At 27.6% G+C, this 105,803-nt stretch overlaps 1 protein-coding gene, 1 long non-coding RNA gene and 1 other non-coding gene across 4 annotated transcripts; all 3 read left to right on the top strand.

The window, feature by feature from the left end:
- Window positions 1–804: 804 nt before the first annotated feature.
- LOC122523974 lies at window positions 805–95,575 on the top strand. 2 transcript variants are annotated; one of them, XM_043645976.1, is made up of 6 exons: window positions 805–1,155; window positions 54,129–54,183; window positions 60,699–60,991; window positions 68,552–68,760; window positions 90,931–91,262; window positions 95,134–95,575. In XM_043645976.1, the coding sequence occupies exons 3-6, from the start codon at window positions 60,700–60,702 to the stop codon at window positions 95,261–95,263; spliced, it is 963 nt and encodes a 320-aa protein (XP_043501911.1). In that variant the 5' UTR covers window positions 805–1,155; window positions 54,129–54,183; window position 60,699; the 3' UTR covers window positions 95,264–95,575. The 2 variants fall into 2 exon arrangements, with proteins under 2 accessions (XP_043501911.1, XP_043501910.1); XM_043645975.1 differs by lacking the exon at window positions 54,129–54,183 and having other exon boundaries at window positions 807–1,155.
- On the top strand, window positions 83,698–85,136 carry LOC122523975. The gene is made up of 2 exons (XR_006305421.1): window positions 83,698–84,246; window positions 84,323–85,136. It is a non-coding gene; the product is annotated as an uncharacterized LOC122523975 (long non-coding RNA).
- Window positions 95,576–95,666: 91 nt separating the features above from the next.
- On the top strand, window positions 95,667–95,741 carry Trnas-aga. Its single transcript has one exon. It is a non-coding gene; the product is annotated as a tRNA-Ser (tRNA).
- Window positions 95,742–105,803: the final 10,062 nt, after the last annotated feature.

Raw genomic sequence — 105,803 nt, 5'->3', positions numbered from 1 at the left:
AATTAGAACTAAATTTCTAAAAGAGCTTGAAAGAAAAAAATAACCTCTTCTCTTTAAAATTTGATATCGTAAAAATGTTTAAGACTGCGGATACACCTACAGATTTAAGAAAAATAGTAAATGAGGAGAGCGTGATTTGATAAGAAAATAAAAAAGAAAAAAAGAGAGAAAACGCAACGTAAACGCATGCAATCGCTTATCGTTCTCGCATTTTATCGAAATTCTTTCCCTCCACGTATTCCATTCCATCGTTTATATCGAGATCATTAGGTAATTCACGTTTCAATGATCTACGTTAAGAGAGAGAAAGAGATATACCGATAGACGACGTTTTGGATATAGGAAGCTTTCTCAAAACGGGGAAAGCGCGCGTGAGAACTTCCGGATTGGTGGAATCTTGGTACTCTCGGTACGCGCGCGAACAGCGAAAGCTTGTGAACGCGCATACGGCGAATCGCGACGCTTGCGCCACTGTCGACGACACAAATCGATGTTGTGTGAGTGTATACTCGCGCGTATGTGTGTCTGTGTTTACACGTTTATGTGTTCGTATGCGAGCGAGTGAAAGAACCGAGATAGTTTCTAACGGACAAAGAAAGAAAGAAAAATAGAGAAAGAGATAGAGTTAGTTGAATACCAATGGAAATGACAAAGATAGAAAAGAAAAAGAGAAAAAAGTGAAATAGGTGATAGAAAGAGACAGATAGGGAAAGCTCTTTTCCTATCCTCGTTCAATTCGCAATCTTCTCTGTCTTCTCTCGCCACCCCTCCAGCTCGTTTCCGATCTCGTTCACCCTTCCTCGATCCTGCTGCCTCCCTCTCTTCGCTAAGTTAAGCTCCAACTCGGTTCAGCGGAGTTCAGTCGCGCCACTCGGCCGTGGTGTTCACGTGCCGTTCGTACCTCTGACGATCTTTACAATTTCGAAATCTTATCATTATATCTTGATTTATTTCGTTATCTATCTATATTTCTGTCTCTTTATTAAATAAGTCATTTTAATAAAGAAGGAATATTATTTTAAGTCGGCCTGTGTCATCGTCATCGTCATCGTCAACTGGTGTTTCTATCCGAAGAAATTCGAAGAAAAAGGGAGAAGAGGGAACCAGGGTGTAGGTACGCGTTCGATGTCCTCTTTCGCGGACATTCGCCTCAAGGTAAGAATCTTAGTACACTTCTCGTATCTACTGTTGGATATTTTTCTATTCTGAATAATGTTAAACGCGACGTTTTACTTACACGTCTCGAAATTGTGGACACTGGAGTAATTTCATGATTAATTGATACTAATTGATTTTGATGTTACCATTATTCATATAGTATCAAATAAATTATAAAATTTATTTTTTTTTTGGTCAGTAACTAAGTAACTTTTGACAGTGAATTAGGTTAAAAAAATTGAAAGAAAAAAAAATTAACTTTACGATTTATTTTGTAATGTGCATAATCGTTATGTCGAAAAATTATAATCAATTAATTTTATCATGTATTTTCTCTAACAATTATTTTTATTATAAAGTAAACTATTAACAATTTTATGACTTAATCCATGTTCATAATTAACAGCATAATTATAATTTTCTTCGATTGTTCCTGTTGGATTAAGTTATTTCGTGTTTCCCTCTAACAATTCTTTATTCCATAGGTGTACGCGTTTTATTTACGACCGCGTGTTCTTGTTTATGCAAAGCTGGATAGAGAATATAGTATGAAAAAATACTGAAACCTAATACTGAAAATTTTGTGTTAAATAAATTTGATAAAGTTAACTTTTTTTAATTGTGTACTCTTTTCGTATTTGTCATTAATCTTTTTTCTTTAAATAAGAAAAAAGATTGACGAATATATGTATGTTCGTGTTAAAACAGTATAGATCGTATAGGATGCAGCTAGTTATAATATAAAGCTTTGAAGTGTTAATTCAAGAGGTCGAAAGAAGAAAAAAGTTTATAATGACACAAGCCAAGGCTCTTTAAAGAGATAGTCAAACTTCGAAAAGGCACGTTTTTCTTCTTCCGATCTTTCGCTTTCGTTCTCTTTTATATTCTAACTAGAGAAACTTTTGTATTATAATATCTATCCTTTAAAACCAGATAAGAATATAATCAATTTTAACAGAAGCATACTAAATGTTCGAACATCTTCAATTATTCGATTATTTTAAGAATCAATAACAAATCTCATAATCTAAAATTGTGCAAAGAAAAAAAATATATCAGTATTTTAAAGCCAAATAATAGGAAATTCAAAACAAATATAGTTGTCGAAGATCGTACAAGGAAAGTTAACGTTAAGACTTTTTTAGTTTTGTTGATTCAACTGTGATTGGTTTAGTCGATTTTAATCAATGATAAAAAACAAAACGAAAGACATGTAAACAAAGTTCGTGACTTCGCATTGATAATTAGTCCATCTATATTTATATTTCATTTGGTTTTCAATAGGAATTCTCGTCGTAAGTTGCAAGCGTGAGCGATTAACTTGAAGTTTCATTCAACGTACGTGCCGATTCGTACCACTTGCTTGATTGCTTTGACTCATTCAATGAAAACATTTTACGGAGAGTTCAATAGTGCTGAATTATTTCTTTTCAAAAATATCTTATTTCAAAATTATTTTCCATCTCTTTTTTTCTTTTCCTCCTTTTCTTATTTTTATTTATATTTTTTTTTCTTTGCGTATTATCGAATATATCGAGAATCAATGTCAGAGGTTTCTTATCGTACGAGTCTCGTAATACAAATTTTAACATCATTAAAATCTGGATTATTTTTCATCATTTCTTTTTTCCTCTCTCTCTCTCTCTCTCTTTCCCTTTCTTTTTTATTCCTTATTTCTGCAGCATATCTTTCGCAAGATTTTTTTCCCCGTTTTTTCATTGTTCTTCTTTTTATTTTTCTTTGCTCTTTGCATTTACTGCAGTCAACTGTAACCGACGATGCCATTGTTCGCACGTTTCCATTCCTTGGAAACTAATCTCGTTAATGAACTTCCGAAGTTTGGAAAAATGAGTCTACCGAGCTTTCTTCGGCCCGCTAGTTTTTTCTTTGTTTTTCTTTTATTTTTCTTTCTTCTTCTTCTTCTTCTTTTTTTTCTACTTTTTCATCTGACAATTGTGTTGCTCAATCTGAGAGTTAGAAACAGTTTTAGAATAAATATATTATGTGTACATGTATAGTTGTTATTTTGCACGATGATATTACACAGTTAAATTCTATGAGGTAGCTAATTCTAAATTGAATTTAATAAATATTTTAATACAATCGAGTTTGCTTGGTTTGAAATTCCAATTACCTGATGGAATAAAAGTATTAATAATGAATAGTTTCATGACATAAAACGTCATGTTTATTGTTCAAAATTAATCATAGTTTTGATTAAAAGCGAATAAACTTCGTACAAAACGATTAAAAATTCATATTTGAAAATGTATGGTATCGATTTATACGCTTATGTTCGATAAACATAACCATTTGCAATATATCGAAAGTTATTGTAACCGAACTTGGGGGGAAAAAGTAATATATTCGCGTGAATTCGATGCTATTGAAATTTTCAAAACGCAGAATAAAAATTGAAACTTGGAAGAATATTATATGTGGCATTGTAAGATATTTTATAAAAAAAAATAAAAATTTCAAATCTATCGAAAAATTCTCGATTTCTTGGAAAGGATCAAGATTATGATGATGCGAATGCGCTACGAGAAAGAATATTTTAAGGAATCTTTCCAAACGTATGATGAAAGACCGAAAGAATGCCAAGAAGAATTTCTCAATATAGAAAGAAGAAACCCCTGCGTCTTAGAATGAAAAGAACAAGAAAAGTAGAAAAAAAAGAAAAGAAGAGAAAAGTTAGAAAAGAGGAAGGAAAAGAAAGGATTGATCAAAGACTATCACTCGAAGAACTTTTCGATCCTGCTTAAAGAAGCGACGATGAGTAAACGAGGATAGTCGAGCAACTTCTTTTAAACTGGAATAGTCGGGAGGATTCAGAAGAAAAAGAAATATCCCAATTAGTCACGTTCATTCTGGCTCGTTGATGAACAAAACAAAAGTTAATATTGACACGAACCTGATTAAAAAGATATAGAGAAAAAAGTAAGGGATAGAAAATGGCCAGGGCAGATATGTCGATTCGTTTCTCTCGAAAAGGCCAATTTTTGTTTTAAAATACGAGTCTTAGTTGTACGACCACTTTAAGTGCTCCTCGAGAGTGCCTCTCCTACTCTTTCTTTCTCTCTTACTCTAAAATATGTCTTTTAGTTCTAAGGGCTGCCTCTTTTCTCTGCAAAAAACTAACCTTAAAAGAAAAAAATATACAGATTGACAATTACTTTGTTTCTTTTTACGGTGTACTGGATTTCTACTTTTATCATTTTCATTTTTATTCATTCATTTACTTATTCTTATATTTACAGTCACCCTAACAGTAGTTTCAGTTTTTAATATTAATTTACTTTTGTAACATTATATGTAAAAATCGGTGTTTATCAAGAGGTATTGATTAAAGACCTTTTTACTTTAATGAAACAAAAATATATTTTAATCGCACTCTCCGACTTTGCCTGTATCTCTTACAGCTCTACTTTTGAGAATAACCATCGTTATCTATTCTTTAAATATTTATATAAAGTTATATGAAGAACGTCTTAGCCTTATGCTTGAAATATCTATTTATATTTACTTATAAGAAAAACATCTTTACCCTACCTTAGAAATATTAACGTACATAATCAATGCAGATCGTAAACAATGGACAATCACGCTCCGCACGCGCTCGTACGAACGGTTCGTTCTTCATGTTACGTTTACTAGATTTTTACTTTGAAGATATTGATATAATATGTTTAGGGTGAAGAAAATTTAGAAATAAATACATAACGTTCTTTTAACGTTTATGTAATTGTTCAAAATTAAAATAAATTTGTTTTAAATAAGGGCTGTATTACATATAAATATGATGTTAAAATAAGGAAAAAAAGTATAATTTTTTTAATTATATTTATTATGAATATTATTTTCGGTATATATATGTAACCTTTGGAAAGGTATATAAACAACAATCAATAAAAAAATTTTAATTGACTTTCATAAGGGACAAAGAACTAGTCTAAGGTTTAATTTCGAAAAGAACAGTACATTCAATTTATACTCTGTGCTTTTAAATTGAAATATATATTTCCTTGGATGAATTAACAATTATTTAAAGTAAATATAACATTTTAATATAATCTACTAATATTTAAGATTGATTAAACTAAAATACACTTGTTTGAGTTGAAAATGTTCATCTAAAATAATATCAGATCGAAATTGTTTAATATTCGAGGTATATTAATGGATATACATATATCTTTTAAATAAATTTTTTGTTGTATTTTTATTTCATTAATGGATATTAAACTGATTTTGGTACTAAAAAACATTTAAATAGCAGTAAAAACAAAGGATGACCAATAGTTAGACATGCTATTCTTCCTCCTATTTTTACAGTTATACAAATATGTACGATTTTAATGTACGAGCTTTTTTCCGTAAATTATTTTTGTCTTACTTGTTATAGATAAAGTTTTCTAATTATACTCATTAAAGGTGTTTATAATTAAGGTAAATTAATATATTTCATTCTAAATTGTTTTCATCTTAAACACATTATATCAATAGTTTTTAAGCCAAAATGTAATAAGCGCAACGATATACGATTTCAAAGGATACTCACTGTATTATTATGAGTTCTACATAGTTTCTGCATTTATTCCTTTATCTATTCCTATGATTTTTTTATATGTGTAAACTAATTTATTTACTGTACAGTAAAATGTTTATATTTATGTCTGTTTTTAATGCAAATAGTAATTATTACATATGAGAAAAATAGATGCGTAACCAAAAACCCCATTTAGCTACCCCTGCAAGACTTTTTTTTTAAATATATGAGGGTTTCTCAAATTTAGACAACCATACTTAAAAAACCTAATCTATATACAAAAAGAAGAGAAAAATGTTAAATCGTGAATGCCAGTTTTTTATTGAGTTATAAACAAACTTTGTGTGCACGAAATGTGTAATTACGTATTTTTCACTAGAATGCACAAAAGGTTAAATGCGTTTATCTGTTTTGTGCAAATAAATTTTTTCATGTACTTCAATTATATATTAATATTTCTGTTGGATTGAGTAATAAGTTTAATGTAAAAGTATGATACATTTTTTAAATATTTTCTATCGAACTTTCTGTAAATGACTTAAAATTGATTATTAATCAATGTTTAATTTCTTACCGATATCATGACCGTTAATGTACCCGTCTTATTTAATTTTTTCCATGATTTTAACGACTTTTTTATTGAGTGACGCTTTTTATAGTTCTTGTTTTCGTGGAACCAATTACCCGTATAATGGAAGGGATTTCTATACTCTATGATATATCACCTTTCAAACTCACTTAAGTATTGTCATATTCGATTTTTATTATCAGAGTTATATGATCCTAAGGTCATTTACTAGAAAAATACAAAGAAATTTTTTATTCAACCCAATAAAAACAGTTACTATTGGATAAACGTTAAAAATGGCAAGAATATCAACTAATGAATCATAGGCAAATATTTATTTTGTCTATGATATATAGAAATAAAATTCTCCTACTGCCTTAAAAGAATATATGGTATCTTGTTAAAAACCATTATTATTTATTAACAGAAAGAACTCTTTGATACATAAATCAGATAAACGATATTAGGGACAGAGAACCCCAATCGATTGAAAATAAACCACGTTTCTCCGACATGTGCTTCTTTACTACTTCGACGTCAAGAAAATCGCAGCTGAAAAACGCATCCCTTATTATTCGAAGTTTATGGTAATGGAACTCCATCGGAAATAATATGTAGAGTTTGATTTGAATGCTATCGAAACGGTGATTTTGTCGTAAGAGATAAAGAATGTTCCTGACAATCGACAAAATTTGAAGATGTTCGGCTGCAAGAATTGTTTGATGAAAATCCAGCTAAAACGTTTGAAAAATTCATAAGAAAAAGAAATGATTATCACATATTTTAAAAACTATCAAACAGCATCATCAAAAATAGCAATTTTAAATCAATTAAAAATACAAGCTTAGTTTAAATATTTATGTTTATTGGTATCAATGGTAATTATGTACATGATTAATTGCAGATCACGACTCTTCGAACAAAATTTTCAATAATGCAATAAAATAGCAGTTTTTGTTTCTCTACTGTATATTATATTTGAGAAATCAATAAAATAGACTCAAATTGTATATTTTATATTGTTTCTAGCAATTATATACGTGACCAGAAAATGGTCGAATCCCTCCCAATGAGTTCTATTAAACAGTTTAACGCTGGAATGAGTGAGATAGGACAGGATAGATAAATGAGCAAAACACTTTTACACGGCACAAAGCTACTTGCCTCGGCATAAAAACTCTCACGGAATTGAGAGAAAAGCCGGGGCAAGAGAACACTTTATTCAATGAACTGATGAAGCATACAATTACAAACAAAACGCTGAAAGAAAATATATTAATAGAATAAACGACGCGAGGTACCTTTTGGTCGCACGCTAGAGAGCTCTCTTACCGTTCGCTTCCGACGCAAGACGACAATCGAACGCACGCGGTTTCTTACCGCACCTAACGATGGCCTGTCTGGCCAGAACCTTATCCCGCGTTGGTAGCCTGTCGACCGGTTGCAGATAATTCGCTACAACCGTCCGACTACAAGATGCAGATAATTCGCTCCAACTCTCTGACTACAAGCCCACGTGGGGAGCCTGGAGAAAAGTTGCGGATTATACGGTACAACGCTCCGACTAGAAGCCCACGTGGGGAGCCGGGCGGCAGGTTGCAGACAATTCGCTACACCTGGCCGGCTAGAAGCCCACGTGGGAAGCCCGGAGACAGGTTGTAGATATCCGTACAACTGACCGACTAGAAGCCCACGTGGGGATCCTGGCTACAGGTTGCGGATAAGGCGCTACAACTGTCGGCTGCAAGCCCGCGTTGGGAGCCTGGCGACAGGTTGCAGTTATCCGTACAACTGACCGACTAGAAGCCTACGTGGGGAGCTCGTTGGGAACATAACACCAGACAACTCCACACACTCTTCACTCACTCTCACACGCTCTAGTCACGTTGCCTAGAACAAAGCCAAGATAACGAGAAGCTCAAGATGAGAAAACACACTGTTGGTAGCTCAAACCAGAGTGAACACCAGAATGAGACTCGTGCGTGCACACGGCCCCACGCATCCAATTCCCCCCGCACACCTCAAGACGCCCACCCCTGCTTCTTGCATGGTAAGGCGTGTCCGCACGCATCTCGACAGCCCTTGCGCGCCCTCGCAACTTAATTAACGCATACGCCGCCTATCCTATTCCGCGCGCAATATAAATTATTCTAACAACGTAAATATCGCCGAACAATATATTTCCAAAATATCGTTTAAATAATTCATTAATTTTTGCCAATTAATGGAAAATAATAGCCCCCACCTAAAAAAAATTATTTAAACGTGGTTCTACAATAATAATTCATATCTTACTTTTAATCCCGCATTCTTTTACTTCACAATTTGTTCTCTTACAAGATGGGAAACGCACTACTCTTCTTGGATAATGCAATATCGTACCATACAAATTTTCAACTCAACGATAAGATGGAATTTTTATAGGGGATAAATTATTCCAATACATGTTTCAGCAAAGTATGAGATTTCTTCTTCGTCAAGTGATATAGAAACGTTCGAAAAGCCAATAACCCGTCACTTCTCTAACCCTGTAAGTTCCGATAATCCATGCAACGTAGAAATTTTTTATTCATTTTCCTTTCTCTTCAATATCTCATAAATTCTGATTAATATGCACTTTTGATAGCATTTTGGTATTTGTGATCAAAAATTTGCAAAAATTAAAATGAATCAATACATAAAATCTCAATTCGCGGGTCGTATGCGACTCACCGCTGAAATTAATGCAGCCCGATATAAAATTATAAACTTCTTTCAAAAATATTTCGTATATTATATACTTCCTTTTTTAATGAAAAACTTTCATTAGAATTATTATATTTTATATTTGCCACCCGAGAAAATTATATTTTCTTCAAATTTTTTTTCTATTAAATATATTTTTTTATTACAGAAACCCGTATTTTTGTACTTAAATTTTAATTAAAAATTTAAAACCATTAAAATTATGAAACGGAAAATGTTTGAATGAAATATTAAATTGGGAGACTATATTATCACTTCTTCTTCTATTTAATACATCAAAGAAGATATTCTGTCTTCAAGATACAGGGGTGGGGGAAATGTAGACGGCGTCGTGTGGGTGTCGAGTAAAAGAGAAGGAAGACTTTGCATCTACTCTTCATTCTCCCTCGACTTATTCGAGTACTTTTGCAAAGTTTTGTAACCGGTTGTAAAACAGTCATCTGAAATGGTGAGTGAAGGTAAAAAAGAACAAAATTCAATAGGAGTACGGTCGTGTTGGAGTAGGAAAAAAATTTATTCTACGTGCCTCATTCACCGAGAATCTTTTCCTCTTTTTTTTTTTCTCCAATCCCTTCCTTTTTTCCTTGTACAGTGTCAGCCAGGAAAAGAGCTTCTAGCAAAATTGTACTCCGAGACACTCGATTTTTATCATGAATACTAACATTTGAGAACGGCCGACGAGATGAGAAGGAACGTACGTGAGAGAGTATCGAACTAATAAAAAGAAACCATGACATGCATATATAATGCATTAGAGATCTTCAAGTAAACTTGAAAATATGTTGAAGGATTTGCTGTGTTAAGATACTTTTAAATATTTCTTCTTCGAGTGTTCAAAATATCGATGTCATTTTAAAAATTTAAATATCGTTGAATTGCGAGAGGAATTTTTTTTTTTATTTATACCATCGATCTTGAGAGAAAGAAAAATGTTCTTTACAATGTATGTTGTTGAAAAAGTAATAGTTATGGATAAAAATTATTTTATGTTGCGGAATGTGTTTAATGTAAGTCATTTTTTTCAGATGACTTGATCTGGATTTTAGTAATATCGTTTTTATAGGTATAAGAGTTAAATGTACTGTACAAAAAAACTCACATTGAATTTTACTTGTAATGATTTTAATTTTTTTTTTTTCAGATTCCTACTAATTATCAGTTATTTTTTTATTTATTAAATTTCTCTTTTTAATTAAATTAATTGTAGAATTGTTATTATAAAATTATATAATAAATTATATAAAAAAAGAATCAATTTATATACATATATATCGAACTATACGTACTTTGCTATTAATCTGCTTCTTAGTATTTTCTATTGTAATAAATTTTCAAATTGAAATAAATTTTATTGCAGAGAAACTTTTTATTCTCACATTTAGAGAAATATAATTTTATATAAATGATAACAAAATTGATCTCACAAGAATGTTCTTACCTACATAAGACATAAAAAAATACAATTATTATTTTTGTAAGTAATACTTATTGTTAGTTGCACCTTTTCTGTATTTTACAATATTTTTGAGAATATACTTTTTTGAGGACATACTTTGTACGGAAATCAACAAATGATAGCAAACTTTTTGCCAGTATTGTACTTCTATGTTTTGTTTTCTTTCTTCCTCATTTATTAAATTTTTTTTTATACGTTCAACGAATGTATCGTAGCGAGAAAATAATGAAGCGCGTATGAGTTAACATAAAATATAGAAAGAAAATTTAAAGAAAGGTATACGAAGTGGATAAGACAAGATTTTTTGCTATTTGTTTATATATAAATAATGTACGTTTTACGTTTGACAAAGACATCAGTCACGTATTTTCTCTATCTTCCTCCTCATTTTTCTCCATTTCTTTCTAATTTTCTTTTTCCCTCCTTCCGTCACTGTTTTTGTGTCTGCATCTTTTCACTTTTTCGTTTTTCTTTCCATTCTCGTTTCTTGTCTACAGCATCAGGACTTGGCGTAAATCTTCATTCATTTTCCAGATATACGAACAAAAGCTTCGTATGACGTAAGCTTGGCACAGTCTATAACAGCCTAGCCGTTGTTTTTGCTTCTTAAGAATCGAGAAAAAATACTTGCATGCTCCTTGTACCCTTTCTAATGCGAATACTTTAAATACAAACTTCTGTAATCTCTCAGAATCTTTAAATAAGCGTCAAGAACTTCTGCGTTTCCCAACTAATTTCTTAATTTATGAACGATGAAGAAGATTTTTCTGGAATTAAATAAGATATTTCATTATTTCAAATGTAAATCTTTTTCTTATTGAAAAGAATTATCGTTAATTATAAAAATATAATAATAATCATAATAAAAAAATTAAAATAATAATAATAATTATCATTATTATTTTTATAATACTTACTTATTTTCTTAAGAGACACTACATGCACGATATTTTCGTTTTTCAAAGTTATATCAAGGATTTCTTTTTTCGTAAAGTAACTTTTGAGACACCTTGAATTTAAATGGTAAATAAACAAAAAATTGTTATTTAAATAATAAAATATAAATCTAATAGAAAAATTTTGTAAGTGACTCTATAGTGAATGGTTTTCTTTCTTCATTTCATAAAATCTAAAAACGACATGTTAGAGTTTGTTTCAATGTTGTTCAAACGTCGATAAACATGAACGTCAATTTTGCAAAACGGTTTGATTTTATTGGCATCTTTCAACGTTAATCGTAAACAACGTGATCGTGCTACGTTGCACTTAAACGGATAATAAACGTCAATTATAATCTTAGAAACTACCTATAATAGTAAACTGCTTGAAAAAATAAATAAAAAGTATAAAACTTTTAAGCTAGGTATTCAAGCTACAATTATAAATGTATTGTTGTAGCTTTGATGATGTATAATTAATCATACTTTATCAAACATATATAAATAAACAAAATAAAGCATCCATACAAACAATAAGTATAAATATACAATACTTTTATTTTAAAATTTATCCTAAATAAATTGATTATAAGTAATTTTGATTTTAGATATCGAAGAGGAAGTTCAAAATAATATCAATACAATTCAAAGTTTCACTCTCTAGCCATATGTATTTAAAAATATTTTATAAATAGTATTTTTACATTTGGTACATTATTTTAAAGATAATAGAAATTAACGTTTAATCTTAATTACAAATTTCTTTCGATGTATTATACTTGAAGACAGTAAAAAATTTTTAAAATAAAGTGAACCAAAAATAAAAAGTAAAAGAGAGGGAGAGAGAGAGAGAGAGAGAGAGACAAACGAACTATTTAAATCAAAGGATCTTTAAGATTCATGCATATGCTGACCTCTTTTCTGGGTGGTACTAAATTTTATTCCCAGACTCTTAGTGAAAATCGTTTGAAAGTTCATTAGTTATGCATGGAAATATGTACGGAAAAAGTCGATAATTTAAGGCTGGGTTGTCGAAAATTGACTTGCAGTTTCCTTTGAACGTATCTTCCTTCGATTAGAAGAGAAAACTTCGTAGGTACTTTTATCCCTTTTTTATCTTCTTATTGGAAAATTTGAAAATCACTTCCTGATTGTTTCCTTTAACGTACGACCTTTGATAAAAGGTTCACGTACAACTATAGTAACTATGAGAGACGACGAGTTACGTGGGATGATTTATGTCTCACATACGCGTTGAGGTTAAACGTCCGTTATCGTTACTGTACAAATTTATGATAAATATACAATTTGCTGATATACGTGTTCGTAACGCGAAATGCTTTCTACAATTTTTCTACCATACTGAAGTACCAAATTCTTGTGAAAAATGTAAGTCGAATTATTCTTTCTTTCTGTTTCTTTTTTTACCTTTAAAAATGTTCTTTTAAAAGTATTTTGAAGCTAATCGATTTTAGATTACCAGCTCGAATTTAATCTCATCGAAGAATTTTGATGAAGTTCATTTAATCGGAGCGATTTTATTCCAATTACAAAAAACCGCCTTTGAATTAAAAGAAAAAACGAAAATATTAAATAACTTGGTGTTTATTTAACTTAAGTTTCTTTTCGTAATAAATGAAATCGTCGAAAAAAAATAGTGAAATGAAAAGAGATCAAAAATTGTTACTATTTTTTTTAATACAAAAACAGTTTCATAAAAGTATTTTTTATTTATTTCTTTCTCCGCTCCTTTCGGGTTTGGAGTGCTTCCGTCACATTCTTTTCTTTTTTCAAAAAAGTGTGTAATATATATATATTTATTATTATTATAAGTGTGTAATATATTTATTTATTAACGAGAATTACCTTTTGATATATGAATTAGATAAACGGAATTAGAGACAGAGAACAGAAAACAAAAAAATGATCCAAAAAATTATTATAAGAAACTCTCAAGACATTGTTCTAGAAATAATATAGATTAATCGAATAAATCAATATTTTATTGATAAGAATTAACATTAATGATCACTATATTTAAGTAACTATTATATAATATCCATACGCAATGTGATGTTGTTCAGTGTATAGTAAAGATGGTTTCGATTATATTTAAGAATTGAACGTACTATTTGACAAAATAGAATTTTTAATGTATTAGCGTATTTTTGAAGAGATTGTAAATTCTATAAAATATTCATGACAGAAATTCTTTTTAAATTTTTAATTAGATGGCTTTTTTAATCAACATTTGATTAATTTCGGAAAGATATTTGCAACATAGAGAAATTACTCTTAAGAATGGTATAAAAAAGACGAGAAAAAGAGGCTAAAAGAAAAAAAAAAGAAAGCAAACTCGTAAATTTTGAAACAAAATTTTACGAAGAAAGATTGAAGTTACAGGACTCGGATATTTTTTCGTGTCGACAGGAAGACGTGTAGAGCTATTTTTTCGCGCAGATGCCTAACGATGTTCTGCAACACGAAGAAGTTTTAATTAAGGTTTTCTGACGAGAATATAATATTTTGTCTAAAACCTCGCCATCACCCCTTCTCTTACTTTTATCTTTATTTTTACGATTTTTAAAAAAGATAATGAAACAAACCAACAGATTTTTCTATTTACGTCACAACTAGACCTAATTGACTTTCTATAATTCGTACTTTCCTGGTGATTTGTAAGGAATATATATATAATTTAGTTGATGGATTTAGGATTGCATAACTCTAATAATACTCATCAGATTTGCTAATATTTACTTACATTTAAAAAATGGCATAGACTAAATAATATAAAAGTTGCGATATTCGCGCGTTTATTCAGTAGAAAGTTCTTGCGTTTTAAAAATATCCATAAAAAAATATTAAAAATTCAATACATTCCAAATTTTATTACATGAAAGAAAGAATGCGACTCAAGCTATTGAAACAATTTTTAATGTTGACGGATATAATACAGTATCAGTACGCATGGCCTAAAAATAGTTCTAGCGTTTTCAATTTAGAAATTGTTATATTAAAAATACATCTCACTCTTATCGACCAATGAGCATGATCGGCATATTAGCAGTTTTTGAATAATTTGAATGATGTTAAATACAAAATACGCAAGAAACTTGATCAGCTTTTGCATTAAAATACGAAGAAAAATATAGATTAAAGTAAAAATATTAATACATTTCATGGAATGTTATATAATTGATGTAAGAGATAAATCAAATCACTTTGTAAACCACATTTTGCTTCACAAATGACACATGAAAAATAGAACACACTGAAAAATCCTTTTTACTGAGAAAATTGAAACGATAATCCATTGATTTATGTATATCGTGGACTAAGATTTTGAAGCTCGAGGGAAGTCATTAATGAGATACATCTAGCTTCAATCCGACCTTTCTTCGTGTCTGAAAAATTCTGGAAAGGAAAAAAATTTGGAAAAAGCTCGAATCCGTTGGTGGTTATTCAATTAAACACCAGGTCACCGAGCGATTTTCTCAAGTGGATCGCTGCATTTTTAAAAAAAGCTCATTCACATTTTTCAAACGACTCTTCGTTATGTAATTATTTGCTCTTGTTGAAGGAAAAGTGCAAACGAGAAAAGAAGGTGAAAAGGTAAGAATGAGGGTAAGAGAAAGATAGAGATATCGTGCCAGCGTTTTTATTTTTCTATATAAAAATCTCAAATATAAAACCTTGAATTTTGTGAAAGAATGACCTTAAGAAAAATAAAATTTTACGAATAAAAAAGCTCTGGCAGAATTTTCGAAAGGTTATTATAATTTAGGTTAAATCTTTTTCTGAAATAGACCTCACCACTTTTTGTAAATATACCTTCTTTTTAGTTTACCAACAAAAATATATATGGTATATTAAAACTTTGTAATTTTTATGCGTAGAATCACTTCTTGTCCAGTTGTATTACAATCACTATCCTATCTAATAGATGCTTGATAACAATACGATAGAATAGTGCAGCATTTTCCTAAACTATATTTTGTTGCAAACCAGTAAGTGTTTTGTGAAAAAGTGAAGTTAACTATTTCCATTTATTTTTATTTCTTAACATAATAAAACGTTTGAGAATTGTGCAAGCATTGTCACGTGAAGAAATAAAAACAGAGATTCTAATATGAAAATTTAATAAAATAAAAATAAGATTTAATATCAAGATATAAGAGAAATAACTTAAATATAAAATAAATTTTAGCATATGGGAAGCATTCGACTTAACCATACTTAAAACAAAAGAATAGGACCTTTGCTGTTATTGAATTATTTCTTATCTTTAAATTTACTAAATCTAACAATAATAAATGTTAGTTGTATTTTCTTAACTCTTATATTTACTTGTCTATTTATTTATTATTAATCTGACATATAAAACAGCTAAAATGTTCCATTAAAATTTCACTCCTTAGGAAATGTTCCGGATAAAAGTTTGGAAAGAACATTTGGAAAGAACATTTGGAAAGAAGCTTGGCACAAACGCAGGGATATTTATTGACATTTGGTAAATGTTACAGTAGGTATCAGTTACATCTTAAGTAGTCCTTAAGGTCATATATTCTCAGCTCTTAATAAAGAAAATATTAAGCATAGAAAGTAAAGAAGAAAAGGGCTACATAAAGATTTAGGGATAGAAAATATTGATTTATAACCTATTGGAGAATATACCTATATTGTATATTCCATTCAGAATGTATTGTATACGATACATTCTTTTTCATGGGTACTCTTGCGGCTAATACAACTGACGTTTCTTTAGAATAAAAAAAAAATAAGAAGAATGAGAAGGAAATTGGACAAATGGCGTGAAATCGTGGTCGATGCAAGGACATGTGGGAAATCATGAATGTAACGAACCGTGATCTTTTCCACGTAATTCTTTTAAAGTATGTATGTATAAATCGCTGTTGGGCTACATTTAATATGATATTTTTGTTAAAATAAATAGAATTAAAAATATTCTTATGATACTTTTTTTTTATATTTGTTATTGAACTATTTCTAATACAATTAATTGTACCTAATAAAATACTATGTAAATATATAATATTAAATAAAAAATCAATTAAATTTTTTAATATATGTATATATTAAAATTATTTAATATCATTAAATATAATATATATAATAATATATATATCGAACTACGCGTATTTTGCCATTAATCTGCTTTTTAGTATTCTCTATTTTTGAGAAAGTACCTTAATTCACTAGGTATATAGAGAATATTCTAATTCAAAAATATGATGAACCTTCGCTTAGAAGATACCATCAAATAAGGAAATATATTTTTCGTTTTGGGGTTTAAAACTGTGCAAATATTATTCGGGGATTGGCCAAGCTGTCTATGACTAAAGATTATCTTTTAAAACAAAATCCGACAAGGATTATTTCCTATTCATTTTGAATTTTCCTTTCTAATCGTCTCTTGTAAAAGACAACGTTCATTTATTTAACATTTTTATAGAAAAACCACACTCGTCACGACTAATGGAAAATTAATCCTATCCTTTTTAATCGAATACTCGATTGTAAGTTGAATAAAATGACTCGAGACATTCTTGAATAAATTCTCATTTGAAAAACAGTCATACATATTCGTTCATACTAATTTATGCTCGTTAGACAAAAATTGTATATAGTCAATCTCATTTTTGTATCTGTTACAAAATAAACTTTATTTGTTCATCTCTGATAATTAAGGTCAAGCTGGTTTTCATTTATTTTACAACTTTTATTGCATTACCTTAACAGTCATGTAGTAGGGATTGGAAACCTGAAAGAAAAGATCTTTGTAAAAAGTTCGGTACTAGACGTGCTCGATAACATAGAGTCGACGCGCGTTGTATCATTCAACGCGAACATCTTTTGTTATATGTATTTAGTATTGCACTATTTCTAGTACAAGTTACTTTATATTGTCTACACACAGTTTAGTTATTTTATATTTATTACTACACTATTTCTTGTTTGATCGTATTTTGTGAAATTTCTTTCTTTATATAGTATATCTTAATGTATATTTCAAACATTGAAAAATCACATAATTTTAGAGATTTGAAATAAATCTTTTTATTTAATTGAATAAAAATATTAAAGGAAACGATTTCGTCGTGAAACGAAATGTCAATTTTTATTAAAAGGCGGATAAAGATGATAATAGTAACAAATTGTCCTTAATGGTATTATTTTTTACAAAGAAAATTTTCAAAGAAAAGTAGTTTCATCGTCCCTTTAAAATATGAAACTCGTTACATTGAGAAAGTTTGTAGATATATTTCAAAGTTGGAGACATGAAAAGCAGTATTCCCTATGCGGTTAAATAAACTGATTATAATTTTTATTAAGAATAAACTCGAGCATTTCATTTGAACACTGTCCGTAGATTTAATACGAGTGTATAGCGAGTACTCAACGAGAATTCCAGATTTTTCCTTCCTAGATGATGTAGATATTTCAAAACTTATTTTTGTGCTCTCGTTGTGTAATGTACGTTATTGTTTCATTTTTTTTGTTATTTTTTTTTTCTAATATAAATGGAAAGTCTCTCATTTTCTCTGCAGTTCGCAGTCTTATTAAAAATGGAAAAGATGGTCAGGACTCAAAGTAAAGACAGTAAAGAGGAGGATTAATTATTAATCTATACAAAACATATAAATATAATTTATGTTTATATGTATAATATATTATATATATGGTTATATATAATACAAAACACTCATATATGTTATTTATGTTACTGTTAAGGCGTATAATTTTGTTGATTCATAAAATAATTAGGAATTACATGAAATAACTAGATGTTTTAAAAAATCATAAAAGAGGATTTTATTTTACACTAAACCGGTTGTTTTATAAAATTATTAGATAATATATGAATTCATGAGTGTCAAGTAGTTAATATATGAAATTGAAATTTGATCTGTATCGGTTTTCAGATTTCTTGTATCGGTTAAAATCTTATACCTATCGAACTAGACTTTTAATTTTCAAGGTTGTAAACTTAGCCAAGTGCTCGCATACACAATAAATTTTCGAACTTATTTTTCTCGAGAACAAAGCCTCATATGAATGAAGTTTATTGTACATTTTCGTCTCAGTTTTCCATGTAGACTTACCCCTTGCTCGTTTGTACCACCAATTAGAAGAGATCCTGTCTATAACAATAGTAATGTATATTATGTATATATTTCAGTTTCAAAGTTTATTCATTTGTTAAACTCTGACACGAACGAATTTTAATTATTCAATTTTTCTTCTTATATATTGGGTCAGGGAAAAGTTTCTTCATAGTTTCCTGGCTAATGACTTCAAGATAGCATAATTCTGATAATAATATTACTGGATTTAGCAATACCTACATGCATTGGAAAGCAAATATATCATAGAGCAATTTCCAAAAAATTGTGATATTTGTTCATTCAGTCAAAAATTCTTGCTTTTTAAAAGTGAATAAAAAAAATACATTCGAATTTTTATTATAAAATAGAAGAATGCAACTCTAACAATTAAAACAATTTGTGACGTTTATAGACATGATGGAGTATCGATACGCATGACACAAAGATTGTTCAAGCGTTTTCATTTTTGAAATTTGTATTTAAAAAATGTACCTCTCTCTTATCGACCAATCGCTGGAAAAGTCAATGAAATCGTGGAAAAGATGAAGACCTTGGAAACGGCTGGATATAAAATATGAAGAAAATTTGTTTCACTTTTATATTGAAATATGAAGAAACCTTTTTCCCAATCAAATATATAGGTGGGGGATCAAATGGTCGTCAGTCAATTATTGCTATAAAATAAAAAAATTAAATTCGTGCCTGGATGTGTCAGGTCGCACTTGAAATCTTGTCGGGTTGCAGATTGAATATTAAGATATTTTTTACATATCATGCTATTTAATTGATGCAAATCAACTATCGATAGTTCTTAAGATAGAAGCATTTTGTAAATAGGGAAAAACTTTTAGGTAAAACCTTTAGGTAAATAGATAAGCTAATGCACGTGCACTTATCTAAAATTATGTATGAAACTTCTCATCCATTAACCTTAAGTTACCTTTTACTCTCTTACCCGTCGATTAATAGATAATTGAATAAATATAGAGGAGAGGATAATATTATGGTTCTCTTGTGATTTTCGTAATATAATATATCAAAAATATGACTTATGATACTATTTGTTTTATCTATTAGTTACATATATATAGGAACATATTTATACTAGATTGAGTATAGTTATTGATAATAAACATAAATAACATAACTTCAACGACAATATTTATTCGTTATTCCAAAATAAAAGGATCTGTTTTACGTTAAGAAAGCTTAAGTGTTGCATTTTTTTGATATATTTGATAAAGGCACGTAGATATTTATAAGAAAAGTAATTTAATTTTTTCTATTGTCTAATATAAATTGAAAATTATCGAAACTATAGATTCTTATATATCGATCTTCAATAATGAAAGGTAATATAGCTCTTGTAAGAAATTGTAAGGAAAAGAAGAAAAAATAGCTGGTCGAATATTTATTGCTAATGGAAAACCAATTTATGGCTTCTTGCGATGAAAAAAATAATAGAGTACATTAATTGATTATTGATAATAATATAATAAACGATGGAACACACACACACACACACACACACACAGATTTTGTGTACATCGTACAAAGAAAAAGAATACATGTGTGATTTTTGTTTATTAGTGATAGAAACATTATTTATTTATCTTAACATAATTAAACAATTATTTTTTATAATTTTTATTAGTGCCATATTGCCTTCTCTTTCGTAAAAATTTCTGAAATAATAAATTTTTACAATACATGTTAAATTCAATTAAATAGTTTGTTTTACTTTAATTTTTATTCACAAATACCTTCATTACTTTACTTATGTTTCAAAAAAATGATTTTAATAAATTAATAACTGAGTTTACACATGCAAGAGAGACCGTTGCAGAAAATGCAACGGCACACATCACGAGTTATTGCATCTAGAAGGCTCGAGAGTGCAATGTGCATACGTAAAGCTCAATCACTCGCTATTAGGCGTATAAGTTAATTTAGTGCATTTTTTAAAAAAGTATAATATTTATTTATAAAACCAAATTAATTTTCACATTTAATAATATAAGCATATACTGACATGCATAACATTTTAAATAATCATATTATTATATTATTATAAAAAAAATGTTATTTTGATATTTTTCACAACAATTAATTTCCTCAATAAATTAGATTAATGTTTAATAAATTCATATAAATTGAATTAAAAAAATTAATTTTTATATAAATTTTAAACTCATAATGTTTCTATTTTTAATTCGGTTTTTTCTTTGGCCCATACGTTGTTTATTAATGAGAATACTCGTTCATCTAATGTAAGGTAACAGGAAAAAATTTAATAATTTTTAAATATGTGTTGATATGTGAAATATTTACAAATTTGAAATCATTTACGTCGGCAAGTCTTGACAATATACTATTTTCATTAACAAGAAAAAAATACAACATGACTTTTAAAAAGAATTTCTAAGGAACAGTGCAATAAAATAAAAGATTGTCGTATATGTATACCATTTGAGTAACAGTTATATTTTATAAGAAAATGTAATTTATTTTTTGCACAAAAAAATTTTTATGTCTTAAATTGTTATAAAAAATATATTTGTAAAGAAATCTAATCAGTTATTTTTTATATTTATATTAAAAAAACTCTAGCGATAATTATACACTTTTGCAGTGATGCGAGACATGTTTTTTTATTAATGTCAATTGTAAAATATCCTTTTATCAATTTTTATATGTTATTTCTAACATATAATATTGCGATATTGTACCATAAAATGAAAAAAAAAGAATTTCTTGAATCTTACAGAAAAGGAGATAAATTTCAGAAAAAAATTTGTTTTTCCAGCTTATTGTAATTAATTTGAGACGAGCGCGTCAGTTCTTTCCAACACTTTTTGCATATGCATGGAGTAGCGCAACGGCGCTCCTCGACATTCAAAGGGTTAACCCTTTCATCCCGAGTAAGTATGCGCGAGCGTGCTTTCGTTGTACAAGGCGGTCTGCTGCAATTGTCCATTTTTTATATAATTGAATGTACCTATGTGAAGTCTAATAAAATAAACTTCTACAATTTAATGAAAACGCAATTTGAAATAAAAACAAAAATATTTTTTTAATTACATTTTATTATTTATATATCTTTATAATAAATTAATGCAAACAATTCGATAGTTTTTGGTTAACTATTCCACGAATACCTGTTTTATTCAGAATGGAGATGTTCGATCGGACTACATACAACTTACAATTATAAATTTAAATTGTAATTTTTGCATTTTTTATGACTATTTTTAAGATGATTAAGCATACTCTTGTTAGACCAATTTCCTTATCGTTTATGTAAATTTATACTTCCCTTAAAACAAAATGCAATTTATAATTCCCTTAAGACATAAATTGCAATAAAGTGGATATCAATTTAAAAGCTTAATAATCTTGGAATAGGAGGTATATACGTATTTATTTATAAGAATTTCGGAAAATTGAATTACAGGCAAATATCAATTGTTTAAAATTAATAGTGGGGATACGAATACTTTGGTGACTCGTAATACAAAATTTGAAGTTGGCCGAGTAATATTTTTAGTAGTTATGAAACATTCATTGCAAAGCGTATTAAAACAGGGTCACAAAAGTATTCAAATGACATTAATTATGCGCACCTTATTTTATATTTAACATTTAGTTAGACCTTATTTGGCTTGAATTACGGCTCCAAAACGTTATTGTATATGGTGCACTTACTTTTTAATTATAGTTTTGATAGAATTCCATATTTCTGAAATCCTTTGTTTCATAAAACTAATGAAATTATTTCGTAATATTTTAATCTTTTGCTGATTTCCGCCTATAAATATTCAATGGGATAATAAAAGTGAGGGGTTGGAATAGATCAGAAAGAAAGATTCTGAAACCAGAAGTGTCATTTATATTTTCTTTGTAAAATCCTACATTTCTAGTTTAGTTAATTAAACTGTATTTAATATACAGTATTCATTTTAATTGGTATTAGTTATTAAGTTTGTATATTGAATCTTAAGGAACGTATAATAAATCGATAAGTAAAGCTAACTTTAGCTCAATAGAATATCCTGATTCATGTGTTAACATTTATTATATTTTTGTTCAGCATTGATACGAACTTTGGTAGAGGCAACATTCTATTAATAGAAATAGTAAATGATTTAGCTCTCCATTTTAATACTTTTTTCTTTGTTTGCTAGAATTCTGTCCTCCCTCCTATTCAAGAACTTTCTCTGACATCCTATTCAACTGTATCTCCTGTCTCATCACTTTCCGTCGAACTCATTTTCCCGAAGGTTATTTTCTGGTAAAGACCTCGCAGCTCGACCAAAATCTGACCGACATTATACAGGATGGACTATTATAAGGGGTGGTGCTATTAGCACCTTAAGTATCTCCGTTATGTTTTATATTATAAAAAAACTATATACACAAAATTCTATAACATAAAGGGGGACATAAAATAGTGTAGGTATTTTTTGGCGTGGGTGAAGACGCATGAAAGTTTTCAAGGTCAACTTGATTTTTTCAAATGGAACTATAAATTTTTTTGCAATATTCTTATAACGAATAAAAAATATAAGAACGTTTATTTTATTATTAGATTTGAGCTAGAACCAGGCAGGTAACATTTGACAGCAGGGCTTAGCAGTAAGAAATAAAACTTTGAAAATATTGATCACTTTAATGGATTTTATATAAATAAATACATATAAATTGTGTATTAGTTCATTGTTAAAATTTGCTTGCAATATTATTGTTTCTCTTCCTTTGATTTTAATTAAAGATTAATTATAGATATTTATTATATTTTTTTATTATTAACCCCTTAAGCTCCAAATATTTTCTGTCGAAATTTATTAGAAATGCTAAAATTTTTTAATGATAAAAAACTTAATAAATATTATAAATAGTAGAAAAAGCTCTTAACTTATATTTTAAATAATAAAATATTCATATTTAAGTCAATACGTTCATTTAAAAAAAAAGAATCTTTTAGGTATATACAATATTGATAAAATTTAAATTGTTTGATAATATTACAAACAATGTATATAATTTACTCCAAATCCACTATAATTAATAGTTGACCTATGTATGACAAGTTTCAAAAATAATACTAAAATGATATAATAATAAATAGGATATATATAAATTGTATTTACGAAGATTTCTCCAACATGGAGTCCTCTGGTGATTGTTCTTAGCTAATGATGAGGAAGATAAAGGGTTGAATTAAAATTAAATTTATAAACACGTGATTGAGCCAATAAAAAGTGTAATACTTTATTTTATTCATCTATCATAACATAAAGATAATTGTATTTATACTAATTAGAAGCTTAAAAATTGTAAGCTGAAGAAAAATTTTGCGAACGCACAAGTAAGCCAACAGTCAATTCTAATAATTTTTGTCGAATTCATATCTGCATCTATAGTCCACATCAAAAACTTATTAATTTTATAACAAATAAAATCGCTGGACTTTTATGCCAATTATCGACGAGCGTTACCTTGTGATGACTTTATTCGTGTGAATTGTTTATTCCAAATAAGATATCCCTTTGTTTGTTGAATTTATTCAACAAAACAAAGAAGAGTTTATAAATATATTGCAGAAAATAAAAGAAGCTCAATGATGTTCATGTTCTATTTTGTAGCATTCTGTTTAAATATAAAAAAATATTTTGAAATTTCTCATTCCATTCTGTTTTCTTTTTTCCAAAAATTTTCTAAATATGAAAAAAGTTTTATGAAAAGGAATTATATAAAAGGCTTAAAAGGGAATTAGAAAACAAAAACTACGGGAAATAAGAGGAAGAATAGAAAATGTTATAAGATGATATGAAAGAGAGAATTTGTACTTTTTCTCTATCTTTCTCTCCCTTTCTCTTTTTTTTTCTATTTCTTTTTCTTTTCCTACTTATAAATAGAATAGAAAAGAGATCGAATTTTTATCTTTTTGTCCTTATCTTTATCTTTTTTGCTTTTATGTAGTTCTGAGACCGTGAGACTTCCAAAGATGTTTTCAAAGCCTTCAATAAAATAATCTTGAACTATGAAAATTTTTGAATAAACGACATACAGCTGCGTGAAATATAAAGCGAGAAAGAAGAGTCATTCTTGTGTGTGTATGTGTGTAAAATTGAACGTAGTAAAACGTGTTATTGAGGAAAACGATGGGACTCAATGCAAGATTACGTGAGGAGAAAAAGAAAATAATATTCTAAAAAGAAAGAAAGAGAGAGAGAGAAAAAGAAGAAGAGAAAACAGAGAATGAGAGAGAGATAAAGTGAGAAAACAGAGAATGAGAGAGAGATAAAGTGAGAAAAAAAGAAATAGGAAAGAGAGAATACTAATACCTACCACGATATGCTCACCATAAGTGTTCTTATACTATGACCTACGGTACTTGAACTTTATCGTCAGAAAGGATGTACTCTAGTAGAGAAAACGGAACCCGAGAATAATACATCCCATCCCTCGATTTATGTCGTACTTTTTATAGACGAGTTTTTTTTATACAAGGTAAATAATCCCACCGTTACGTGATCAGAAAATTTATTTTCAACATTAGTCACTCGTTTAAAGTTTGAAGGGTAACATTACTTTAGTACCTCGAAAAAGTACAAAAATTAATAATAAATATGAAAATAACAAGTACGAGAGAGAGAGAGAGAGAGAGAGAGAGAAAGAGATTCATTTTAGTTTTTCTTAATTTTTATTATTTTATTTATTTTTTTTTTCTTTCTTTTAAAAGAAAAAATATGTGAAATAAATATTTTGTTCATTGAAATCAATGTTTTTTCCTCCTGGTGAATTCTATTTACGTGATTTTCACAGATATAAAAAAAAGAATATATTGTGTAAATTTTCATCAGATATAAAAAAATAATAATCCGAGTAAATCCGCGTGAAATGAGATTACGATGGCTGAAATTTCTCGGAAAAATTGAATGATAATTTTAAATTAGAGAGTTTTAGCTTTGTATTACTGAGTTCATTTGAACAATTCTTTTTCACATTTATTAATAAATGGGGTCTCTTTTGAATATTTATTTACTATATTAGAAGTTTTCAAAACATGTGTCTCGGTGTTCTAAAAAGTTGCAACTTCCTTACAAGGACATCGATAATATTAAACAATTTTCATTATTTTAATTACATTTACAATTTCTTATTTGTGCGAAACTTAGGTTTCAGCAGTGTCTATGATACAATCTAGATTTTCGAACGAAAATCAATGTAAAGACGGAAATAAGGGTTACCGTGTCCAATTTATTTCCACGATTTGAGATAATATGCGATGATTGTAATACAACCAGACAAGGAATGATTCTATGTAACAAAATTAGACAAAAATTTGATATAACATTTTTTCATTTAAAGCTTTTGAAAGTTGAACAATTAAGTATGGTCAATTTATCGTTATTCTGATTATTTTTATTTATCTTCATGCGAGCTAGTGTTGATAAACATCGATGACAACATTATTGCGAAAAGTAGCATAGAAATTGTAGTTTATCAGGAAATGTAACAGCTCATTCCCATTTATCTTGCATTACCGTAAAATTATAGCATGATATTCTAATCGAGAGCATGTGAATATAATACTTGTTTTGGAAGAAAGACGATTTCGGGGAGAATATTGTCAACAACAATTGTATAATAATAATGTAAAGTAATAGTTGACAATAAAAGACAAAATGTAATTATATCACTGTCAATATTTATAAATATTAATAATAAGTTACATAGAAACATCCGATAGTAATAATGGAAACCAAATCAAATTCAACATTTCAAACATTAAAATTTATTTTTTAGTAAATAAAATTTCAGATAAAAAAATATTTATCAACTTTAGGTTTTATTTTTTTCATCTAGAATCATCCCTTTTCAGATTGTATTACGATTTCTTTCTTCCCCTGTATATTTATATAGAATATTGCAAATATATAAGGTACGAAAATAAAAGTAATTAATAGAAAAATTGTTCATCTCTCGGTCACGCAGGTTAACCTCGTTGAATTGTCCTACTACGCTACAAATAAAATTAACCATCAATTTTTAATGATAATATTATTTGTTCATATCATAAACTGAATAAGAATTATATTGGATTTGTTAACCATTTAGGACGCAGCGAGACAGGAAACGAGATGTAGAAGGGAAGTAAAGAGAAAGAGAGAAATGAAGAGAGAGAGAGAGAGAGAGAGAGAGAGAGAATGGAAAAGAGAGGAAGAGATAGAGAGCTCAGTGACCTGATACTGACCTGATTTTCAGGCCTCCGGCAAAATCCACCCGCGTAGAACCTCTGGAATCGACTGTATATACAAACTAACCTACCTAAATGCAAACCCAATTTCAGCTTTCTCTTATCGACGGTTAAAGTCACTTCTGCATTGTTGTTTCTATCGTTTTATTATTAAGTTTTCTAGTAGTTTCGACTCCTGTTATTCGTCATATTACTTGTATCTAAAAATAATTCCTATCATTGCACCCTCTCATTCCCCCTTTAGTTATCTTATTTTCTCATCTATTTATTAGGTGGTAAACTTAATTTCTGTCATTTTTTCGTTTCTGAAATATGTGCTAATAATTTCTCTTTCTTATGAATTTTTCCCATAAAGTGCAAATATCTTGAAACAGGCATTGGACTAACTTTAAAACTTTCGACAAGTTGAAAAGCGTTTGAGCTGAGTTTTCATCAAGTAATTCTTGCATCTCAACAACCTCGAATATTTTAGGTTGTACTTTTTAGGACGTTCTTTGTCTCTTACGTTAATATTGCCGTATCGAAAACGTTCAAACCAATTTCTACATTTTCGTGCCGATGGAGTTTAATTATCATAAATTTCAAATAAAAAGTTTATATTCTTTCACTGTGGTTTTCTTCAGATCGAAGTAGTGAAGAAGTAAATGTTGGAAAAACAACTTATCGTTGTTCATTTTCAATCAATTAATGAATCTCCTTGGTATCGAGAAATTAAATCTGCAAATACTGAATTCTTTTTATCAATTCCTAAGCTATAAACAAATTTTACAGCTACAAAAATACAATTCTAAGCTAGAAAAAAAACAGCGTTTTTTTCTTTCCAAACTTTTGTTTTATAAATAGCGCAGAAAAGTATTCAATAGAAAAAACATTTTAATAATCATCTAGACCTTGTTAACTTGTTCTATTTATTGTTTTAGAATCGTTTGTTTAATTTTCCATCGCTTTGTGATTGTTAACAATGTATTCTTCTTCTGTTTTTTTTTTTTTTTGAAATATTCAAGAGTCTATCGACAAGCCGATAACACAATACGTTACCGCTTTATAAAAAAGTTGATTAATCGCATACAGCATGAGACGATCCTATCGATGGAATTGAATTTTCCGTAAATCTACATGGGAAACGATTGTTAATTCTATTGGCGACTGCATAATTTCGAACCTATCTTATTCTTTTCTATTTTTTTTCTCTCTCTTTTTTTTTCTCTCTCTTTTTTTCTCTCTCTCTCTCTCTGTCCGTCTCCCTTTCTCTATCTTTCTTTCTTTTTTAATTTAACTGAAAAAATATTACGTAAAGAAAAGAACCATGGGAAAGATGATTTTTTATGGCCTAGAAAATGAATAGGAAAAGAAGATCGAAGAGAGAGAGAGAGAGAGAGAGAAAGAGAGAAAAAATAAAATGAAGAATCGTGAGTTTCAATAAATACAAAAGAGGTCAGACGTTTTGTAATATTCTGTACTTGTATACGAGATAAAAATCGTTTCACTCGTACGTACTCATAATAGTGGAAATCGTGAATAGACCGTTTCTCAAAATCTTTTTTAATTTTATTCTTTGTCTTTTTTTCTGATCTCCTACAGACTTTTCGTTTTCACTAGAGCCTATCAACTTTTTTCTCTTTTTCCATTTTGTTCTCTCTCTCTTTCTCTCTACCTCTTTCTTTTTATCTAGAATTAGATCTAATACTTGACGGTTTTTAAGAATAAGTTGAAGTTATATAAATATTATTACAATTAAGAAAATGAGTTTACAAAACATATGATAAAATTATGCTTACTTATTAGTGCAATCTAAAGATTGGTGACACTTTGAATAACATAGCAATTGGTTTTTACTATAAGCACACCTATTTGTGGTACATTTAGACTTGCAGTCACATTTTTTAAAATCCTGCCCAGTACCAAGAGATTGTTTTATTGCTGTTTGACGTAAAGATATTTCTAACTTTTGATTTTTCTTGTAATTAATCTCAAAACACATTATATCTTATATATTGATACAATCATGATTAAATCTTGCTACAGCATTTGATTGTCCACATACAGTATTGACTCAAAGTCAGTTTCACGACAAAATTCAGTTTTACTTACTTTAAATCTCGACTCGATCTCACAACCTCATTTAATTAAACACAGACACAGTTTTGATTCATTGTCAATCTCAAGTTATATTCAATCGCATTTAGATATAGTCTGGACTTTTAATTAGTCGCATACGATTCCATTCTCGATACAGTCTCATTTGGGAACACAGTGTCAGTCACATTCGGACTCCCATTTATAAACTCTGTTTGAACAAATCGTGAATGACACGCAATCTAGAATTTTAAACCATGAGTAATCCATAACTTATATTTAAAATAATATATTTATTTTGTTATTTGAATTCGCGCAATCACAAATGAATATATTTTTTTCTCAAATTCTTATCACACAAACATTTTTTGGTACTTCGAGAATTCTACATTCAACAACATGCAACTCGTTATAAATTCCAACATTATTTTTTTTCTTTTATTTGAATTCTTTCTTTATGGTACTCAAGTATTCCAAGTACTTTATTTTTTTCATTTAAAGTTGCAGATGCAATGATAAGGTTGTTATAATTTCTAATGAGTAAGAAAAACACAAAAGTGAGAAAATAAAGTTAAAAGATAAAAGAGATAGACGGATATAGACAAAAAGTTTTATAACAAATATCGATGTGTAAGTTCATTTCTTACGAATTCATATTAATGAAAAACTTTTCATTTCTTTTCTTTCTATTTTTTTTAATGTAATAAAAAACAAGAAACTTTTCTACAGAATATAAATAAAGAACCAAGCAATTTATGGAATAATGAAATATAACATATTTTGATACAAATTAGCATTTTCTATTCGTGTTTCGTTATCTTATTCTAATCTACGTGATAACTGTTTCAATATTATTAAACATTATCTCTATTCCAAATTTCCTTCTAAATATTTTTTTTAATTTTTTAATTTTCTAATATCTTTTTTCTAACTGTGTCCAAAAAATTAGTTAACACAAAAAGATATAAAGAAACAATAGAGAAACACCCCAACCAACAAGTAAAAGAAGTTTATAATAAATTCAATAAAAGATGATTTAATATTTTTCGTATTTAACAGCAACACAGGACGATTACAATTAACGTGATAATGGATCTGACGTAATCAAAAAATTTATCAAATGTTGAATAAAAAAAATTATAAATATGAGGAAAATTAACAAAAAAGACACCTGTATAATACATAAAAGAAATGAAATTTTTTGTGTTTCATAAATCAGTGTAGGAGAAAGGACAAAATATGGAATATTATTTTATTTCATTAATTCAGGATATTGCAAAAAGTAAACATATGAGAAATGTAACCATTTAAAAGAAGATTAGTTAGCGAGAAAGAAAGAGAGATAAAAAGAGCATAGTTTCATGTTTATTCTCTAACAAACGACGTCGTTTGTTAATGAAACGACGAACATATAATACTCGCTGTATCATACGATCCATGTTGAATTAAATTCTTTGTAATGTTTCTGTTGTCACATTTTTTCACGTGTTGTTTCCATTATCGCGATAGTCTTGAAAAATTAATCCCGAAGCGACTGAAGAAGTCGTCAAAGAAATTAAAACATTTAAGAAATAGATGAGACAAACGTTAAATAATATTAGCATTTTCGATGTTAAATCGAATGTGATAAGTTTTTTCTTGTGCAAACTTGACCACTGCAATTGTTTCGTAAAATTGAAAACACGATTTTGTATGGTAATGCACAATCCTACTTTTTTCCAATCTCAATTTTCAGAGTTTTTATACAAATTTTCTTTATGCAAACCTTAAATTTATTTTAGGCTACTAATAACTAAATTATTTTATCTATAATAATAATTTTATTAAATTTTTAATAAAATTTAATTTAATTATGAATAATAATTTTCAAAAAGATTGAATTAATTTAAAAAAGAACAGTCCACCATTTTTCATCTGTCTTTTTGTTTAAACAAACAAATTTATTTTAGATTCATAATTAGAGATCGCAAAATCTCTCAAATATCAATTCTCAAAAAAATTAAACTACATCTTCACATGCATCCTACGTTTTCGGGATTTGGGTCTATTGTGGGCTGCTTGGTTTGCTTGAAGTTGGATTAGGCTGACTTATCTCTATTAACTATCTGCTCTTGCTGGTATTTCTAATTGCTTCTATTCGACGACTTTACAGAAATAAGTTCCTCCGTTGTTTTTCTAGAACTAAAAAACAAACTTTCTTTTTTTTTCCTTAAGTATATGTGGACAGTTCTTAAGAAGTTCTATTTCCTCTAATCTGTATTAATTTTGAAGTATAATTATTGTATTTGTCAGAATTATATACAAAGAATGAATAAATAACAAGAAAAACTTTCAAGAACCTGTTTGCATGACAAAATAGGATATAAGTTATAGTATTAATGACCATGTATGAAGAAAATAATGATCATAAGTCAACAGTTACAATTTTGCGTTCTTCGAATAATATCAAGGTTGTGCTCAAGTCATCGGATTTCTGTCAATTAAATCGGTTTAAGTCGCATTCAGTTCAAATTCAATTTCTATCCAGTTTCTGGAGATAGTAATTTGTGTCAATATACCAGGAATACAGGTATAGAAATATATCAAATAATTGACTCAACGTTTGGTAATGCAAAAGCTCGTATCTACGAGTGACCCCTATAAGGATCGTCCATGCAAAGGCCTCGTATGACCGACCGACTCGTATAGGGGTCATTTCATGCGACGATACGTATGTACGAGCGAATTTATATGGAACTCAAGCTCTCTTGTACATACAACAGATAATCTCACTAAAGCTTGCCTTATGGACGTAATTAATAGTGGAGACAACTGAACAACTTATTAAAATAAAGCATCATGGCTTGCGTGCATTTTTTCAATGCTTTATCTCCAATAATTGTTGGGTTTCGTTTTTGTAAAAAAAGACAGTAAATTTATACCACTTTCATTGTCCTTAAAATACTGTTAACTTAAAATTTGTTTTCCCGAAATCCTAAGACGAATAGATGATCAAAATGTAGGTGCGCATTCAATTAATTAAGTTTATACTAACTGTTACTATACTAACTAACATACTTTAATTACAAACCGTATTTAGGGATTCGTGAACATTGATCGTTAATTTCATAGCAAACTTTTCATTTGCTACATACATACATACGGTGTATCATTGGAGTATTTGTATCTATTCTTACTGTAATTTGAAATAATTGATATTTGCTTGTAATACAAATCTTTAAAATTTGCATGCACAAAAAAGTAGTGTAGGATTAAACAACTTTCAAATTGATTTAAATTTCATTGTAGGAGAACATTTTATTGTTAAAGAAATATAGTTTTACTTAAATGATACAAAATTCGTGCAACATGAGTATTTGTACTTACATAAGATGTAATAAAAATACCATTACTTTTTTTTTCTAAGTATTACTTAGTTAGCCTATTGGCTAACCAATAATATTTTTGGCATATTTTGCGAGACTAATTTTTTTTTTTAATAATCATGTAAAATAAAATAATCTTATAATAAAATACTCTTTTGTAATAAAATTGATATAAATTGACAAGTTGAATATTCCTAAAATATATTTATGTGTATAAGAATTTAGAAATATTGTATATAAAAGAAAATATATTGATTTGTTTTAAATTGACAGTAGGGATATGAATATTTCTGTGACTTGCTGTATATTTAAAATAACAATCTTTAAATATAAAAACCTATTTGGGTACGCACGTACAAAAAAATTATTGTAGAAATCAACACAAAGAAATAGAACTGAGTTTTTTTCTATATATCGATCAAGTTTTTTTCCATTGCTATGAAATTTCATCGTTACCGAAAATTTTCGTCGTCTCTATTATTTTTTTTCGTATTCCGCAATTGCCGGTGAAACCACAGCTTTTGTTTCGCGTTAAAAGCCACTCTACAAACGTTCATTTCCTTGGCTTCGGATCAAGGGTTTTAGGGTTTTAGGGTGCTTTTCAAAGGACGTAAACATATATGTACATGTATACACACACACAAATGTATTTACCTATTATAGATGCCATCGATATAGATATGTGAACGTAAATACATATATATATATATATATATATAAGCTGTTAACGGAAGTGAAAACGCGTGGTGGCTCGTTCAGACGTCGATTGAAGGGACAAAACCTGTGTGTCTATCGTTCATCGTTGAAATTACGAAGAACGAAGGTAAAAAGGACGAGGATTTTCTACGGTTGATACCAGAATCGTACTTTTCCGATATTTTTCGTGCTGTCAAGGATGGATTGACAAAATGGAAGTTGATCAACGAACGTCACAGCGAGACTGACAGAGATGGACACAGAGAAAAAGAGAATAAAAGAAAAAAGAGAAAAAAAAAGAGAAAACGATCGAAGGAAAAAAATCCACGACTTTCGCTCGACAGATTTGTTACATTGAATTTTTTCCTTATACTTCTTTTTTCTCTTTCTTTTTTACAATGCTTTCAATCGAAGTTTTAAGTATTAATAATAAATTATCGCTGTCAAGAGTTATCCTTGAAATGAACGAAATTGTGATTCGTGTATTATGTTTTCTCTAATAAGTAAATAAATAATTAATCGGTATTTTTAATATTGTACAATACATAAAGAAACTTCTAGTAATTTTTTTATTTTTTAATAATCATTATCAATGCTATATTATCAATGCAATCATAGATTATACTGTAGCATTTCTTATTAGCATATAACATACTTAAAATTTTGATATTACTCATTTATCAACCCAGTTCTAGTGGACGCGATTCAATACAATACAATAATATTCTATACAATATAATTTTCCTGATTTACATATAAAATATCACAAATTATTAACGATATTACTTATTGTAAACTCAATAGAATATTATTCCCCGCTGAATCAAAAAGTATCATTTGCGAGAAAATTTTGTAATTAACCCCACCGAATTAATGACTTTCCTAGCGAATTATATTCTTTCGCTTTCTCTAATTTCGGTTACAAGGAAAAAGAATTCGAAATATGATAGTTCTTTAGGAAACAAAAGGAAATAGTCGGTAAGGTAGTTATCTACAAAAAATTGATATTCTAGACAAACTTTAAGTAGATGTTCGCATTAAATTCTCGCGAATTCGTCGCAAAAAAGCGAGAGGACGAGAAAGTGAAAAACTGAAAAAGGGATAAAAAAAGACGTAGCGAGAAAGTAAGATAGCGAGAGAAAGAGAGAGAGAGAGAGAAGGGAAAAATAAAAAGAAGAGAGGAAAAAAAAGTTGGCGAATGAGCAAAGGCGCGTTATTTATTTCAGCCACCTTCCTACTTATCATCACGCTCGGTCGGATTCGAAACGTGACTATACCCTTTCTTTCTGCGGAGATGAATAAACTGCGATTTAAAATCTGGGTCATGCCATGCGAATTTTCTATGCTTTCGTTCGTACAAACAAGAGCCAACCAGTACAAGAAAGATAACAAACTGTGTACAGAACACGTATGAGGTTCTTTATATGCATATTTTGATGTATGTATATGTTAATGTCAATGTCAATGTATTACTGCGGGTATTGTATGGATTGCCCTGGGCATTCTATAGAATGCCTACTAAGATTGAGTAATGTATATTTTGTGCACGAGTTTCATACATTACCTGATCAATCTATAGAATGCCCAGAGGGTTTCGGTCAATCAATAAAATGTGTTTCAGTAGGGTATGTTTACAGAATAGGTAGGGGGGTCCAGGGTGAAGTGATCTTTGAAGAAAGAACAATTAAACTCTGAACAGAAACCAAACACCATGCTGATTTTTATAGTAACAGAATAACAGAAAATACTTTTAATTATTAATCCTGTCATATTGGTAGTCCAGTCCGCTGAAGTACCGTCACTGAACGGAAACGCGCACAAGAAATATGCACAGTACGTGAGAGTTTCTGTATATACGTTTTTCTAAGTCTTAAATAACAACTGTGCTGAATAAAACTATCGTTACTTCAATATGGCAAGTGTAATTTACATTTTTAATATGAAGACTTACAAAATTATAGGTAATATAATTAGCTTGAAACCCTTGAAATCAATTAAATAACGAACAAATTATTTTAAATATGATTGCAGATAGATGAAATATTTCAGTGACCTGTTTCAAAGGAAATACCCTATATATCGAACATAACGGTAGGAGATAGTAGATTCGGATATAACATCGTGTTCATTGTACCCCATACTCGTATGGAACGAGTTCGTATGTACAATCCATGTAGATATTCGTTGAACTAACAATTGTTATGTGCGCAGTGAACGAATGGACGAGATTTTAACTACAGTCCAAATCTAGGAAGAACCGTATGCCTATCTTTAAAAAGTTCCTATCATTGGATGACTATCGAGATATATTGCATACAATGTGGGCTAATTTAATTAGAACATTTTTAAATATATCCATTATTGACGATTTTAAAAAACAAAATATTTAGAACAAAATTACGTTATTTAAAAGGTTCACATGTAGAGGTAATAAGATGCTATTTTTTAAATCATTCTCTTTTTCATTTTCAAGTATTTTTTATATCAAAGAAACATGCACTTATATTTTTTGCAAATGCATATATACATATATTTCTGCACTTGTAAAAAAAATATGATCATAATTATATAGTTCATCTTTAATTAAGTATTTGTTTTTCTCAAATATTTTGTTAGCTTCCACTAAAAAAAACGATACAGCTTGTTACAATTACGTCAGAGTTTTAGACATTTTTTCGAAATATCTTGTGTGTTCTGATTTAAGTGTCTCACCGTATATATATAGATCAAAAATCGATTATAAGTATTAAACAAATTTTAGACGTGGAATATATTAAAAAAATACTAAAAAAAGTTTGATGGCTCTAACTAATTTTTTTCTATATAGAGAACCTGTTAGATATATTGAGAAATCGTTTCAAAATACAGTCAATAGGCACAAAAGGAGAGAAACGAATAAAACGAACGAAAAGAAAAAGAACAAAACTATCATTTTGTTATACGAGAACACATTTATATTCTCGTGAAATTCTCATACGAGTGGGAATTCAATCTATTGAGTTCTTGTTTCGCGTTGAAATTAGAGATAGTCGACAAGATAAACAAGATTTTTGCAATAAAGATATATAAGTTAAAAATACGTGTTGGAAGTAAAAATATAGGAATAAGAATGTTCACGAATAAGTAAATAAGTTTTTGTATAAACTAGAAAGGAGAGAAGTGTTTTTTCAAGTTCAAGTGATTTTTCTTCTTTGTAAATTTCATCATACTGCAAAAACATCTGGCGATTATATGAATATCAAAGATAATACCAAATTATCAACAAAAAAAAATAATAAATGAATTAAATGACACTTTTATAAAAATATCAAAATTTTTTATTTTTTTTATTTTTGCGGAAAAATTTCAATCAAAACATTAAAAAAAGAAAAGCTTAAGCTAAAGTATTCTTTGCGCAAGTAATCAAAAGATTCGTAGTAGAGGATTAAGTTTTTAAAACTTTAAGTAGCCTGGGGATGCTTTGTTGGACAAGTTCATCTTCCGACAGCCGGATATTGGTAGAACGTACAGGAATAAGGCATCCTCGGCCGTAATCCCTAATGATCACTATCTAGGTCTAGAGATTCTGAAGCAGGTTCCTAATAATCCAGCATTGAACTAATCCGGTCGACCTCGATTCCCTAAGAGAACTGATCTATGACGCTAAATTCAATGCAAGAAGCCGATGATGTCTGTACCGTCATTTATTCGATCCAATCATATTCTTGCATCATTCCCATGATAATAGTAAAGAGTTTTTAAAGATCCTTTGAGAAGGATATAAATCTTCTTAGAATCTAAACGTTAATGAAGCCAGAAATTGGGACCGAATATTAACGTTTCTATTAACTTGTCCAATTAGTGTTATGTTTCACTTATGTTCCGTCTCATTTTCCATCTACTACTACTATTATTACTAAAACTGATATTACATCTATTATTATTAGTATTACTACCATATTATCGTTATCATTATTATATTTTAATGACAATTATTATTATCACATTTTCATTATCGTTATCATATTAAATTGATCAATATTATTATCATATTGCGATAGCATCGTTGTTGTTATTATATTTTTATTATCATTATTATCGTCAAACCGTTATTATTATTGTATTATTATTATTATTGTTTATTATTATTGTTTATTACTATTTTTATTATTAGTAAATTGCAGATTGCTAAATCTACACATTTTCTCTCTACCACACAGAATTCTTTCTATTTCTACTTAAATTAGACCCTTTCCTAACTTCCACTAATTTCTAGAACAAACTTCGCCATTTCTTTTATCCAAGAATTAACTATATCATTTCTAAATCTAATCTTATAAAGAAAGAAACACAATAATACAACAAATCAACTAATATTCTAGAGCAGTGGATCACAAATTATTACGATTTTCGATAACCTTGCTGAATCCAGATTTTCCTAAGTCGCCTGATGTCGAATTCCATAATAAGAACTACATTTCGCCAAAAAGTCAAAAATTTGTAATAAGGATTATGTGAAAAGAAATAAAAAAACATTTTAGATCGCAACAAATTGTAATTTAAATTCAACTTATCAAAATAATTATTGAGACAGATGAGTTTGTTGTGGTCGCAGCACATTTTTTCAAATCGTGGATTTAAATTGAACACAATAACCTTTATTTCTCTCTTCACATTAATTTTCAAGCAATACTTCAATTTTATCATAGCAATTGCCGAAAGTTCAGCTTTGCTCAAATAAATAATCGCAAATAGAGCTAAAATGATAACAATTAGGTAATATTTTGCGGCGTTTATGTGAAGAAGTTTTCATTTCTCCAGTTGCCTAGGTCTACATTTCGGAAACTACTACTCTAGTGTATTACTCTAAATTTATTTTATAGTGATGCAAACTACATGACATACCAGCAAAGATTTCTTCAGGGATTCTTCCTTTTATTTCTTCCACTCAAGTCTTTTCCCTACTCTCATACAAATTTCGAGTTTTTTGATCTCTTTCTATGTCCGATCTTAGTTAGTTCACTCAACAAAGGAAAAACTCTATTCCGAATCATTTTCTTGTCGTTTATCTATATGAGCCTAATGTCATTCACAATTGTCTAACTCGAAACATTTCTTTGTGCTATTATCGCTCATATACATGTACACACACATAAACTCATATATATATAAATAAACACATAACGCATACAGCACTATTAATCTTTACTACAATGAAAATAATGAACTATTATGTTTTTCCTCAAGTCTTGCACTCTTAACATTAACAAATCTTTTGAATTTTTATTTACTGATGAACATTATAAATAAAGTGCATTTATTAAAATAAAATAAAGTAATATTGTCTCGCGCGGATAAAATTCAAAAAATATCTTACCCTTTATATATATTTTTTCTACAAATTTATGACAAATACAATTTAATTTTCGACTCAACTATATTATTTCAAAATCTACTCTTAAAAAACTATAAAAAAGTCTCTTCAATTACTAGTGACGAACTTAATAAAATAAAGTACACATATTAAAAACAAAGTTCTATTTATTGTATTCCGAGACGAACCAATAGCGTTTTGGTTACTTTTGAATCTGGCACGTAACATCAGAAACGATCAAAGTGCAAACTTAAAACTTACATGTACAAGTTAGAACAATTCTGAACGAAAATCCAGAGAATTTCTACAATCGAGAAATATGAGCGAATGCGAATTTTGAAAAAAAAACGAGAATAGCTCCGAGAGAACTACCGATTAATTTTGGTTGAACATTTCGATAGGAATTTAATGCAAATTCGTGGTTTGAAATCGAAGAAGTTTAATTCGAGTCAATGGTAATGTCGAATCCAGCACGTTAATTGGAAATTGTGTAGATCGAAGCTTGTTCGTTTAGCAGCGGTGACAACATGCAACCATGTAAGTCCTTCGAGCGATTAGTTTCTACGCTTTCATTCAAATGAATCTAACGATTTAATTGACAACATCGAATTATGAAATAAATTTCAATCAAATTATAAAATGTATTTTTCTAGGAAAAAGGAAAAGTTTGAATTAATTTATAGTAATTGTTCGAAATAATTTTTTTTAATTTGAATCAATTTTTTGTTGAAGATTTAAGATAATGTTTTGGAATTATATCATTCGGTTATAAGATAATAATGGTAGGCAATATTTCGTCGTAGATGTTAATAGTAAATAAACTACTCATATAAAATCGTCGTGCCGTTATCATAATTAAAATAAGTTTCTTAAAATAAGTCTCTCTCTCTCTCTCTCTCTCTCTCTCTCTTCCTACCATTAAATTTTTATATTAACGAAAAAAGGAAAAAAAAAGAACAAACAAGAAAGCGTAGAAGAAAAGTTAAGATAAATTAGAAGATAACGAGATAAACTTGATCGTTCCAAAGTTTTTCGATCATTAATCGACGTTTCTGAAATATTTCTTCAAGGAAATAACGCGGAAACGAGCTAAGAAACTTGCAAAATTCGTTTCAATGATGTTAAAGATAAAGAAAGATGGTAAGAACGAATAAGGTAAAAAGGAAGAAGAAAGAGATAAATCGAAAAATGCGATACTGGAAAGCTTTCAATAAGAAGAGTCGATGAGAAAAGGGTGAAACTTCGAATTAACTTTGCTGAGCTATAAGAAAGAGAAAGAGTGAGTGAGTGAGAGAGAGAGAGAGAGAGAGAGAGAGAGAGAGAGAGAAGGAAAGAGAGAAAGCTTTAACGAGTGCTTAACTTTGATGACTATCGCCCGCCTCGATGCTGTTTTCGCTGGAGCAAATTAAGGGTGGAATAATATAGGCCATAGTGATCGAGCGTAGGTAATTCGAAACGGTTTTACAGTCTAGCGAAAACTATGCCAGCAAAACTTTGCTCTCAAAACTTTTGTCCATCAAGTTAATAGAACTAAATCGAAAAGTTTTACTTATGCGATTATTATTATTATAATATTATTATTATTGTTTATTTTCTTCCGTTTTATAAATTATTATTAGTTTTTGTTTTTTATTTTTATTTTTGGTAATTCGAATTTAAAGAATTACGAGGTACGTAATTATTTTGAAATATGTATAATGAAAAAGATTTCGATATGCTAATGACATTAAAGATTTTCGAACTTTGATGAGAAATCTGAAGAAGTTTCGGAAACTTCGGAGCAGTTCAAATATGAGAGTTCTATTGTTGAAGACGAATATTAAGTATATTAATTACTCAAGAACTATTATGAAAAAGATATAATGTCTTTTAGTTTCTGACAGATCTTAATAATCATTATATATAGCGATTAGGAAAATTGCTTTATTAAGTTGTAGAATATACTATACAATAGGATGTAATATTTACTAAAATAAGTAAAGAAAATTACTTATACCTATTACATTGATTATAATTTCATTCGCACATTAATATTAAATGTGTAATAAAGATAATAAATAAGTGGCTGAAAAGAAAAGAGGTAAAAGTAACATTTTTTTAAATTTAAAATAAGTGCATAATTACAAATTAGTCTAGATTGTATTTATTTAAAAAAATTAGTATACTAATTATATTAATATAACGCAATTAATATTTATGCAATTAACAATAATTATTATTATAATATAATACAATTAATATAATTATATCAATATTTTTTATATCAGTAAAAAGTTTCTTCATACTATACTTTCCCAAAAGATATGAAATTAGAAACTCTTCGAAATCGAATTCAATTATTTGTCAAGCATGACTATAGGGACAAATAAAAGTAAGTCTTATGATAATCAATGATTTATTAAAATAACTTAAAAATTAATAATTTAAGATGAATAAGTCAACAAACAAATCCTCAGTGCTTATTCGAGAGGTACGACAGATATAATTATTCTACTTGAAAAAAATGTGGAATAAACCAATAATAAAATCTTTTAAATTTTCATAGAAAAAGAATTCAGAAATATGTTTCTGATAAACTTATCCATATAATGAAAGATATGTAATTAACTGATAAAAATTACATTGAAGTTTCTCATGTTTCTTTTCTCTTTTTTCCTTTTCTCTTTTCCTTTTTCATCTTTGTGCAAAGAGATTTTAATTTCCTTATTGACGAGCATGTTTATAAGGTAAAGCTCTGATAAAGCTCCAATGCTTCATTTTCAAATTACGCGTATTTATACCTTTGATCGTGATAGGACATACTACTTCACTAAAGCTCAAATCGATAGACATTACATTTGCTTGAAACGTAGGAACTTTATGGGAAATGCACAGAAGGAAAGAATTAAAGCTTCTCGTATATTTTGTCGAGAGGATTGCAAGATTCTGTATCCGTCGTATGCAACCACAGCTTACGATTCCTGATTTGTTCGTATGCGTAGCACGATAAAAGACAGATCATGAAATTATCAATTATATTTCTATCTCTGTGTGAGATTTTTCGAACAAATTAAGATAAGCATATTTTTGCAATCTTTTATATCTGGAAGAAAAATATTAATAATAAAAAATTTTCTTTTATAAAAACTTCAAACAAGGGGAAAGAAAGTAGCCGAAGGCCAAATTTAATAATGCGTGTTTCTGAAAGCTTTTCTGCATCTTTAAACAAGTCTTTTTTAGGGAAAACAGTGCTTCAACTTCACGGGATTTGTTTTTAACTGTATTAAAAACTTATTACATGTCTAATGGTTGTTATGGTATAAAAGATATTAAAATGGTATTATTAGCATTTTGAAGTTATATTTCATTATGCTATTGGATTGAGGAAAACGTTTTTATGTACTTTAACGTAAAAGTAAAATATATTTTGTATTCAGCCTTCTCCAAATAGCTTTAGGGTAAATATTTAGTTCCTCTTTGATATTATGACAGCTAATCTATCAATCTTGTTCAATTTTTTCCATAAATTCATTGATTTTTTCAGTAATAGGTAAATCAAAACAGGGTGCATCTTTGACATCAAAATTTCCAGATAGAAAACACTTAAATTAACTTTATGCTGCAAGTAACAACACTGCATCATATTCATAAGCATTATAAATGTTTTTAGCAATTTAAGTTGTATTCTTCTATTTTTGGTAACAAAATTTCTAAATATATTAAATTTTATCTTCATTTTCTAAAAACCCGCTAGCCAACGATAACTACAATTAATATATCCCTAGAAGGCTTAAAAGAATCCACCCAGGAGACCTAGTAGAAAATTAAATCTAAATGAAATAAATGACAATAGCGACGCTATCTCATTGGAGAAACCGTCCACGTGCTACTTTTTTTCACTTATATAACAATTTACCAAATGTCTACGAACACATTATAAAGATGTATGGAGTTAATAAAAAAAAAGTTGATCTCAATTTGATTGAAAAATTTATGGACAACAAGAATAATTTCGAGAATTCCCCAATCTAACATTTAAGATGTGTTTGTACTTACTATTTTATTTATTACAAGTGTCTTATATCGTTTGTAATCAGATATCGCAAGACTCATTTGCATTTTTTGTAGAAGATTTATTTAAATCTATAGAAGAGCGCTTTCAAAGCGTTGTTAAATCTTTCCTTTGGCTACTTTCATTTCCTTTTTTATGAAACTTTTATAATTTCATGAGGATATTTCTTCTTTCTTTATTTATTCTTGTATTCAGATAGAGAAGACTGGAACTATACATAATAATACATAATCAAAACATTTAACGATGGTAGAAATAATTTCGATAATTATACAAGCATCTTACTATAAAACAAATAAAGAATCAGTAAACCAAAGTTTTTGTTTCTCATATGACATACACAGGACTCTCTTGCATTTACCTAAGCAAAATATATTTCAATGAAATTTTCCAGCACCATTATACGTATAATAAGTTTTTAATACTGTTATTAATCAAATTCTTTATGGCTTAATTAAATCTTTTCTAAAAATAGCTCGTTCAATAATAAAGGAAAGCTTTCAGAAACACGAATTATTAAATTTTGCCTCCAGGTTCTTTCTTCTGTATTTTAAAATTAATTCTTCTTTTCTTTTTTTGTCACTTTTTTCAGATACAAAATCTTATGAAAATACATTGATCTCAATTTTATGGAATAATTTCGGGATGATGGAAATAATTTCAATAATTCAACGATTTTACTTTTAATGTGTTTCAAAAGAAGGATCACCAAGCGGAAGTTCTGGTTTTTCTATACGGTAGATAAAGGACTCTCTTGAAATGATCCAAGAAAAATATATACGAACAAACATATCAAACAGAATATTATATCTCTCGTGGAAAGTATTCAGAATTTATTTAGTATTGATAAATAAGAAATTAGAATAGCAATTATTCATTTTAGGCCCTACATAGTATGATAATTTTTTATGCAGAATTTGATTCTTCATCAGAATCCAGAAAAAAATTAGTCATTCCATTAAAAAGAAAACCGATGACCTTGATATATCAAAAAAAATGACCTTTAACAAAAATTTTGCGTACCATTACATCAGCCTTCTAATATAGTTTAATTATGCAGGAAAAATTTTTTCATACAATGTATATTTTCCGAGTTATTTTGAAATGTTACGTTCCGTGACTCACCCTGTATATACAATATTAATGTATGACTTGTTTTTGATTTGTCTAAATAATAACACTCATAATAATATTTATATATAATATATATTATTCGTATATATATATATATATTACAATCGTCATAAAAGTTTTCAATCAATGTTCGAGAAGTTCCACTTCGGTAGTGTGGTCTTAAATACACACTCTTTTTTTCAATATTACTTATAAAGTTTATACTTTAGCAAAATGTTATGTATATATATACGTATTAGTTTCCGTTCCGATTGCCCTTACGACTTGATACGGCTAAGTGGTTTTATTTGCTATTTTTGAATTAATTTTGGAGAGGATCGTTTAATGATATGATCATATACGGTCATGTAACTTAATTTGTTGTGACAAGGCCTAGACCAAGTGTGAATATTTTAAAAACAAGGTTCTTCGCTTACATTTTCACAATTTCACGATCAATTATTGAAATAGTCGATGAAGTCATAGATAAAATTGAGCAGGACCAATGCATTAGTAGTTATGATATCGATAAATGACGCAACATCTATCACAAAACAATTTCAAAAAATTTGAAAAAACTAAATGCAAAATTAACTAAATAAATGCAAAAAAAATTAAAAGAAAGGCTACTTTACTTTTGCATTCAAATACGAAGAAACTTTTTCTTCAACTCTATATATGGTGATTCTTGGAACTGGGTCAAATTAACTGCTCTTTATTAAGTAAAAACAAAAAAGAAAAAAGTCATATGGCATAATATGTTCCAACTTCTTATTATTTCATTTTTTATGTAGATGCACCGATGTATTTGCCAGATGTCATTGCACTTTATTTTTAACGTTAACCAATTTTTCTCTTCACTAGTCGATATCTCTTATTAAGTATTTATTCAAGATCATCAAAACTTACGAATTATTTAATGTTTTATATCAGAAGCGTCCATTATTACATTAGGTGCTTTTAGATATTTTTCTTTTTATTTAGTTAGACAAATAGAACATTATAAAAATTTGGCGAAAACGATCTTATGAACAAATGAATGCACGTTTGTGAACAACTGGATGTTCAATCCCATAGGATGTAGAATCTTACTATTAGTCCAAGAAAGTAACGATATTTTGATAATCTTGGGTTAGTACTTTTATAAGTAGATTAATAAAAAGGAACGATTAAATGAAAAAAATGAAAAACAATTAGGGTGCATTAAAAAATAAAATGCAATTGTATCTGGCGAATGCATCTGAGCATCCACAAATAAAAAAAGGTGATAATAAATTAAAACATATAATGCCATATTGTTTTTTGCTTTTTTTTCTATGTTTAGAGGTGTAAACCCTCCCAATTTTTCAGAATTGCCTTGTATATGCTTTTGTTAAAGATATTTATATAATTAGTAGTCACTCCATTATTAGAAAGTTCCTTTATCCGAACAATGGATATCCCCAATTAATTCAGATGAGACTTTATTGTATTTGATAATGACAATAGATTTGGTAGATATATTTAAACGTTGGGAGACGTTTCCGATAATTAAGCAAGAAATAAATCACGTGGCTGTACGTCAAACAATTAACAAACAAAAACAAATATCTTCATAAAGGCTTTAAAAAGGGAAAAGAAAGTAACCGGTGGTAAAATTTAATTACACATTTTTCTGAAAAATATTGTTTATCTTGAAACCAGTCTTTTCTATGAAATACATCGATTGAACCTTGCAGAATTTGATTATTTAAAAAATGTGAGACATTTATTAAAAATGTTTAATATACCGACAACACAAAATGAAAATTAATTTGCGACGAGGAAATAGAAAGACGTGTGTGTATGTAAGAGTGAAAGAGAAAGAGAGAGAAAGGGGGATGATAAAGGGGAAAGGAGGAAAGAGGGTATGAGAGAACTTTATACCTGTGGAACTTCCTATGGCTACCGGGCGTGTCGTACGTATTGGATTTGACCTCACGGATTTATTGAAGCTTTGATCAAAGAACGAAATTCAAAACTGCTCCTGCTACGAACATTTCGATTCAATTTTTGATTATTTTACAAATCTTTCCCATTTCTTTCTTTCTTATTATTTACTTTTTGTAACCCGCTTTTGTGTTGATTTTAAAAATTTTTTTTTTATTTTTCTCAGTTTTTTTTATCCTATCATATTTTCTTCCTTCCCTCCGGCACGCACATTCAGACCACTACATAACGCCTATACAACCGATACCCTGTATACATATACGCACACATCCAAGCATTCATCGTTCTGTTTTATCTAGCATGCCTACTTACACACACACAGCAAACAGATGCCAGGTTTACATAGGTGAATTTTTTTGTATATCTGTTACGTCATGTGGCATAATAAAGAGTGTGGTCAATTTTTGGTTAAGCTGCAAAACCTTTATCAGGGAGTAGTCTAAGGAATTGCGAGTGTGTTGACGAGTGCTAAGATTTGGATATGTGTTAACTAGAAGGGTAAGAGGGTAGTTACAGTAGAAAGTTGATTGGAATTATATTACAGTGAAGACGGATGATTAAGAATTAAAGTAAGATTCTTAACTTTTTCTGTAACTGGTGGAATAGGCCTCTGTCACTACTTCGATCAACAAAAATAAAATAATTCTAGTCACAGATAATAACTGTATTTTACTAACTCTCAAATTCGTTTATCATCAATATTCATTCTTTTACGTTATCGATCAATCTTATTGAACGATCCACTAATTTCACAGAATGCAGAATACGGACTTATTAATTAAAACACAGTACAGACTTATTAATGAGGACAGAATACGGACTTATTAACTAAAACAAAATACAGATTTATTAATTATAACAGAAGTACAGAATTCAATAGAAAAATTATAAGTATCCCGCTTTTCTTCCTAATCTTTTTTATTGACCTATTCTTGCTCCCACTTCCCAGACCAGTTACTTCGTTGCATAACGAATCAGTTTGCAGGATATAAAACTTAGTTCCTTATTGGATAGTTACATTGACGCCTACAAGGCTTATTGGTTTAGGAACTTAGCAAAGAGTTGACTATAACTTATGGGGATGAAGTTCAGACGACTTTCAAATCCACGAATTTTTATCAGTCTGCGCCTATGGATAGGAGAACTGATCCTTCGTCGAATAGTTTATATTTTCGAGAACAATAGCAAAGACGAATTCTCCAGGATGTTTATTTAAGGTTATGTGAACCTTTTCTTTGCGAACGGTGAAGCGCGAGCTGGAAAATGTTTATCATCCAGTCCCTTAGATTAAGTAATAAACCTATATTGAGTTACCTGACCATTGCCTTCGATGAGGAAAATATCGAGTGTAGCAGGTAAAAAGAAAAGAAAACGATCTAGGACGTAACATATTCAATAAATAATTCAACAACTTATGCAAATTTTTTACAAATTATTAGAAAATTTATTTTATACATTAATTTTATGTGAAACGCACCAAACGAAACATCACTAGTATTTAAAAATGAAACGTATTGTAAATTAAAAGTAACAGGTTAATTTTTTAGGTAACAATACTAACACCAACAACGAATAACATTTATTTTAGTTCTAAACGTTACTTTTATATTTTTCCACGTTATCTATCGTTAATAGATTATTTTGATAATTATTTAGAATAGTATGCAATAATTGTAGATTGACGGGATGGTGATGAAATGAGTGTGTACCAAATTTTTTATTTCATTAAAATTACTTTAAGTTTAGTTAAGAAATTCAATTATTATCAAATTTATTTTTTTCAAGGAAATTTTTAATAAACGAAGGATCAGAAAACAGTGGAAAAATGAAACGCGGAGTCACACATTAATTACGATTTGAATAAAGGATACTTTAATCCAATAATATATGCAGTGGTAGTAGAAAATATTCATACGTCAATAAATTTTAAACGAAGCTCTGTGAAATTGTTGTTTATTAATTAGTTTTTTATAAACATTGAATATAGACATTCCTTAAAATTTCTAGAATAAATACGTTGAAAAATGAAAATAAATTACTTGTACAATGAGCAAAATTAACAAAAAAAGAAAACGCAACGTAAATATACAGACAATAAATATTCGTAAATTCGATTTTAAATTGTTCACAAAAAAGTTTATCGCTCACGGCAATAATACAGTTGATAAACACACTACATTATTATTTCATAAGCGTGATTAATATCTTCAGTGTGTTTGGAAACGTTATCGGCATTGCTCGCATTTAATATTTTGTACTTTCAGTAGTTTTAATTTTCTTTAATTTTAATAAACTTCTGTTATTTTTTACTTTTTAGTATTAAATTATTTGTTAAACTACGTTAAATAGTTTTCTTTTATGAATTTTGGAAAGATTACGAGATGTACGATTACTGATTGCATCAATATTTCCGCTTATTTATTATTTTTTGGTTATGAATTTTGTAAATTTTACCAAAAAATTATTATTTTTCGCGTCATATTTATTCTAGAAATTTTGGAGAATATGTAAATATTCCTCGTTTATTAAATATTAACAATTTTACAGGACCTTGTATAAAATTAATTAGTGTAAAAATATTTTCTACACTCGCTGTAAATAAAGTTTCTGTTTCAATGATTATATAGCCTACTAATTTATTTTGCATTATCAAAATTATTTCCTTTTTTAGACGTTACTCGTAGAAATGAAAGGAAAATATATGTAAACTTTAACAACCGGCTTGTAGAGAAGCGTAGTAGATATTCTATTATTTTACATGAAGTTTTATATATATATATATGTATGTGTGACGAGCTAAGTTCAAGTTTTGAGCTTTCGAAATTTCAACTATAGTAACAGTAGAGAAATGGCTGGTAAGCTCCGAACTTTTGAACCACTATAGTTCTGAAAGCGATTATCAAAAGTGACATCGAACTACTTCTACTGTTCACGAATACTCGAGCATCACGAGTACACATTTAATATGAGTACTGAATTTGATCAGAATATCAAGAAATCCTTCCTCTTTCTCAAAAGCGGTCTAGACAAATCTGGTTTCACTCTTAAATCATTTCACCTCAAATATATCCTCTAATATACATAGTTCCAAACTGTTATCAAATCGTTTTATCGAAGATTTTAACATAATCTCGAATTAATTAGTTATTAACTTGTCCAAAAAATAAAATTATTAAACTAAGTGTAGTAAGAAAGTTGGATGGGTTAAAAATCTTTTCGAACATTATTTCGATCTTATTTAACGTTTCGTCCCTTTCATTGGGACTTCGTCAGCAATTGAAATTTTATAACGCTTTTTTGGAAATATACATGTTATATAAAAATTAAAAAAAAATTATATTTAATATTACTTTCCGATCGTTATTATTCAGAGTCTTTTACATATTTCGAAGACATACATTCTTATAAATAAGTTCTTATAATAAGCTTAGTTTATTAATCTTGAGTAATTTATTTCCAATTACATTTATTCTAGTGATTTTAATTTTATAATTAAATAAAAAGTATTAATAATATTCTCATATTAATTAAACTAGATTTATATGCACTTAGCCAGTTAGCGTGATTGACAAGTATTTTCGTCATTGAGAAATGATAATTTTATAAGACCGAACGGGAATTCATATGTGTGAGAAAAAAATATTTAAGATCTTGACTTCGACAACATATTTCAAGGTCATAAAAATCGGTAAAATGTTATTCCTATTCCGTATGATTAACGAAGTATGACTGTACTTCTTTAAGAGTTTGTCCTATCAAATTAAAATTTCAATAGAATCTTTCAATATTTTTTTTTGCACCTTATTCGATGTCTTTGACGAATCATAAATACATAGAAGATAAGCCGTAAAGTAGATAGAGAGTTATAACAGAAACAACGTATCATGCTATATGCTTGACATATTTTACCAGGAATGAGAGCTTATTAGGTTACGACATCTATCTGGAAATACAGGGAACAAGTAAGCACGGAATGAAATGATAGAAAATAGTAGAGCGGTTAAACGAAAGTTAGGGGAGGGAGAGATAGAGTGTAAAGACCAGGTGAATCCAGGTCATATCGGGCGAGGAACCAGTAACACCGGGTCATGAGCCACCCTTTTCCACCCTACTTTAACTAGGTCACTTGTCAAGGCCTTTTCCCTTCTCTCTCTCTCTCTCTCTCTTTTTCCTTTTCACTGAACGAACGCGAGCACGTTCACCCAAAACGAACAGAGTTGAAATAAATGAGAAGAAAATGTTTAATAAAAATACGAAATTTCGATACAGTTTCATATGTGTGTGTGATATCAAAGTGATTGATATATATTATATACATATAAATATGCATCGTTATATATAACGTTATATAGTAATATAGCTGATGAAAAAGAAAAAGTTTTTTGTCGGTGACAAGATAGCTAATTTTTTCGTTTCCAATTTTCGTGGATGCGTAGATGAAGTGCAGTACTAGAAATGTTGAAAAGTACTAGGAAACCTATACTAGCAAGCACTACAACTGTACACTCAGCATTCACGAATACCTAGTACAGGATCTAGAAAAATTAGAAAAATTGTAATGACAGTTGGTAGGAAATTTCAAGAGTATGAAAATTAGGACACTAAAGGATGTTAATGTCGTTTATGTTCAGCTAAAAGTCATTAACCAACAGTGATGCTATTTTAATTTATTACTCGACAAATAAATTTTTTAATGAAAAAAATCAGGTTTCAGAAAATTATTCTTTTAGTTAATGCTTTCGCACACTACTATTGATTCTTTTTGTAGAGTAATATTTACTATATATTACCTTAATATCAAATGTAGTCATTTCAGTTGTATAAATTTTTTGTTTTAGTTTCCTTTACAAATAAAAATCTAGTCCAATGAGATTAGGTGATTCTAGGCGGCTAAGCTATTGTTCAGAGAAGAATATACGTTTAATCATTCCAAGATAGTGAACACAGTACGCGGAACCGCTAAACATCATCTTTAATCAGCACATTTAGACAGTTATACAATTTATGTTATAACTTTTGAATAAAGCTTTAAATGACCCATGTTTAAAAAACATTTTTTTCTCTTATTTTTTAACGTAGAATACATTCACAGCGTTTATACCAATAAACCTCAGACACCCTGTATACATAAATAGCAAGCATATACTATATTTGCTCTGCATTTTAATATCACTTGAAACAAATTGAATTAATACAAACAAACTGCGTCAAATGGTATATGTTAATAATACTAGTAGTATATGAAGGATAATTTGCATTAAATATATAAAAAATAGAGATAATTAAAAACAATTATTTAAAATAATTATAAATAAATAATAGACAAAAAATTTATGATATTAAATAGGATTAGATAAATATATTATATAATACGCGTATTAGGAAAATTATTTACTATTAATGTTGATTCTGAAATGATTGCAATTAAATTCCATCGATCAGTTTTGTGTCTAATCTTTTATGGATATATAATTGCATAAGTATTTTTCTTAGATGTGTAATTATGTGTTATTTTGTTTGTGTTTAGATTCATTAGATAGAATTTCTTCTCATTAAAAAAATTATTATAACAAAATGCGATAAAATGTTTATCATAACAAAAATAAATATTATTCACAGGTTTTTTATTATCATGTAGATAGAAAATGTAAAAAAAATTAATTTTTATTACGCGAATAAATATTAATAATTTATTGTTAGAACTTAATTGTATTTTAACTTTATATTATTAAGACAGTTGTTATGTTTTGTATTATTATTACAATTTATCTAATTACAGGTATGTATGTTGTTAACCATATAATTAAATTATATTTAAGAAAACTAATGAAGCGTAATTGCTTTGCGTTTTTCGTTTTTAGATTGATATTTATTTCGATAATTAATTAATCGTAAAATTATTCATTGCTGAATGCATTTTAACGGATTCGTTTCCCGTTTTTCATTAACGTTTTTCTCTTTATTGTCTTTTCAAAATGCATACGAGTAAACTATTGAGATAAAAAGTGAAATATTTTCTGATATTTATTCAGAATTATTCGATTTGATGTTTTTCGGAAAAAAATGTTTCTTTTTATTGTAGCTTATATATTCTCGAAAAAATTAAAGAAATAAATTTATGTTACATTTTGTAACTAACCAATTTTACTAAAACTGCAATATGTATAAAATAATTTGAAAAATTATATTTATCACTTCATTATTTAATTGAAAAGAAAAGTTTTGATATTATAGTTCTAATTAATTATCAAATTGACATCGTATTGAAAACAAAAAAATGTAATTAAATTAGCCCCGATATAGGATGATTGATAAAATGAGAAATAATTTGTTTACTAATATAATTAACATTACGACCAATTAATACAAATACATTTCCTTTTTAATTAGTTTAATTAATTGGAAAAAGTTTATTGTATAGAAAATTAACGATATAAATACTTTTAGCTGAAGTTTTTCGTGGGGATGGAATATTTTATTGCAAGTATAAGTTTCGTTGATTAATTATACTAGGCGTATCTAAAATTATAAACGTTTGTCTCGGAAATTAAATAAACTCAGGAAAGTTATTTTCAAGTAAAATTTTAGTGTGACAAGACTCGAAACAATGATCAATACGCAAACTGATATTGTATTCTTTACTTTGTTATCGACAAACTCATACATATATGCATCCATAGCACTAAAAGGGTTAATCCTTTATTTCTTCTAACACCTGTTTGATAATCCAACAACTAGGTTAATAGTACATATATAGCATTTTAATCGATAACACGTGTGCAGCACAGTATTTACGATTAGAGCAATGAGTTTGAATGCGAGTGTTATGAGTTTGATAAGACAAATCTTCAATACATGTAAATGTTATTGAGTAAAATAATAAAATGAAAACAATTTGCTTAATACATAGTATAGCTAACGTTATGAATAATAAGGATTTTTTTTTTAGACTGTTAATTAAATATTAGTAAATAGTTAATTATATATATATATTGTAAATATACAATTAAGTTATTTATATATTTTCCAATGATAATTGATTACAACATGTTATACCATATTGTTTTAATTATTTCTTTCCTCAAACAATTGTGTAATAATCCAGCAATGTGGCACAATACACGCATTTTGATCGATGATACGTGTGCAACAAAGTATTTAGAGGGTTATGCATGCGAATAAGAATATGTGTTTGTCGAATGTATATGAGTTTGGAAGTACGAATCCTAGAATTATCTAACAGAAATGTAACTGAGTAGAATAAATTGAGACACAGTTAGTTTAATTATTAGTATAACCGATTTTATGACCAGCGAATACAAATACGTAACAAATTTAGACTATTTGATGAATGTTATTTGAAGCATATTATTATATTATGCGTATTGGTAAATATTAGTTGACGCAATTTTATTTTGTACGTTTCTATCAATGCTTGCTTTAAATATGTGGAATCTTTAAAATATTACTCACTCTTAATTAAATGTCCAATATAAAATACCCTGAATTTTCTAATAATTTGTTCTTTATAAATTTTATTTGCAACAAATAAAATACATAGTCATAAATAACATTAATCTCAAATTTATAATTGACGAAACAAAGTCAGATTTAAAGAAAAGTAACAGACCTCTTTTAATGATAGATATTATGTAACTCTATAGCATAGGGTTGAGTACAGTTACGATATCAGTATTCGTTTTTTAAGACAGTCATAAAAAGCGAAAAAATTTTATAACTATGATGAATAGAACAATTCTTCCTCATATTGGTTGCAGTTTAAGTTTCAGTTCTGCAAAAGTGATATAATATCAGTTACATAGCGATTCTATGACTGTTATTTTTTCGATTCTGCATCGGTTACAATTCACTTCAATATGGAATATAACAAAATATATAGATTTAGAATATATAGATATATAGAAATATATAGATATCTAGATATAATATATAATATTAATTTAATCTTGGTTTTATAGTTGTTATTTTTCGGTTCTTGTCGATTCAAACAGTAATCGACACATAATCAAAAAATATTAGTTATAGAAACGATATAAAACCGATGTATTATCCTAAAAAACTAGAATCAAAACTGATAAGGAAATAAAAAATAATACTAGTTATAGAAACAATATGGAACAAATTATATTTAATATAATATTAGTTTCGATACGTTTACGACTTTCTCACTGGACAGTTTGTACTACTTGTAGTTCACGCATGGTTGTTCCACTAGTCGGCTCGTACCATTGTTGATCAAAATTATAACCAATACTAAATCAAAAAATAACAACTGAATGGTTACCTGAAAAAATAGCTTATATTAAATTATTTGTTACCAATGTTAAAAGTTGCCAAAGCTTGCAATATGTAACATAAGCCCTTCTTCCAGACATCAAATCAATTGCAAAACCATTATAGAACTGATATAATATCAGTTCTGAAATTGAAGCTAATATGGGATAAATTCGTAATATTTAGAATAATTATAACATTTCTTCAGTGCTCTTAAATATTTCAGTCTTACATTAATCGATATATAAAAATTTGAAAGAGTTATTTTCAGAGCACAACTTAAGTCCCTAGTTTTAAGCCCTTATCTGTATTTCTATCTGTTAGCTTATCCTGGTAACTAATACATGTTTACTTTAATGCCTACCCGATTTTACGATGTCGCTATATCATGGCTCCTGTTATAGGTATTCCCGTATAAGCCTTAAGCTGCTCGGTGTGGTATCATCGGATTGTTATCTGGTAAGACTGATACAGATAACCCCTATATAACAGAACACTTCTATAACATGGCCTGAGAACTAAGGAAATCTCAATATAATACAAGAAAGTAATAAGAGAATTTAAATGTAAATATTATTTTATACGAAAATGATTTTATTAAAACCTGTGTGCGATACGTCACATTTATATACAGAATTTAATAATATTAGAATAATATTTTTATATTTAAAATAAATTATATCTTTATTATACAATTTATAGAAAATAATTTGGTTTATTAGAAAACTAACACTATTCTATTTCTACCGAAGGTGTGAAATGACACCATTTAAAATTTTCCAATTAAATTTCGATGTTTGAGTTACCAGAATTTGAGAACAGTGTAGTGTAGTATGGAAAGCTGTTAGTGCAACATTAAATAGATGTAGCAAAACCTGAGCACCAAACTGATAGAGTATATTGATTGTAATTGTACAGCCGGAAAAGACCGTACATTCTTTAATGTATATTTAAAGAACTCGCGTCAATTCTTCCGGAATTTTTAGAAATGATAAATGTTCATCTCCCTCCCCCCACTCTTCGCGTCATGCAATAAGCACCCTTCTAACGCGTTCGTACTATTCTCTTGCCAAACGTTCACAAGGACACATTTTTGGACACAACGGATCACTCCTAGTTTCTTCAGAAAAACCCTATGTAGATACTAGGAAGACGAATTTTTGAGTGAATAAGTATCTCTATATTTAATTCTAACACTTAATAAAACAACTCGCCAAATGTCTCACGAGATAAATTGCGGGAAAGTTCCTGGAAATTAAATAAAACAAAAAATTCTAATCATATTATAATATTATCACGTCGTTTTTACAATACAGTATAAACCTCCAGACTAGTCATGCCAATAAATACACGAATACGACTTCGGTTTTTGATTCCTACTCTATCACTCTCATGCTATGACATTCACAATCTTTTTATTCAGACACAGTAAAAAAGGGTTTTTATACTGAAAGGTTTTACCTTAACAAGTCAATAAAATCTCTGTTTCTATTGATTCAATCACGTCTTTTATTTTATTTTATTAATCCTTGCTTTTATCATCTCAGCATATCCGAAACAACGAGAGGATTTCATGTTAGAGAAATCTTTTTAGCATACATACAGTAATATAGGTACTATTTTTATTGAATAGTTATTTTAATAGTGTCTTCTTCCGTTATTACCTACTTCCGCTCTTATAAATTGAGTAATGATACATTATTGACTAAAATTGAAGATTAAGTTTCTCTTACAATAACTTGACATACATATTTATGATATTATAAAAGAGAACTATGTATTCTACGTACAGGAAACGTGTTTTAAAAAATTCAACTGTAATCTCGACTATCCGTTGAACCTTGATTTATTTCGTTTTTTGTCTTCTGATCACGCTGGTTAATCAAAATCCTATCGTTCATGAAATACAAAAGTCTCAGAAAACCTCCCAAAAGAAACAAATTTCATATTTTTCAACGTTTTTCTAAGGTACATAATTCGAAAAAATGCTAAGAATATTTACAAATAAGACATACCTATACGTTTTTTACAATAAACAAAAATTAAAAACGATTTTTAAAAATTGTACTTTTCAGAAATCAACAGTTACAGTACTTTCAAAAATGAACTAATGAATCAATCTCCGGATTTATCTCTGATTGAATTATTATGGGAAGAGCTTGATAGAGTTGCACGAACAGAACATCTTACTAACCGTGATGGTCCGTTAATGACACCTACAGGGTTCATAGAAAAAAAATTCAAGCCGAAACTTTATTAGATAAATTAGTAATAGCTAGAATGCAGCAGTCATCAAACTTTGTTGAGAAGTTATTATAGCTAAAACAGGAATAGTATAACGCCAGTTATTATATGGTTCATTCCCAAGTGGCTTTAACACTCAATATTATTGTATTACTTTACATGAAACAAATAACTATGATAATTTTGATATTTCTCAATAAAATTACATTTCTACTATCTGTTTTCAAACTTTTGATAATCACTGTACTTGTTTGATTAATTATTTATTGTTTTAATAAAAAGATTTTTTTTAACTACAAAAATTTGTAGTAATAAGTATTGTTTTTCCAATTTTTGCAAAACTTTAATCCTGTTTGTTTGTATTAGATTTTTGTTCCATATAATACGAATTAACTTAATACAGAAATTTTGTAGGAATTTAAAGATTTATTTATAAGAGATTTTTCTTTATTAAAAATTTTAATAACATTTAATCAAACTAAATTTAACCTAAAATTTTTTAGATCGCTTATTATGCTTCTCATCTTCCAGCTTAATATTATCAGCTCATAGTTTTCATAAAATTCAATAATATAACAACGCGTAATGTTACAAAATCTTTATTATTATGCCATAAAGATGTACATACAATATCATATAACTATTTCATAGTTCTCATCATAACTGATGATAGGAAATAATTCGTTAAGCCAGAGGTATTAAAAGCTCACCGTAGATAAAATTGGCATTAAATTTTACTGGATACAAACCCAACGGATATTCACTTGCAAGATTCATTAAAATAAAACGATACAGTTGTTCGTTAAAATTTTAATTGATGTTTTTTTATTTTCCTACAATAATTAAAGTTTGTCTTTGTTATTACGAGTAACCCAAGCAATAAAGATCGTTTGCGCATAATTGCAACAGAGGTCATTTTCTTTTTCCAGTTTAAAGTTGATCTGTCTTCCAAATCCTGTTATCTTGATGCTCCGAAAATCACTTACTTTAATACGTACTTCTGCGTCATTACAATGAATTTTATTGTATCACGTTCTGCTAACTGTGGATGAAAAATTTTCGATCAGTTCTTGGGTGAGAAACTTTTCATTGTTGGAAGTGATGACGTATTGTTTCTTGCTGTCAAGAATTGATCAAATTAACCGGCACAGTGACGGGATTTTAGAACTCGTAAACTGAAATAAGAAACGCTAAAATGTAACAGGTGGATTTGTGGAAAAATAAATAAAAGTAATTTGTTTAAAAAATAATATGTATATATATATATATATATATATATATAATTAGAAGAAAAGAATATATATATATAATTAAATATTAAAATGTTTTCCTAGCTTCTTCAAGTAAAATAATTCTTACTATTTAAATTACCCTTTTTGTAATAAGAATCAAATTCACAAGATCTAATTTGATAATAAATACAATTTTTATTACTTCAAATAAATTTTTTTGATAAAAGTAAGAGAAAATAATTTAATCTATTTCGAATGATAAGAAATTACTGTAATTAATATTAATAATATTTCAACTTGAATAGCATTCTATTTAAACGTTTGCTAAGAGATATCTTTCTTCTTGCTATTTTATGCGAAAGATGTTGCCATTAAGATGGAAATTCCTTTGAAAGGAAAGATCAATCAAATGCACTTTAAATCAAATCCGATGGATGCTTCTGGTAATAAACGTCGTTCATGGGACGTCTATTTCAATCCATTAGTCTCTAATAAGATTCTACATGGCACTTCGCTCGGAATATCATTTCTCATTTGTGTTTTTTCTTTTCTTTTTTTTTTTTTCAAAGAAAACGCATCAAAATAATATCTTTCGTATATGTCGTCTACTAAAAGTAACTTTTCTTCAACTTTAATTGCGGGTAGTGTAATAATTAAAAAATATATTAGATAAAAAAATTAGCAAGAACGAAACAAGATATCGGTGGAAGGAAGAATTTACATGTTCATAAAATCGAAGCATAATTTATACTCATGCTAAAGTTTCATTAATATTTGAGAAAAATGTAGTATTGTGGATTCTTGTTGTTTGATACTCTTTCGTAATTTTTATATTATACAAATAACATTTAACAAATCATAATATAATCCGTAACGTCTGCTAGCTATATACAGTGACTCAAAAGTTCGGAAACTACAATATAACTAATTTTATCTCTAAATATTTCGGTTATTTAACAAATCACTGATTTTTTGACATATTGTTCTATAATCTTTTCTTAATAACCAATAAGATTTTTTGTAGCAATTATCAATTTTAATTTAAAATACCAGAATAGATTTAGTGCAATAGATAATTTATTAAAAAACTAATTAATAATTTGTATTAAAACGATATTATCTGTTAATTTCAAGATACCTACATATTTTGTTAATTATGTAATAAAGAATTCAGACTTTAAAGGCTTAGCATATATTTTCTTCCTTAATAAACGTTTTTCTTAATAAGTTGATTAAAATTAATTAAATGATTATGATAAAATCTACGATATGTACAAATAAATTTCTAAACATAATAAATAACTATAGTATATATAGAGTATCTTAAAAATTGCATCACTGAGATAAGTACAACAAAGTAAGTACAATTTACTCGAAACTTCTAAAAGAGAATTGGAAAGAGGAGGAAGAAAGTGCCCGTAGGTACTTATTTTCGAGTTGCCAAGTTTCCTTGTGTGAAAACACTGAATGCGCTTTTTTCAATCAGGAAGCACAATTACATCGAAAGTATCTTATAGTCTTGCCTACGTGACCGAAGTGAGTGCTGCAATCATCACGGCGCTATCGATTTTTCAAGCTCAAGTGCTTTCAAAGCTACCCTGAGTCTCGCTAAATATTTAATCGCGTTAAGCTTTGTTCCAAACTATTGGCAGAATCCTTACGTTGGAAAAAAATCCGATACTCGTTCGACGAGCACAAACACGGAATCAACTGAGGATTTTGAGATAAAGATAAAAAAAGAATTAAAAAATTGATAAATAAGGGAATAATGGACGCTATAAACCCTTTTTAAAACATAGTAAAGGGAATAAGGGAAATACAATTTAATTAAAAAATAACAGTTCATAATTTACAAATTTCTTTCATACATTTTGGTAACAAATTAAAAAACAAAACGAAGTTAAATTACTTTAAAATCAATGATTGTAGAAATGTATTTATCTTTCTTCATTAAAAAGTTGAAATAATTAGATTAAAAGATAAGTTTGACCGTCATTGCCCACGTGCATTGATAATCCTGGTTACACAAATCTTATCTAGAAATTAAACTCTCGATGTTACTTAATTTTCTTGAAACTTGATTGAAATGTGTTTAATGTTCCATTCTTTAATTATTTATATTTTTATTCTTTAATCTTTCTGGATATTGTTACGTTCTGTAACTTAAAATAAAAAATCATTTAAGGTATACTTGATATTCTAATGTACTTCCACTAATACTTTCGATTGATTAAACTAAAATACATTTATTTTAGTTGAAAATTTTTATTCTAATAAAATATCAGATCGATATTGTTTAATATTCGAAGTATTATATATTAATAGATATGTAATTTTTAAACAAATGTATATTGTGTTATTTTTACTTTAATGTATATTAAACAGATTTTGATACTAAAAAAACATTTAAATAACAATAAAAACAAAAGATAGCCAACCGTCAAACATGATACTCCCCCTGTTTTCGCAGTTATACTAAGATATACTATTTTAAGGTACAGGTGTTTTCTGTACATTATTTTTGTCTGTGTTTAATTAATTTATTACAAATAAAGCATTCAAGTTTCACTCATTAAATATGTAATTAAGGCAAGTTTCTTATTTATTAATTTTCTTCATTCTAAACACATTACAATCTCGGTTTCTCGGTTTGCAAAAATAATTCGTTCCAGAAATGTGCTCCTAATTCAAAGCACCCATGTATCAAAGCGAATTTCGTTGTAAAATTTCGTCATAATGGAAAATAGGGCAATTATTTATTCATATAAAAATGATATAAAATACAAAATATTAAAAGAAAATTAAACATGCTAATCTACACTTTACTTACTACGAATACACTTGGCAGACGACAAGCGTATCCATACTGTTTATATTGCAAGATATCATTCGTTTATTAAATAAAAATTTTGTGCTCGTCTTGCGGAACACTCGAAAACCAAGTTATTCGTAATCCAAGGTTTAATTGTATAACAATAGATTTCAAGCAAAAATCTGATAAATGTAATGGTGTATGATTTTAAGGGTCACTCTCTATACATCATTTATTCTAATTTATATACGTAATAAACATTTTCAATGCTCCCTGGTACGTAACTAATGAAAGAATCCATAAATATTTAAGAATTCCTACAGTAAAAGAAGAAATTGCAAACTTCAGTAAACGTTAAAAAAAATCGTTTAGCAAATCATCCGAATCCTCCTTTTATAATTTACTGGAAAACTCTAAATTAGTGCGTAGACTAAAAAGGTTCTATCATTGCAACCTAGGAATGAAATTTTCTTAAGTAATAATATAGTTATACTGTGTAACAGATATATCCGTTTATACTTATCTTTTTGTAATATTATTTGTAACAATTCATGTTAATGTATCACGTCAGCAAAAATTACTTATAATTCTCGGCTGAGAATTGATTGTATGTCTCTCCATTAAAAACAAAAAAAGAAAAATACACTTGATTGAAATGCTTTACTTTTTCTTTTAAATTGTTGCAGAATGTCTAACGAGAATGCAGCAGTGTGCGGTTGCGGTATAACCGTAGATGTGTCTAGAAGAAAAGTACCAGTCCCGTTGCCCATATGGAGGCACGGCAAATCAGATGGTCGAAGTTCGAAAAAACAAAACGATAGCCGTGGATCAAAACATAGAAATTCTGAAACTGGAAGCAGTAGTTCTGCGACTGATCACTTGAAACCAATGACGAAGAGTAATAAACAAGAAAGACGTTTAAATCAAACGAGAAGGACTCGAAGCGCTGAACGGGTTGAATCTTATTACACATACATTGGTAAGTATAGCATTTTATCGTATTTTATATAAACAATGTAAAATATAATATTTAATTAAAATTACACAATCTCACGCTATCGTATTTTAAAACAATTAGTACAAATTAGATTATGATGAAATAATGTTTATTAAATAATGTTAACAAATAAAATAGTATTATACACGATAAGCATAATATTTCAAGACAATGGTTCTCAAAGTGTGCATTATGAAATATTATACAATTTTCGTCATTTTAATTTCATTTGCGACTTCTTATTTGTGTGAAACTAAATTTTCAGCAGTTGCTGTGATAAAATCTATATATCATGCGAAAATTAATGTGGAGAAAGTAAATTAGGGTGTATCTAGATTAATTCTGTATCTAGATTAATTCTACAATTTGAAAAAATGTGCACCAACAGAATCATCCATCTAATCAATTATTATAATTATTTGAATTTGTTCAATTACATACTTCTGAAATATAAAATTTGTTTTATTTTTATTTTTATTTAACCCTTGCGAGAAATAATTGGCTATTTTGCAAAGTGTACGTATTAAAGTTTGGCTTAGGTTTTATTTCTGTTGATATCCTCGATCATGATTCTCGCGTTTATCCGCTCTTTACATTCTCACACCGAAAAATCTACCATCCAATATAATGCTTGTGTTGCGTTTTTGATTAGCGCATGAACGATCGTCGAGGTTGAAGGGAGAGAGGGGTTTCCACTATTACAGAGAAATGTTTAGGTACATTTCTTTAATGTATTCAATTAATAAAGTGTTTATATTCCTCTTATTTCTTGTATCGTGAAGCATTTTGTTTAATTTGTCGTATACTTATATAACCTCAATGCTTTGTAAATAAAACATTTACTAACATTTTATATTCCACAACAGTAGTCAGTATGAGCATCATGTTAAACAAATAAAATTTTATAAATTTTATTATATAATTATAAACTTTATCAAGAACTCTACTCACACAATTATGTAATGAGTAATACATTATTACACATTAATGAATTTCACAGAATACATATATCACATCACAAATAATTAATAGGAATATTAATTAATTCAAATCTAATCTTAAACTATTCATATCAATTTAAGCTCATAAACAGAATTTCTTTGAAATCTAATATTCTCATTTAAACATACGCATTTTCTTTCTCTTTTGTTGTATTAACGTTTATCCTTCTTGACTTTTATTATTATAGCATTATTTTTTCTTATAGATTTACTAACTTTAAACGTTGAAAAAGATACATGCATTAATGTAATTATTTCAAAAAATTTTTAATATACTATTCTGAAATTTTTGTAATTTGTAAAAAACCTACTGTTAATAATTGTAACCGATCGTAAGAATAGTCTTTTAATTTTCTTTTAAATATGTTGTTTTAAATCTTCCTTGTTTATTTACATATACATATTACTTTTACTGACCTGTTTCTTACAATATTTCTTAAAAAAAAGCTATTGCTTTACATAGATGTTTTACATTTATACTGCTTTTATTTTCAATTTTAAAAATCGTTGGCTGTATGGCACCATACAAAACACTTTTTATTGTTCTCATATTACGACTCGCCAATTCCATTGTTGCTTCGGTTCTTTTGTTCTTCGAAACTTCCACTGTGGTGCAACTCATCCCCTGCCGCTGAATTTTAAGACGATTCTCTCGTTTTATAATTTCCGATTTCAAAATAGCGTATACATATATTCACAACTAAAACATTCATTTCTTTTAATATCTTTTCTTTTATCTTCTTTGAGCAAACAATTCAAAAGATTTTTTCTTTTCTTTCAATATCAAATTCAATAAATTTTTCATTTGCAGGTGACAGTTAAAAATCTATTTTTTATTGGTCTACAAAACGTTTTATAAAATTTCGTATTCTTTTTAAAATCACTGTAAATTGACGTTGAAAATTACTTTTAAATAAATTATAAGTTTAATTGTAAATCATTAAATTTTCCCTTCGAGACTGTACTAATCTCTTATTATTTTATACACTGCAGATATAATAATTTATAATATTACCACGTGTTTCATATTATTTACTATATTGGTTGCCATAAATATCGATTGAACTGTTACGAATGAAGAGACCAATCTTCATTCTGGTCAAATTGTAACAATATCCTGTTATGTTGAAACTTGAACGGTGTATTCGAACCACTCACTATTCTATTTCTTGTTATTGTTTTAATCGACTATTATTTAATTTGTCACAAATTTCTTTCTATGTATGTTTTAACAATCAATTTAATTCTCGTTGTCAATTGAAATTTATTACTGTATGAAAGTAATAAATATAATATATATATATATATATATATATATATATATTATTAGAATCTTCGGAAAATAATTTCAAATGAAATATGACCGATGATTTTTTCATATTTAGAATCCAAATCATCCAATCAGCATCCACCAGTGATTTAGGTTTTGATGCATTGTGCGTATGATATCGTTTTGTCAGAAAAATATAATATGCAGTTATGTTTATACTGGTTGTGAATGCTCTAAAGAAAGTTTCTATAAATATAAAACTTTCCATTTATATTTTTAAGTATCTTGCACATTAATTTTTTTTTTTAATAAAAATAAACTTCGAATAAAGGAAAGTATAGGCGAAAATATTTTATTTATTCCGACTTAATAATGAAGTCACTAAAGAAATCACAATTGTGCAATCGTATTATTATTAATCGTGTTCGATTAATAATCAAGTTAATTCGTAATCGTGATATTTATCATTCTTAATGAATTCTATTATCATTAATTGTTTCGTGTCTAATAAGTTCATGAACGCGTGGTTTAATTTCAATTTGAGGAAAATTAATTTAAACTCTTTTTTTACTAATATTAATTAACGAATGGTGTAAAATCTCGTTGGTTGATCAAATGTTCGAAGTAGAAATTTAAATTATTAAAAGCTTGAAATAAGTACGTGATATTGCACATACTAATAAATAGTTCAAAATTCGTACCAGGATTAAATTCCTAATAAATATTATTTTTGCACAAAGTTTTAAATTTTACTTAAAATTCTGAATTTGTAATATTGAATTTATACTTTGAACGATGACTTTACAATTTGAACTAAGTTTCTATATTTTAATTAAAGTTTTTGCACATTGAAATCTAGAAACCAAATTACTCGCATCAATACCTTAAAGAATTTTAGAGACTATCTAATCCCATTTTTTAATGAAAGCAAAGATAAAATTAGGATTTTAAAAATACAAATTACTGTTCAATCAGAAAAATTAATTTCTCGAAGTTTGGGAAGTATGAAGTATAGATAGTTTATAGGACAAACATAGACTGAAATATAAACAATAATCCAGAGAGAGAGAGAGAGAGAGAGAGAGAGAGAGATGTTTTTCCTGCATTTTTGGCCACCAGGTACTTTTGAAATAATTACATCCCAGCAGTCATTGTTTTGTTTGAAAAATATATATTTTCTGCATTTCTAGTTTTAATACTAATGGTTGTGTCAGGATTGCATTTGGATTTGTTTTTTGTCACGTGCAATAAAAATTTTCACTTATTGAACATCTGCCGCGTCGTAAAATTTCATCTGTCGATATTTAATTATGCGAAATGATCCTAATATGGGGTTGGGAAAAAAGTTCTTTCGTATATTAATGCAAAAGTGAAACCAATTATTTTCACATTTTGTATCCAGCCCTTTCCAAGGGGTTTCAAATTATTTTGTACTCTATATTTCGTTCCTTACAGATATCATAATTGATAATTTATAGGTGTGACGTAATTTTTTCCATGATTCATATCATTTCCAAGAACGAAATGTATTTTTGATATTAAAATTGAAAAACTTTGAATCGGCTTTGTGTCACACGTACTATAATACTAAATAATTTCCATAAACATTACAAATTTTTTTATTAGCCTGATATGCATTCTTCCTTTGTAATAAAATTTCCAAATGTATTAAATATTTTTCTTTTATTTCACTCATTTTACAAGACGCAATAAATTTTGACTGAATAAATAATTATCAAATATTTTTTTTTATTAGTCTATGATATGTCAATTTTCAGATCCACGCAAATAGTATCAAATCCGATTAATATTATTAGAATTATGTAAACTTAAATCCATCTACCAAGAAAATATGAAAAAACGTTTTTCTCAATTCTATATTTTTTTTCATATTTTTAATAAAATTAATCGAAACATTCTTTATATTCCAAACAATAAAATCAACATACGATTGAAAATGTATTAGCCTCTGTAAAAGTATTTTTTATAATATGAACCTACCTAAAGTTTTTTTTTCTATAAAAATAATCGCTATTCATTTACATAGACAAGATTTACATAGAAAACAAAATTACTTTTTGTCCAAGCCAATATTTTCAAGTGGTTGATTATTCTTCTGTATGTTTTTGTACTTTATCGCTAGAATTTTCACTTTGTCATCGTTTGCTTTGACGTTGTATTCGTCCTTGTTGTCGACAATTTCTACTACATTCCTCATAATTTGAATATCCAGAATATCTTGAAGTAAGATCAGTGTGGTTGAAGTATTTTTAATAGATTACAAGAATTCAATTATAACATTATCTTTTAATATTTGCAGTGAAATAAATCATCTTTTTACCATACGTATGTTTTACTTTAAATTATTATTCAAGATTTCTTTTATCTTTAGTGATTTTATTTTCTTAAAATAGTTTCTTTTTGTATGCCAATAAAAAGATGTAAGTTTTTGTTATTATTATTTTTTTCCGATGATACATTTTTACGATTATTTCTGTGTTCTCGTTAATTAATCCATAGATCAAACAAAAATTACAGCTTTTCTCGTATATGATTTACTCAGATTGGAAAGGGATCCACTATCATAATTATAATAGAATGTAGATTTTTATTTACATTTATGTATCAAAATATACTAAATATATGTTAAATTAATACAAAATATATGCACAATTTTCTGAGAATTAATTTGTCGGAATTATTCTGATTAAGATATTTTATGTTTTTATTTCAATCATATGAAGTCATTTAAATACCTATCGGTATTTAATGTATTGGTAGCAATCATTACTTTGTATTAACATAAGAATGTTATATATGAATATTATTCTTTTTTAAAGGACTATTATTTATCATATTCCTATACAAATCTTCTGATGCAACTTTAGCATCTTTTTATGCATAGTAATTACTTATATGCTGTTTTAATTGTAACTTTTAGACACATTGAATAGAAATCAAAAGAATAAAAAATTGAATAGATTTAAACTCACATTCATTATATAGAATATTAAATTTATCACATGATCATAAACTTTTATATAGCAAATGTTATATATTATCGTGAACAAACAAATTTGTAATTTAAAATTCAGATATCCTATTTCTTTAATCATTATGCATTTCTTGCTTGATTACGACATTGAAAAACAGAATTAGATAATCATATTCAATGAAACATAAATAATATTTTTAGCTTACTTTAAATAAAATTACAACGCATATCTTATCATGTGGCAATGTTATTATTAGAATACAGATACAGTATTATATGTTGTTAATAAAGAAAAGAAATCCATACATGTATGTATGAGTATGTGTATATGTATAAGTACGTATGTGAAAGAAAAAAATAGGAAAAATCTATTAATATGGTGAATATTTATCAATTTTAAATATTTGATTTTGAATGAAAAGGTCTATCAAATGAGTATACATAAAAAATGTAGAAATATAAATAACATATGCAAAAATTATACAATATACAAGAAATACGAAATGTGTAATTTGCAAAATTAATATGCAAAATTAAAAATACCCCTTGTGTTTGAAAATATGGTATACATTTCCAAATTAATTGTGATCGAATTAGTGATATATATTTACAAACAATTGCAATTTTAGTTAAGTAGAGTAAGTTTATTGACAAAATTTAAAACAAAAAATTATTATAATCAAAGTTTATCTTGTCTTCTGTACTTTCTCTTTGCAAGCTAATACTACTTCCACTATAATCCCCCATTTCCTAAAAACGATGGACGGGGGGATTCTATTTTGTTTTATAATAAATACAATATTTTAATTATTAAAAATTGTTTATTTGATCGAAAACAAATATCTGGCTACTATTATCCGTTATTCTACGATAAATGTTAATTGCATCTAACCATAAGATTACGTTGTTATTAAATTAATTAGTTCATCCGTTAATCTTCAATGTTATTAAAAATGTATACTATATTTTCGTACGGAGAAAATATATCTTTTAGAATTCTCCAGTAAAAAATGTATTTTTAATTTGATTCTATTTATTTATAAAATTAAAAGTCACAAATTAAAAATCTTCTTAATTAATATTATAAATAATCGAAGAAAGTTATTTCCAATATCGAATGATCTTGATCAATTTTATCATAATCGTTCATTGAATATTGTAAAATTGAAATTCATTAAACTTTAAGTTTCAAAATATACAAAATTAATTATAAACTTTCGACAGATAATATCTCCGGTAGATAAGATCCTTTCTTTGAAACATTAATTAAATGTCTCGAAGAGAAGGAAAGTCATTTTCTAATAATCTTTTAATAATTATTTTAATAATTTTTATTTATAGATAATAGTAAATAATTTATTAAAAATGTTTGAATAATAACAAATAAATATATATATAATTATGTAAGATTTTTTATATTTATTTATTATTATTATTTATTAAAATAATAAATTTTAACAGTAATTATTAAACGATTTAAGAATATAAGAGATAGAACGATAAGCATCTATAATCTAAATTCACAATCTATCGCCACGAGATATTAGGTGTTACCCTTTACGCCGTAATCCGAAGACAACCGTCATAGTTAGCGAAGGATACGCCGTACTTTACTCTTCGTCGCCTATCGTCGTCTTTCGAGTCCCTACGCCGTTCCCTGTTGTTTTTCGTCTTTTTCTTTCACACCCAATACTCGTCGTATAAACAATGAACTTTTCGGACTGCCCTCACCGGTCCTTTCCGTCGCGTATATATGCCTTACATCCATCGTCTCTCGTCATTTCCTGGCATTCTTTCTAGAAACTTCCCGATGATTCCCGATCACGAATACTCTTCCTACACTTTAAAATCGGGAACGTTCGAGAGACTTCAATGGGGCCACATAAAGGCGACAAGTCCAGACGGTGTAACCTTACAGCCTAAACTAACGAATATACTCTGATCTAACGAAACGGATCCTTTCTCTTTCCTCAACTGATACATTCTCTCATCCACCCATACTCATACCATCACACATATCACAAATAAAGGCCTACATTTACTTGGTAATACTTATAAAGAAATCGTCTATTAATAATTCTAGAAACTTCGATACGCACACTTTTGGAATATTCCCCAATCCCAAATTATAATTGTAAAATAAAATAAAATGAAATAAATCAATAACATTAAATGGAGAATTTTAATTCTACGGTTAAAGTCAATTACTTGATTGATCATGGTACGTTTAATGTTGATTTCGATCGATTACTCTAATTAATTACCATTTTCTGCAGATTCAAATTCGAGCATACTAAATGGAGCGATTCGTGAAACCATACCCGAGGCTCTCTACGTGACTATACCAGAAACGCCGAACGTGACGGCAAATGATACCGGAAGTAGTCTAACGAATGCGCAAAACCGATCATTACCTGTCTACACAATTCCTTCGATGACTTCACCACCGCCTACATATGACGCTTCTATCGCTAAATCGGGACAGGTAAATTTTTTCATTTATTTAATAAAAAATTAATATAATGAAATATACATTTTTTTAATAAATTTGTATTCATTTTATATTTTGTAATTGACAACTTTAATCTTGCAATTTTTTAATATCTTGAACAATATTACTTTCGATTATATATTACTGACACACACAATATTACTTAATAGATTATATTATTATTACATTAAAATAATATATTCTTACATCTATCAAATATAATTTTTTCGTCGCAAAATTGTTGATAATGAAATAAGTACTATTTGTATTTTATTGCAAAATTATGAGGCCTTTATATTTGTAGACGGTAAATTATACCTGACCATCTCAAGGACGTATCAAATTTAAACTATCCGTCACTGAATATTCCTTAAACTTTAGGATCTTGGATCCATGCATCGTGTATCTAACGTTTATGTCACTAACGTATTTAGATATATTAGTTCTATTTGGTGTAAGATCGATGAGAAGCTTGTAATGTTTTTCAAAAAACGAGATTACATACAGATCATTATATAAGTTTCTCTTCATGTTACGCTTTGACGTGTCAGATGCAATGCTCAATTAAATTTAATTTTTAATTGGAGTAAATTCCCATATTTGATTACGTAGTACATTGTAGGAGAATTCGCATTATATGAGAAAGACAGTCGCAATATCTTCAGCGTGTTATAGGAATTTGTGCTGTAGGCATTCATGTTATACCGTAGTCTACTGTATATTCATTTATTATTGTTAAAACTGTACACATTGGAAAGACTAATGAAATATCTTGCTATGAAGGATGTCATGTAATTGGTAGTACAAGCGAGTAGGGAGTAATTCGACATGAAAAACTAAATAAAAAATATAGAATAAAATTTTTTCATATAAAATAAGTTTGAAAATTTGTCATGTAAGCGTGCACTGCAGACAGTTTAAGTTCGATAGATTTCATTATCTTACTCTTGAATATTTCGAAGAGTATTTTCGGGCTTCTTAATATCTTTACAAACATTGTCAGTGTGATAATATCTCTTTTATCTTTTTCAGTTTTCAGAGTTACAAACTCATGAGAACGACAGGATTTATAGTTTCCAATTTTTTAACAATTTTATACAGTTGTATAACTCGTTTATGAAATTACATTGCACCATAAGAGAGAGGAGCAATACTCAACAATTTCCACGATATCAAAGGAAGAAATTTTGTAAACATTCTTATATACTAGATATTTTTGCCTTAATTTTAATTTTATTTCTGTATTTCTTAATTTCTTTATTGTATAGTATGTTTTATTTACTTCATTTTTTTTACTACAATTTTAGTTTTTCATCTTTTTCGAGTATTTTATCATATAATATAATTATGTTATTTATTATGTGTTATTTATGTATATGTTGTTCGGTCTATAATTATCAATTATATTACTTGCGTAATCAATAGTTTTAATATTTTTCTCCGCTATATTCCCGATAGAATTATGATAAAGTATTCTAAAAAAATGGAAGAAAGAATATTTTACAGTTTAATTTAAGAAAAGGAAATTTTAGAAAAAAAGAATAAAGTAGATAAAACATACTGTACAATAAAGAAATTAAATAAAAGAATTAAATTAAAATTAAGGAAATATAATTGTTAGTATATTAGAATGTTTGTAAAATATTCTTCTTCCTTTGATATCATGAAAATTGTTGAATATTGCAGCCTCAATCGGTTCATCAATTGTATTGGATGAAGTTTTATGTTGCAAAGACTGTATAGAATTGAAGAATTCTAGATTCAGATTATTTTAAAATTGTTTTGATTATTAGTCAACAGCCTGGTTACGTTACAAAAACTGGTTCTCGTGTCAACATTTAATTCAAGCAACGATGGGTACGTGTACATACACGTTAGTAGTACATGGATGAATGATTTAATCGGAAAACCCGTGTGCTATTGACTTCAGCGAGACGATAAAAAGTTTGCTATGTGTGAGAAAGTAACGTAGAAAAAATAATTCAAACCAGTAAAAGGGAGATGAATAAAGACGAAGGTTATTTGATTACTAAATGTTTCAACTCATTCGTTAATCTTCAATGTTTTTTAAAATGTATACAATATTTTTGAGTAAAGAAAATAAGTATTTTTTTCTTACTCTTAATCATAGAATATTCTGACAGGTTATAAACAAAACACGCAGTATAATCAGTACATATTATAATAGTTTGTTTCATACGAAGGCATTTTGAAAATTCACTGACCTAGTTATTGTAGATCAGTACTTGTTATAAATTCGGGAAGGCATTTTATGATTGTTGGAACAAAAGTGGTAAGATAGTGTGATTGTATGAGAGAAAGAGGGAAAGAAAAATGATGAATGAGATGGAAAGGTTAGAAGCAAATTCGGTGCAGGGTTCTTTCGGAACAGAGATTCTTTCCAATTCGTTTGGTTATTCCATTTGGTCATGTGTAGTTTATCGGCGCCGACTGGAACATAAATCCTGTAAACATATCGTGTCAACTTCCAAAAAATATCTTCTGCACATTGCATTTTCATCGAAAAAGAACAAAAAGTATGTATGAAACAAGAGATCTCTGCCACTGTCACGCTTTGTTTTCGTTCTTATCGTTGACATTTTTAAATTCTCTAGTTTTTAGACTGAAAAAAACACTTTCTCAATATTATTTTATCGTAATCAATCACTTATTATTAAATGATATTTGATATTTAGCACTAGAATTATGGAAAAGTGGTCAAAATTTTAGATTAAAATAAAGTAAATCTCTATTATTTTCTTATTTTTTGCTTCTGTAATATAAAAATCTATAACAATATGATTATTTGCAACAGTATTCTTTTTCTTCTGGATCAATATTGAATACAGACTGAAGAAATATTTGAATTTATTGATTTAATTTTCTTGAATAACATATTTTATCAATAACGTATTTTATTATTTTGATTGGTATGGCAAAAATAAAATGAATAACGAAAATATTCGGACCTCAGCGTTATTACAAAAGCAATGTTTTCTATTTCATATAAATGTGCTGTAAAAAATAAAATAGCGTTATGCTATTCGGTTGGCAATTAAGTGATTGCGGATTTTAAATAAGATGGAATATTCAAAATTTTTGCTGAAAAATATAACTTTATTCAATTTGATACTGTCAGTATATGTCGATGATCTTTGGCCATCGTTCCGGCAGTGTCATAATTCCGCGTTCATAAAATTTCTGATCTTTGCTATCAAGAAACTGAATTAAATGTGATTTGTTTATCGACAAAATCCGCAATCATTTAGTTGTCAACCCAATTACAGTATAGTTTTTATTTAAAAAATATATAAAAAACTTATTCTCTCTCTCTCTCTCTTTCAATTGATATACGTAATAAATAAATAATGAAAGAAAAATCAAAGTGTGATAACTAGTTCTGAGATTTACAAAATATTGGAGACTCCATTATTTATTTCTCTTTTCAATATTTTTTATTTTTTGTTTATTACTTTTTTTTTAAAATAAATACGTTTAATAATATGTATTTATTTTTAAATAATAAGTTGTTTATTCTAAAACAATAGTTAATGGGAATCATAAATAATTATTAAAAAATATTTATTTTTCTTGCATTAAATTATTTATTAATTAATTATAAATCATTTTGACTGATTTAGTAGAAACATATATACATTAATTATCAATGATTCCAATGTCAAATATTCCTATACCAATTCAATAGAATATATTGCCAAATTTTGTTATTTTTATTTAATGTTTTGGAATCAATAATTCTTCAAACTGACTTACCTCAAAAATCTTCTGAAATTCTCTTTTTTAAAGTTTTCCTCTGCCAAAAACTGTGTTGAAAAAAAATGATATTTACATTTGTCCATATCTTCAATAATGGTAATTGAGACAGTAAGAGAAAATAAGTTTGCGAAGAATTTAGATGTCGTTTCGAGAAAATGAAGCGTGCATGGTTATCGCATTTCGTTTTCATTGCCAAACCGAAACAATATTGTAGGAATGAGTATCTATCTTATGCATTTTATTACAGTGGAAACTGTACATAAAATTTAGTCCCCAAATTAAAAGTTTAAATAATTTAACTAATTAATTTTTAATTGTATTTATAAAAAAAATTATACATATAGAAATATTCAGAAAATATCAAATGAAATTACTGTATCTATTTATACTCAATAAATTAAATATAAATCAAATTTTAATAGCCGAAAATAGAAAAAATATTTAATTCAAACTTTAAAATTAGTGTTTATTTATTTTTTTTTCCTTTCTTTCATATTCGATTAAAAAATATAATTATCTAATATTTGTTAAAAGTTACCTCTGATCTTTACAGTTACAAGAAATGTTTAAAGTGGTTGCTATTAGCTTCCAGATATTTATGTGTAAGGCGAACTACTGTTTGAACAATGTTGGTCAAAGTGTCCGGTGGGATTGCAACATATGCATTTTCAATTTAATCTCTAAGGGATGCCACAGTGTAGACGGTTTTCTGCTATACGCGTCATCCCATAGAATGCCCTATAGGTAAAAGTCTAAAGGTGGTAAATCAGGAGAACGTGAGAGGAATTCAACTGCTCTTATTCATCCTAGTCAGTATCGTTGCAAATTTTCATTTAAATAAGCTCGTACCTGTTGGTGCAGTAATGCGGTTAATATATATATATATATATATATATAGATAGATAATGTATATTATTATTAATTATTTTTTGGCATTGTTTTAGTTGTTATTTCTTAATGCTTTAGCCACGAGTAAGGTTTTTATACATTTTTTGGTAGAATTTGTATTTACGTATACAGGGTAATAAAAATATAGGTCAAATATTTTAAGAGCTTTAATGGCTTATAGTATTTTTTTAAATAAATAAAAAATGTCTTATCAACATGAATTTTATAATCAACTGTTTCGATGTGAATTAATTTTGATTATTTAAGAGCGTTAGATTTAGTAAACGAGTTATTTGGCGGCATATTGAATCTAAACAAAAGAATTTGCTTATAAATATATACATTAGTTCAAAGCTGTCAAGATAGGTTTATTATGAAAATAAACAAGAACTATTACTAATTTCAACAGAGATTACTTTTTAAACACAAACAATAGCATATAAAATATTATACCACGTTTTTTTTACTACCCTGTATAGATACCGTTAGGTATAACATTCCTAATCACTCTACAGTTTTTTCCTACACGCTGGTATCCTTGTACCATTTTCTTGTTTTTTCTTTTTTCATTACCTTGCAACTTTTTTATTTCGTATTCGATCGTTTCGGTTTAATCTCGCATTGCATCGCCATTAAACCATGAAATTCAAACTTTCCCGTGAGTTCTAATTTCCTAGATTCTCCACGAATCGGAATCATTACTCAACGTATTTCTTTTTTCCTAAATATCGAAATATATTTTTTCTTCTTAATCGATATATTCTAAAAGAAGATCGTTAATATTTCTTCGATATAATGTACGTCCAAACATATTTCTCTGATTAAAATTCTTCTGAAAATTTCTCTGATTATTTTCTACGTTGAATAATCCTCTTCCATACGAACGTCAATTTTACAAGCTATTTTTATAATGATTTTTTTATTTAAACAAAATTACGTTCTATGTGAAAAAGTCTCCTCGAAAAAAGTTTCTTATATGCTTTTTCTACTTGCACATGATAATTTATCATTTCAGCTGGAATAAAAATAGTTTTTATTATCATCCAACTATTTTCGTAATTACTATAATTACTTAGGATAATCGTAGCTTTTCTTTTTTTATTTCCTTCATCTTTTACGTTAAGTGTATCGCATCAAAAAATATAATGGAGATTCTTTCATCGATTACAGCTCTAATGAAATTAATTTCATACAATTTTGATCTCCCTTTTTTTTTCTATATATACAGTCGGTCACAAAAATATTAAGACATTAGTATTACATCGACTATTGTAATTTATACAGGGTGAATCAGAATTGACCGTACACTTAAATATCTTTCTTAAATTTAAAATTACAAATTATGTCTACATCAAAATTAAAATGATTTCGAAGAACGCACATGATTATCATAACATCATGTGTTTTAATGTTATTTTTTTAGATGTTTTTTAGGTCAAGGGGTAGACGTAACAGGCCCATATAATAACCAGCTTGCTAACTAAATCTTACCTTCCTTTGATTTTTATCTGTTAAGGAACCTGAAAAACAAAGTTTATCGGGAAAACCAATCACTTCGTAAGACATTAAAGAAAAAATCATCAGAGCTTATAAGTTAATTTTCATCTGAAATTAATTATATAACATTAGCATCTTATTTTATTAGATTAAATAAATGTATCGCAGCTCAAGTGAAACATTTTGAACATTTAGCAATAACATAAATGAAACAAATAAACCTTTTGCAAACTGAATTTTATTTATTTCATATTTCTGAGTTAATGATTGTTTGAAGGTTTTATTGTATACTGTTGATCTTGTTTAAGTGTTAGGTATAATAACATATAGGACAAAAAATGAAATTCCATTTAAAAAATCATTAGTTTTTGAAAGTTTTGCTTTCGAGAAAAATAAGTTTGAAAATAGTACTTTTAATAATTCTCAATAAATTAGCAGTTTCACGAAGTAATATTTCCTTTATTCCAGTGGAAAAACATTAATTGCCGAATATAAGAAGATGCATTCCTGTTTTAACTAACAATTCCGTACAAAGTTATAACAACACTAATCAAACTTCAATACTTATATTTTTTATATATGGTGTTTTTAATTATTTTTCAATATCGCTTTTACATATATTATTTCTTTCACATTCTGAAAATTAAAATTTTTTTAAATACATTTATTGCTATTATATATTTTATATTTTAAGTTACTTTCTAATTAGCTTTAATGTCGCATTTCTTTGATTATATAAACGATTAATTGTAAAAAAAAAACTGGTGTGTATACTTATGCACGCATGTAAGAAGTTATACTTCTTTGGCGTACATAACCTCAATAACCTTAAAAATAACTTCAAAAAATAACTTCAAAGAAAAAAAATAATTTAAAAAAAAATACAATTTATTATTATTATTATTATTATTATTATTATTATTATTATTATTATTATTATTATTATCATTATTAATTTTTCTTATAACTTTTTAATTTTCATTTATTTTTTAATTAATGTTATTACTATTATATTATTATTATTATTATTATTATTATTAATTTTCTTTTTACATAGAATATAGTTGATAAAGAAACCTGCTCCTCCTTCCCTGCTTGATGATCGATAATATTCGTTAATGTAAGCCGATTATTTTTCTTTTATTATTATATTTTTATTCATTTATTTATTTATTTAATTTTATAAATATATATAGCGTGAGCAGGTAAAAAGGGGGAGGATTGGAAGTATGAGAAGATAAGCTACTAATTATTATTATTTATTTATTTAACAAACAAAAGAAAGGAAACATATTTTCAATCGATCGATATATTATATATATAAGAAAGAAAAAAAAAATATCAAAATATAGATATCAGTTCACACTAAATATAAGAGAGATATATCGAATTACTTCACGCGTCAACAGCCGTGGCACGGTGATAGTATTAGTTCCCGCTCGATCATTTAAGTAAAGCAGCGCTAAGTACAATTAGTACTTGGATGGGGGTGACCCGCTTGAGAAAAAAAAAAGAGGAAGAGGAGGAAGAAGAGAAGACAACTTCATGCCGTAAATTTGAAATCGCTTTACCGCGCATCGTAAGTACCGACAAACTTCGTGGTGTCGATTTTTATCATGCGCTCGGAAAAAAATCACTCCCATCACATTTTTCCAAATGCGCCAAAAGAAGTATAACTTCAAAAATGTTAAATTTTTTTATTAAATAGAAACTGCAAACCCTTTCTTGTTTATTTTATATTAATTTAATAAATAGAACACAATGCTTAAAATTATATTAGTCTTCGAATATTTATGACTTTTGAATTATCCGTAATTTCTATTATTATTGAAACAATCATTGGTAGAAAATAAAAATTATTTACATATTTTTTATAAATAAAAAATTTTATTCAACACAAAATAGAACACTTTTTTTTGTTTATTGTATATTACACAATACGCAAAATTATATTATTGCTACAATATTTTTGGAAGCGACTGTACTTGATTCAACCTTTCTAATCTGCTCTCGATAATAAAAAGAACTTTACCAAGCGATAGCCTTAAGGGATCGCTTTTTATCTCTTTTTTCGTCGTCTTTTATCACATCTTTGACCTTAAGAATCGTTTTGTTACTAAAGGTCAAGAGAAATTTTATTGACATTGAAGTCGTCATGGTTGTTTGTAACTTTTTTCTTTTATAATTGGTCTGCTTTTCTTGTTCACATCTCACTTTGATATGTCTGTATTTAATAAATACGTACCTTTAGAAAAGTAAATGAAAAGCTTGCCGACAAGTTATCGTTTGTGAAAGTTCATTAAAAGAAATGAAATTTAACTGTAGGTGAGAATCGTGTAAAGTATAAAATAAAATTGAAATTTACAGAAAATACCTTAGAAATTATTAATACAGGGTATCTCAGATATAAATGTTGTAATTTTGTCAATATATTCTATGATACTAATGTAAATAAGAAAAAATGTTATGTAAATATAAGTCACGTAGAGCTTTATTAAAAAGTTATAACAAAAATTCAGAATATAATTAATAATAGTAATAGTAATCGACTTGCTGTTACTATGAACATTGATTCAAATAAATCAGGAATAAAGCTGTGTTTAGTACCATTATGAGATTTCCTTAGATTGAAAGCAATTTTCGCTAGTAATAGGTATTATAAAATTCGATTTTTGATCAAATTGATTTTTATCAATTATATATTGTCAAGAACGGTAAATATTTTAAAATGTAGTATTCATTAAATCTAGAAGTGACAATGTCAAGTAGTAAATCTATTCGAGTCAATACTCATAGTAACAACAAGCTGGTTTCTATTACTATTACCTGTTTTACCTTCCATATTTTTGTTATAACTTTTTATTAAAACTCTATGTGACTTATATTTACATAACATACATTTCTTATTTAGTGTAATAAAATATACTGACAAAGGGTGAGCATTAAAATCTAAGACACCCTGTATTGATCATACCCTGTATGTTTACAAAAAGAAGTCTTACATATTTTATTTATGTCCTCTAGTATCAAGAAATAATAACTACAACAGTGCCATAAAATAATAAATAATAATATGCATTATATTTCTCTCTGTTATTACCATCATACTACAACAAACATGTGCGAACTTATCTTAATGAGAATTTGCAAAAACGCTGGCTAGGAAAAAGAGGTACAGTTAAGCTTCTCACACGTTCTCCTAATTTACCACCTGTAGACTATTATCTATGGGGGATTCTATGAGATGACGCGTATAGCAGAAAACCGACTACACTGGCAGCCCTTTGAGATTAAATTAAAAATGCATGTGTAGCAATCCCACTGGACACTTTGGGCAACATTGTTCAAACAGTAGTTCGCCATAAGCATAAATATCTGGAAGCTAATAACCATGACTCTGAACAACTATTGCAATTATAAAGGTCAAAGGTAATTTTTATGAATCTTGTGATATCTGAACAAATTTAATATTAAAACATTTAATACACATTTTGCTCTTTCTGTAACGTGGATACGTTTCTTTGATGAACTTTGTAGATTCATAGTTATTTATTTCTCGAATAGATTTTTCTTTTTTTTAATTATTTTTAACATATCGATTTATTACGAATTTCGTAGAAACAAAAACTTTGTATTTTTCAATTAACAATTCTTCAATAAATTAATCCCAGAAATCAAAAACTTATTCACAAATTTATTTCGTTAGCAGCGCTACAAACGGACTAGATTGTTCGTTCGTGAGGAAAAAAGGAAAAGAGAAACAAAAACAGGCAGACGGATAGAGAGAAAATTTAAAAAATACATAGAAAAAGAATAAAAGACAAAACTAACAGATCATTGATGTAGAACGAAGTCTTTTAAATGCAACTAAAGAGTTGAAAGTTAATCTGTCAAGATCGATAGCATAAACGGTAGAAACAGATACCGCGAGAAATCGAGTGTGTAATTTACTCCTTTCCGGAGCCTTGATTTTAAAATACGTTCATACAACAACCTAACCGGGTTGTCAGAAAAGATAATTGTTTAATTGAGCGCATTGCTTCGTCATTCGATTTAATGCTAACATACTTCGGCCAGTCAAATAACCGGTTTTACGCTTAGAATATAAATTCTACATTCAATATTATTCCTTTTTTTCATTTATGTTTATTTTAGAATTATAATTATTAACATTTTTTTTTATTATTTACAAAATTCTGTATTTATTGAATAGGTAAACGTAAACTGTCAGTATTCAAATTTTGCATTTAATAATATTGCTTATTTTTTTATTTAACTTTACTTAAAAATTATAATTGTGAAAATATTGTTTTATTATTTTTTAAATAATGTCTTTATTATTTTAAATGTTATTTAATTAAGTATCAAATGGACTATTATTTGCATTCAATTACATAACATTTAACTTTTGTTAAAAACCAAACATTTAACCGATTATAGTATAAATATGAGTATATAAACTGTCAGCAGATTTAGCGTTAGATAAATAATTCGTAATTTTTCTTTTAAATTTTGACATTTTTCCAGTTCAAAAGCAGTTTACTAAAAGACTTTTTTAATCAACAGCAAAATGATTTTAATACGTCGAAGAATAATATGGTAATTAATACAACTCATTTTGAACTTTATGCAATAAATTGTGCGACTACGTAATTGATTTTCCGCTATTGTTTCTATAGTTTCTTGATTTTTGAAATAAATATATATTTTATTCATTCCTCTTTTGTCTTCTATTCGAGCAATTTTTATACATCGTACTGTAAGAAAAAGTAAAAATTTGTTATTACTATTATTCAATACTATTGAATAAAAATAATTAAAATTGTATAGTTAAACGTTGATTATTGAAGTTAATTATTGATTAAACGAAAACTTAAATACAAAATAGTTGTTTGAATTTATTATGACAATGATAAGTATAATAAAATTTCTGCTTTATTATTAATTTAGATCGTAAAATATTTAATTATTGTATTGTTATATATATTTCAAGAATAACCTTTTCCAAAACCATTATTCTTGTAATACCACTATTACTATCATTAATGTTATTCTTCTTTTTACGAGTTCAAGTAACTTTTCTACGAAAACCTTTCCACATAAAGCTGACATCTCCAAAGAGGTTGCGTCTTTTAACGTTTCTCTGAGGGGGTCCCTCATACAAATATCGTTTCTTGACTTTAGTGATCATACAGGAACAAGTTTTTCCCAACGTGTCTAAAATCCTTTGACTAATGTTCTTGTAATAAGATACATTAAAGAGAAACTTTAATTCCTGTTATTTTTTCTTCTCTAATAAAATAGAAATAAAGTTATCGAAACAGATAATAAATAAGCAGAGTCATCCTGTTAAAGTGGTACAGAAAAAATTCGTTGTTACAAACAAAATTGAAATAAACGCTATTTAGTTATAAACATAAGAAAATAAATATCATCTTAAACTTAAAACAAAAATATCATAATCTTATTTTTTGGTTATGTTTCTGAATTTTCGAAAAGAAACTGTTTGTAAAAGTTTATTTGAATCACCCTGTATAAATAAGTAATTAAAGAAAATCTCAAAGGAAACAATAAATAATTGAATTATATTGCACCCAATAATTAATCTTTTTCATTATTATCGATTTCTTTAATTTGTAAGAAAAAACTGTTAAAAATGCTCGATATAAGACCAATTATCATATTTTCTGGTACCATTGCGATACATATCAAGTACTATTAATATTCCAAGATCTTAGCATTCACTTTAAGGAGGAAAACCTAACTTAACCTAATTGCAATTCCAATTCAAAGGTCATAGAAGAAGGTTTTTAGTCTTTGCCAAGACTTCGTTAGAAATCAATCTTTACTCGTTCTCGTACCACGAGAGTTTCTTCTGTAAATCAATTCATTATTTAAGACCGACGATACGATAATCCAATTACTATTCAATAATCCAATATTCGCTAAAGAAGGAAATAAGAAAAGTAGAAAGAAGGATCGAAGCTCTTGGAAAGGATATATCTAAATAAATACGAATGAAAGGATAAAGTTGAGATGAAAAGAAGGAAAGAATCAAAGATCATAACGAAACCGTTTAGTTTTCGTTTTTTTCTTTTTCCACATTATTCTTTTGATCCGAAGAATATGGAAAACCGGAAGTGGATTGTATTGAAAGCACAAATAGATATCTATTAAAGCACAGCTTTCTTCTTTTATTTTTTATGTTTTAAATAAAGTCAATAAGAAGATATAAAGCAGAGAAAGAGATATAAAAAACAAAAATTCTACAATTGCTATGATTGAATATGATTATATTTCCTATCAAGTAACAAAAAAGATGCACCTTTTTACATTAAATCCATCAAAACTAGACAATGTAATTAGTTATTCATAAAACATCTTTTGCGAAAAGAATAAACGATTTGTTAATATTTTTTTTTAGTTTTGAAATAATTTAAATTCAGTGTACATAAAACATTGTTAAAAAAATATACATTAAGATTTTTTTTTACACAATTGATTTTTTGTAAAATTATTTCAATATCATTTTCCTCGTACTCGTTAGATTCGTTAGTAATACATTTCACGGAACATTTTTAGAAATGTTTTCGAGTGCATTAAAGATAAAAAATTTCGTATATTAGACTATAGGCAATTAATTCTTGTATAAAGTGTCATAAAAAATTCTAATTTTTTTCTACTAATACTTATATTATTTTAACTGTTATTTTATGTTCATAATTAAATCTGATCGTTTATGGTCTTCGCAAACGAAAAATTTAATTTGCTTCTAGCTAGATATATATTAAAATTGTAATGTTTAATACAAAAGGAACTTAAGAGAAGCATACCTTATTTCTATTAAGGAAAATAATTTAATTAGTAATAAAACCATAGCAAACTGTTATCGCAAAGGAAGAACATCGTCAAAAGAGTACTTTTGTGATCAGTTTTAATTAATTATTAATTTTTATTTAAATATTGTTTTTTTTTTTGTTTCAAGTTAAATACATTTTTTTATAGTTATGTTAAAAATTCAGACGATAATTTAAAAAATGATTTAAATAAAATCTACGGTATGTATACATACACTTATATATATAATATGAATTAATAAATAATAATTTTATAAAATTAATAAATATATATACTGAGTATCCCAAAAATTGTATTACCGAGAAAAAAAACAGGATATCCCACACACACACACACAATATTGATTTATGATTAGAATATTACAAAATTTTATTTCTCATTTAAGGATATAACTCTCCAGTTAATGTTTTGTATAAACACATAACTGTTCTACCATTCCAAATGCATGCCAAAAAAAATTTCTAGTTTTTTTTTTGCTCAGTAAAGCGATTTTTGGAATATTCTATAAATATAATTGGAATTAATATGAATTTATTTTTAGAAATTAATATAATATAAAGTGCTTGTCAGAAGTCTTAGAACAGATAGTAGAAATAAATCAATCAAATTTTCAAATTTATTTTTCTCCAAAATAAAATCTTATATGAAAAAAATTTTATTCTATATTTTCGACTTATGTTAATTTTTTTTTATGTAGAATTACCCTTTAATCTCTTAATGAAGAAAAGTTGAGGAATCAAAAAAATATTGCTGAAATTCGTCGAACGTTTTAAATTACGTAAGTTACCTTACTTGTAAAATAAGAGATGATGCGTGAGGTGAATAAATTCATTCGAAAAGTGATTCAGAGATGGAAGTTTCAGATATCCGAAACTTTAGTGTATTTTGGAATGATCCGATTATGGAGAGATTGTTAAACCCCAAAAAGTTTTTGAGTAACTATCCAATGATGCTCGACGTTTTGGTTAGATTTTGTGGAGAATGAAACTCGGACGGAGTCTCGTGAAAATATTTAATTTAAAATGAATTTTAAGCTACGTCAGGAATGAAGACAAGACCAAAAGCCCGAAAAAGTTTATGCTTCGCAAAACTATTGCTAAAAGTTAACTACTCAGTTAATCGTAAGATTAATTTGCATTTTAATTCATTGCTTTGCAATTTCGCGATTTTAATCATTTACGTTCGAATATGTGCTACTTTTAAATCCAATCCTTCGTTTCAAATTAAAATAAATTAGGTATCTGTAATACTAATCGATAAACCATTAGGTTGATGCCAATATAATTGCGGCATTTATTATTTTTTATTTTAAGCCGATTTTTAATTAATTATCTTTTATTTAATTATGGTTACGTAATACTCTATTGTAAAAGGTGAAATTGGTACTATCGATGTTTGTTCATATTATATTTTCATTGTTTTATATTGTCGAATTTTATTATTTACCTTTAAATTAATCAAGAGACAAAAGCAAATCCCTGTGATTTCTTGTACGAGTTAAAATTGGAATATAAAGCAAAAAAAGCTACATAACTATAAAATATATCTCAATAAAAAAATTCATTCTTACTAGGTAAATACAAAATGCCTATTAACCAATATAACTATAGAAATGTACTTTCATGTATATGTACGTATCTAACCATGAATTTTGATCACATGTACAGAGTTTATTGCTCTATCTGTGATAAATGCGCGAAAAATATTTTTAAATATAATTTAAATAGTTTAAAAAAAAAACGCATCAGAAGGAAAGCTTTATTTTTTATGAATGTCAATTTTCGATGGTTTTTTTTCAAGATAAACCTATGTTTTCGCGTTTTAAATACATACATTGTTTGTATTCAATGCTACAGTTAATATTATTGTATATTCATTCATGCATTATATAATAGTATTATCGTTAAGTGAAATCATACAATAACATGTTTAAAGTATCATTATTTATATGAATTTTTTATCTATGCTACTCGAAAGTTAAAACCCGGTTTTATTTACCCACGCTTATTTTCTCTTTTCACCCTTTTTTTAAAATTTATTCAGACGAATATACGACAAAAGTACAGGAAAGATATTTTCTCAATTAATTAAATATAAAATTATTAATTAACTGATCTTCTTGAGTTTACTTAATCCGAACGATTAATAGTCTGAACTCGATCTTTTGATTATTATTTTTTCTTTGATTACTTAGGTTAGACTTCTCTTACCAAACAAATAAAAAAATTCAACGAAGATTGAATTTAACGAGACTAATAAGCAAGAATTAAGAGAGAACTCAAAGAACGAGACTCGAATTACAAATAGGAAAAAAAAGAAAAATATTCACTCTACCTCACACGCCCGTCGTATAATTTGTTGAACGACCGACGCCTTGTATCGGTACTCCGGTGGTTTTCTTGTCGTCGAAAATGCACTTATAGGTGGATGTTGGGAATCGTTTATTTATGAGGAATGGGGGTAGGTGAAAATAAATTAAAATATATTTTTAAGCCCAGTCAGTACTAATAAGTAAGATTTATTTGGCTCGTTGCAGGGAAAAGCCTTTCGGCATAAAAACCCTGGTTGAAATACAGTTGATGATACAGTACAGAAGACTTAAACACAGAGGAAACATCGGACATTAAAGAACTCTTGAAACAATCAATTAAAAACACCGGAATCATAACTAACATAATAATGGAGCAAAATTCTATTCTAAAACAACAAACGCAAAAAATTACCACAATGTTACAACTATTAACAAATACGCTACTTATATAACAACAAATAATGGAAATGCCAAAATTGAACAAATTCGTTTAAAAAGGAGACAAATATCTTGGGCAACTGGTAAAAAATCTAAACTTAGTATTAAGAACAAACAAAAAATCTACAAAATAAAAATAAAACCAATCTGGACCTATGGAATACGGCTATAGGGATAAAGGGTATATCAGCGAAAAGTTATATTGCCAAGCTCGAGGCTCAGCAATCCATAACCCTACGCACAATCGTGAATGCTCTATGGTACGTCCATAACGAAGAAATAAGGAAGGACTTAAATATTCCCACGATAAAAGAAGAAATAACGAAGACAACTGGCAGATACAAAAGAAGAATTGATACTCACATAAACCCGCTAGCTAACGATAACTACAACCAATATATCCCTAGAAGGCTCAAAAGAATCCACCTAGGAGACCTAGTAAAAAATTAAACCTAACCGAAATAAATGACAATAGCTATCTCATTGGAGAAACCATCCACGTGCTATCTTTTCTCACATATATAACAATTTACTAAATGTCTGCGGACAGATTTACATATTGTAAAGATGTATGGAGTTAATAAACAAAAAAAAAGGAAAAGTTATTTTGTAACATTTTTTATAATAGCTTTAGAATACATAAATTTGTACAAATTAAAATACGAAAATTTAATAACTTTGTTACATTTTAACGTGTTTCACAAACACACACAAATGAGTGGGAGTTAAATAATTGAATATTATACGAAAATATATTAATTAAATAATTTTTTATTGTAAGTTTTATTGATAAAATATAACTATCTCTACGTTTGATAAACTTTTAAGATCAGGTCTTTCGTATTAGGTAGATCTTATTCCATTACATATATACAGTGAAAACCGAATGGAAAAGAACACAAAAAACACTTAAACCCATTACTCTTTTGTAAGCAACCTTTGTTTATAATAAAAACAACTGTAACTTAAGTTCTTTCAGTCATAAAAACAAAAGGAAATGTCATTAGTAAATGAATGTTTTTCTTACCTAGAAGAAATGTATCGTAATTGAACTTTTACCTTTCTTTGTTAATTTCTTTGTTAAATTTTTAAAATTAAAATATTAAATTATTCAAATATTATAGAAAATTCATGAATATGTTGATAAGCTTTGAAATTACATGTTCAAAGTGTAACGCTGAAGACTTAATGTATATTGTAGAAGTTGTTAACATAGTTTGGGAAGATACTTGTAACATTTACTAACTACGAGAACGCAATTCCTGTAGTTGCGGTTTACGTAAGTCGAACCCCATTGCGGTTTCATTCGACCAGACATTGCGATTTCCGGGGTTTCATTTCTAACTGTATCCTAGAAGATAGCCCATTTACGAAACAAAACTCTAATTGGTAGAGCGTTAATGATCATTACTCATTCGTAAGGTTAGTTGCGCTAGTTATCGAGCAAAGAAAAAAACAAAGGAATCATAAATTAATTTTGCCCAGTCCAGGTTCGAATCAAGAATACATTGCGCCCCAGACTCTTGTGAAGTTTATTTATTATTTATTTATTAATATTTAATATTTATTTAATAATATCAAAATTTATTATATTTAACACAAAATCATAAAAACTATAAACGACAACCAATTACAATAAAACTTTTCACGTAAAGCATTAGAAAATTAATATTGTAAAATCCTTGTTTGTACTAACAATGTCTCGTTCTTCTGTTTTTTTTTTACGATGTAAGAAATTTAAAGCTATTACGCTTTTAGTTTATAAAGCTAGATACGACACTGATCTAGTATTTCTTATATACTTCTACATACTTTATTAGAGTGGAAACATTTTAACTACGTTAAATCATTATATACAAAATAATTCACATTTGCATGCTATTAAAATGATTTTTTAATTGTTTAATATATCGAAAATATCTTAAATAAAAGATATATAATTTAAAATATATTTTTACACAAAAATTTAACAATTAATTTTTTGTCATTTTGCATTTTTAAGATATGCTTGTCTAAAAGGCTTTTTTATTATGATATTATTTATTATAATAATATTGTTAAATTGTTATATTATAATATTATTTAATATATAGTTTTTTTATTATAATTTTTTAATAAGACTATCCAATTTTATTTAAAATATATTTCTATGCAATAGTTTATCATTTAGGTTGCACATTAGATAAATCATCCTGTATATATGCTTCATTTCGTGGAAAATTTTAATCAGAAATATTATAATAATAAAGACATACTAAATTTCTAACGATAATTGAAATAATTATTGGATCTTTCGTGAATATTAAAAAGATTCTTAACGTTTCTCAGTCTGCTGAAATAAACCACAAAAAATTTTCTCAAAACTTCGTTCTTCTTACGGAACAAGATAATTCTCATTGTTTCATCAAAACGAGAATATTTCTAAGGAATTACTTTAACAGAAGCACCTTAATTATACCGCTAGTTCAATTTCGAACTCAAACTTCGAAGATAATTTCGCAAAATTCATTAAATACTCATGAAATGATATTCGTTTGTTTTTTACAACGAAAGTGACTCATTCAATATCACACAATAACTTTTGCTTAATGGGTTAACTAAAAAGTAAAGAAAATACATATATGGTCGATTAGGAAAATGATTTCTTCTTTTTTTCTTTTTTCTAGTTTATTAATTCTATACATCTTTACAATATGTTCGTAGACATTTGGTAAATTGTTATATATGTGAAAAAAGATAACACGTGGACGGTTTTTCCAATGAGATAGCGTCGCTATTGTCATTTATTTCGGTTAGGTTTAATTTTTTACTAGGTCTCCTAGGTGGATTCTTTTAAGCCTTCTAGGGATATATTGGTTCTAGCTATCGTTGGCTAGCGGGTTTATGTGAGTATCAATTCTTCTTTTGTATCTGCCAGTTGTCTTCGTTATTTTTTCTTCTATCGTGGGAATATTTGAGTCCTTCTTTATTTCTTCGTTACGGACGTACCATAGAGCATTCACGATTGTGCGTAGGGTTATGGATTGCTGAGCCTCGAGCTTGGCAATGTAACTTTTCGCTGGTATACCCTATAGCCGTATTCCATAGGTCCAGATTGGTTTTATTATTGTTTTGTAGATTATTTGTTTGTTCTTAATACTAAGTTTAGATTTTTTACCAGTTGCCCAAGCCATTTGTCTCCTTTTTAAACGAATTTATTCAATTTTGGCATTTATATGCTTTTTCTATGTTAGTTTGGAATCTAGATGTAGTCCCAAATACTTGAACGTCGTTACTTGCGGAATTTCTATATTATATAGTTGTAATTTCGGTATTTGGTTTCTCCTCAGTGTAAACGTGATATGTTTACACTTGGTAGAGTTTACCTTGATCTTCCGATTAAGTAACCATTCTTCGAAAGAGTTGATTTTGGTTCAATCAACGATTGAATTCGTTGTTGTAATCCTTTGCTATTCTAAACTGCTATTTTTATTTGCGTATCCATTATTTGTTGTTATATAAGTAGCGAATTTGTTAATAGTTGTAACATTGTGGTAATTTTTTGCGTTTGTTGTTTTAGAATAGATTTTTGCTCCATTATTATGTTAGTTATGATTTCGGTTTTTTTAATTGATTGTTTCAATAGTTCTTTAATGTCCGATGTCTCCTCTGTATTTAAGTCTTCTGTATTTGTATGTGCCCATTTGGTCACTTCAGTGTAGCTTTTTTTGATTCAGTGTGTTCAAATATTGGTTTATTATCCCTGTTAGCATTTTCGTTTTGTTTATTGTAGTGAATTTCCTTATAAGTATCGTCTAGAATAGGTTTTTGCAGTACATTTTTTTCTTAGCGTTGGAAATAATTTTTGTTGTAGTAGTTTTCTCGTCTAACATCCTTTATAATTTGCTGGGTGGTTACCATTGCAATTTACACATTTGACGTTTTCGATTTAGACCTCTTGAGGACAGAGTGTTGATAAATGTTTTTGTGCACATTTGACACAGTCAGGATTTTGATTGTAATAATTTTGTGTGTGTCCATAAGCTTGGCGTCGTGTTCATTGTGGTATTTTTCTTGTTGTTTTAGGTGATTCGGCTTTAATTATTGTATTAAGCAGGCTATTAATCTTATATATGTTTTTATTATTATCCTGAGGAGACAGTTCGATAAAAAATAAAGGTAGCGGTTGTTTGGTATCGAATTTTGTTATATTATTTATTGATCTTACCTTGCGACCAAGTTTGTCTAATTCATTTGTTATTTTAACTGTATTTGACTTAGGAAGAAATCCTCGAATTACGATTTTACAGTTTTTTGTTTTTTTTCTTGATACGTGTGGTATCCCGCGTCTTTAGTTTTTAGCGCATTTATTACCTTTCTTAACGTATCTGGGATAGTGGTTTGTACTTTCACTTGGTTATCTTCACGTTGTTTTATTACATAGTTATTTTGTCCAGGTGTTTCATCCATTAACTCGAGTAGAGGGTAGATGTATTTCGCGTCGATGTATATTGGTGGTTGTTTTACTGCTTTTTTATTTTCTAATTTTCCTGTAGTGTTTACTGCTTCTGTTAAATCGTCGAGTAGATCATAAGAGTTGCTTAGCGATATGTCTTGAAGCCATTTTGTTGGTAATGGTGCGAAACAGTTATTATTATTTTTTTTTTCGTTCAGTTATCTTGCGTTTTTTTGAATTTTGTAGTTTGATTGACTGAGCCGGAATCCAGTTTTGCGAATTTTCCGATTCTGTATCCATCTCACTTTCCATACACGAGTTTCTATTATTGATTTTGATTATTCTCTTTTGTGTACAAGCAAGATTAGAGGATTGTTTTCTTTCCATCGACGATTGATTTGTTTCGGTATTAGTCCTTGTCCGAATAATGTAACTGCTGCTGTTATTAACTATTTTATGAGGTAGGATATTATTAATTTCCATGCTCAGAGCATTTTTCCATAGGCTTGAACACGCTGTTACCCGCGAGGGTGAACAGCGCTACCTCACTAGGACACTGGTCATTTAACCCTTTTATCTGCAATGTAATCCTAACGTACGTTATACTGTATCTCTTAACGTTTATATTATTATTTAAATACTTGTATTCTCGGGAGTGGTAGATAACACGTACGTATTTACTAATGATTGCCGGAGAACAGGAAACTGATATTATGGTATACCAAATTACTAAACAAACCCAATCAAGATATTTCCTTAGTTTTATTTATTCCAAAAACAAGAAAACCATCTCGACCTCAGATGACAACATTATTTATAAATTTTTTCTTTACACACAAAAAAACCTGTAATGTATCACAAACACAAAAAAATAAACTCTGGGTATAAAATTCCTGAGCCTTAATAAATACATTTTTATCTAATTTATACTATTTTCATTTTCAAATTTGAATAAATTGTTAAATGTTGCGCAAGAAAGTACTTAGGATTTAAAATGAATAATTACTGATATATTTTAAAATTAATATTCTTTTATTCGGAAATACGTTTTTTGTACAACGAATTACTTACGAATTATTTGAAATCGTCGTGATAGAAGCCTTATCCTGTATATGCTTATAATTTGAAGTTTTACTTATTGATTTATTAAAAGTTTCTAAAGATTCAGAATATGTTACATATTTAAAAATTACTACCGAATATACAGGATACGAAATGCAGAATATAGACTTACTAATTGAACTGATAGTGCAAGATTCTACAAAGAAAATATAGGGGACGTTTTTCGTTTCATTATCTTTCTTTCTGACCATTTCCAAGTTCCTCTTCCTGGTGTTTTTTTCTGAGTATTGTTTGCCTATCATTGATAAAAATTTTAATTAAGATAACACCGCATCTGTGTAAAGGGTAAACGATTTAATTCTTTATTATAATACTTTATTCTTCGTGTACTACAATTCTTTATTTTAGAAACTGATTAACCATATATTACATCAAAAAACGTAACAAGATCACAATGTATAATTTTTTACACCCATCTTTTTGATGCTGATTGTAAGACTAATTCGGTGGTTTATATAGTAATTATTATTTTAGACATACAAAAAATTACAAATTTATTTATAAAAAAATTTTTTTTTTTATGCACAAAATGTTCTGGAAAAAAAATTGATAGCATAAAATGTTGATATAATCATCATAAAACTTCTTGAAGGATGTTATAATACGTGAACCGAAATGAATGAAATAAAAATTACGAATCTCCGAAGTTAAAAAAAAATTGTTCTAAAATAAATGAAATACCGAAAAGTTAATTCAAAATAACTTTTAATTAATCTTTTATAAATGTTCAAAATAAAGATAAAATAAAAAAAAAATACGAATATTTCTTCCTAAAAGTATTTCTATTTTAGATTGTAATTCCTAACAATTAACTGATTTAATTAATATTAATTCGTAGTCCGGTTTGCTGCCTACATACGAGGAATATCTGCATCACAAATACGAGATGATATCGCGTTCTCACACGCCCCCACCCCCTTGGTCCGACTCCACAACAAATTCATCATCAACGACGCCATCTTCGTCAGTTATCCGAACACGTCGCGAGCTTGAAGAGTATCTCGCACAGTTGACGATCTCACAACAGAATAACGAGCATTTTGCTCAACAGCAACAACAACAGCAACACTCCGGTCCTGTCCATCGGGACGGTAGTTGTCTCACGAACCAGAAAATCTGCAGAGAACAGCAGATCAGAGTGCAACAGCGAACACGGCCAATGCCTCCCAGGTGAGAATTTTTAGACAGATGAAGAGAGAGATAGAAAGAGAGAGAGAGAGAGAGAGAGAGATGAGTTCTAGTGTTAAACCTAGCATATACTCAAGCATTTCTCACTTTGTCGATCGTTCTACATCCTGTGAAATAATTTGCAGTAGACGTCATGTTATTCCTACGTCTCATAAGATTAAAGTAGTAAAAATGCTTCGTTTGAAAATACTGGTCTTTAGAGAAAAGGAAAATTCGTTCTTTTACGTTTTCTTTTTATCTTGGTTCCTAGCAAGAATCAGTATTTTAGAATTCTTATTCGAAAAATCCAATGTTTCGCGAATATTGATATTAGAAAGTCTAACGACAACATTAAAGTGAATTCTTTTGTGTTTTTATTTTGATAAATTTACAAAAACTTATGAAAATAGCACTTTGCGATGAATTCAGTTGAGAAAGAGATGGTAATACAAATTACGAACACCGTGAGAAAAATTCGTAAAGGAGAAAAATAGCTAGTAAATATTTTGAATGACGAAAGAAAGGTAGGAATTAAGTTTACCGCTGAAAACAATTTATCCCATATTTTAATATTTCTGAATAATTTAATCTAAAATTAAAGGTCTTCAATAATAAGGTGAAATTGCGCAATAATTTATAAATGCATCTTTACTCATTCTCGTGTCTTACAAAAGACTCTCTTTTTCTTTATTTTATTTTCGATATCCGCTTAGTTTTTTTTTTTAGCATTATCGATCTCTTACACTATCACGCATATTTCTAGAATATTCGATTTGAATGCATATTCGGTCAAAGCTGGCTTATTTGGCTTAAACCTGATCGGGGTGGCTGTCAGCACGGTCGTCCAACTAGAAACATTAGTTTGTCCTCTTATTACTAATACATGCACACAAACACACACACATAAACTCTATGAGCACATACTATCCATTAAACAAGTGGTTCTAAACCGATATTACGCAAAGTTATGAAAACGAGGCATCGATCGCACGTGTAACGCTATACTTTTATTTCTGACACAATCAAAATCTCAATTTTTTTTAAACAATTAAGTCTAAAACTTTAAGACTCTTTAAGAATAAGGTGAAGTAGCGAGTGGTTTTAAAATGAGTCTTTTGTCCTTCGCGTTCTACAATGAACTTCCGTTCTTTATTCCCTTCGACACTCGTGTTCCTTTTTCTTAACATTATCAATCTCCCCCACTCTCACTTATATTCTGAGAATGTTCGATCTTTACCTATATTCGATCAAAGTTCGCTAGAATTAGAAAAAACTGTCCTGGACCCTTTATTTGTTTTCTACTTGATCAAGCCGGCTGTCGTCACGACACAAAATTGACACAGATCATTTAGGCATTCGAATCATAGATCTTACACCTTTCTAATTACTGTTTTATTCCGCCGTTCTACTTGAAAATAATGTTTTTGTTTAAGTTTTCGTTTAATTCCGGAATTGTGACTAACAATATTCTTACCAAACTAAATGAGGTACTGCTAAAATAATAACCAGAGTGATCGATTTGTAACAATCAAAATATGAAGTTATAAATTACCTTACTGCAGTGTTCGAATATTTTGAGAAGTTTATATGTAGTTAGCTAATATATAGATTAAACGGATAACACCATGACTCAATTAGACGTCCTTTTTATTTTATACAAATTTTGAAGGAGTAATAATTTTATTCGTTTGTTTTTTTTTTAATTATAATATTTTATTTTTATATTTTAATTTATGATTTTTTTTAATTATAAAAATTGTGAAAAATCGTTTCTTTTTTTCTCAAGAATACGTGAAGAATACATTTATCCTTTATTTTTCTATAGAGTGTCCTAAGGATTTGGAAAATTGGAAACAACGTTTCTATAAACGTCAATTTGCCAACTGCTTTCGGATTTTCGTGATCGTTGTACGGAATTATAGGAAGAGCTGAACGTTTAGGTAAAGTTTAGCAAACGCGACCATAACGCAGCCACAAGCTTGTAGTACCTTTGTCAATTTCAGCCGTAGAACTTTATCGAATATTCCTCACGGACAATTGAAGGCTACTGTGTGTATCCATTCAATGCAAACGGCTATTAATTCCATACCATAAATAAACTAGAAAGCAAGACGATGGAAATCGAAATTCCGACTCAAAATCCAATCAGCATTTTATTCCAATTAAATTTATCTAACAACATTCCTCGGAAAATCAAATAAATTCGATGAGTACAATGACTTTGAACATAAACGTGCGCGTTTTATGATTTCAACTTTAAAATAATAATAATAATAATATATTATTTTCATGACCTAAAAAATCCTTATTGATCTTGCGTTTTGGAAACTATATAGAAAATTTAAAAGAAAAATAAAAAGATAAAACAATTGGAGAGAATACATAAATCTAATAAACGGAGTAGAAAATTGTCCATTTACTGAACTTGATAAATTGAATCTTTTTTTCTTGTAATCCGTCTTTTTTTATCTCTTTAAAGAAAAAGTACATAATATATAACGAAATAATATTAGAAAATATTTTTTCTCTAAAATCCTATATTGAATGTAACGCAAATAAAAATATGTTTCTTATTTTTTGAAAAAGTAAAGAAAAAACGATGTTTTGTTATTTATTAACGGATTAAATTTGTATATATTGAATTTTTTCTCTTTCAGAAAAATATTTTAGACGAATAGAAATGTGAAGATACGTAATATGTATATTTACACATATAACAGTGAAAATATATTTAAAATACGGTTTGCCTGCTCGCTATGCGATGTAATTGAACATTTTCGTTTAATTTATGATTTTTCGAAAGACCTCAAAAATATTACTACACTTTCATTTCTAAAGCAATTCAAATGTACAGATAAATATTGCTTTGATGATGGATTTTCGATATTTGCTTTCCTGTCTCATCATCGTACGATCGTTGTATAATATGATTGCGGTAAATATCTATAAATAAATAAAAATATTTATTTGCGTATATATGCTAACGCGCGTGAACATACGTTAAAGTTTAAAGAACTACATGTATATAAGATGATTCTTAAAACTGGGGGATAGATTGCTCTTTATTAAGTAAAAAAAAAAAAAGAAAAATAATCATATGAAATAATATACGTCCTAATTTCATGTTTCTTTATTTTTTATGTGGATGCGCCGATGCACCTGCCAGGTACTATTGCACTTTGTTCTTTAATTCAACCCTAATTTTGTTTTAAAACAATAGATTCCTTTTTTTATAGTGCATATAAAAATACTAATCCAATGTCATAAAAATGTCAATACTTTGCAAGATATTTGACACCTTATGTCGTTATTATTTTATATCAATTTACTTTTATTAACAAATTTTACTTTTTAACTTGCCTATCAAAAACTTTTATCAAAGTGCAAATATGAAGCAAACAAAATTTGAAATATAAAAAATGTCAAACCCATTAGCATATAGGATATAAAATATTTCAAACTCAATAATACTTCATTTTCAATAAAAACCTTTCAAAAGAAAAGTTCATCTTCTAATATAATTGGTTACTATAAAAAAAAAACGAAATACGTCGCGTAATTTCCAATAATTTATATTGTTTACTTTCCAAAATATTACAGTATTTTATACGAAAGTACAGTTTTCATTTATGCAGGATGTTTCAAAATGTATGCGTATAATTTAAGGACTACTTTCAGTTCGCTGGGATAAGAAAAAACAGTTCATATAACCATATGCCCGAAATCCTTTTTTCCAAATTTCAAACTATAGCCATTTCAGGTTATGTTTATATATTTTGAAACATCTTTTATAAACATATATCATATTAAAAATATATTTCACTAGGTCAATTGGTATGGTACTCATCTAATAAAAATCAATAAATAATTTCAGGTCGCAGAGTGAGAGTCGGGCACATCAACAAAGACTCGCAACGATGTACGAAGATGGTGCTTTTTGCATGGAAACAACGGCACTAACTTCAATGTTTGAACATGGCGTAGCTTTTTGTAGCCTAATGTAAGAGATAAATTTCGTGAGAAAGAACTATTAACTAAGATTAAAAGTCGAATATCACGATTGCAATTTTGACTCTCCGAAAAAAAATATGAAATTCAAGAAGATTAACAATACCAACAAATTCATTATTGTTCTCTTCGTGTAGGCTGTCGTGTATGTGCTAAATCATTGAATTATATCAACAAATTTTTATCTTTGATCTATTGATCGATCAATCACTGTCTTAAAGGAATGATTGATTGCAATAGAAGAAAAAGAAAGAAAATAAGAATAACAGCTTATATAAGGTTCAACATAAAGTTATCAATTATTTTCTGAATTATCGATTGACCTAATGCATTTGTGTGGGATGCGAGCACCTCCAAGCCAAACACTTAAATAGGCATTCGTGAGGAGATTGGACGGTGGGCCCTGGATAGCTCAATGGTTAAGAGCAGTCGCCCAGAAAGCGGAAGACCCGGGTTCGAGTCCCGGTCCAGTCAGTCCAACGGCCCAATTTTTTTCACGAATCCTACATTTGGTTTTTCGATTTTTTAACTGGGTAACAATGGTTTGCAACTGAAAAATATATTTGTAAAAGACATAGAAGATCCCAGATAAAGATGTCTATATATATTATTAAGTATTTAAACACAAGTTATATTAAAGTATTTAACGTGTATATGCATGCTTAAATATATGTATAAGAGTAGTTTGATTTTTAAATAAGTGTATATTATTTTTGATTAGCTTCATCTTTATATTCGTAATATCAGGTTTGAAATTCTATATGCAGTGAGTGTCTCTTAAAATCATACATCGTTACGCTTACTAAATTTTGGTTCGAAAACTATTAATACAATGTTTTCAGGATAAAGAAAATTTAGAAATAAATACATTAGCATACCATAATTACATATTTAATAAGTTAAACTTGAATGCTTTATTTACAATAGGTTTATTAAGTAAAGACAAAAATAATGTACAAAAAACACCTGTACCTTAAAATTGTATATGTTAATATAACTGTAAAAGCAATGTAATATCATGTTTGATGATTGATCATCCTTTGTTTTTACTGTAATTTAAATGTTTTTTAGTATCAGAATCAGGTCAAACCCATTAAGGTAAGAATAATACAAAATATATTTGTTTAAAATTTACATATTTATAAATACACTTTAAATATTAAACAATATCGATATAATATGGAAAGTTTTAAACTGAAAATCATCATTAGTCAGGAAAGTTAAAATAAATGTATTTTAGTTTAATCAATTTTCAATATTGGTAGAGTACATTAAAATGTTATAATTACCTCAAATGATTGTTAATTAATCGAAGGAAATGTATATTGTAATCTAAATGCACAGAGCATAACTTAGAAGTACTTTTCTCTTTGAAATCAAACAATAAACTGACTCGTTTATCCTCTGTGAAAGTTCTTTTATTAAACGTTGTTTACATGACTTTCTGATGGCTACACGTGTATAACAAAAATAATATGCACAGTAAATAGAATTTATTCTTCTGAAAGTCATATAAACAACAATCAATAAAAGAATTTTAACCGATTTTCATAGAGGACAGCCAGTTTAACGTTGGATTTCGAAGTGAACGGTACCTCTAACTTATACTCTGTGCATTTAAATTACAATATACATTTCCTTCCATTAATTAACAATCATTTAAAATAAATATAATATTTTAATATACTTTACTAATATTTAAGATTAATTAAACTAAAATACATTTATTTAAGTTGAAAATTTAAAGTCTAATAAAATATCAGATCGAAATTGTTTAATATTCAAAGTATATTAATAGATACGTTCTTTGTATTATTCTTACTTTAAAGATTATTAAATTGAATCTGGTATTAAAAAACATTTAAATAACAGTAAAAACAAGGATGAATAATTAGACATGGTATTCCTCCTACTTTTACAGTTATACTAACATGTACAATTTTAAGGTACAGGCATTTTCTGTACAATATTATTGTCTATGTCTAACTGATTTATTATAAATAAAGCATCCAAGTTAAACTCATTAAACATAAAGTTAAGCTATACTAACGTATTTATTTCTAAATTGTCTTCATTCCAAACACATATATCAGCAGTTTTCAAGCAAAAATCTAATAAATGTAACGGTGTACGATTTTAGAAAACGCTCACTGTAAGTTGTCAACAGGAACGAACGTTTTTATAAATGCAATATTATAGATAATAATATAAAAATTCTGCATATGAAATACGAAGAACGGTCTAGGAAGCTCTCAGTATTCAGTCTATGTCATTTTACAAATATAAAGAATATATTATATGATATAATAAATCTATATATAGTTATATACAAATATTATTATATTTAATAATAATTCTATTAAATATAATTTTTTAATATTATATTATATTCATTATAGCTATTATATTAAATAACAATATTACATATATAAATACATATATGAGTATATAAATGCACTTAAAACTCTTTCTACATGACACTTTTTTTACATGACATATTTAACACATTGTAGTTAATTACTTATATTTATATTATGTTATATCATATAATATATATATATATATATTAATACTTATTATATTTATGTAAAAACGTGGCCTACTTTGTTTAAATCGATAAAATTTATATTTTGAACATGACGAGTGTACTCTAAATAATAGGAATGATCAAAGTAATAACTTAAAAAGTCAATATTGTTACCTGGTTACGTGCATACGTTTTATCATGAAAATCAAATAATTCTCAATAGCGAATGAAATATGTATTTCTAATTCCTTTTATCTTATCAAACTGATCTCCGGGAATCTGGTTTTTTAATGTTTTGTCGATCATCTGTTGGCTCTTATCCCGTCAAAAGCTCGAACAGCACTATTCGTTTCTTTATTGACAATGTATTTATTTGCCTACAGAACTTTTCCTCTTCTCGTGTATTGGTTTTTTTTTTTAATGAAAATTCTGCGTGTCAAAATCAAAAAACCTAGGAGATAGTGGACTATAAATATGGCAGAAAAACACCGATCACTGTCGACGACTGTCAATATTAAACTTATTTTTTTTTCTAGCTTTATCCTCTTTTAAAGAAATATTTTGGATGAAAATATTTGTTTTTATTTTAACTACTTCGATTAAAAAAAAAAAGAAAATGAAATAAGAAAACTGACGTGCAACGTTCTGTGTTCACAATTAAATAGAAAATTTAATATTTGAAGGTAGTAAATGTGAAATAGCATGCGAATATATATAACTGACTTTTTAACACCTCTTTTGTTTATTTTACTTTTTTAAATAGTTTGTTTTTTGATGGTCGTTAAAATTCCGTGACAAGTAACATTTATGAAATAAAAATAGTAGAGGAGAGATGAGAATAGAGTAAAATTTTTGTTTTTTAATCTAACCGCATCCTTTTTTTTATACATATAATGTAATATAATATACATTACACAAGGTTTCTCAAAAGTTATTTTACCGAGAAAGAAAATCACAATATTGTGATTTATAATTAAAATTAAAATATTTTCTTTTTCATTTTCAGATATGAATTTTCAGTTACAGTGTTTTTTTGAAAACAAAGTATGAATCAACTTAATACTCGCCGAAAAAAAAGTTTTTTAAATTTTCAATTCTGTAAATCAGCTTTTGAAACACCCAGTATACATACCTATATAAGGAGAAAAGAAGGAAAAGTCTTGAAACTATTATAGAAACTATTCTTTCTTTGAGACCAAATTTTTTTTATTTTTAATAGAAAATAAAAGTTTGTTTTTCGTTTAGGATCAAAACTTTTCAACCTACCCTCGTATATTATATTATATTATAATAATTCTATTTTATTACATTATATGTGTGGGACCGAAAACCTCAATGCCTGATAAAATAGGCAATTGTGGGGTAGTTGACCGAAGGGTCCTGGATAGCTCAAAAGTTTTATCAATCGCCCGAAAAACGAAATACCCGGTCAAGTCAGTCCAATGGGCTATTTTTTGTCACTAATTCTACATATATATGGTGACTAAGATGAGCGTATTCGAAAAAAATGTTATATAAATATAAGTCATTTAAAGTATTTTTCAAAAGTTAAAATAAATTGTAAAACTATTTAAGTGTGCTGTTGAAAGATGATGTTCAGCCATTCAACGTATGTTGTTTACTATTTTAGAATGATTCAAATGAATGATTCTTCTCTGAACAATAGTTCGGCCACCTAAAATCTTCTAACTTCACCACACTAGATTCTTATATCTAGAGGAAAACTAAAACAAGAAATTTATGCAACTGAAATAACTACACTTAATGTGATCGTAAAAAATATTAAGGATGCAGTTGCAAAAATTAATAGAAATCCACGAGAAAATGGTCAAGTCATAAACAGCATACTACAACGGTTTCAAACTTATATTCGTATAGACGGGCAATATTTTGAACAGTAAATTTAGATATTTTTACAATTTATGTTATAAATTTTGAAAAAGCTTCAAATGATTTACGTTTATAAAACATTTTTGTCTTATTTTCTTGCATAGAATACATTCACAACGTGTGTACGAAAAGATCTCAGACACTCCGTATTTATAGTAGTTGTGACCTTTTCAAATGATAAAATCGATATCATAAAAATCGTAATAGTCAAATTTTTAGAGATATCGATTATATTAACAGAAAATTCTTCCAATCGATTCATATTCAATACAAATCTGTCATCACTAATGAGAGTAGTCTCTCTAATTAGATTATAAAAATAATAAATAAAAACATGCGGGCGCGTGCGTGTGTACGTGTGTAATAAAAATCATCTATAAATAAAAAATAAGAAGCGTTCTACAAAGTTAATAATTATAAATGTGTAGTTTTATCCAATACGAAATTAGTGATATATAAAAAAAATCAGTATTAACGTCATATTATATATAGAAATCGTGACGAAAATTTGAAAAATAAAATAAAAAATAAGAAAGATTGTTACCATTTATCACGAATTAATTATTTGGTTGAATACCTACCAAGGTACGAAAAAAGTAACGTTGAAATGTTGGAAGTTTAAAAATAATTAAAGAATATAAATGATGATAATGATCGCGTATTGTATATTCCTATGATCGATAAATTTGCAAAAAACGATCATGGTAATATGAAAATAAAATAGTAAAAAAATATACTCTCGTAAAATCTGATATTTAGAAAAATAAACAATTAGAATTTAAATCGATCGGTGAAAAGAAAAATAACTAAACAAATTTATTCATATTCTACGAATTCACGACCGATATAAAATTTTACTTTTTTATCTTACGTATTTACTAATCGTTTATTTATATTAATATAATACTTAAGATAGCAAAGAAAATTGTTTAACAAATTTACGTCGATTATTCTTTAACATTCTCGTATAAGAATTAGAATAATTAAAAATCATTTATTATTATAGAATATATAAATGAACTATATAAATTAAATTTATTTTTTTTTTCTAATTCGATTTTCCGATTTCTCACAAGCGTAATGTTCATTTAATCTATCATTTCTACGATATCGATGTTATCCTAAAAATATATTCATAAAAATGAATAAATATAAATTATTAGAGGTGTATATATATACACGATGCTTCAAATATATTACTGGAAAATATATCGATAATATCGTTTTTCGATTCGATTGCTACGATATATATATTAGTTATCGTCATGTCTAAACGCACACGAAATAAAACCACTTTGTTTCATGAGACAATGCGCGTGAATTATTTTTTAAAAAAGCCGAACTTGTTACCGAATGCATATAAACGAAATAATAATAATTCGTGTTACACGAATATTATAGTAATAATATTAGCGCTGATAAGAATAATAATTATAAGAATACTAACCGCAATACTAATAATAATAATTATAATAATAATAATAATAATAATTTAAAAAAAGAAAACTAGCACTAAAACATCAACTTATTGAAACGCACACAATTCATCATATTACAAATACAAATCTAAACATATATATTTAAAAACGAAAAACACGAACGACCGGGTGTCCAAAAAATCCTTTTTACTGATAAAAGAAAATTAAAATAAAAGACAATATTGTCTTAAATGACAATATTTTGTTTTTCATTTCAAGATATGAATTTCCGATAACAAATATTGACGAATTTTTTAATAAGCCCACGATACCGCCACTATAAGTATTTATCAAAAAACAATTTTATAACTTGGGAGACACCGTTATAATGAAATATGACAATTTACCTAAGTCTAATTATTAAATGCCATACAAAAAAAAATAAGAAAAAATTACTTAATCAATGACCGAAGAACTAGCAAAATAAGGAACAGTGGAAATTATAAGACTTATTATAACCACTACAAACATAAATGCGAAAATTTATAGTCATCTTAAAATATTAAGACTTCTAACAATCATACAAAAAATCATTCAAAACGCTGAAAACAGAAGCAATGGTTTCAATCAGAATCCTGTGTAAAACAATTTGAAGCAGTTTTTCTCAAAACTATTTCAATCCCCTGCTTCTCGTAATTTTATTACAATCATAGCTATAATCAGAAATGCACTATAGCAGTTATAAAATATGAAACCTGATCGCAATCCGTAACATCATTAAAGTCGTGAAACATTTCTGATAATGATAATAATATTAATAATAATAATAATAATAATAATAATAATAATAATAATAATAATAATAATAATAATAAATTCAAAAGAATTAATAGAATTTTGAAAGCATGAATATGAATACATAATATAAATATAGATATAAATATACATACTTATATTTATATTTATATTATATAAAATAATAAAGTTCACATAATAATATAATATACAATTTATCTACAACGTGATGTACCTCATTTGATTATTTCGAATAATTTCTAAATTGTACATTAAACAAAAAATTATTTCTATAGAAGTTATTTGGTACCAAAAATGTATAATGTGATGCACATGACTACTTTAACAGTGGAATGTTAACTTGCAATTTAGCAATTAACAATTTTAGCTTTCTTTTCAGTCTTACGGCGCGCACTGTAAATTAAAAGCATATTTAACTTCTAACTATTATTCAATTTTATTTTCAACATCTTTCTTTCGACAATACTTTCAAAAATAAAATGACAGTGAATTTACTGAATTCATCTAATTATAAGACGATGAAAGTAAGTATACGTGAAATGTTGATAAAAATTATAAAATATACACCGTCGTCATATGGTAACATAATTATTTCGAAGCGATCTCACATCGATCAAACTTTTGTTAATATCTTGTTAATAACAAATTTTAATACAAATAATGTTGAATACTTTTTTATTTGGAAAATTAATGTTTTTTTCAAATTATTAATAAAAAATAAGATATTTCATTAAAAAAGACAAAAGTGATTTTAATATCTCTTAAACGCCTTCTCGTATAAAAAAATCATTACACCGTAATAATCATTATTAAAATAATTATTATTTCGTAATCTCTGTAGAAATAATTTGTCATCTAATGAACAATTTAAAAATTATTTGAGATAATTAAATAAGATGCTTCACGCTATACATATATATAATATCTATGAAAAAAAACCCACAGAACTGCCAAGAGCGCAAAAGTTCTAACAATTTCTAAATCTTTTCCCTAAATGTTAGGGACTTTAACTATGAAAGTTGATGTTTCGATAAATGAAAAAACAAAACAAAAAAGAAAATAAATAAAAAAAATCTTATATATATCGACGTATAGCTGTATTATTCGAAACTATAATACTTATTAAAAATTAAATTGAAAATTAATAATTACAATAAATATAATAGAAAGAAGTCGCATGCTCTTTATGGTATTACGAAAAAAAAGAAAAAAAAAGAAATAAAATAACAAATATTGAATAATAATTAACAACAATCGTTAAACGTGAATTACGAAAGTTGTACAAATGAATAATTTTGTCGATTGCTATGAACATAATTGTTAAAATCGCATTATTCACGATGTCCAAACACTTTGGAAAATCGAACGTATAAATATAGTCATACGTATATATATATATATATATGTTTTATCTTAATATTATGATTACGAATATATTCCTTTCTCCCCGAATGATATAAATATACATTGACATCAAATCATCATGAATGATAATTAATTTTGTAAATATTAAATAGGTAAACATGTAAAGAATTTTAATTGTTTAATTGCATTAATGCGTACGATTGCGTTGCTTCTAAAACTATTTTTTCTGCGCGAATCATACTCTTTAAATAATTTTCTAATATTTCTATAAATATAATTTTACGTACTCATTCAAACTAGTAACATCAATATCAGATTAACATTCGAACAATTTTATCTTATTATAATCAACTTAAAAAAAGTAGAGTAACTGTCTGTAATATAAAATATAAAAATATCACGGCAGTAAAGAACGTAAGCTATTAAAAAAATGACAAACACTTTATTTGCGTGATCACAAAGCAGTATACAGTGAAATTTCAAATATTGCTTCAGTATAACATTGATATCACATTTACGACTCCCATGTAATGGCATCGAAAAAAAAAACATGTAATACTAACAATGTGTTGAAATAAAAAATAAATAAATAGACTCTACAAATTAAGAAATGATCAAAATCAAGCGAAAATTCCAAGTGTTCTACTATACGAAAATTTCTTCATCGAAAAAATCATAAATTAATTCGGATACTAGAGGTTCAACTGTACTTACTATTACCGTTTATTGATTTTATTTATTCTAAGAGTATTTATTAACTTATCTCTTTCTAATGAAAACGTTTCAACTTAATAAAATAATTACTATTGATACATTTGTAAAAATATCTCATCTAATTATCTCTAAGTTTGATAGAGATAAACGATAAACGACTGGAGTTTATATAATCATTTTCGATATAATAGAGTAGAATTAATAAACGTTAAATCCACAGATTATTTACTTGTTTAATTATAAATCATTTATCGATTTCTAGAAATTAAATGAATCTATACGAAAATTATTGTCTCCGTGTGATCATTAAGTATTTACATTTAAATATTTAATAAAAAAAGAAAGAAAGAAAAAAAGAGAGACAGAGAGAAAAAAGAATGATGTTCGAAATGAAAGTATTCGTTTGAACATTAACCTTGTCAATTTATTATAAATGTTTTTCAACGATAAACGCATAATTGTCGATCGAGCTTTAACAAACAAAAGAGAAAGGAAATAAAATATTAATTTGATAGAAAAATAAAAACGAAACGTTCACAACTACATAGATGTATATGTATTTACATGTTGCGTGCGTGTGCATGAGTTACATTTTTTTATATAAAAATATTTTTTAATACAAATTATATATTTTGATGAAGATAAATAACGAAAATTGCTAATTCTTTTTTCAAAACATATTTGAATTAATTTCAAAAAAGACACGACATGCTCGGACGAAGATTAGCCGTTAATGAAATAATTATCAATTAAATTTTTTATTTCCATATACGTAGAAACATACTGTAAAATATTTGTGAATGAAAGCATAAAGTGAATAAAAATATGGGCTTTAAATTATCTTATACGTATAGCAATGAATTAAACGTTTAAATAAATTCGATCTTTTATTTAAGTTATTTTATTATCGCAAGGATTACAATTCGAATCTCAAAAGTTTAAGTAAAATTCTGTTGGCATTTATACATTAAATATAAGTGCGATTTACTTTTATGCGAAAAATAATTATTTATTACATAAATTATATTGTATTTAAAAGCTTCAAATAATTAGAAAGAAATTTAGGCAAAACTTGTTTCAATTTTTATCAATACACATGAATAGAAATGCAGACAGGAAATTTATATTTTTGTATGATAAATAATGTTTCTCTTTTTTCGTAAGATTTTTCGAATGGATGATTATGAAATCATGTATTAACTTTAGAATCAATTATCGTGCGTTAATCTGAAATTAAATGTCTGCTATTTCACATTTAAATGTTAAAAATAAGAATAATATCTTACTAACCTCGACAAGAAAATAATAATAAACAAAACATAATAAACGTAGTCAGTAAACGAAAGCTAAATTAGTTATATAACGATATAGGACAGAAAAAAAACATGGAAAAAAATAACGTATTAGCAAGAAATCGAACTATATTGCAATTACGATCCACACTGTATGTTGTGTATATTATGAATGTTTAGAGGACCAAGAAATATAATATACTGATATAAAGATAAATTGTCTTGTTCTTTGTTTTACTGCATCGAATCTTTAAGTTTTCAAGTCTGATTACGAGTTTTAATCATCAGAAAATATTGGATTAGGGAAAAAGTTTCTTCATATTTTAATGCAAAATGAAACAAATTTGTGTTTGTATTCTGTATCTAACCTTCCCCAAATAGATTAAAACTTTAATTTTAACTGTATTATTATCTTCTATGTACTTACATATACGTGTTAATAAGTATTTTCACTTGATATTGATAAATGGGTCATTCTACTAGAATTTCAAAGATTTCTTAGATTTCTATATTA

The sequence above is a fragment of the Polistes fuscatus genome, unplaced genomic scaffold, assembly GCF_010416935.1.
Source record: "Polistes fuscatus isolate 324 unplaced genomic scaffold, CU_Pfus_HIC Scaffold7, whole genome shotgun sequence".
NCBI classification, from domain to species: Eukaryota; Metazoa; Arthropoda; class Insecta; order Hymenoptera; family Vespidae; genus Polistes; species Polistes fuscatus.
The sequence above is the reverse complement of the archived record's forward strand: the minus strand, read 5'-3'. Positions and strand labels throughout refer to the sequence as shown.

What these genes read in the sequence shown, in the direction of transcription:
- LOC122523974 (XM_043645976.1), top strand. Translation starts at nt 60,700, where the DNA reads ATGTCTAACGAGAATGCAGCAGTGTGCGGTTGCGGTATAACCGTAGAT. An exon ending in CTATCGCTAAATCGGGACAG is followed by an intron (nt 68,761 to 90,930) that starts GTAAATTTTTTC and finishes ATTAATTCGTAG; the next exon opens with TCCGGTTTGCTGCCTACATA. An exon ending in ACACGGCCAATGCCTCCCAG is followed by an intron (nt 91,263 to 95,133) that starts GTGAGAATTTTT and finishes AAATAATTTCAG; the next exon opens with GTCGCAGAGTGAGAGTCGGG.